The sequence below is a fragment of the Haliotis asinina genome, chromosome 12 (assembly GCF_037392515.1).
Source record: "Haliotis asinina isolate JCU_RB_2024 chromosome 12, JCU_Hal_asi_v2, whole genome shotgun sequence".
Taxonomy (NCBI): domain Eukaryota; kingdom Metazoa; phylum Mollusca; class Gastropoda; order Lepetellida; family Haliotidae; genus Haliotis; species Haliotis asinina.
This window is the reverse complement of record NC_090291.1, coordinates 14611737-14755915: the sequence shown is the minus strand read 5'-3', so window position 1 is coordinate 14755915 and position 144179 is coordinate 14611737. Positions and strand designations below refer to the sequence as shown.

Sequence of the window (144179 nt, the reverse complement as noted above, 5' to 3'; positions counted from 1 at the left end):
ACAATATTGCTGCTGCCAAAAAGGGAAATGGCTAATAGCACTGCAAAGGGAAACATACGTATTGGGTTCTTGGAAGCCATGGGTGTGGACTGCTTTTTCTAAAGAGGCCAACATAATAGACTGCATGTTTGAAGCAGTTGCGGCTTGAAATTGAGAGCTGTTGAGAATAAACTTGATTTTTCAGACTGATACTTCGTCTCTGAATATATATAAACTTGATGGACAAACAAACCCATATAAATTGAAAAGGAGCCCGAGGGAGACCAGAGATTCATGAATCTTGAGGAAATCGAAATCTTGCCTTGTTTTACTTAGGGCTTCAGCATTTTGCACCCGTATTCAGTGGTCATTTAATGCACTTTCAGGACAGGAAGGTGTGAGGTGCGCACCCCCAGAAGCACAGACACACACAGATAGACACAGACACACACAGATAGACACAGACACACACACACACACACACACACACACACACACATACATAATACACGATTTGGCACCTTCCGCACTTACCTCGTCTTCCTCCTCCACCTCATCGTCCTCATCCAACATGTCAGAATTTCATCTGCTTCACAAAAAAGGAAGAATGCTCGTTTAGATTTGATCAAATGGGCTTAAAAACCAAATTTAATTCTTGATAACGCGTCGGTATGTAAATATTTGAGTCATCTGTTATAGTTGTGGCTTTACCGAGTACCGAATACACCGTGACTTTTTCACTGTTAAGCCTGTACGGTATACCACGGTAATATCGAACACGCTTATAACGAATGTGACTAATGTAACGATCTATTTGCTATCCCGATCACACTGAAAATTTATGTCGAAATTGCCACTGTGTTGTGTTCTTTCTCGTCACATTTCGTTCTTGTGAAGGGTGTATAAGTTGGACAAAACACCTTTTCTTGATACGAGATAGGGAAAGTCATATTGAGTGTTCGGATGTATTTGCATTTTAAAACGAAAGTTTCGCGGATGGGGCTCTACTTTTGATCTCTAGCGGGTAACTATACACATGAGCATTAATTAAGCACCACCCATTTTCATGCCATAAGAATGTGTTTAACACAACACACTGGTCATTCATGATATGGAAACCAAACACATACTTCTAATTTCGCTAACGCAACCATCTAAAGTGTCAATTCATCATCTACCAACACTGCTGCTACTTTCGGCTGTAATTTATTGACGGTCACATGGGAGCACTAACACGTCACCAATGGTCATGTCCAGAACTATGGTCACACAAACAATGTCTGTGGTCCAACGTACACAGAGTTCTAACAAAACGTTCACTGTTCAATCCTAAGCCAACAGTAATGGTGACATCAGTATTTGGTGTATCCTTCCCTCAGACAGATAGCTGCTGTAACCCTCCTCCTCATGGTGGAAATCAAACGCCGAATGCACATCATTGGAATCCTCTGCCATTCCTCATGAAGAGCCTGTGCTAATTCATGTAGATTTGGGACAGGTGGATCCCTTACTTACACTTGAAGCCCCAGATGGTCCCATAAATGCTCAAGTGGGTTGAGATCAGGGCTACTCGCATTCCAAGGTAAACTGTCAACTGTTTTTTTCTGCAAGTATGCGATAACAGCTCTGGAACGATGGAGCCTAGCATTATTGTCCATAAATACTGGCCGACTGGCGAGGGTGTGGTTATCAAGATGTGGGACAAAAGCAGCTTCCAGTATACTTCCTGTTGGTATCTCTGACCACTGGGTGTCCCTTGAAAATTCAGCTTACAGTTATAGGAGACACACCCCAACGCCATTACAGAGCCATCGCCAAAGGGTTCAGCTGCATGGGTCATCCGCTGTTGATAAGCCACATTACTCCTTCTCCATACTCGCCAACGGCCATCAGTAACACGAAGAAGAAAACGGCTTTCATCGGACCAATGGATCCAGCGCCATGTTCTCAGATTGTGGTTTTGCCGTTGATTACACCACGCCAAACGTTGAGCCTTGTGTCCTTCAATGAGTAAGGGACGTCTGATTGGACGACGCGCACGGAGTCCAGTTGACCTGAGTCTCCTTCGGATGGTGCTGGTTGAGAGACGAACGTCCACTCTCCATTGTCCTCTGAGATCTTTGGAATTGGTCATGGAACTGCGCCTCATTAACTAGGGCACGGTCATCACAGGGAGTGGTCTTTCTCGGCCTTCCTGATCGTGGACGATCCTTGACGTAACATGTGGCCGCATGTTTCCTAATAAGGCGACTAATGACAGTGTGATTGATATTCAATCTGGACCAATTGCTGTGACAGGACAGACCAGCTTCATGGATACAATCCAATCTGCCGTCTGGTATTTTCAGAAAGCCTACGCCTCGGCATGTCCAAATAAGTTCAAGTTCAGCACTGTTCTCTTACTGATGGGTCGATAAGAAAGCAATGAGAATACTTCATTTCACCTTTTTATACCCCCCCCCCCCCCCCCAGTCGCTTGTACCATGACAGAACTTTAGCATGAAAAGCATGCACTGGTGTCAGCACATGAATTTCATGCTAACTACATGTGTATTTAGATATAACGGGTTGACCTCTCTGTTTTGATCCCTTTTTGTTACAATCGAAAATTATTTTTGGTGGTGCTCAATTAATGCTCATGTGTATATATCATTGTTTTATCAACCACCAAGTGAGGTTTACCACCGTCCACAGATATAACTGAAGCGATATAATAGAAGTACTGATCGAGGTGGTTTTAAAACAAACGTTTCAAAATTTATTTCGAGTGAGTTTTGTTTCATGCCGCACTCAGCAATATTCCAGCCGTATGGCGGCAGTCTGTAAATAATCGAGTCTGGATCAGTCAATCCAGTGATCAACAGCATGAGCATAGATGTGCGTAGCTGAGAACTGATGACATGTGTCAGCCAATTCCGCGAGCCTGACCACCCGATCCCGTTAGTCGCCACATACGACAAGCATGTGTTGTTGAAGATCGGTTCTACCCTGGACCTTTACGGGTCCAGTTTGAGTCGATAAATTAATGATTAACTGACAAACTATATAATTGTATTTAGTTTTGTGAAACAAAAATACTTAGTAAGCCGAAATTATACCTTTGTGTTTTGTGTTACCATGTCGTTCTAAACACTGAGGGGTGGCGGGTAGGGTAGCCGGGTTCGCTGGTCAACCCGGGTTCGATTCCCAACACGGTAACGTTGTATGAAGCCGAGATTTTCGGTGTTCCTTGCTGGAATTTGCTGAAAACGGCATAAAATGAAATTCACTCAAGACCTAGTAAATAATCGAGTCTGGACCAGACAATTCAGTGATCAACAACATGAGCATCGATCTGAACATTTGGGAACCGATGACATGTGTCAACTAAGTCAGCGAGCCTGAACACCCGATCCCGTTAGTCGCCTCTTACGACAAGCACAGTCGCCTTTTATGGCAAGCATGGGTTGCTGAAGGCCTATTCTACCCCGGGACCTTCACGGGTCGCATGTATGCGTTAACAGTATGCATGCTGAAGAAAAGGTGTATACACGATCAGTTATGTCAGCATCAGATTACGTTACATGCTACTCTACAGCGACCACCGCTGTGCGTTGGCCAATTTCTATTGCAGTGGGTTTTCCAACTGAAATGACGTTGAATTTTACCACTTGAGACATGTCCTAATTATGTTGAGAATGTCAAAGGTACAACGTTAATATTGTCGGACGAGGAGATATTTCACCTTAGACATTGCGTCTGTTTGATGACAGTTATATGGATGAACTGTGAACTGTTGTTTTTTCACTGTTTGTGATGTTGCGTAATATTTGCCAACAGTTTTGAAGCATCAATGAGTATTGACACAAGACGGGCTCACCTCACTTGGTGGTTGACAAAAAATGATATATACACATGAGCATTAATTGAGCACCACCAAAAATAATTTTCGATTGTAACAAAAAGGGATCAAAACAGAGAGGTCAACCAGTTACATCTAAATACATACGTGTTCACACGGCGTACTGGGCTACGCGCGCGAGCCATTGTCTCCAGGATATCACCATCTAACATGCGGTTTTAATTCCACGGTATTTCATAAATGCTTTATAGATTGCAGTCTGTGATAATACGTTCCATCTGTTCAAGATATCTGTCAGCTAAAAAAGTGTTGGTATGTTTAGTGAGGATCAACGCAACACTTTTGCAAACACGACGCCTTCACAAAGAAAGTTCGCTGGGGTTACTAGGTCTTGAGTGAGTTTCATTTTACGCCGTTTTTAGCAAATTCCAACAAGGAACACCGAAAATCTCGGCTTCACACAACGTTACCGTGTTGGGAATCGAACCCGGGTTGACCAGCGAACCCGGCTACCCTACCCGCCACCCCTCAGTGTTTAGAACGACATGGTAACACAAAACACAAAGGTATAATTTCGGCTTTCTAAGTATTTTTGTTTCACAAAACTAAATACAATTATATAGTTTGTCAGTTAATTATCAATTAATCGACTCAAACTGGACCCGTAAAGGTCCAGGGTAGAACCGATCTTCAGCAACACATGCTTGTCGTATGTGGCGACTAACGGGATCGGGTGGTCAGGCTCGCGGAATTGGCTGACACATGTCATCAGTTCCCAGCTACGCACATCTATGCTCATGCTGTTGATCACTGGATTGACTGATCCAGACTCGATTATTTACAGACTGCCGCCATACGACTGGAATATTGCTGAGTGCGGCGTTAAACTGAACCCACTCACTCACTAACGCATAGATGCGATCTTTGACAAACTCACATGTGTAATTAGCATTATGTGTTGATTCGTAAGTTGAAATTAAACCGGGAATCACGTCGTCATAAATTCACCTTGATTAACCGGGGATCAGTCCGTAATGAAACTAGGTGTGAAATCAACAGTGAAACGGATTTGTAATAAACTTAAACCTTGAGACACCACGGATCAGTTATAATGACCAAGCATTAGAAAATAACTTGGTCTTTTTCCTTTACATCTCACCAGATTGCCTGAAAAGTGTCATTAAAAAGTCCAAACGTAATACAGCTCAAGGACCTGCTGGCATTCGAGACCGGTATTAGAAACTGTTCCCTTGTGTTCAATCACCATTTCTTCACTGTTTCAATACCCTCGTGGACAAAGGTGATGTTCCTCCATGGTTCTGCAATACTTCTCCCTGAGATAGGAGACTTGACTGATCCCATAAATCTCCCACCCTATCACATACTGAGTACACAATACATAATATTTACAGGGTGTTTGTTGTGTTTTACTGCTCTTCCGGTGATATAATTTACAGAGAGCAGAAGGGGGCGAGAAAGGGATGTTGGGGTGCAAGAATGAACCTCCTGTACAGAAAATGATTTTGGAAGAGACCAAAACGTACCACAGCAACCTCTCCATTTCCTGGATTGACTACAAAAATTATACGAATCTGTCCCTCATGAATGGATTCTGAAGTTCTTTCAGTATATTGACCTCCCTGATCGGCTACTTGATTTACTCAAGTCTTTTATGAGTTGCTGGTCGACTCAACTGGAGATGTACTCACACAGGCAGGTGCAGACTTAGGAATCTATTCCAATCAGAAGAGAAATACTTCAGGGGACCCCTACAGTCTTTTGCTTTTGTGTCTGTCTTTAAATCCTTATTAATCCTATATTACTTTATTTATGCTCGAGTGTATGATTCTATATACATGTATACATATGTATACGTGAATATATGGTGGCTGTTATAATAAGGGGCATTTGTAATGAACTGAATTCCACACCACGAAGGGGCATGCTCGGAGCGCTACACTTACCTCTGCTATTATTATTACCCCTGATGACCTAAGCTCTCAGCGAGGCGCTAGAAGATTAGTAGTCACGTGACTTATCCCACCGGGTACCCGTTTTCTGCTGAGCGAACAGAGGCAATTTGTAACAAACACACTTGCCTACATGTGTCATGTGCTTCGTTGTGCGGCAGGACTGAAGTCAAAGAGAGAAAAATTCAGGAAAGGTGTAAAGAATTAAGTTGCACTTGCCTGTTACTAATGTGAACTTTGTCAACGCTCACCAGTCATTGTTTAACTTCCGTTATAAATCTATACATGCTCACGTTATAACTGAATGTGTGGTCGCCATTACGATGCGATATATGCTAATGTTATAACTGAATGTATGGTCAGTGTTAAAATGTTTGCATATGCTTATGTTATAACTGAATGTAAGGTCGGGATTATAATTCCGTAAACGCCCTTGTTATAACTGAACTACGTGCGTGGTTTCCGTTTTATAATTCTGAAAATGTCTATGTTATAACTGAATACGTGGTTACCGTTACAATTCTGTATACCCTCATGTTATAACTGAATTTGTGGTTGTCCTCCTAATTCTATATATTCCCATGTTATAACCGAATACCTGGCCGCCGATATAATTCTATAAATGCTTATGGTATAACTGGTTACGTGGTCGCCGTTATAATTCTATAAATGCTTATGGTATAACTGAACGCATGGCCCCCGTTATCGTTCTATACAACCACCAGTATATGATCCTCTGCATGCCCATATATTTAAGTTTGTCTTTGCTCATGAAAGAAACAATACATATCCCCAGGCATGTAAATCTATTCATGTCCGTATAAAAATATTGCACTTACAACATTTACACATCAAAGTATATCTGCTTCCTTTTCACAATCACCCAGAGAATACATTGTGACAGTATCTACTTATCAGCAACGGCACCTCTTTCCTTGCAACCCTAACATACTGATCACGTGATGGGTCATTCCACTTTAGCAAAACGAATGAAGTAACCAGTAATTTTCCACGCCACGTTTTCAACGTCACGTTTATTTATATTGCATTTACTGATGACACTAAACACGGACCAAGAGCGCCCTGTGAAACATAAAACATGCAGAACTGCCCGCGGCTACATATTCTATGAATTCATGTCTGTGTTCGTTTTTGTAATATACTTATAAGGAGATTCATTGTGTATCCAGTGCGTAAAAAGCTTTACGTTTTTATGATCTGTGAGGTATATTGATAATACTATAGCATGTTAAACAAGGAAGTGGGGAATCAAGTTAAAGTGTTTATGCTCTAATAGCGCAGATTGTAAGAAAAAGACGAGGTGGGTCATTTTTTCACACTGGATGTTTAAATATAGTTTTACTAATTTCAAGACAAAAGGATCCTTTCCTGTGGCTATAGTTATCTGCCATTCCATTACCGATCAGTCATGGTATAAGAGTTAATAAAAACGAAACTTGTGTTCTTTAATTTCGCTTGAATAGTGTGAAAAAAAACCCCGTTTAATAACATATTGTAGTGAAAGTTAATCCTGTTCTTACTTGTGAATGTTCTTTTTTGTTTTGAAAAAAACAATGAATTATAGAGACTCGTGTAAATAAGTCTAAAACAGTTTTCATGATGACTATCCAATATTTGAACATCACCCGACTCGAAACTCGGCTTTTTATGAGATGTGAATAAATTCACATGAAAAAGGATTTCCAGACTATACCACCGTAAACAGTTATAACTGAAACGATATAATAGAAGTACTGATCGAGGTGGTTTTAAAACAAACGTTTCAACACCTAGAACTTATTTCGAGTGAGTTTTGTTTCACGCCGCACTCAGCAATATTCCAGCCGTATGGCGGCAGTCTGTAAATAATCGAGTCTGGACCAGTGATCAATCCAGTGATCAACAACATGAGCATAGATGTGCGCAGCTGGGAACCGATGACATGTGTCAGCCAATTCCGCGAGCCGAACCACCCGATCCCGTTAGTCGCCACATACGACAAGCACAGTCGCCTTTTGTCGCATGCGTATGCATGTGTTGCTGAAGATCTGTTCTACCCTGGACCTTTACGGGTCGAGTTTGAGTCGAAAAATATGTTACGTGTCGATTAATTGATAATTAACTGACAAACTATATTGTATTTATTTTTGTGAAACCAAAATACTTAGAAAGCCGAAATTACACCTTTGTGTTTTGTGTTACCATGTCGTTCTAAACATTGAGGGGTGGCGGGTAGGGTAGCCGGGTTCGCTGGTCAACCCGGGTTCGATACCTAACACGGTAACGTTGTGTGAAGCCGAGATTTTCGGTGTTCCTTGCTGGAATTAGCTAAAAACGGCGTAAAATGAAACTCACTCAAGGCCTAGTAACCCCAGTGAACTTTCTTTATGAAGGCGTCGTGTTTGCAACAGTGTTGCGTTGATCCTCATTCAACATACCACCGTTTTTTTAGCTGACAGATATCTTGAACAGATGGAACGTATTATCACAGACTGCAATCTATAAAGCATTTCTAAAATACCGTGGAATTAAAACCGCATGTTAGATGGTGATATTCTGGAGACAATGGCTCGCGCACGTAGCCCAGTACGTGAACACATTGCTAGTATTAATCTAACCATTGCGAAATCTCACGGTACCAGTCAAGAATATTTGTTTTAATCGAAAGGGCTTGTTGCTGAATAATTTGTAAAACCTTTCTCACTCGTTGGACCAGCATAGGTTCGAAAGGGACACATTTCGTCTACACGCAGGTCTGTTCAAAGAGCGATACTATATGACAGGTGAAGTGTCGCTGTACACGCTCGGTAAAACACGCTTCACTGACGCGCCAAGTGTTGACAGACATGTATTCACGTGATAAACGTGCCCACATAATGAATCATACTGAAGCGCCATCTCTCATATTTGTAAAAGAAGATTTGCGATTTAGATTTCAGTGCTATCTGTTTCATACTAAAATAAAAACCAAGCTGGTGAGTACTTGGCTGAGACGATTTTAAAATCAAGTTACAAGCGGCAAACTGAACACAAGAGCAACTCGCGATCCAGTTAAACTTGATGAGTCATATTACGGTATCGTATGCGCGTTGGAGTCGTGTTATTACCGTGACAACGCCTCTGCGTATGATCACGTGATACGCTGGGGCAAGGCCGTTTAAATAAGTCGGTTTAGGATTGTAAACTACGGTTTAAGTGAACTCAAAGGGACCATTAATTTTAGTTCGGTATGAAGCCATAGCTCGTTAAAGGCATTTCTACCGAAACATACAGCAAGTGGTCGTGACAAGAAACAGTTCGTTATACCGTCAGTTCGTTACATGCGTGTTCGTAATAAAGGTGGTCTTTTTGTTGTAATTTCAATGAAGTAGTGTCTTTGTTTTAGTATAATTTTAAGCAGCTACATCAGCAATAAATGAGAACGCTGTTGACAGTTGTTCACCTACAGCACGGCATGTCTGTCCGAGCATGGACGAACTACCGAAGTCATTTACCTTAGACATTTACCTTTGGTACCGACAAACCAGCAGTCTTTGGATTCGAACACATGTTCAGCAGATCTTGTTTGAACGACTACGCACTTAATGGATCCGCAAAACATTCATAATTCAGGGATCACTGGATTGTCTGGTCCAGTCTCGATTGTTTACAAACGCTGCCATGTATCTGGAATGTTGCTGAACGTAGCGTAAAACTAAACTAGAGCGCTCATTCATACTTCAGAAAACGGTTCAGGATTAGAAATAATCAATGCACACGTATTCCGATGCGACTTTATCCGAGACAACTAGGATATGACTGGTTGGTTTGTTATCTAAGGTCGCATGAACATGAGTCTAGGTATATGTATATATCTGTCAATAATCTGGACCAGACAATCCAGTGATCAACATCATGTGCATCGATCTGTTGGGTTACCATGACATGTATGAACCGATTCAACGAGGTTCTTTGATATGTTTACCTGCAACTGTCCGTAACTGCGTAAAACACGAGTCCAATTCCTCTTAGAACATAGATTTTGCAATGCATACTATTTTCTCTTTTATCTGTCGTGGATACTTGATCACTGGATTTGTTAAATTAATGGATTTGTTAAATTAATGGATTTGTTAAATTAATGGAATTGTTAAATTAATGGATTTGTTAAATTAATGGATTTGTTAAATTAATGCTTTCTTCCGAATTCACTTTGTCTATTTACATTTTGTATCTTCAGTTAAAGATTTACCCGACGCCTGTACCTTTAATGGTATTATTTTATCATCGCAATTAATCTTTACTGATGTTTTGTTTATTTTGTTCTTAAATGTACACTCTGCATTTTACCGTTAGTGTTATAATCGTATCAAGGCTGAAATAATGAATTTTCTTTGAATGCAAATGTCATACTGCTGTTGCCCGTCACGTGACACGTTTATATCCTAATCGATTCTAATTCTGGCTGTCATAGTTGACAGTGGTCACTTGGTAAGCCCAAGAGGGTGGACCATGGTATAAATGGCATCACTTGAAATCTGGCCATTTTGATTGTTTACAGTCGTAATAGAGCAAATACATAGCTATGGCATTAAACCATAAACAAACAAACAAATTTGCCGATGATTGTTGAACATTTGATCAAACAGAACGCCTGATCTACAGGCAAAGTCGAAGCATTCATTCCCAGTCAATTAAGAATAAATTTCCTGGCAAAATTCTGGCAAAGTTAGGAGTCTGATGGCATTCGTTTTCTTTCGTTTCGTCTTGTTAATTACACCAGTCAATGGTGTTTTCCGTCATGTATCTGTGTAATCATGTCTCCAACAAAAATGTCTCTTTAGGTAAATCGTGATAGCTCGCTCGTATGTAGTTCACACGAATGTACGTATGCTATTGTCATCATAGAGGCTCTACCCGCAATGGCGTATTAACGTTTTTAGTAAAACGAACCTCGTTTGTACAACAGTCCTGTCCTTTGTAAAATTATCCCAACTGACTCGTCTTTACTGATTTGGGTAGGTTCGTTGAGATACGCATACCCGTCTATACCTGGAATAGAGCATAAGCGTCCTCAGTAAAACGAACCTCGTTAAAACGACAGTGCTGTACATTCTAAATTCGCCCTGATTAACATGTCTCTACTGAGTTGGCTAAATTCTTTGAGATATGGATGCCTGAATATATCCACAAGAATGCATATGCACGTCCTCAATACAGCGAACCTCGTTAATAAGACAGACCTCTCCATTATAAAATCGTCTCGTTTTTTACTGGGTTGGCTGTACGAACCAGTTTGTCTGAATGGTATCTATGACAGGAGGTTCGTAAAAACGAGGGTCCGTTTACACATTATGCACGCGATGACTTGCCCTAAATGTGATTTACAAAATCGCCTCTCTCTGTGGCTATCCCCTCCCCTAATGAGCTGCCCCCACACCGCCTGGGAACAGGTTTTCTCGAGAATGGCTAGTGTTATCACCTGTAAATACCAGGAAACATGTCATCTGTGTTAACTCAGTACGGAGTGGCTCGTGTATTGATGACTTGTGATGCATACTATGTTCTTTTTCGCACCTTGTAATGGGGTAAATAACTGTGTGTTACACATCTCTCTCTATCACCTTGTTTATCAACCATTGTCATTGACTCACTGTTGTCTCTCATGTATGTATGTATGTATGTATGTATGTATGTATGTATGTGTGCATGTGTGCATGTGTGCATGTGTGCATGTGTGCATGTGTGCATGTATGCATGTATGTATGCGTGTATGCATGTATGCATGTATGCATGTATGTATGTATGTATGTATGTATGTATGGGTGCGTGCGTGCGTGCGTGCGTGTGTGTGTGTATATGTATGTATGTATGTATGTATTTTTGCACGTATGGATGGATGGATGGGTGGATGGATAGATCTCAAACAAATAAAGTGTTTAATTTTCTTCCATGAATTTAAAGATCAGTTGTGTTCATATGAAAAGTGGATGTTCTCCGACGTTATAGAGGAGTAGACACCACAGGGCCTTTAGCTTCGGTGGAAACACTATCGAAAAACATCGCTCTAGAGAAGAAACGATAACTAAAGAAGTACGAGAATTTGTGTAACAGAGATATAAGCATGCACACGTAGGTTCAGAGATTAGATGTACACTGCAATAACTAATTCTTCTGTTACGGTACATTTCACCATTTAAACGTTGACACGGGAGTTCTATTTCGTTCCACGCTTGACCTGAAATGAAACGCTGTCTTTTTGCGAAATGTATATAGTTTGAAACTCACACCTTTGGGTGGAAAATTACCGACTGAATGACAACGATTACCTGAACAAGATCTCGCCTTTGTATCAACATGCCTCGGGTTGTTTACTGTTACTGTATAAACAAAATGCAAAATGCCGCCTTGGCGACCCGAAAAGAACCAAGGGCGTCTTTGTTCTCGATGCCATACAACAATAGCGAATTTAATGCCAGTTTGAGGCCTGTTGTGACGTGTCCTCATTTATCTAACTTATCGTAGACAAGTAACTTAATTTAAAGTTTACTTTAACCATTTTAAAGCTAGGTAAACAGAAAAGTGTGGTATTTGAAGTATTGATCATCCGTGAATGAGTGTTTGACTGACTGATTGAGTGTGTGTGTGATTGAGTGTTTGTCTGAGTGAGCGAGTGAGTGAGTGAACCATTTTAAAGTTAGGTAGACAGAGATGTGTGGTATTTCAAGTGAATGAGTGATTGTTTAATTGATTGATTGAGTGTTTGACTGAGTGAGTGAGTGAGTGAGCGAGTGAGCGAATGAGTGAGTGAACCATTTTAAAGCTAGGTAGACAGAAGAGTGTGGTATTTCAAGTATTGATCACCCGTGATTGATTGATTGATCGTTCGATTGATTTAGTGGAGTTTTCAACAGGTCATCAAGAATCACATTAACGCCTAATCTCTGAAATAAACATATTTTCAGCAAAATGCCACTTCTGAAGATCTTCAGAAAATGAAATGAAAAAGACTTTCGACACGTTTATCTCTGTAAATACATTAATCTAGACGCCACAAATATATAGACAACAAGGTGAAATTGGCTTCACACGTTGAACCCATCTGAAGAATCGAACCCTTGTCTTCGGCGAGACGAGCGATCCCTGTATGCCCTAGGTTACCCTACCGCTTGGATTGTTTGTGTTACACGCATAAGATATTGACCCACTTTTTATGCTGTACCTTCGGAACGAGTATATTGTAATGGCTATCATTAAATCATGAAACCTCGCCATTTAGTTCTCTACTACCACAGATTATGCTGCATGAACGATTACTTCACATGAAAGCTTCAGCCCGGCACGCTCATCCCCAATCCGGATTAGGAAGGGTCTTGACCAACCTATGACTGAAAGAGGATGAAGGATGTCTATGCTTGCTGATATTGTTGATGCATGTCAACCTTTTCCAAGAGCGTGGATTGGTACTCATGGTGTCAGTAACTGGATTGTCATGACCAAAATCATTTACTGATAAACCATCATTACATGACTGAACTGTTACTGAAAAGTGGGCCAAGTACAATGGAAGCTGTCTAAACCGGCAATCATTGGGACTGAAGAAACAATCCGGTTTAGACACCATGCCGGATTGTAGAGCTGGTGATAAATTTTTCATTCCACGGACGGGACCGAGATTTTATGCTGGTGTTCACAACTTGCCGGATAGGTCAGATGCCGATTTTGCCAGCTTCCACTATATTCATGTTTGACTGACCCATACATTGTGATGATACAGAATGAAATACAGTCCGAATTACCGGGGTGAAGCTATGCTGGGATATACTGTCGTTACGATGACGCCATGTAATTGGCAAGGGTTAATTGAGTCGCATTCGGACAGTTGCAGGGTCTTGTTTTGGCATGTTATTTCCCGTGTTAGTGCTGTGGTAACTGGGACAGATAATGATCGCCTACACTTGCATGCAAGTTCACAGTTAAACATATAAATATAAACAGTGATATCTATGTACCGCTATTGTTCATAAAGGTATCTGAGGTAACCATAGTAACGGTATATACAAAAGCAGAATCAAAATATTGTTAAGAACCAAGAAAATATGCAATCCTTCAGGGTAAAGAATCATAAATAAAAGAATCATTATGGCGAACCATAAATAATCTTTAGCTAGCAAATGCCTGCTACGAATACTAGTTGTGAGAAGTGTCATTTGAATAAATTGAGTTTAGTTTTAGGACGTCTTTAGCAATTTTAGCGATATCACGTCGGGGACACCAGAAACGGTCTCCACACATTGTACCCATGTAGGGCATCGAACCCAGGCCTTCAGATGACGAGCGAACTCTTTGAAAATTAGGCTACCCCACGGCCCCATATTAGAACAAGACCTGTCTTAAATGGGGGAGTTTGTACATACGCAGAGTCACATTCGAGTGTTCACTGTCGTTTAATAATGCTTTAATAATGCACGGCAATATTATTGTCACTTTTTAATGGTTCTGGTTAAACAGTCCTGAAAACTATAAAACTATATGTCCTCAAGTCTTACACTTCCACACTCGGTCTCCCTGTACCATAGTGCGCTGGCATGCTTTATTTCTGTTTCTTTATATGCAGTGTTCAGTAAATGCTCTAAAACACGACAGCGTACACCTTTACAAGTGCGTTCCTGTTAATCTGAGATCTTTCATTCCACAGAGCTCTCTGACTACATCTGAACGAAACCAACTGATTGCATCTAAATGGACCTATTTAATCATAGCTAACTAGGACGCATTGGGTTTTGGAGGAATCCGTGTCGCTATCAAGTTATGAGATCATTGCGATGCTCATATCTCATTCGAGCGCAGGGTCCGTTTCTACAAAGCGACTGTAGTGCGAAGATAATCGCAACCGATTTACGGTTGTCTTAGAACTTCAAAGGATTGTCTGGTCCAGATTCGGTTATTTACAGATCGGCACCATATTACTGAAATAGTGTTAAGTTAATAGTGAATAATGCATCGAACCTACGACCAAATATGTCTAGCATGCTGTGCCTTATACGACTTGGTGACCTGTGCTCCCACCCCACCTCCAGACCCACCCCACACGACCCCAACCCCTGACCCCACGCTCCTACATTCCACATGCGTCCTCCCGCCGCACCACAAGACTCTTCCCATGCAATAACTTGTAACGTGATTTTATACCCTTTAGAACTATAACTTCAATTGCTTTGAAGTAAATATACGTAGAGACTTTTCGTGGTGTAGTCAATAGGGGTTCTTCCCACCCCTGTCATTCTAAACACATTGAATGATTGCATTTATTTTCCTCCCGATTACCATTGTACATAAGGACATGAAAACAAGGATCGTCGGAGATCAGTCATTGTGTCTGAGTCCGAAAAGCATGTCAAACTACAGCTAATATTTCAGGAAACAAACTCCATGTCACCGACATGAGTCGTAACTAACACCAGTTTGCACACACGCGATACTGTACCCGACGCCACCTCGCTGTCTTTCCCAGCCTCTACATAAACATGTGTTCTTAAGTTGAACGATTTCTGAGTTGGCCGTAATATGCTAAAATTAGTACGCGGTATATGATGATTTGGATAGAAGAGGAAAACCCAGTTACGTGTAGCTTTATTAGGCCAGCCTTGTTCCTTGTCCGCAGTCACTCGTGGTATAAACACACGACCAGCTGCCACTGCTAGCAGTTGCCTTCAGCCAACGTCCTGCCGCACTCGCACCGACTTAAAGCGACCGTCAGGTAGGTTTCGTTGTATCATCCTGCCTTGTGAAAGGGTATGGGCAGGTTAAGCTTTCATTTAGTTTAAACTAACGTCACTGACATTTGCTTAATATCCTTTGTTCAAAACGCTAGTGCAGCGGTCGTTACATGTCGCAGGATATTTGTATTAAGAATTAGTGCTTTTGTTTTTTTAAATTGTTGATATATTCACATGTTGAAACGTTCTGGCTTAAGAGACTGGTCTCTGTTTGAACGCTTCACAAAAACACTGTGGGAGTTCTGACAAAAGGTATTGTTTGCTTGGACTGATGTGATCGTCTGAAAGAAAAAGATCGTCTTTTTGTTTGACATCAAAGTTTCCCCTTATTTTATTGAACTTGTAAATATATAATCCTTTCTTCAGAAAATTGAACTATTTAGGTTATGTTCAATGGGTCGGTGTCACTGACAATACATTTAAGTGTTTGAAAAATAATATTGACTTTAATCTTACACTATCTATTGCAGATGTTCGAAAATGTCGTCCCTCGTGGAAAATCGTGCCGCTTTGGGGCGCAAGAACAGCTGCAAGGCTCTTTATTTCCTAGATACTTCGTGGCGAAAGTCTGATCGGTGGAAGGTGTACAAAGGTCATACAGGCGGCATCAATGGCGAGATGACAACGTTGTGTGTTAAAGTATACAGGGACGATTACTTCGATGAAGCGGACTGCGATTATATCATTGAAATGTATCAGAACATCCAGAATTTGGCCGAGAAGTTCAACCAGCAACGGGCACGTGATACACTTAAAATACGAGTCATTGTTCCCCAGAAAGCTATAATTGATAGAACTGCTGCCTTCCATAATCTGAAAGGGAGGACGAGACGTCTGAGCAGAGATGAATGGGTTTTGGTGCATGAGAAGATAGACAGGATGAGGGCATTTGTAACGGAGCAAGGCAAAAGCCGTTTGTCTGATGAAATCCTGGAAGCGTTCATACATTTCACGTTTCACGAGACGAACGGGGAACTCATCGTGAGCAAGCTTCGTGGATCAAAATCGAAAAATGGATATGTGTTGTCTTGCCCACGCGTTTATCAAGACGAGGGCAACATCAAGAAGGTTCTTTCCAACCACCAGTGTAACGACATCTGCAGAAACTACAGAACTCTGTCAGTTCCACCAGTAACTGAATGTGTTAATCCTCCTTTGATGCCATCAGCACCTCCTCTTTGTGTCGACTCCGACAGCGAAGACGATGTGTTCCAGACACCTTGTTCTCCTAGTGAGGAGGACCTCCAGTTCAAGTTGCACCTGGACAACATGAACCAGTACTATGCTGTTCCATATGGAACACCAAACCCTCTCTTCTCTCCCAATGGACATGACACTTCCTTACCGCCCCCATACTCATCCACTTGTCCCGATGGACACAGAGTGTCAATATCTGGTCAGTGCTGTGATTTAATCGCCAAGCGGGATCTTACGAACAATAACAGCATGTTGGTTCTTGCAGATAGCGCAGCATTGCAGCAGTCATGTAATATGAACTCCTATTTCTTTTGCTGAACTGTTTCATTCCTGGCTCGAGTGGGTAAAATGTGACATTGTTCCGCCTGTTTGCATTTACAGAACTCATAATCGCCCAACCACTTGCAGGTGTTACCGCCTTGGTTCTAGCAAGGAGCACAACTTCAGCTGACACTTTGTTGCTCTGTTCGATGGTTATACGTATGTTAAATGACACTGAGAGAAGGTACACCATGCTGCTTATTTGAAGTGAGTGCTTTTGCTGATCTCTGAAATGTTGTGCCGTGTTGGTAAATGCTGACAACGATTGGACGAACACCACAGCTGCATATTGTTTCATATTTATACTCTGTATATGTTATTAGAGTTGATAGAAGAGAGCACTGCTTTTTTACAAAAAGATATATCGTGCTGTGAATATGAGAATGCGAGAATATGATGCTATTATTTTTTATTTATTAGACATGGAAATTTCATATGAAACTCTAAGCGTATTATTGCTCTTTTGAACCAGGTTGTTACACTAAATGCAATTATAATTATTTTTCGCCTGCAAAACGTGAAGTTTGAAACAGATTTATTAGTAAACATCTCATAGCGATTTACATACGTAGAACGGGACTGAAGCATTATATACCAGGATATTAAAGATGTTAAGTCACAAAATCAAAACTAAGAACATGAGCAAATAATCAAAGTGTTCTTATAAGACACATTACATGTTTATTAAGAGCGCAAGCAATGCCAAAGATGCTCAAAATATCAAGTCGCACTGATGATAAAGTTTGACAGATAAGGAATAGGAAAATTGAAAATGTTGAGGAATACGCTTCCTGTTTTAATGACACGGAATAAGAAAATAGAAAATCTTGAAGAATACAATTACTACAATGCACTTAGTGGGTGACGCCTGCCCCGGGAGACAGGGCATGGGCCGATAGTAGTGGGGCTACGGAGACAATGATAAAAAAATTTGCCTTTTACCCCTTGAATCACTTATTGTTTCCTGTTGTAAATCATGTTGTCCTCTAAAACCCATTTTTGAGCGGATATGAAAATTTGAAATGGATCACCTTGTCACTTTTTGTAATTTATTAGGTCCCTGAAATATTTTATAGATTTGTTATTCTTAAAGCAAAGCTGTGATAAGGCGTTTGTAAGCTGTGAAGTGGTTGAAAGCGCTAGGTAATTGATCATTCTTGTACTGACACAGAAAGTCCGAATTTTATCGGTGATAAATCAAACTAGAATGAAAGAAGTTAATTGGACGTATGTATGTGTATGTGTGCGTGCATGCGTGCTTGCGTACGTGTGTGTGTATATATATACGGTGCTTTTTTGTTGTTTTCTTTTGTACAAACTGTGTTTTGGATACACAATTTTTAAGTGTGTTGGCAATAAATACAGCATAACACATCTCTGTTATTTTGAAATTTTGCATTTACGTATAATTGCTTCAGGCAAGGATGGGCCGTGAGGTAGCCAGCGGTTAATGCGTTCACTCATCACACTGAAGACATGAGTTCGATTCCCCATGATCACATATGTACAGCGGGTGAAGTCCTTTTCTCATGCTCCCCCGCCGTCATATCGTTAGAATATTGCTAAAGGCGGCTTAACAACCAACTCACTTACATTGTCAGGGACATTTGATTTTTAGTCCACAGTTTTGGAAATCGAACCAGGAATGTGGTTATCATTATGTCAGCAAGGGAGGCAATTCCTTTCGCGAACCCCATCACGAATATGACAAAGATAGTGATAGTCAACAGGTTGATACAGTCACAGGTCCGAAAATGACAAAGACGGACAGTCAGAGACGCGCATATGACAAGTATGTACATAGTGACTCGAATATCACAAAGATGGACAGAGTCAAAGATCAGAATAGGACATAGTGTTCTACCACTGAAATGGTGACTCCATTATGAATAGATCAGAAATGCTTCGGCGTCTCATGAGGGCTGGGTTTGAAACATTTTAGGCGTGCCAAATCCGTTGGTTCGAATCCGATACTAACTACAGATACTAAATGGTATGATGTACGTACAGTGCTTGTGAAACGATCAGCTTTCCTGCATCGGGAAAGCTGAATGAATAAACGAATAAGGAAAAAAAGTGAAAAGATCACTCATACTCATCCATACACATTCACACCAACTGGAACTAGAAGTTTTATCAATACCCCTACTAATGTGACACTCATTAAGGAACGTGCTTGCAACGTGCTATTCCGACCTGGCGGGTTTGCGGCAATAACCCACTGACATAACATACAACAGTTGAATATGGATATCCACTCCTGAAGACGAATAACACTTGTACTTGTTTATGCTGTAATGGAGAAGACCAGGCAGGTTAACAACAAGCACCGTTATGTGCCTCATCGATGTCATGTACCATTTGTCCACAGCATTAAGGAGCGGTAGGGTAGCCTTACGGTTAAAGCTTTCGCTTGTCACATCAAAGACCCGGGTTCGCTTCCCCGAATGGACACAATACGTGAAGCCCATATATGATGTCCCCTGCCTTGATATTGCTGGAACATTGCTAAACGCGGCGTAAAATCATACTCACGCGCTCCCTCCCTCACACAGTATTTTTACTATTACTACTGCACAGTTCCATATCCACCTACCGGGTACCCATTCGTTGTGAAAGGACCTAAATGGAAAAGAAATTACTTATCAAGACATTTTACTTATATGGGAGGTTGTGATCATATATGGTCTAAATAAACCATTCCGAATAGACACCAGGCAACAATTTCCCATTTATAAATTATCAAAACTTTAAGCATTAGAAAAACAGGTGTTATCTTCGAAGCACACTCATTATTCGAAAAGAACAAAGAACCCTGCCGAATTCATATGCCCTGCCTTTATACAAGTACTCCCGCATGCTCTGTTTCACACCGGGTCCAGTCGACACTGTGCGGGCTGAAACAGGTTATATTAAACATAAACAATAAAACACCTGCAAGGCTGTCATGGTTACCACGGATAACAACGTATATCACACTGACCCGCAAACAGCAGCTAGAAGTTTTTACAGCCAAACCTGTATGTGGGTATCAGAGTTTGCAATACCCAAATATTATTTGCCAGTAAAAAAGTCAGGGCCTGCTGCCGGCTTTAAAATCTGTAGGCCCCGAATGACGTCTGCAGGCCCATCTTGTAAAGTCAAACCAATAAGAACTATAATAGGCTACATTGTATAATGTCCCTACAAAATCAATTAGCGAAGCTTATGGCGCAGAGAAACGCTTTTATTTGTCTAAGACTGGTGTTGACACCAGCGATGACATACCAAGAACTGAAACTGTAATTTATCGCAATAAGGAGGATTCCCGAACGTTAGTAACGTAAAAATATATGAAAAAATATTCCACTTAAATGAAAACAGATAATTACCATAAGGATCCGGAGATGTTTGAAACTGCCAGCCCAACATAATATCAACCGGCGCTGGGCCTCCGGGTCGGCGATTATTCCGAGCGCTAGTGGGTATATCAGTGACGATCTACACCTTTGGAGAACTGTGATAAGCAATCTCAATAAAGGCACCATCTAATCACAGGCATCACTATTGGTCTTAGGAAGCATTTCTGCTTTGAGAACAAGAATCGTACAAAAGGTAACTTACTTAAAGCGTATCATTAGTCTAGGGGACAATATTCTGAGACTCACATAGAAACACTTGAGTTTTAAACGATGTAGTATTATATATAAATTCTTTCCACAACGAGGATGTTTCGTATTCTATCTCTTACCTGTTCAAGGGTGGTGTGGTAGCCAAGTGGGTACAGCGTTCGCTCGTCACACCGAAGACCCGGGTTCGATTCCCCATATGGATGCAACGTGTGAAGCCTATTGGTAATGTGTCTCTGGAATATTTATTAAAAGAGACCTAAAACTCAACTCATTTTCAAAGCTGTTCAAGATGTCCATCTGTGCATAGACGTGCATCTGTGCATAATACTAATGGAAGATCTGTTACATTGTCTGACCTTGTTGAGTATACTCTACCACGATGGCATCTCTGGCACGTCATAACAATTCCTGCCACTTCGACAGTCTTTGCAGTCGTTGCTGATGGCGGTGATGTAACATTATCACATTCATATTTGGATTTGGAGCAAGAGTTATTACCCAAGTTTTAGCCATAGTGAAACATCGTTGCAAGAACCTCTCTGAGTCAGATTCAAACAGAGCTTGATTAATCACCATGAAGCACACTGTGCCCTGTGCATTTTCGGTCAGATGTAACGAAACCAAGACGCTGATTTCAGTTTCTGTGATAATGGAATTACATTGGTCACCTGTCCACTGCGTTTCGTCAAGTATAATATGACTTTGTCATATTTTTCAAAATGTGACCCTATGTTACTGTCCAGACTAAGACCTTTGCACACACACATCCATATATGCCAAAATCAGGCGAAGTCACACGTACTATTAGGCTAAACTGAATCATAACATTGACATTGACAATACGAGACACAAAGAGGGATTGTGATTTAAGTATGGGCATAATATATTGAGAAAAACAAATAAGGGAACATCATTTCAGTGTTCCTCCTTTTTATTCCCACATTTCCCTCAACAACGCTGTTCATAGCTGGTGATGAAAACTGGAAAATATCCAAAAGAATGGTTGAATTTTCCTGTGTTCCTGTATTTGTTTCTTTCAGTATATGTTGGTGTAGAGTTTTTAAATTTAGTTCGCCTCGAATTTCCAGAAACCGTATGTACAACCTTCAGTAATCTAAGTAGAAGGAACTTCTTTCGTGGGTCAGAGGTGTTTATACACGTAAGTCAAAATGAAGGATACTGATAACGGAACATTCAGATGCTCATGCACACGCACAGACACACGCACACGCACACGCACACGCACACGCACACGCACAAATATCATAACCATAAGTATCATACCACCTCAAGGTGTGGATCATTGTTCATGACTTCAACTAGTTGTTTATTTGCCCCAGGGTCTGACCAAACTTTAGTAACCGACAACAAAAGCATATGATACTAAAATAGTTGGCTTCTAAACAACGCTCAAACACATACGCAATACATTTTAGTGTGTTAATCCATCAAATTCCGTAAAAAAGCACACAAACAAACCATCCTTCTTTCCATCCATCCATCAACGAACGAACGAACGAACAAACAAACGAATCAACCAACCAACCAACCAACCAACCAACCAACCAACCAATCAGTCAATCAATTTTGCGAGCACAGTATTGGCACATTACACGTTTATTCGATTTAACATAATTCATAACATCCCATCTCGTCTAGATATGTACATCACTCGGCAGCGATACAAAAGCATACTGCAGTGAAGCACATCATTGATACATATTTCCTGGACAATGCAGTTCGTGGAAATGACTATTCCTGAGGAGAAGATACAAGAGTACGCTAATACTAAATCTGGAACAGTCATAAAGTGTTTTTTAATTGATGTGATGTGCCGGTATTTAAATCAGGCAGTGGAGATTACCACAACAGCTATACTTTCCGGGGAATACATTTCAAGCGACCTGGAGCATGGAATTGTAAATATATAAATCATATAAACTGCACCACGCCCTTTCACACACGAGTCGACTTTTTTTGTTCAAGACTGTTTCGCACATACACAGACCAGCAAATCGTTTTCTTACCTAATTTTCAATTAACGATGTATCCAAAGTGGACAGAATGTCCTTTGAATTTGAAAATGTAAAAAAATAACACCCAAAACACCAAACATATCAAGAAACGTAATAGTACGCTTTGAAACCAGACAAAGCGTGTCACGTGACCCTGTTTGCTTAAGTTTATTATTAGGCTAAGTATTCGTTTTTTTGGTGGTAAGCGACGCGTATTTAGTGTGAGTTACCGTGGCAAGCTATTTATACCTCATACCGAAAAGTCGCAGTGGAAATTTTCAGCAATGAGTGAGGTCCTGTTTAGATCACAATACAGTGACATGTGTTCTCAAACGTGAGCGAGTCATATAATTGACAAATGCATCTAGCCCAAAGGGTTGTAAAAATACTCAGTCTGTATCAGATAATACAGTTTTATTCTTGTGTCCATGTGTCCATATGTCCATGTGAAATGTCATTGTTTGACATACTTGGGTGCGTGGTCATATATGAACTTGATTTACGAAGGATGGTTAAAATTTACAAGAAAGAAAAATTGGAAACTACCTTGAGTAGTGTATACTTTTATTTTAAAGCTTATAATTTGGATTGTACAAAATGACTTGAGTAGTGATGTGTGTATCTGGAGCGATGGTACATTGTGATTATCTTACTGGCGAGATGTTGCAGACTGACGCTCTGTTTTTTAGGCTAACACACTGTTCTGTATCGTTTACCGTGATGGTGTGAAAAGCGAATAAACAGAGTCTAGGAACTTCTAGAATTATTTTAGAAGTTGCACATATGAAGGAAAAACCAAGTCTTTTGGAAAGTCAACTTAATGTGCTTGTTAACGGTGTTAGTGCCTACACAGAAACGTTGCACACGTCTCAATAAAGAAGTCGACTAATTCTAGAACGTTCCGTCAAGAACCTAGGAACTTAATTTAACTTACTATTTTTATTCATTATTTAAGATTAAGTGTATTGGTAAACTGTAAATCCGTCAATACTCTGAATATGATCCAAGCCGAATTTGATCCACAAATATCTCCAGTGAGGTAATGTGACAGACACGAGCGACGCCACGTGAGCAGTGATGCACCCATGCTGAACGTCGTCGGAAGACTCTCGCTATATTATGCATGAAAATTTGATAATTTGTCTTAAAATTTGATATATTTAATTGTGACACTCTGACGTCTTACATGTCACATCTGCATAACAAATAGAACCATGTCACCAATAGTAACTTTAATATGTACAGTGCGGTAAAATGTATTATACTTTTTATATACTGATTTATAGCCTCAAATGAATCCATGCCTACAAACTCTTCTTGAGTGAGTGAGTTTATATTTACGCCGTGTTTAGCAATATTTAATTAATATCACGACGGTGGACGCCGACTAAATGGCTGAACCTCTTGGCTTCATCACCGCCTCATTGATGTATTGTAATAATAATGATAGTGCATGATAAAAACATGATAACATGCTAGCTGTGCTAGTTAACTTTGTTTAACATTGCTTATGTTTTGGACATTTAAAATATATATAGTACATCGAATACCCTTTCTCACGTGGAAATGAGTGAGCGACTGCGTTAGATTTATCTATTAGGCCTCTTCGCCGACCTGGTAAAAAAAGATAAATTTAAATACTATTTTGAATTTTCTTTCTCTTTTAACAATAATGTGATTGACAAGAATCAGGGAACAACTTGTACTGCAGTTAAAATGAAAATACTAGATGTAGTTGTTACCTGTTCTTGATATGTAAACATGACCTACATATGCAGGAAAACATTCGAAAACATTGTGGAATTTTTTCATTTCCTTGTCAAGTCCTTTCCTTGACATATTATAGGGCCACAAGGGGGAACCCCCTCACATTTTGTTTCAAAACATAGACGGGACGCTTCAGTGCCCGCACGTGACACATCCTCTTGGGCTGTGCGTGTTTCTGGGTATTGTGAAATTGGAACAGTGTTACACACACACACTTACTCTTTATTTACGATAGGGTTGAAGGACTGTCTATTACTACAAGCAATATCACAGTTGGAGGCAGTAATACAGAGCTCCTCGCACCGCACCGCACCGCATCGCACCCGAGTAAGGAGTCACGACCAGATGACGTTCCTGCGGTTTTAGACCTTTTACTTTGATGTGTAAGTGAGCTAGTAAAGTTTAACGCCGCTTTCACCTTTAGTCGAGCAGCTAAAGGATAAGAGATGAAATGTTTCAACATTGCGCTTAATCGGGGGTTTTCTGCCTCTTTTTCACAAGTGTATGTTATGACTATAAGATTATACATGTTTAGAATATGTGATGAGTGAAATGAACTTAAGTCAGTATGAGGCTTTCTTTGAATACATGATGCTTTATAAGTGATCACTCACTTATAATTTGTCTTACGTAAGTGTCATCGTGTAAATGATCGAGTCTGGTTCAGACGATCCAGTTATCAACACCGCGAGGATCGACCTACGCATTTGGGATATTGGGATAAGACGACATCCAAACATGTGCAGTAAATCCTTCAGTATGCAGCATCAGGGTATCGTAACAATGTGTGAGGCATTTCTTTGTTGTCGATGGCGGTGAGTTAGCCTTGTGGTTAAAGCGTCGCTCGTCACGCCGAAGACCCGGGGTTCGATTCCCCACATAGGGTACAATGTGTGAAGCCCACTTCTGATGTCCCCCGCTGTGATATTGCTGGAGTGTGCTTGAGTAAGTGAGTAAATGAGCTAAATGCGGCGTAAAACTAAACTAACTCACTCACTCTCTGATAAATATATTATCAAATCTTGTAGACAAGATGGGTGATAGTCTATTTCGTAAGATCTGCCGCGTCATTGTTACGCCAGCTTATCAACATTTGCAAGCAGCGAGTCGTGTCGTGTCGTTAAAACTAACGCTTAGTCTCTGAATATACATAAATTTCACAGAAACAACGAAATGACAATAGAGCCTCATGGCCAGCGGGAATGGAGGTTATTCTCAGGAAATCTAGAACAGCTTTTTTGTAGTGATTCAGCATTTCAGAAATGGTTACAAACATTGGAATGTACTGAAATTCTTCAAAGGCATTTAGAAGTTTGGGTCTGGGTCCACCTGACGAAGGGGCAAGAATTAGCCTTGAAACGTCGTGTTAAAAGAATTAAAGAAGTTGTCATCCATAATAGTGTCTTGTATTGGAATGTAATGCGGTTCGAGTATGTGACAAGTGTAAAGTCATGTTCCAATTGAAGTCCCAGGTTATAGGATTAGATACATGGACCAACGTCCCGCAACGTCCTGTAGTGGTGCTTCCCACACATCCGAAGGTTTGACCAACCAATCCTCGTTCGGTATTGGAGAAAACACGGGGTCAGGATCGCATCCTCTAACCCAGAATCTCCTCTGAACTATGGAAGTGTGAATTAACACTTCAGAGACCCTAGACCATCAAAGTCCATTCAAAGGAACGCCAAACATGATTTTGGACTTAGCTCGTATTCATCACCATCATGCATATGAAGATCCGGTTTAGAATTGATCTTCATTAACCCATGCCTGTTGCAAAGGGCAACTAACGGAATAGGGTGGTCAGGCTCGCTGACTTAGTCATATGTCATCGTTTCCCAATTGTCTAGGTCAATCTTTATGTTGATCACGACTGTCTGGTCCAGACTCGATTATTTACACACCGCTATCATACAGCTGGGATATTGCTGAGTGTGGCGTAAAACTAAATTCATTCCCACACTCTTGAATATAACCTGCCCAAATAACATAAGTTAACCCAGAAATATATACTTAAAAGTATTCAGTATTATAGCAAGAAATATACAAGGAAGTTGATCAGCGTGTGTGGACGCACCAACTGTCGTAATCATCTTGTAATCAAGACCCTCTACTCGTTATGTAAACAAAGCTAAATTTGCCTTTATGTGTATCTATATGTATGAACGACTTAAACGGAAGGCCCTACGTGTCTATGACGTGTTTGTGGAGCGTAATTCTGGTCCGTTACGTGTCATAAGATTCATAATCATAAGATTGCTGGAATACTGTTCAAAGCTCACTCAGTCACTCACTCACTCAAATGTCCTACAGATAAGCTATGTTAAGCATAGTTACAAGTATCTTGTTAACATTGATGCAATGTCATGTTATAATATCATTGATCAGTATTATCATATATCAGTGAGGACGGAGGGGATAATGCCCAGTGGTTCGATTCCATACATGCGTACTGGAATCCTACTACAAGCTGGGTAAACCCATACTCACTCTCTCAGAACAACTGAAATTCTTCCGCCTCTAGATTTTGCTTCTTCAGAAATTCCTGTTAATCTTACGAGAAGCTCCACCGAACAAATCTCAAACTGATTTTCTGGACTTGAAAGAACTCTTCTGTAAAGGTTATAGTGCCGCTCGGTGCACTTATATACCTACACTGACATAAAAAACTATTCTTTAATGTTATTACCATGGTAATCTAGTAATATTTTATTGGCATCTTCATTGTTATATCTTTATAATGATGTCTGATGTACAGATGTAATAACGTTATAATAGATATCATACTTGTTGCTGGCACTGAACAAAGAGACCTTTCGTACCCATCGGGGCTGAATAATTTCAGACAATTTTAATAACAAATAAAACATAGATGATATACTATCTAGAAAGCGTGGGCCAGAATTCATCGTTGCAGCAAAAATATCCTTTTTGCACCAATTAAGGTTGAAAAATGTGACATGTAACTTAATTTCATTGCTGCATTTTCAATTGCTGTCAAATGTACCGTGGGACTTTCGAAAAGTTTGAAGGTGATTTAAAATGAGTGCTCTGTATTTCTGAAGTCATTTGAAAGCATCACATCCTGTATCTTATAATGACGGTGAGAGATATGTCGTCCACCAGCTGAATGAACGTTACTGTAAGTTGTTTGTGTCGTATGAGAGTTATCTCAGAGCACATGCTGAGCGTGGCCTAAAGAGCTATGTTCAAACACATGAAGAACATCAGTCGGGAGATATATGTTTATGTCTCTCTCTCTCTCTCTCTCTCTCTCTCTCTCTCTCTGTGTGTGTGTGTGTGTGTGTGTGTGTGTGTGTGTGTGTGTAAACACTTACTTGATATTAGAGGTGGATGGCAGGAGATCATGGCACGTGATTATTATCACATATAGCTTTATTATTTATATGCACACACATGACTTCAGGTTCGACGCCTAGCAGTCTCTTTGTGTGGTACTGAGGTGATCAGACGCTGACATTACTCCAAGCATGTCATTACCCCCACCTCCAACCCCCTTCCCCATACATAAGTGTTGGACGATAGTTTGTTAGGTTAGTTTTCTTAACACCACATTCCTCGTTATACTTTATAACGGCGTTTTGTTTTCAAATAATCGATAACAGACCAAACAGTCCAGTGATCAACAGCATGAGCATCAATCTACGTAATCGGGATGCGATGGAATGTGTCAACCAAATGATCGAGCCTGGCCATTTGATCCCATTAGTCTTCCCTTACAACAAGCATGGGCTAGTGAAGATCAGTTCTAATCCGGAACTTCGAGGGACGTCGATTGGTTATTGTGAGTGCTCGACGGGGTACCTCGATGTAGTATTTATCAATTTTCTAAAATGCCTCTTCAGATACGCTTGGGTTGAGAGTTAATGATGTCAATGATGATGAATGATATGATTCACTGACATCACAAACCATTGAGAATCATGTTTAGATTAATACTAGCGATAATACATGCATTTATAAAACCCAGTATTTCACAACTATGATCTGCTGTGCGGGCTAATGATAGAATAACTTCCCAACAAATGAGCTTGTTATCAAAACTACTAGACCTACACAGTTGTTTAATTTGTTCTAGTAATGATTTGGTGGGGGTGTTTGTGAGTGAATGTGAGTGAGTTATACGCCGCTTTCAGGAACATTTCAGTCGAACCCAGGTTTTCAGCGTGACATGCGAACCCTTCAACCACTAGACTACCCCACCGACCCTTATATGTTTGTACTGCAAGTCAAACATTACGATCAGCAGCTGTCGTTGACGACGTGAAAACTTTAAAGAGGGGTTATCGTTTGTATCTGTCCAATACCATGTGATCAATCAGTGGAGATGCACTTTCAGATCAGGGCACCATAAATACTGACATTGTTCATAACGTCGATCACTCGTTTGTCTGTAATTTATCGAATCTGTTGCAGCCAGCTACTATACCTGGAGATATCAAGTATGACTAACAGGAATATTGGAATATATAGCTGGAGTATTGTTTGTTACGACGAAAAGCTAACCAACCAACCAACCAACCAACCAACCAACCAACCAACCAACCAACAAACAAACAAACAAACAAACAAACAAACAAACAAACAAACAAACAAACAAATTCATCAATCAATCAATCGACATGTACAATGCCGGAATAAAAAACCCAGCCCCCTTTAAAGATATGAGGGTCGTGTAAACTAAACGTTCTGAGTGAACTATTTTCCTTCCAACGTACCTCCAGTCATAGATAAAGTGTTAATGCATAACGCTACCTTTGCTTTTTTTTTAAAAAAAAAAAAAAAAAAAAAAAAATTCGAATAATTCGCGGAGTTCAATACAAGTCGTGCGTGAGGTACCCATGCAATATGATTTTTTTGCAAAGACAATAAAACGAGTTTGGACGTCTCTGGCAGCGTTGCAAGTTGTTATGTACTTCAACAACACGATTATACGTAATCCGGGGACTTACAACGACTGCAAACCATTAATAAACAGTAAGCCCGTGACTGACATTTAGTGGAGTGTCCCCAAAGGTTTCAAATCACCAACAAGACAAACCTTTCTCTGCTTTACCTCACGTGGGATTCAACTGAAATACGTTCCACTGTTGTCAGTAACTATGGTATATTGGCATGACTGGAGTTTTACTTTAGTGAGTGGAAGTCTTGTAAATGCCTTCAGGACGAGATAGTTCATCACTATTTTTTCTCAACTTTCTATTTTTTTAATGAAAAGTATGAATTATGCCTATTTCAGTCACGTACGACTTTCATGTGTGACGCTAGAGATATACATGTAATGGATCAACGTTGACGGTCTAATTGTCGTGGTATTCTTCTTTGTGGTTTTTCTTGCTTGAAACATTATCATAATTGTGTTAAGATGTCTTGTTTCAAGAGAAATGTTTGTTGGTTTATACAGGACCATCAGAATACATAAACACACAAAGCATTGTGCATCAGCAAGTGAGGGTCATGGAACAGCCATTTTGAGTGACAAGGGTCGTAGAGAAGGGTCAAACGTAGAGAAGAGTCACACATAAGGCACACACAGTCTAATTAATAATAATGACTTTGCTGCAGTTCTGCGAGAGGTCACGGAAAGCCCAGTCGTCTTAAGGGCAACAGAATTCGCAGTGTAAAGCCCTCTCAGTAACAACCAGTTTGAGTGATATGGGCCGCAGTGAAGGAGTCAAAGATTAAGATGCAAGCCACACATGTTTAAATTGACATGACTGCCTTACGTATCGTTATAGTTAAATGTGGAGGCACGGGAAGCCAAGTCGCCTGAAAGGCTGTGCAGAGTTGTACCCCGTGGGTACGTAAGAGGACAGTGATTCGAGTTTGAATCCCGGTGGCCACGATTGTGTTTCAAGTTTTTTAAGCTTCATCCCTACTCACGAAGTGGTTCTGACACTTGGATTACTGCACACTTTAAAGCTGAAACATAGTGATATAATTGGAATATTAGTCTCTCAACACCTCTCTGGAGAAAGCCATAAGCAAGTGTACGTTACTGTCAATCTTAAGTCCCCACGCCCCAACTCACGCGTGCATTCAAGTACACAAGGAGGCACGGGCCTTCTGACCAAACAACGAAAATCCCACATGTCTTGTCTAGGGTATTCATGATACAGCAATTGTTAGTGTACTCTGGGAGAATCCTTGGGCTATATAAACGTGGGCGCAAATGAACACAGATAAACATAATCACCAGTGAGTGAAATATCTACTGGCCCGCAAGCCCGTGACTGGTAAAATTCAAGTCGGGCTAGGAAATCTTTACAGTCACTAGGTAGTGAATTTTCTAGGGGTCCTTGTTGTTATGTTGTTATGTTATAATACACTTTTAAAGATTATAGCCTGACAAATATGTTCATATTAGCAGCTTAATGGTGTAACCGGAGTCATGCCGACAATATCATATTTCATGTAGTTCTGTAATATTTTGCTTAATTTCGAAATTCAATTTCGGGCTAGTGAATTGAATTTGTGGCCTTCTAATGTTCAGGCATAACTAGTCCCAGTGGGTTGCAGCAAAATTTGGAAACTATTTCACACGCTGGTACGCATTCACACAACTCAGAATGTTAACTGTGCTTGCACCGTCTTATACAAAATCCAGACTAAACCTCCGAAACAAATTGTTTCCGTCAGCGTGTACCCGTGTCAACAGCCAAGTAGTTGGTGTCGTTGCTCTAACGACATGAATTGTGCATGTAGGTAGAGTTATTGTTCAACTTCTTTATTCTCCTGTCACACTAGATGTGGGTTTGTGATCGCTATCTCACTGTGACCTTGCTCCACATTTCACACCAAAGACTGGATATCTTTACTTGCGTGAAAACATATTAGACGTGACGTTTTTTTGAGAATGAATGATATCATGTACTTGAGAACCTGCTTCATTCCCACGTTTTAGGATTTTGTCCGCGACTTCAGGAAATTCAATACCGCACAGGTTTGTGAAGTGAAGTGTCGAACTTACGATTGTCTCGATGTTAATGCTTCGCTTTGTCTAGTGAGTGAGTATGATTTTACGCCGCTTTTTGCAATTGTCCAGCAATATCACGGCAGGTCACACCAGAGATGGGCTACCCCACTGCGCCAATGTGGGGAATCGACCTCACTCACTCTGGCGTTACGACCGAACGCTTTAATCACCAGGTTACCCCAAGGTATTGTAAGGGGAGTACATTTCAGTTTGGACAGCTTCTATGTTTTGTTTTACTGTCAAGGCTTGGAAGTTAGATAAATATACATTTAAACAGGCTTGCGATGTGCATAACTGGAACTAGTTTTAGATACTGTTATAATCATGCTTAAGGCTAGGCAAAAAGTCTTTGTCACTTTGGTGAAATCTGCAAAGTCGAATTTGGGATTCGAAGCCAAGGTCACACATTTCCGACAAACAGTTGATGATTTCTTCACAATATTTTGCTATCGTGAGACCATTTATCGAAGATATTTATACGCGAGGGCTTGTTCTTGTTAACGCCACACCAAAGACGTATGACGTCGAAAAAAAAGAAATGGGGTCTGTACCAGACAAACCACTGAATTGTTATCAGAATTGTGAGCCCCATGCAATCAACGATAAAACCCAATGAAGCATGTCACAGCATGTTCATTTATTACACATGTTTTTACACAACACGTGTTGACGCGGTTAGAATAGACAAATGTTTCGAGGACCTTTTTCATGGCAAGTGTTGTCCTGTACAAAAAGGCCAGGGCCTATATTTTCGAAGCTCTTTTAGCTCAAAGATGGTGCCATACATTAACATTAACTTACGACTCTCTTAGCTTCGAACATCTGAGCCCTGGTCGGAATCAGTTGAAGAAAAGCAACGATGGACGCCTACAGTCCATGGACGGGAGACCGTGAGAGTTCCTGAGAGTTTCTACGACTTCAGGCCTGCTACACAACGAAGCACATACGACACACATGGTCTCACCCAAGGTAAGTGGGTTTGTCCACAACTTACCTCTGTTCATCCGGCTGAAAATGGGTACCCGGTTGGATAAAGTCGTGTGAGAATAACCTTCTAGCGGCGAATAGACAACGCGGGTTACCCGGGGAAATAACAATCAAATTAAGAGATTTGTAGGATCCACTTGTGCATTGAGACTAGCACTCTAAAATATACTGTTACTATTTGTCATTATACCCTGGGTTTTAAAATTGTGGATGTCTTCTCATTGAAGTAAAGTTCAAGTTTCAGAAGAACAGAGTGCTGTTTTCAATAGGTTTTACTGGAGATAGGCATATCCAAGGAGGGGGACATTCGACATGAACGTCAAGCATGGTGCAATTATGAGCAACGGAACACGCTTCATTCACTAGAGTATTATTATCTGAAAGAGAGAGGAAAGAAAAACAGAAACGTCTTTATTTTGTTTCTCTTTATCCTTAAAAGTTATATAACTTCAAATAGAATATGTCGAAATAACCCAAACTAGGCGTTCCGTGGGGTGCGCAATAGGTATACAGAAAAGCATGTTTACTCGTAGAATCGGGCACAGCTTACACATGAATAACTGTGCCATCAACAGATCGGACTATAGATGACAATTAAGTCGCTCATCCATGTCTTTCTTTCGTAAACTTTTTGGTGAGATATGCAAATGAGTTTTATACCCACACGAAAGCTTAAATCAGCGTATTAAATGTTTCAAAACATGTGGGCGGCATGACCCCCGAAGGTCGACAGGATTGTATGTTTTTTGCTAATTGTTATGACATGCCGTTTATTTCCCCTAAAGGATTTATTTTAATTTATCTTAGTTGATTTCTTTATCCCCAAACCCGACCCCAAACACCATCTTTACGTAAACATCATATATAATGAAGTTAAGTCTAATTACAAAATGGGTATTTAAAAGATTTCCTTTATAACACACTATCATCGTACACTAATGTACATAAAGCCATGGTTTGTTCTAAATAGGTCGCTTTGAAAAAAATCGCATTGCTCACTTTTGCTCTAACCCCCCCCCCCCCCCCACCCACCCCCCGTTACCATCGAGACAGTTTAAAAAATCGTTGTTTTTTCTACTTGTGACAGTACTGCCAACCCCTTCTTAAGCCGATAAACACCTGTTACATTCTAAATTTTGTAGATCTCAACAAGGCCCTTGAAGCAACATTTTACACAAACTCGGGTTTTATTGTCTCGTTAAACACAGTCAGTAATAACTGGGGACGCTTACAAGTAGCGTCAACCTACTACCCGGCTTGTAAACATAAATGAAATTAAACAACTGAAATTTTGAACTGACCAACAAATTACAAGCTTCATCAAACTATTACTCTAATGAATCAAGCAAATTTAAACCCCAACCCAAAACAGTGACACCTCTGTCAACTATAAATATCCATTTCCTGTTTTCTTGGTGACTTTTTTTTTCTCGTAAGTTTGAACAATCAACGAGGAAGTGAAGGAGGTTGTTTTTTTTCCACACTGAGCAACATTCCAGCTGTACAAGTGTCGTACATGTCAGCGAGCCGGACCACCCTTATAGATGATCAATTCTAACCTGGATTTTCATCACGGGTGCTAATGACTGAATGCATGAGCACCAAAAAAGGTCATTATGCTTCGGCGACATGAGATTTGGCAAGTTATAATTTAGGGTATCACTATGATTTAGTTGTCGATTTCGTCAGAAGGAGAAACATTACGTATTCGAGTCAATTTATGATTGGGATATTCGGATATAATTTCATTGGACTATATGTATAACATGTCATGACCATTGACATTCATTTTTCATGTGTCGTTGACATATGTAGAATTTACACCAGAATCCACGCAAGAGATTACATCATAAATATTGCCTATTTTGGGTTGGTTGATTGGTTGGTTCTGAGCAACCGCATTCAGCAATATTTCAGCTACATGACAGTTGTCTGTAAATAATCGAGTTTTGAACAAACACTCCAGTGATCAACAGCATGATCATCGATCAGCGCCTTTGCGATACGGAGACATGTATCAGCTAATTCAACAAGCCTGATCACTCGATCCCGTAATTCGCTACATACGACAAGCACGTGTTACTGAAGATGAATTCTAACCAGGATCTTCATGGGTAAATTAAATACTGATGGTTGTAGCCACTGTTTATGTTCGCACTAAATGCGGAGGGTGACGTTTCGGAACAGATGCATTCAACAGATTCCGGTACATCCGTCCACTAATTTAACCTCCTGTTTTCCGGCCTAGCTGCTAACAGACGCACGTGTCTGACTAAACGCAGAAAAAACCCCAATAGAATCGAAACACAATGACAACTGACGAAAACGATAGGTACCCACTGAATGCGCGTTCATGAAAAAACAACAACACACACGCGTTGGAAACAAACTCTGACATTAAGTATTATTGATATTTTGGCACCATTCTTTTAATATTCTGTGTGAACACATGTTTGAGTTTATATAAAAAACTACCTACCTACCTACCTACCTACCTACCTACCTACCCACCCACCTGCCTACCTACCTACCTACCCACCCACCCACCCGCCCGCTCGCCCGCCCGCCCGCCCGCACGCCTGCCTGCCTGCCTGCCTGCCTGCCTGCCTACCTACCTACCTACCTACCTACCTACCTCCATCTATCTATCCATTCATCCATCCAATGATGGATGAATCCATGGATACATTATGATACAAAACAACACACATCTATACTATACATGTACATACTTTTTCTAGCAAATGTACTGTAAGTCCCCATTGTCCCTAGTATGGTGATCTACCTTCAGTTGTTGTCTATCTGTATTTTTATATTGTGTTGTCCCTTCTAGCTAAAATGTTTTAGATATATTACTAGCTATTTTACTGTCCTTCGATGACAGGATTGTATAATTTATCTTTTTTTTGTTGTTAATCTGTATATTGTTTCAGTCACGATATGGGGCGGTGGGGTAGCCTAGTGGTAAAAGGTTCGATTCCCTACATGGGTATTACGTGTGAGACCCATTTTCTGGTGTCACCCGCCGTGATATCGCTGGAATATTGCTAAAAGCGGCGTAAAACCAAACTCACTTACTCACTCACTAGTTATGGCTAAAATATTGCCAGAGTGACTTAAATTTCAACTCACTCACTCACTGACATACTTTCTCTAACCCGGATCAACAAGGATAGTTTTTTCAAGCGTAAATAATGAATTCATGGCTAGTTTCACAACCAAACATCCATACGTGCGTGGCGAGCTGAATCGTTGAGGAAAAGGAATGTTTAATATCCGTGTCAATACATTGTGCAATAATGTAACAACGACCGATTTTCAACGCCACTAACCCACTCACTAAAATCGAACAGGCTTTGTTCGTGTGATCAAGGACAAACAGCACGTTGACGTAATTTTAGTATCGTGTATCAAAGCATGTACATTTTCAAGCTGTGGGTTTATAAATATTTACAAGTCGTACTTTACACCTTTCTTCACAAAGTACTCCCCACCTCGCTCTCTCCGTTTTCAGGTTAAACGTCTCTTCGTTATCGACTCTGTGAAGACCTCTTCATATGGCCTCTACATGTCCTGTGTCCCACTGGTGATATTGGGATATTGGTAAAAATGGCATAAAACTAAACTCATTCACTCACTCACTCACTCACTCAACGTAACTGTACGACAAACAGCTTATAAATTATAAATTCTCACTAAAGACTCACTGCTCCAGATTAGCCCACGGCAGCAAACAATAATCCATTGAATTCTGTTCCATGTAGCTGTCCTATTTCATTATCTCTTAGTGTCTGTTTTTTTCCTGATTCTATGATTTCTGCGCTTTGAGCATGTTGTACATGGAACACAAAGCGTTGCAAGCAGCATAGAATTATAAATTGGCAAAAACATTTGAGCTAAAACTGTTGAATGACGGTTGAGTGGAACGCATTGCACACAAGTACAACAAAACTAAAGGTGAGGCACGATCTGTAAACCAGATAGTGACGTCGTTAGCTTCGTGAGCCCACTTGACAGTCATTTAGACGAAGTTGAAGGAGACTGGGAGAGTTGTGCCCCTTTGCTTCACACCGACAAGGCTCGCCCATACTCAAAGTATTGCTGTGACACTGTGCATACTGTGTCTGTAGATTGTACACAGTGTCCGTCCGTTCATTTCCCCGTTTTACAAGGACTTTTCTGTGGTCACGCAACAACATTTAATGTTGGCGGTAACATTTTACAGGTAGCATTTGCCTCAAACATGATTATGAACATGTTTTCCAGTGACTGATTTGGACGAGTGGGTGATTCCAGTTAAGCTTCTCTCCGTGAAACATCAGCTCCAGTCTCCAGAGGGTAAGTTGGTTCCTTTTGAGCTTCACATATAATCTGTAATGTTGTTGAATAGATTACCGATGTAGTTGCTTCTGTACTAGATGCGAAAGTATAATTCACAGACTCTTAAAAGCATACAGTTTTGTGATCCTTGTGATCCTTTGTGATCATCCAGGGTGTTTGACATTGCATTCTGATGGCATTTTACAGTCGTGAAAGGTCTTTGTTTTGCATAACCCTACATTAATTTTTTTAAATGTATAGAGAGTGAGTTTAGGTTTACGTCGCTCATAGTGATATTGAAGCTGCAAGGATACGGTCTGTAAATAATCAAGTCAGGACCAAACAATCCAGTGATCAGCAGGATGAGCATCGACAAAAGAGCTGCACAAATGCTTCAACAATCTCTGATTATGAGAGAGGTTCGGATCCCGGCATTGTCACGAGTGTGTCTTCATACATCACTCCAGGATTAAACCACTCTCATCGGGCAACCATCACAAACACATGCAATGGCAAGGGAGCTGTTCGCCTGAACAGAAACTTCTTGCATGTCAGGAGGGTCATCCTGTGTTACGTGATTATGTTTTTTTATGTACTGCAGGGATGGGCTTAGGGTGATGGTTTTATAGGGCTACGGCACTGAAATGCCATGCCACAGCTAGGCATGAATACTCCACGGAGACATATTATACTGACTTCGGGAAGACCAGTTCCATTAATAATACCAAGCAACAAGTACCATATTTTAACGTTTTTCAAAATGACGTGGCCGGGGATCGAACCTGCGAACTTCCGGTTCCGGTGATTCTGTCATACCACTTTGAGACAAGAGACAAATCGTTTGTGCCGGATACAATGAAAGTCGTAATTTGGTTGTTGGTCTGTCTTTCGATTAGATATTTAATGGCACAAACGAAACATCTAGTCAAGAGTAATTGTATTCTCATAGGTACACGTTAGGTTTTGGTACACGGGTGGCTGGTCTCCGGTCGACGTGCCGAGTTGGGTCTCTCTAACATGCTGCAAGTATCCGATCATGGGTTCGAATCCCAGGTTATATATCTAGGTTTACATGCACCTTACGTTTCTCATGGGATTCACCATTGTGGTGTATGGACCGGCTCCACTTCCGGCTCCACTTCAAGAGTAGGGTGGCACTATGTGATATTTTGGGTAAACTGTTCAAATGGTTAACCTCAACCTCAGAAGGCCTCAAACCACTTACCTTCTCACTGACTAATCCAAAACATCCTACCCAAAGTCCTGTGAACTCACCAACTCATTCAATCACCCATTGGGCCTCAAGCACTTACTCATCCAAAACATCCCATCAAAGTCAGCCCACTCACCCACTAAACCACACACCCCCTTACTCATGAAAAACATCACACCAAAGCCCTCATTTCACTCTCACTCACCCCCTCACAAACAAACTAGGTCTCTATTACATGGTGTCCCCTCTCAGAATGTCTGCATACAACTTCCTGATCACAACGACTACAGAAAGGCTACTCGTGACGTGTGGCACAATCGGAACTTCCGTTTTATTGTTTGTAAACATGAGTTTCGGAAACTCGAGATTAATCCATTGTTTCGTTTTGACTATTTCATAATAACTGTAATGGAAACGTAACATTAAATATAATCTAACGTAGCACTTTCATTATCCTGTCAGGGATATTATTTTCCATCATAATACACCACGTGGGATTTTAAGTATTTCGTTTGTGTTATAGTTAGATTATGTGTGCTACATTATGAAATTGAAACTGTGAGGCATGAGAAAATAAATATCACACCAGATTGTACTGGTATTCGACGTGATGAAGGAGTGGCTGGTTAGCCGAGAGGTAATAGCGACCAGGGTTCGATTCTCGACTTGGGTACAGTGTGTAAAGTCCATTGCTGTTGTCCACGGCCGGGATATCGCTGGAACATCGCTAAAACCACTCATAACGAGTTACTAACATGCACACAGCAAATGAATTCAGCCACACATTTCATGAAATGAGAAACATTTGAAAGATGGGTCTCTGTAACATTGCTAAGATCACTCAATCATGACGAGGTACTAATACGCATACAACAAATGAATTCAGCCATACATTTCACGAAATGAGGAACATTTGAAGGATGGCTTGGGTTCATAAACACAATATTGCTGTCCTAAATAGACGTCACTTACATTTGCATACTAACAACAAATCCTCCTCGCTGAAAGGGAAACCGAGATATCCGCTTTAAATTCTTCTACTTCCGTTATTTCAGATACAGATCGTCAGCTGATACGCCACAGCGAGTTTACATAGTGAACCTACGTCCAAGGGAAGCAACCGCTTTCTGAAGATGACAATCCGGAGATTCTGACATCATCACTTGAAGTTGCAGTCAACAGAATACTGTTCGATGTGTAAACCCTGACAGAGACATTTCAAGTGTTTGTTCAAAGATCAGTTCATTGAACGTTTGTATAATTGTGCGTCGTGTATTGTGTTATACGTCAACATGTGTTCATCTGATTAGACAGTGTAAACGAAGTTATGGAGTCGCAGACATTGTCTTCAAGTATGGATGAAACTGGCCATCGGTATTGGGTCAGTTTCTCGAACTCATCCTTCGCAAAAGGGTCAACATCGCACGTTCATAAAGGAATCTTGAATGGAATGGGACCACGATCTGGTGAAAAGGCGATCGTAAAAGCATTTAGAAACGAACCAGGGACCCAAAGCAGATGCGACACAGAAATAGCCAAGTCTGTAAAGGCTGAGGAGCTTGCGAAGGTGTTCAACCGTAAATTCTCCGAAAACAATCTTAGCCTCACCTTTGCAGAACCTTTGAAAGCTCTAATGGATCAAATCGCTTTGATGGATGTGTTTTCCTTCAGTCGTAGGAGACTCAGTGGTCGAGAGTGGGTGCTTATTGAGCAGAATATGGGGAAGAGGTTCCAAGTGTTTGTGACACGCAATGGTGAGGTTAGCAAGACCATACACCCGTTGCTGCCTGCTTTTATGCATTTTAGTTACCATCATACTGGAGGTGATTTACTGGTGTGTGGCCTCAAAGGAGCGGCTGAGGAAAATGGCTGGACGTTAAAGATTCCCACCATTCATTCTGTTAAACAGGAGTATGGCTTGTCAGACTGTGGGGAGAGTGGGGTGTTACAGGTATTCAGCAGACATGAGTGCAATCACATTTGCCAAGGGATGCAGTTGCCAAACTTGGCCCAAAGAACAATGCTTAATGATATGGGTCCACGAGTGGAACGGAACCGAAGCTCACCGATTCCTATGTTCCAGAGGCAACCAAGCGCACCTTTTGACCCGGAAGTGTTCTGTGACCCTCTGTCTCCCATGATTCAAGGATATCTCCCTTCACCCCCTCCTTACTTCCAGGAACCTTTCGGAAACATGGAACACACATTGTTTTATTTGAGGGATTCGGGAACATTTGGCAGCTGTGAGGATGAGACGTTCTTCAAGAAATAACTTTTCGAAAATTCATCCAGCATTACAAACACCTGATTCATATGTACTTTGTGGATTTGGATCACCTACCAATGACGAAGAACCGCACGGTTCCACTGAAAGTTTTATCAAAATGCTTGTACTTATATCTTGTACAACATCCATGTTGTTAAGATCAATACAGAACCAAACCGAAAACGTGTGTGTGGATGATGGACCTGTGCTACACGTTGACCTCATAACGCCTTAACATATCATGTATATAAAGATGCTTTTGAAACAGTGATTAGCTGTCCTATATTCTTCATTGTGGTTGCATACAAGATCTTTGTCACAAAAAAGATATGAAACATATGATATAAAATTTGGAAAACAAGATTTGAGTTTAATGTATTCTATTGTGCAGAGGGAACATTTGAACTCTAAGAAAGATGGGAACTCAGACCCTATCTGCTATCGTTATAACCCAACTACAGGTATAAGGAAGCATACAATATGAGTGGTGAAAGAATCCATTACGCTATAGCTATCACTGTTAGGAGAGTGTAAGACTACAAGCTGAAGTATATTGAACAACAAAAGAAACGCAAGTTTCGACAAAATGACACCATGTTTATGTCTCCTATTGAAAAGTTGAAAAGAAACGGAGTTGCGTTTCTTTTTCTGATCAGTATACTTCAAACGCTACGTTGAGATACCCAGGTTCCATTTATTACCCATTTAAATAATATCCTTAAAAGCGTTGCATAATTACTGGAGTACACAAACATCAACAATGTCAGTCGTTACGCGAAAGTTGTCAGCAATGAATGAAATATGTCGTTTACTCACACAATCATCGTATGTACCTGCGTCAGCTCTTGAAATTCATAATAGGCTGATACACGTTCGTGATACGCTTTTCTCCGCATTTGCAAGGTACTTGGCTATATGGTAACGCCACTACAAGGAAAATAACATTGTTCTGTGGAAGGAAAAGATGACTATTCAGAAAGTAAAGTGGCTTTCGTCGTTTGATGTAACCTCCTGCTGCGCTATGATATACCGCCACGAAAGGGATGTTGGGACATGGCTTATTATGTAAGACGTTTTGTAGTCGGGTCTCGTTTCAGTTGAGGTCATGCATGTATTGTGTGAGGCTGCTTTCTTTTAAAGGGGGTTACTTAGTGTAGGGTAGGGACGTTTAGCACAGTTTGACACAGGCAGACATAAACAGACACACAGGCAGACATAAGCAGATACACAGACTGGAGGCACACATACAGACATTCATACACGTAGACACATGTACATAGACAGACCTCGAGAAATACAGAAACAGACTAAAGGAAACAGACAGACATCGGCAGATACACTCAGACTGGAGGCAGACATAAGTCTCAGACAAACACAGAAACACGTATGTAGACAGACCCAAGATATACAGAAACAGGCAAACATTGACAGATGCACACAGACAGGGAGCAGGCATACAGTAACAGATAAGCACAAAAAATGTATATAGCCAGACTCAAGATATACAGAAACAGACATACATTGACAGATGCACACAGACAGGAGGCAGACATACAGTAACAGATAAACACAGAAACACGTATATAGACAGATCCCCAGATATACAGAAACAGGCAGACATTGACAGATACACACAGGCAGGGGGCAGACACACAGTCACAGATAAACACAGAAACACGTATATAGACAGACCCCAGATAAACAGAAACAGACAGACATTGACTGACAAACATTGACAAACATTGACAAACATTGACAAACACTGACAAACATTGACAAACATTGACAAACATTGACAGATACACATAGACTGGAGGCACACGTGCAGATACAGGTGGACAAACAGACTCGGATGCACGGACACACAACATACTGATAGCTAGAAACAGACACACCTGGACACAGCGACAAGAACATGCAGACTGACATCCAACTATGCACACATACAGATACACAGATACACACACTCACACACATAGAGTTACCTAGATAGACACGGGCAGTCACCGGCACATGCGCCAGACTCACAGAGACAGGACCATACAGACTGAAGCCCAACCACGCACATACACAGAAACACATACGCGCACATACACACACAGAGCGACCAAGACAGACCTGGATAGTCACGGACGAAAGCGTCACCTACAGGGATGATCGTTGCTCATAGTAGCAAGCGCTGGTTGACTCATTCTCAGGCTAACGGCACACCGCTGGATTATGTTCTGAATGTGGCGTTAACCAAGTATATGCATTTAATAACTCGGTGACAATTTCTCGGTTTAACGCATTGCAACTTTCTTGCAGAGACTGAAAGTTTTCGCAAGGTTGTGGGCAGTTGTCTTCCTTTGTCATGCCATTTAGTGTGAAGAGGGATATCTCTGAAGGCAGGTTTTTGCTCATAAGAAAGGCAAAAGATAACTGAGAATTAGAACATAAAAGACCAAAACAATGAGAATGAATTTAACAAAGGGGGATATGCGTTTAGCTGAATCAAAATACGGAATCTTGGTTGAACATGAAAGTATGGAAGACGGAATACTTGCCGATGTATGTATGTATGTATGTATGTATGTATGTATGTATGTATGTATGTATGTATGTATGTATGTATGTATGTATGTATGTATGTATGTATGTATGTATGTATGTATGTATGTATGTATGTGTGTGTGTGTATGTATGTATGTGTGTATGTATGTATGTGTGTATGTGTGTGTGTGCGTGCATGCACGCATGTATGATTGTACGTATGACTGCAAGACAGTATGTATTGATGACTATATGACTGTATGCATGACTGTATTCATTGCTATGCCGACGGTCTGTAAACTATAGAGTCTGGATCAGATAATCCAGAGATCAAAAGCATGGGCAGCGACCAAATGGGATACAAAGACTTGTTAAGCGCGCCTAAACTATGTGACAAGCATAGGTATCTGAAGATCAGTTTTAACCCGGATCTTCACGGATACCATTGGCTCTCCACAAGTACTAACCGTTAGGAAACAACCTTGACTAACTCCTGTACGATGTACCATAATACCTTAAAATATTCTCTCACTGCAGTCTGAAACATTTTTGCTGACAGGAAACCCATCACCGTAACGATTTTATAGCTCTGTGAAGATATAATGACATATAATTAAAGTGTGCATGTTCACAATTTGAGTGATACATACGTTTATGATTCAACAAATACCTATCTAAAGAAATCATTCTCGGGAACGTGGATAAAAATACGTGTTTAATGATGACGACTATTCAAGGAAGTGTCGTAAGGTTGGGGAAATATTACGCAATTTGGCCAATAACACACATATACATTACGCTTTATCTCCATGGCTTGAATTAAAGTGTAATAAAATATGTAGAGAGGGAGGTATAAAAGATGACACCACCTGCCCCCCATGAACACTAAGCTGAACGTGCCTGTTGTAGTCAGACTTATCTGTTGCATCTTGTTTACACAAGATTGCTATAGAGCGATCTATTATTTCAATATCATGAATTTTAAAAGTGTTAAATGACATATATCCAAACGTCAAACATATGGTCATGGGATCAGAAAACAAACAGTATAGAACCGTTATTGTCTTATTTCAGACCGTAAGTACTCATTTTTTAAAATTCTAATGCTCTGGTGTCATATAGTTTGACACTGAAATGAAACTCCATGTTGTTGTAACACAAACGTCCAGCCAGTTGGTTATTGTGCTTTGGTAAGAACGGTGGCAGGTTTCATTTTTATGTTATCTATCGAATGATAGTAAAAGAACATCCTTTGTTGAATATAATCAGAAACCATCTTCACTTGGTACAAGGTCAAAATAAATGTAAAATATGAATGGATCTGAAAATTTCGTGATTTCGAAAAGGATAAACATGTTCACCTCTTCCAGTGGGAAGAGCTGATGTTATTCTTCATTAATTAACCTGAGAAAAAATGTAAGCATTTAAATTTTATATCACGTTTACGCCACCAATGTAACTTTTTAGCAGGATTTTATGTCATGACAATCTTTACTTTTCTGTAAAATAAGCCGAATATATTATACTTGAAAAGCACATAGTCTGTGCCCAGGATGTCATTTAGGAGTTTCCAAATTGTTATCCGCCATTAAGACGATTACAAATGGTGTGATTGCGTAAACTGGACTTTGTTCTGGTAACTGCTCATAATATCAACCCCTTGTCCAGAATTGATAACACATGCTGCCGATATGCTTCCATATTGGTGCACTGATGCGAAGTATGTATATCAAGATGCACAGTACCGCGCAGTGCCTAAATATACTGAAGAGCAAAAGAAACTGGCTTTTCTTAGCAAATAGAAGGCATTGCGTGAACGCTTTCTTTTAAGGGAAGTACATTTTTTTCGAAAACTGCGTTTCCTTTGCTTTTCGGCATATATGCATAAATTATCACTCGCACATTTGGTTTGATAACTCAAGGTCTTTGTGTTCGACGTGCGAGTAAATTGTGCGTGAATTTTTATAAACGATTACTTTCTCAACAATAATTATTATACATGACAGAATAGTAAAAGAGAGGATTTCCCTTTCTTACAACGTATAAACTACGAGAAAGAACCAAAGTACATAATTTGTCTGCCTCGAACGATATCGTTGAAGAAACACAACTATTTTCGCAATAAGAAACGTTCAAAGGAACATTAACGACCATTATGCCCTTTTGGACACCGTTTGGTTTGTGTTAGGTGTTCGAACAAGATGCTGACAATGACCCTTCCTCTCTTTGAAATAAGCTGTTTCAAAACCCTCGCTGTATACTTCAAACGAGGTCAAAACCCATCGTTCATCTTTGGACAATACATCTGTATATCTGAATTATATGTATGTAGGTGTAAGTGGCCTCTGCATGCTCTCCAACTGCTTAACAATATTTGACTTTTAATACCAACTTTTTGACTCACCATAAACCAGAGCTTGAGTGGGGCAAGAGGCTTGGTGAAGTGTCTTCAAGAACATTCTGGATAAGAAACAATCGTTCACTCGTTGGCATCTGATAGTAGGTTGTAAAACTCTTCTAGATGTCATCAATAAGATACTGGAACTTGCACATGTGTCTAATTATACGTTGGAGACTGTCTAGACAAACTTGACCTCCTCAATCTACATTTAAAATGTGTGTAAATTATGTCTTTAATTACATTATACTACCACGTCACAAATGCCGCCATATATATTCGAGGTATTTATGTTTTAATGAATAATGAGAAAATACTCAAGTTTACTGTCAAATTTAATTCCAAATAACCAAACGTTCACGATACTGAACAAGCACAAATTGTTTCCTTTACAGTGAGTAAATGAGTGTGTCAGTGAATGAGTTTGGGTTTACGCTGTTTCAACAATGTTCGAGAAGAATCATGGCGGGGGACACCATAAATAAGCTTCACACATTGTACTCATGTATGGAATCGAACCAGGTCTTCTGCGTGACGAGATTTCATTTTAACAACTAGGCTACTTCATCGCCCTGGTTACATTTGCAAGAAATGGTTGTTTTTCATGTCATGTAATGCTGCAATTCCAATGACTTGGAGAAACGTGCAGAAACCAGACATAATAATCGTTCATGGCTGTTTGCCGTTTATGTCAAATTCAGCTGTATGGCGGCGGTGAGTAAATGGTTGGGTCTGAACAAGAAAAACACTCTTAATCAAAACACCATGACTATCGATTTGATTCATTGGGATGCACAAGACGACAAATTCTAATAGAAGTTAGACGTTCACCGGAGATGCCATGAATTGGAAACGATGAAAGTTTATTTTACACCAGGTCTGCGGAAAGATACGATCATAAGAAATAGACCAATTTGCAAGACATACACAAGGAAATGAAACTCAACATTTTCATAACCTTTCACATTTTGATAAAGATACGGCTTAGCGAAATACCTATTTATACTCGAAAAAGATATTTTGGCAAACGTACAGCTAGATTTAACACTCGATTACCCAAAGAGTGCAAATATAAACATCTGAGCCAATCATATGGATGAAACAAAAAAAAATCAGGTGTTCGCGAAATGGGTGAGTTGGTGAGTTTCTCCTGCCCTAACTCATGACCTCAACAATTCTGAAACTCAAAATGAAGCGCCCATGTAGTGAGTGAGTGAGTGATTGAGTGAGTGAGTTGGGTTTTACACGGCTTGTCAATATTCCACGAATATCACGATGGTGGTACACTACAAATGGGCGTCACACACTGCATCCATGTTGGGAGTCAAACCCGAGCCTTCGGTGTGACGAGCGAAATCCTGAACCACTACACAGCCCCTGACGGTTCATGCTACACGCTATCTTTTAACACGGGGTATCTCGGATTTGCAGGTTAGGCGTCCTGGTACCCCTTTCACAAAACTATCGTAAGTCTAAGGCCTCGTAACTGTTGTCGTAGCGTTCCTACTTCATGTGTTGCAGTATAGGAGGTACGAATGGTGCGTGAAAACTTTCGAGATCTTAGGCTTACGAGAGCTCTATGAAACAGGTTCCTGGTCATCCGCTTCCGTAACACATTTTTGCTTAGTTGTGTGACGTTATGTAACAGTCCTACTGCATGGAAACAAACCTGATAATCAGGTGATGGATCAGAAAACCAGTACCACATGTACAACAACACATTTACGAACTTCGATTTACGAACACATTTACGGTACTGTTCTTCGATGCACAATGACTATCATTCTTTATCTTACCGCGCACACATAAATGTCGTTTTCTGATTGGTTGACGCTTTTCTGATATTTTCAATGTACCCCGCTTAGAAGCGAGTAACATTTTCCATGTACCCCGCGGGGAATGCCGAACTCATCTGGTACTTCGTGGCAGTAATTTTTTATCTCGAATAATGCTGAATCACGTAGGATTGTACGGACATTAGCGATATTTCGAGAATCATCTTATACTGATTGAGTGAGATGGTTTTGAGGTCACTTTTGGCTACATTCCTGCAATATGACACCAGAAATGGGATTCACATATTGCTATACAACTTGGAAACTATTTACGAACTGAATGCAGGCATCGTTTTCTTCAAAATGCTAATAGGATAGTAATCTTTGAATTGAAGACTTTTGAGTCTATGTACCCGTACATGAGAAATATTTTAACCGTGTTATTCTGCCCAAAGCGTGTGAGGCAGTGTAATCTCACAGTCCCATACTGTGGTGACATTATATGCCGATTAGTTAGAAAGTGCAGTATTTGTTGGGATGGACACATACAAGTGAGCAGTTGAAACATAGTAATAGAGATAGGAACGTGATCGAATGTATCGATCTTGGGGTCATTTCAGTAATACATCGATTTATGAGAAGATTAGTGCCACATGAGGAGAAACGGTCTGTTTTCACTCTGATCCATGTTTGTAAGGAAACCTAGTGGAATGAGAAAACTTTTACTTACGCAAACGTATGAATAAATCACTGGAGTGTTGGCCCTTTCTGAGGTTCATCCCAGAGGTGTAAAATAAGGAATATAGTGGGTCAAGTGACAATTACGTAGCAATAAAGGCGCTCGTTGAAGTGTAAATACCCTTGTCCTTAACTATGAATGGTCACCCAATAACACCAAACATGATCACCTCAATAGTGCATAGAGTCCCATTGCTATCACATAGCCTGTTCATCATCGAGGTGTAGGTGTAGCAAAGGTGACTCTTTACTCCTACAAGAACGTATAATGGTTTATCTATGGAAAGAAGATCCAATCGTCAACGTCTCGAACACAAACATTCTTCTGAGGTGGCAACCCTTTGTGCAACTCATGTACACAACAATAATATCGGTCTGTGGCGAATCTTAACACTTGTGCTTTTTATAACTTCTCGCGTTACAAAACGTTAATGTATGCAATCAATAGATAGCTTTATTCATTCGCTACACAAGACCATGTTGTTTGGGATATATCCCCGATCCCGAGATTTCATTGAAATCCTTTCAATGCAACATCGTGGGGAGGATTTAGCTTTTCATTATTCTGGTCAGGGTAGGAAAGAGTGCTGGCGGAGTGACAGCTTGAGAACCTCGCCAACTCGTTAACACCTTGCTGCTTAGGCGTCCTGTGACTGAAACTCCTTCATACAGGTACGAATATTTAAACGGTGTACTAAATGTAATGTAGAATATATAAAACAATATCGAATACTGGTAACGGTTGGAACATATTCTTTTACGTATATCTTAGAGAATTCTTGAGATTACGTTTGGTATTTCTTTCTACTTTGCCATGACTTGCTTCATGTACAAACGGCACCGTAGAGGTTTTGAATGTCGTGGCTTTGGGTAAATTACTATATTGTTTCTGGTAGTTGAGACAATATGTAGCTATCATTTTACCTCTCCGTGTGCTACTTGGGGAACAAATGGCGGTGGGTGTGATTGGCAAGACGATGGTACAGGTGGTATGAGGACCTGAAATGAATTGAATGTTTTGGGGTTGGGAAGATTATCACCTTGTTTCTGGTACTTCAGAAAATCTTTGTCGACCATGTTACCTATCCATGGATTACTTGACGAACAAATGGTGACGGATGTAATCGGCAAGGGGATGTAATATTGACGTGTGTATTTGGGTAGTGGTAGATTACTACCTTGATTCCGGTAGTTGAGAAAATGTATCATGGTGTTTCATGTTACCATTCCACGTATTACTTCCTGAACAAATGACTGCGCGTGTATTTCGGAAAGGTTGGTCGTGGTGGTGTGTGTTGTTGGGTGCTGTAGGCTTGGATAGGCGACTTCATTGTTACTGCTACTTGAGACACGTTTGGTGTCTATGTTTTCACATGAATTACGTTGTAGACAAATGGTGGCTTGAGTTACTGGCGAGAGACGAGGTCAACCGGTTGATTGTTATGGATTAAGGTAGACACCTGCATTATTTCTTGACGTAAGATTATACACACCGTGGCTTTTGTCATTGTCGGGAATTACGTGTCGGGTGTCCACAATATTTTTTAGTGTATGTAAACTAACATTTCTAATCGTAATGCGGACTCTGATCCCTGTTCAGATACCCAAATTCTGACAAGACCAAGACATTCCAATTTAAGTAAAGAACAGTAATCATGAAAATGTGAATATAGGTAGGTTACTTTTTACCTGATGCATATATGTCTGGAATTCTCAATGTTTCAAGCATTGTGTTCCGTTGCATCTCTGTCCTGTCTATGCTCCGATCTGTCTCTCCAGCATCCTCACTCCATATTTACCTTCTCGATCTCCCTGAAAGTACGATCAACTCTGCATGGACGCCGAACCTTCTCCTACACGGATGCTCCGCATCTGTATTGATCTCTCCTCTTTCAGAAGTCAAATCAAGACAATGCCTCTACAAATATGCTCTTCACCGTTGACTCCCAATTCTCTTTCTTCCTTGAGACTTTTGAATATAGTGACTTCTTTGAGACTATATAGTGACTTCTTTGAGACTATATAGTGACTTCTTTGAGACAATATAGTGACTTCTTTGAGACTATATAGTGACTTTTTGAGACAATATAGTGACTTCTTTGAGACTATATAGTGACTTCTTTGAGACTATATAGTGACTTCTTTGAGACAATATAGTGACTTCGGAATTGAAAAGATATATTTGTTTCCAAATAATCCAAACATAACGAAATTTAATAGAAATATCGAATATATAACCGTTAGAATGAGCTATATAGAAAATTGTTTCAAAATATAATTCGAAAATAATTTTAAACAAATTCTGAAATATCGCTTGAAGTGTCGGTTCTAAAACACTACACTACAAAAGCGTGAGCATTTGGCTTTCATTCCCGTATGAAACCTGTTGCACATGTTATGAATAGACATTGTGGCTGTTTGTTCGCCTTTGATAATGCAACGAAAGGCACAAAGAGAACATGCCCACTGACGAGTCCTGATCAATACTATTGAAATACCTGTGACAGGTTTTGCGTGCACGGTTTTAAATGACGGAAGTATGCGTCATCTGGTGCGATGGTTTCTGGAAAACCCAATGGCCTTCTCTGAGATCATTATTACCTCAAAGTGTAGGTAGTCCAACAATAACAGTGTTGTTAAAGTGAAGATTGTATTTGTGTTGTCAAAATGATCAACATTCATCAAACTAACATACACTCTGTTGTAATTGTCAAGCAATTCAAAAGTCAGGAAAACGACGTCGAGATCTATTCAGGCCTAATAAGGAGATGGAAAACCAGAATATCTATTTCTAGCATACCAACATTTACGAGGAACGTGGGACATTCCTGTAGATTGGAGATAAAATGTCATTCCAATATGCCAGCACGTCATCATTTTTATCTGTAAAAAGGCAACAATGCAAATTCCAAGGATTATAAGCATGATATGGGCCGTTTTGTTCAAAGAGATATGGATAATTTACGACTTGAGGAAAACCGTGTTACACGTGCTAGAAAACCTTAATATAAACCTCAGGAAGAAATAAACTAGCTGTAATTCATCTTGACGTATTTAATGTATAATTCAATATTTTTTTGAATTTTAAACCTGGGCAACATAGGGCAATTACCATGCTTCACTCTTTTCTTTGTCTAAGGTTGTCTGTAATGAGTTGAAGGTCACAGAATGTCTTTGGTAACGTTTGACCAATGGAGGACATCATTTGTAAATATTTGCAACAATAAGTGCGTCATGGCATCCTGTTGCTGTGGTCATATTTGTGAACAAAACCAGGGGACCAATCTGAACTATCTTCTTACTACCTTGGCATCTAATCTAACAAACTCTCAACCCCTTAACTTAACTCTGTGAAGCTTCAGTTTAAAACTGGTGTTCAGGAACCATTGTTTGATCCTAGGATTATTCTACCAGGGTCACGTGGCCAGACCCGCTGACCTGGTACACACATTTAAATATATCACAATATTACGTAGTCCATGCTGATGATGTCTGTCAATGGGTTATGTAGCTAAAACTGAGTTATTCGCAGCCCACCATCATAAAGTGGAATACTGCGGTGTGATGCGTTAAAGAGAACAACACACTTCATAAAGGAATTGCTGTAGAAAGCCACTGCCGCTCCTACATGTCATTGGCTCCCTCCCTCTGCAGGCAATCAGCGTTCTTCTGTTTATTTTGTGGACGGTTTACAGAGACAGATTCTTTGACACAAATGTATAAAATCGGTGATTTACAATGTGATTAGCTTGTCTGACAAAACATCCACAAGTTTGAGATCGATTGGATCATTGTGTGAAGAGTTATTTACAAAAAGGCATTTCATGCCAAACTTTTGTGTTGATTATATTACAACGTATGGCAAGCCTTAACGTCTGTGGTTCGATGATCGTGCTGTTAACAAATTGTTTGTCTGGCTTTGGTTTGCTTATTTTCAACCTCTAATATACCTGTAATATTGTTGACAGGGGCATAAGGCATCGTTTCCAAGGACAATAAAAGAATTTATCGATCATGTCCGCATGCGTTCATACGTATACACTCATACACCCACTGAGTAAACGGGAACTTGTATACAATGCCCTTTTCTTTGCCTGCGTTATAGGTTCTGTCATATAATTCTTTAAATTCCCTCTCGGTACAGCCTTGACTGGGTATATTCTATACGCGATATCGCGGTACCATCATTTTGAATTAGCTTCAGGTTACTTTCATCATGAATAAAATAATTGAAAGTCAACTGGGGGGTTTGTCCTCCTTAAACAGCAATTAAAACACACTTGTCGAACTCTCAAAAAAAGATGTTATGAGAAATGTCGTTTACGCAAGTAATCACTTACATATTGTTGATCAATGACCCATAATAGGCTTGCAAGGGCGGCATATTCAATTACAGTGGTGCTTTCTTTTCAGAGGACAATGGCCGAGTGATATGGAAAACGTCCAACTTGATATAACGATAGCTGTCCACCATGCTTGCAAGTTCAACACTAGCATCAAGTCCCGACGAGTATGGATACAGATACTGGTGCAGCTTCTGCAGCAAATCCTTTGCCAAAGGGAAGAGGTTCAACGCTCACCATGGTGTTCTCAATGGAAATGGGCCAAAATATGGGCTCTTTTGTACCGTGAAGATCTTCCGTTGCAAGAGAGGGTCGGAGCGACTGTGTGACGTAGAAATACAAAAGTCTCAAAAAGCTCAGGAACTGTGCCGAAGCTTCCACATTGAAAACAACATGAAGAAGATACAATTTGTGTGTGTTGTTAAAGCTCATATGGATGAAATACATACGCCGTTTTTCCCGTGTTCCTCCTCGTGGAATAGACCCTTGTTCAGGGACGAGTGGGTTCTCCTGGTGGACTTCCTAAAGAACTATCAGTGGTTCGTCGGTTCAGATGGGTCTAGTCCTAAACTATCACGAACAAGACAAACATTGAACGCCTTTGTCCACTACACCTTCCACTGCACCTCGGGATCCCTCGTGGTGTGTGGACTGCAGGGAAGCGTAATAGAAGGTTGTTACGTACTTACAACCCCAACCATCCATTCCGTGAACGAATCGTACGGGGACACCGACAAGGGCATAGCTGGGATAGAAGAGGTCTTTCGGCACCACAGGTGTAATTCTATATGTCAAGATTTCATAATCCCTGCTACTGCTGCAAGAGACTATGGCTTCGACAGGGCGGATGCCGAAGATTCTTGTGAAGAACTCACAAGTGAAGGTGCTTCAGAAGAATGTTTACTTGGGTTTGACTCATCTCGCGAATCGCTCCTCTCTTCGAGAAGGCCAGTTTCAGCAGCGCCCCCGGCTTACATGGATATTTTCAATAACTGAGAAATATATATGACTGATAAATAAGTTTGTTTGCTAAATTAGGCCATGTTAAATGTTCAAAATCAATGTTAAATGACCAAAATCATCCCTCCGCTGAAAATCAGAAATTTATTTTAAGCTGTTGGTATCCCTTGATGTATGTAATCCCGAAAACAAAAACACTACCACCAGCAACAACAACAATTACAACAACAACAACAACAACAACCGCGACGACAGCAACGACGAGAAAATAACGATTTGATCCATGCAGTGAACTCTGCCTCTTGGGATAGTAAAGTAGGAACATATATACTGGAAACGGGCACTCATAGCCAGATGTTTTGCTGTAACCCATTTTAAGCCTTCCACGCAGATGCAACACCCTGTAGCACAATAACAATAGAACTGTGCATATATATTCAATCTACAGACACGCCATCAACAATTGAAAGTTTCTAGAAACAACAGAAATTCATCTTTTCGCCAGTGCCTTCGTCTGAAAATAGAGAAAAGGAATACAATTCGACGATAAAGAAAACCGAAACAGGACCTTGTGTGAAAAGATGTCAAGGGCATGTGACAGGAAAGTATTAAACAATTAATGGTGTCAGTCATGTCTCTTACATGTTATTTTGTATGATTAAAGTGTTCTAAAGAAGCCATCTTTCTTTTCCTAGGTCTAAGATGCTAGAACTTAAGATGCTGGGCATTTTGACTCCGAATAGAATCACCCACACAAATTGTTATTGGAAACAAAGTAACGCATGTCAGTTACTTACACACTGTGAACAATTATAGTTCGGATTGCAAGGGTCCCGCTGTATCGAGGTGTAACAGTTACTTTTATTGCGGTAAGCATAGAGTTGATTACAGTGAGTGAGTGAGTGAGTGAGTATGGTTTTACGCTACTTTAAGCAATATTACGGTCGGGGAGACCAGAAATTTGTTTCACACATGGTACAAATGTGGGGAATCGAACATAGCCTTACGAGCCGACGCTTTTTCCATTTGGTGTGGCGATGGGGATAGTCTAGTGGTTGGAGCGTACACTCGTCACACCGAAGACCAAGCTTTGATTCCCCACATGGGCACAATGGGTGATGCCCATTCCCTGTCGTGATATTGCTGGAGTATTGCTAATAGCGAGTTCAACCCAACTCGCTCATTCACCCTGACCACATGGCTACCCAAGCACCCCAGACATCAAAGATGACCAACAATATTTCAGTTCTCTGGTGACGTCACCTATCTTCCGACCCTGACCACAGAGGATGCTCCTAGCATGATACGGACATCTCCCATCACACATGTACACACGTCCCGTCACGGATCTTGCATGTGGTTGTGATCGAGGTGCCCATTCAAACACGTGTCTCCGTCAAGTGGTGGTGTCAAGCATATAGGTCCACACTTGTTACAAGCGCTGTGAAGTCTAGGCTGAAAACGATGTGAAAGGAAGTCTATCGCATTTGCCTAGACTCACAACTGCGTGGCCCTACATTATCGTGACCTCCCATGCATCCGTTAGCTTGGTCCAGAGACAAAAACGGAAAGTCATCAAATACGCCCATCCGAGCCCCAGTTACAGATAGTGTCTGTACATTCTGTCACATGTAAATAAGTGACAGGGGTCCCAAATGATGTCCAAAATGGCTGCATTTTGTACCTTATAATACTGACGATGACGATGGTGATGAGTAAGTGAGTGTAGTTTTACGCCGTAATCAGCAGCATTTCACATATATTGCGACTAATACTAATACCACCACTACTACTATTACAACTGCTACAACTTCTACAACTGCTGCTGCTACTTCTACTGCTACAACTACGTCTACCGCTTGTACTACTATTTCTTCCATTGCGACTGCATATTTTCATATCCTCCTACCGGGTATCCACTTGCTGTTAAGGGACGAAAATGGAAAATACAAAATGACTTACCGACACATTTTACATAACCTGTATAAGACACAAGTCCAAGAAGATTTGTGTATCGTGCTTTGACAGTTCTGAATACCACAAGTGAGAGGTTCGAGGTACTTTTGTTACCTTGCCGACCGTTCGGCAGCAAAGGGATAAAACAACGACAGACCTTCACGGAGTGACACTCAGTGAGGTGTCCCGGTTAACCTGCCTCATGATATAACATTACAGGGCAATGAAAACCCACGGAACGCGCAGCAGTGAAGATCCGGTTCAGTATTGATGCATTGTCTTTATGAACCCATGCTTGGCGTCAAAATCGATTTCCGGGATCAGGTGGTCAGGCTCGCTGACTTACATGACAAGCTATTGTATCCCAAAAGCGTAGATCGATCTTCCACTTTGTTGATCACTGGACTGACTGGTCCAGGTTAGATTATTTACAGTCTACTGCCATATAGCTCGAATATTATACTTAGTGCCAAACCAAGCAACCAAGCAACCAACAGGAACGCGCGCGTCGTTAAGTAAGTGGAAGAATCTACAAATCTCAAATCCCCATTTCACCTACTTGACCTTACCTGATTTGCACACAGCGCATGTAATAGACCTTTCGAGAATGCAATGATTAGTATACCCTTCGTGCACAAGTGACTCATGGGGGGTTTCGACATTGGGCCAAACGGTTCTTCAGTACCGAGGTCAGTGATGTTGTTCTTAAACGCTCATTACTTGGTTGGGAATCAGAGAGACGAGTGCAAGCTCTTAACACATACATACACACACACACACACACACACACACACACACACACACACACACACACACACACACACACACACACACACATACACACACACACACATACATACATACATACATACATACATACATACATACATACATACATATACCTTATATGTAACGTACAACTCATATATGAATACATACACTTTTACGAATCACTAACTATCTATCTACCTATCTATCTCTCTATCTGTCTGCCTGTCTGTCTGTCTGTCTGATCTGTCTGTCTATATTCGAACAAGCGTCACAAATATTGATGCAACGGAAACATGTTCGAAGTAAGAACTCGAGAAAATACACAATTAATCGAGGTAACAAGAAATTTAAAGCATGTATTTATACTACCAATGTGTCACCAGTTGCCCATCGTAGATTCTAACTCACGCCGCTATAAAGTCTGCAGATAAAGACAACCATTTTCAACTTGCAAGTCATAAAACGCAATTGGTAATATAGATATGTAGATATGCCTACATCCTACGCAAAATTAACACGAGATCCGCGTCAATGGCGATATGGCAGTACGCAGGCGGTTTACAACGGCAATTGACCATATATTATGTCCCAGGTCTCCTTGTCGGTACATTTTTCTGTTTGCTGTGTATGGTATCACAGCCGTACCTACTTAACAACACCATCGCAGTTTCATTGGCGGGGGTGAGAGGAGTGACGATGGTGTTTATTATAAACCCCAGGACATGCGTCCTGTGTCTCTGACCCAGGCTGACCCGGTCAAAGAGGACGGTGGGCGAGGTAATGATTTGTCGTACACATATACCATTTAGTCACGCATGGAAAATAATAAATTTGTAGGACAGCAGACATCTGACTTTCAAAGTAAGTACAGTGATTATAATCAGCTGTGACGACTGGCAATTTTCATAATTATTAACACGTACTCACCGTCACCATGAACAATGTTTCACAATTTCATGAACAAGCTGTATTATTCATTTCCATGCGCAATGGATGTATCTCAATGAGGTATTCACACGTTGGATGGCACACACGCACGCAATCTCGTGCGGACCGCTGTCTGTATGTACTGTCACAATGTTGACCCGCTCCAAACAAATCATCGGAAGGAATACATGAAATCAGTGTGTGAGTGAGTGAGTGAGTGAGTGAATGAGTGAGTGAGTGAGTGAATGAGTGAGTGAGTGAGTAAGTGAGTGAGTAGATTAGTGACTAGATTAGAATGTGAGTTCTTCGGCAGTTCAATATTGCAAAATCCACGAGCACACAGTTCTGAAAACCCTAGAGTGAGTGAGTGAGTTAATATTTAACGTCACATCGGCAATATTTCAGCCATATCGTGACGAGAACATTCAACAATGAAAACGACCATATGTACATTATAAAACCTGTCAACGAAGGACAGTAAAACAACTAGAATATCACAATTATCATTAAGACTAGTGTGGAAAGTGAAAATAAATATCACTATCTGGACAAAACAATATAAAAATAGGCTGTAGATCTCCAACAACGAAAACCCTAGAAAGGTAATCAGCAAAGAGTGATTTTAACTCGCGATCATAGGTTCCTTACGTGCACAAGGGACACAACTCTGCATAGCTAATAAATGCCGTGAAACAAAATGTAGACCCGCGCCAAAAGTATGCGTCACTTCACATCATTTCCATAGGCTTTACTTGTTATTTCAGCGTGGCATAAATAATTTTCATGAAGTGAGTTTAGGATGGTTGTCCGTCCAGTTTGTCAGGCAAATTTGAAATCATTTCTACTTTGTGCACACAATTTCAGTTCAATCCTCCGACCACTATTTAACTAATGACATCACATTTATCAGCTTTCGTGTGGTTCAATGATTCACAATGCCATATGCCGCCATGTTGAAAGGAGTTCACGGCACTGTAAATGTGTTGGTTAAACAGTTGCCATACGATAAATAAGCAGCGGAAATGTAACAGAAAGTATATGATTGTAGGTAAGATGATTCCTCACAAATGTGCAAAATTTGACTTAGATCTTACGAAAATCAAACACTAGAAAATTATTTATGCTACACTAACTTAACAGGAAAGTCTGTGGCAATGATATCAAGTGCCGAATACTTTGGAACAAGTCTGTAGCACAGCACACTTATTAGACTGACACCAACATGAAGATATCATTGAAGATATTACAACTGCTAAGACTTAAAGTTTTCTAGACATAATTTCGTTTTACCTTCGACTATGTTGGTGATCAATGTCGCAGCGCAATAATTATAATTTTAATTTTAACTGTTAACATTTTATGGTGAAACACTAAGGTCATACGTAATTGTGTTACATTGTCCGAATAACCTTAAAACTACCTCTGACGGGGCTAATATTAATGCTATCCGTTGTGTCAAATGTAATGGGTTTAAAAACAACGATATATGACTTTCCCCTTTCCTAAAACCATTCACAAAGGCTAACTCAAGTGATCCCCTGAACAAATTATATCGTTGAATCTCGGATATCTCGAACTTTCCTTCAACGTCGACATAACGCTTTTCGATCATAGTGTAGATTATACATCTCTCACACCTCCCCCACCCTACCCCGCACCCCACCCAACCCCATCTGAACACCGAAAATGGCCACATTCATCCTAGTCCCGACATACAAGAAACCGTGTAAATTTCCTAAACGCCTATATCTGATTATCCCACCAGACATTTTAACCAAATGACCCCTTCACACTTCCCTAAAACCATTCACAAAAGCTAACTTAAGTGATCCCATGAATAATTATATCTTTGACATAAAACCAAAGGTCTTATCACAACCATCTTCTTCCCTCACAGGAACTTAACATCTGACCTTGAACCGGAGAAGTAGAATATAAAACACGTGTACTTTTCTATTCATGAGTGACTATCTGATGATTCACCCATTCTTCCCCTTTCTCGCTGCCTGAATCTTAAATTCTCATCAATCTCATCCGAACACCAAGCGGCCATGACCTCAACATCAAGGGCAGTTAACTCTTCGGAAGAACTTCGTGTAGTTTTTAACAAACGAAAATATACCCAAACATGTTTTTCAGTTTACAAAATCCTTGTGAAGCTCAGAACGATCTATAATTTCTATGTGAACGCTCAGGCAATTTAGTGCCCTTGAAGATCCAGGATAGAATAGACCCCACGCTTGCCACAAAAAGCGACTATGCTTGTCATAAAATGCGACTAACGTGATCGGTAGGTCAAACTCGCTGACTTAATTGACACATCATCGGTTCCCATTTGCGTAGATCGATGCTCATGTTGTTGATGAATGGATTGTCTGATAGTATTTACAGATCGCCATAATATAGTTGGAATAATGCTGAATGCGGCGTAAAACTAAACTCACTCACTCATTCACTGATGCAATCTACACTCGCCAAACCATTGCAGACTTCAGCAGGACCCTGTAACATTGGGTCTGGGATACTAGTAGAATCATTAAATACTCAATAGACACTCTCGTGAAGATGCGGGGTAGAATAGGCCTTCAGCAACCCATGCTTGCCATAAAAGGCGACTATGTTTGTCGGGTGATGGGATCGGGTGGTCAGTCTCGCTGTTGGCACATGTCATCGGTTCCCAATTGTGCAGATCGACGCTCATGCTGTTGGTGACTATATTGTCTGGTCCAGACTCGATTATTTACAGACCGCCGCGATATAGCTGGAATATTGCTGTGTGCGGCGTAAAACTAAAATCTTTCACCCGCCCGTGAAGATCCGGGTTAGTCGTCAGCAACCCTCATTACAGGGACGAGTTGTGGTCAGATTTGCTTACTTGGATGACACGTCATCGTATCACAATTGGGTTGCTGTTGATCACTGGATTGTCTGGTCCAGACTCGATTACTTACTGACCGCCGGCACACAGCTGGGATATTGCTGAGTGCGACGTAAAAACAACCAACCAGGCAGTCATTAAACACAGTACATTTAGGGGGTCGTAAGCTCTTCGCTTCTTAAAATTGTTTTTCTAGGTTATGTGTACTGTTGTGTTTATTCTTTACCCTCTTTACAAGGCATGTGAAGCGTGATGCAACCACACATTCACACAGACATGATAAATTCAGACACCTGTAAACAACTTTTGATAACAACTAGTCTAAAAATATGTAGAAGACAAAGTTCAAAATGGCCTGGTGATCTGGGACAGATGCCCCTGGCAGTGAGTGATTGATTGATTGATTGATTGAGTGAGTGAATGGAGTTTATTTTTACGCCGCTTTAAGCAACATTCTAGCAATTTCGCGAGTCGGGACACCATAAATAGACTTCAGAGATTGTACCAGGGTCGTCGGCTCGACGAACGCTTTAATGAACAACCAGCCACACGCGAGAGATACACTCAGGGGTATCAATGCTCCCTTGCGGGTATTCGCTGTGGAGTTTTCCTCTGCTATTACGGAAAGTTTTCATGTATATTTGGGTTTCCCCAGGATCAGATACAGAAATCTAAAAATATAGCTAGGTAACAAAATATAACAACAGGAGCATGTGCGTGTCTGTTTCGACAGAGATACTTTGACTCAACGTGTCAACGTTTTTACAGTGAGATGTAATTGTCATGCATATCAGACAGTGTATAATCTAAGGGTTGAAGGCATTTGTTTGTATGTTAAATTTGTATGATACTGAGATGAAAGGCAGATTTATGTGTCGCTCTACGTTTGTGTGGTTGTTTGTTTAGCGTAGCACTGAGTATTGGTTAATCTATATGGTCTGTCAATAATCGAGTGTCAACAAGAAATCCAGTGATCAAAAGTAAGAACATCGATCTACGCAACTAGGGTAGGATGACATGTGTGAACAAAGTCAGCGAGCCTAACCACCTGATCTTCCTAATCCAGATGTGTTAATAAAGCATGAATAAAAATAATTTAATGTACTTATACATGAAACTTAAATTAGGAATTTTAATAAATGTTATTAAAATATAAATGTTTATGACAAATACATTAAAATATAACTTTATAAATAAAATGACAGTTCATGACAAATTTATCAAAATATGACTGTTTATGACAAATTTATCAACATATGATTGTTTATGACAAATTTATCGAAATATGTCTGTTGACCATGTACTTCTGCATTTACTGTTTTGTCACGAGAATCATAAATCAGGCACACAATCACGTTAAGGAATCAGGCAGGCGAATTTCATCATAGGCATGTAAAACGATCATTTAAAATGCTGGACACAAATCAAACATCCATCCACAACTGGATCTAATCATATCAAGGTATCACTGAATTGACAAACACGGTCATATACCAAACATTACTTTTGTCACTCAGAACGTTCTTAGTAGTGTAGTGTAGTTTTGCGACATGGCTTTGGTGAATATCATGCAAGTCGGAATCAAACTGAAATCACACCTAACCGGACTTTGACCTACATTTGATCACGAATTCTCATTAATGTAACGTGACTTGGTGAGAGACAGTGTTTATTCCGATTTCAGCTATATTCCATTAATATCATGACGGGGGACACCTAAGATGGACTTCAGACAGGTCCATGTCTTCACTTCTGTTTGAGGTGTTTGAGGAAAGCCAGAACTGAAGAGGCTGTTAAACGTTTACCGGTACCTTTAGACACTATGATTCATGACAACAGGTTCCTGGCTTTCTCAAGGGACGCAACTCTCTGTCGAGCTATGCACTCCGATGACTGGTTCCTCAACAAATTTGGCTATCAAAATTCAAAGTCGATGGGATTAACCTGGATACCATATCGCTAAGTGATCTATGTATAAGGAATGCTAAAAGTTGTCGCGATCATTAACAGTGTTTTGTCTGATAAAATGTGAAAACAACCCTTTACACATTAAAATATCGAGGACAAGAGGGGTTTTCACGAATATGATAATAACAACCTTTCCTCAGGAATATGGTTTTTCAAGTTAACTCATGAATGTAAACGAGTTTGCAAAACCATTTTCGGTGCATGTTCAGGTTGAACTGACATCACGAGTGAAGGTGATAGGACTGCCCCCGTTCAATGAATGGGGATAAATGTACAACTATGTTGGCAACCTGCCAGACAGCCAGGCAGGCATGTGTCATACAACCACAAGTCATGATCCACAGTTAGGGCGGACACCTATGTACACTACGCCAGTCAACGTGGTTTGTTACTATTTAAAAGAGTCATCATCCGTGTGTATTTGTAAGTGCAATGTGGATTCTGTGTTGGTGTTTCCACATCATAAGTGACCCTTTTTGGAGTTATGAATAACATATGCCTTGTCATGTTCTGCATAAATGCATGTTACCAGCTGCGGGGGGTTCGGCGATTGTTGATGTTCATAAATTCAGGAAAAAAGTGCCCCATCGTATCGATGTATGCATTGCAGGCAACAATACGTTTAATCGAAATATAGTGTTTTAGCATCGATGTGAACATGATGAAGATGAAAACTACGAGCACTCTCAAACGAATGGTGGTAAGTGTCAGTATCCTGGTGAGGTACAATGTTGAGGGAACCTGATACATGTATGAGATTTGAAAAAAAGCCAGTAGCTGTTCAATGTTATCCTGGTAGATGCAGGGTAACTGGTACCTGATGCGAGGAAATTCAAATGACAGTAGATGTCTATTATTACCCTGGTGAGGTGCGGGATAGAGTGTTCCTGATACAAACAGACAGATTATACAAATGACAGTAGATGTCTTTTAATTATTCTAACAAGGTGCAGGACAGAGGGTACCTGATATGAACACAGTAAGACACGTGACAGCGGGTGTAAATATTACCCTGGTGAGGAGCACAATAATGGGTACCTGATACGAACAGACTAAGACACATGGGAGTGGGCGTCCAATATTATCCTGGTGAGGTGCGCAATAGAAGGTACCTGATACGAACAGACTAAGACACATGGGAGTAGGTGTCCAATGTTATCCTGGTGAGGAGCACAATAGAAGGTACCTGATACGAACAGACTAAGACACATGAGAGAAGGTGTCCAATATTATCCTGGTGAGGTGTACAATAGAAGGTACCTGATACGTACAGACTAAGACACACGAGAGAAGGTGTCCAATATTATCCTGGTGAGGTGCACAGTAGAAGGTACCTGACACGAACAGACTAAGACACGTGGGAGTAGATGGGAGACAGAGAGAGAGGGGGGGGGGGACAGAGACACACAGAGAGAGAGAGAGAGAGAGAGAGAAACAGAGATAGAGACAGAGAGAGGGGTGGGGTAGAGAGAGGGGTGAGTAGAGAGAGAGTGAGAGAGAGATTTGGGAGGATGTTTCATGTTGTTTTGAAAAGTGTTTGAGTTATGAGGGGCCCATAATTCCTGGAATAAAAGCCACATAACAGATGTTTAGAGGGTGTATGAAGGACGAATGAAGGAAGAATACATATTAATAAACACAACACACAAAGCTGGTGATGTGCGGTGACATATATGATGCAGTTTACACAAAAGATGGGAATTCTATTTACGTCTTCCACTCAATTCGCCTTTAATGTATTCACATCACAACTGAATAAGGTACAAAAAGGCCAAGGACGTACTGAAGCCCTAAATAACTTTTTGCCAGAATAATGCGACATCCCTAACATGAACTGTACCAACATCATAGCGATATCATTATCATTTCTTGTTTTATCACTTGCTATAGCCACACTGGTTGAACGGCGCATGTCAAATTCGGTATTTAAATAGCTTTTATTCATGTAAGGATATCTACAGTCATGTGCCATAATTATGTCATAAAATGGCAGCCATGTTTGGGGGCAATTTTTGCAGAGGGCTTAAGAAAAGTGAAAAATAAGGATTACTTACCCTACACAAGAAAGTTTGGTTGGTTAATATTTAGTGATATGACCCTTATTAGTCCTCACAGCTCTTATCCTTCGTGGAATCGACAGATACAGTGCCTGAATATGATGGAGAAGGATGGCTTGTCAAATCCTGAAAGTCTGCTGAAAACGTTCCTCTTTTGTTTTGATGGTGTGGACCTCGCTGCAACCTGTTTTTGACCAATAACCACAAATTTTCAATAATGTTCAAGTCTGGTGATTGTGATGGCCATGGTAAACACTTGATATTGTTGGTTGTTTTCCATTCTCTAGTGAAAATTCGTGACATGGAGCATTGTCATCTTGGAAAAGATAATCATCATTTTGGAAGTGTTTAAAATAGAAACATACTGCTCACTGTTGATAGTTCCATCAATTTGAACCAGTGTACCAGCTCCATGAAAGGAAATACACCCCCAAATCATCACAGACAGTCCACCTCTGCTGGAAATCAGCGCACCTGATGCCAGCACAAGAGGGTCTATACTCCTCTCCAGGTGTTCTCCACACATAAATTTTCTTATTTTTTCCAAGGACCACTTAACTCCCACCACTAAAATTACTTTTCACCAATTTGTTTCAGTTTTCCAATGCAAACATGTCCGACACCATGCCATTCTTCTAAAATCTGTTCAGAGAACTTACCGTTAATTTCTTTCTAACAAGTCATTTTCTGTACTTGAGTTTGTGTATATGCCTCTGAATAGTCATTTTGCTTACTTTGGTTGGAACACGTCACAATTTAATTCTGGACTCACAAAAGTCCAGAAACTCTCAGCACTGTGGCCACTCTCTCACAAGCGATTGCGCAAAATTAAACAGGCAGCTGTTATGTATGTGTGCTAAGGATGAAAAAATGAAAAAAAATGTTTTCGAAAACTCAAAATTTAAACTCGCTCGCCCATGGGCACGCCCATAGGCGAACAGTGGCCAATGGGGAGGCCCATGGGCAGGCCCATGGGCAGGCCCATGGGCGAAAGTGTTTCATTTCATCCAGAATAAATGTTTTGGAGGTTGTAAATGAATGAAAAAATGTTAATAAGTATCATGACACAAATTTCAGCTTGTTGTGACTTGACTCTGCTAACTGACAGCGAATTTAAAAACGCTCGCCCATGGGTGAAAAACATATTGAAACTACATGTTGTTTTGTTCCAGGCTTTGCAGTTTTTCAATGAATGAACGTGTATTTATTATTGTCTTGACACGAAATTAAGCTTATTTTGACTTAATTCGGCTAATTAAGAGTGATTTATTCTCAAAAAGCCTCGCCCATGGGCGAAAACCATTTGGCCCATGGGTGAGAATATTTACTTTTACTCAAGATACACCTTTTCCCAAGTTTTGGAGGTTGTGAATGGATGACAGTATGTTCATAAGTATCATGTCACAAAATTCAACTCATTTTGAATTAATTCCGTTAATTTAGAGCTATTTAACAAAATCTCACCCATGGGCGAAAAACATTTTGCCCCATGGGCGAGAATATTTCCTTTTACCCCAAACACATCTTTTCCAGTATTTGGAGGATGTAAATGAATGAAAGTACATGACAGAAATTTTGACTTAATTCCTCTAAATGAGAGCAATTTTGAAAACTCTCGCCCATGGGAGAAAGACATTTTGGCCCATGGGCGAGAATATTTGCCTTCACTCAAAATACATCTTTTCCTGTGGTTTGGAGGTTGTAAATGAATGAGGATATATTTATGAGTATCATGGCACAAAATCCAACTCATTGTGACTTAATTCTGCTAATTAAGACCGATTTTCAAAAACATCTCGCCCATGGGCGAAAAACATTGGGCCCATGAGCGAGAATATTTCCTTTTCACTCCAAATACATCTTTTCTAATGTTTTGGAGGATGTAAATGTATGAAAGTGCCATTGTGAGTATCATGACACAAAATTCAACTGATTTTGACTTACTTTTGCGAGTTCAGGAAGATTTTTAAAAAATATGCCAGAATAATCACTTTTACTCAAAATACATCTTTTCCTGTGTTTTGGATTTTGTAAATGAATGAGGATATATTTATATGTATCATGGCACAAAATTCAACTCATTTTGACTTAATTCTGCTAATTTGTAACAAGTACAAGAATCTGGATTTCCACTTAACTTTTCATAGTTTTTTTTTATTGTCTTGGAGGTTGTAAATTTATGAATGAAAGTGTGTTTATAAGTATCAGGCCAAAAAAAATGAAATCATTCCGGTCTTAATTCGACTAATCTCTCTCGTGGACGAAAATATTTTCGTTTGCTCGTTTTCCTTATTTTGCAAACATATGGTTTTCAAATAGATGAAATTCTAATGAAAATTCAGTTTAATTTCGTGAGTTTAGTTTTATGTCGCACTCAGCAATATCCCAGCAATATACCGGCGGTTTGTAGATAATCAGACAATCCAGTGATCAACAGCATGAGCATCGACCTGCACAATTGGGAACTGATGACATGTGTCAACCAAGTCAGCGAGCCTGACCACCCGATCCCGTTAGTCGCCTCTTACGACAAGCATAGTCACCTTTTATGGCAAGTATGGGTTGTTGAAGCCCTTTACTTCCAGCAACATATACAGTACACTTAGGATACTAAGCCTTGAGATTCTTTTGAATTTAGGTATTCTATAAATATACCAAAATTCAACCTATATCTATGAAGTTGAAGTTGTTTGTGAAAGCCCTAATCAAGACTGACCAAACTCCAGTGACTATGCTGGGACACATTAATAAACGGTGTTGTGAGATCTTTAAACTGTATTGAAATATGTCTTGTCAATTCCACTGACATTCACCAAATGTACCTACCTAGTAGTTTTAAGTGTACCTACCCAGTTTAGCATGTTTCGTTTTAATAGTGTGGTCTCCATTTTTAGTAATTCCCGTTTGCCCGTCCCGGCATTTCTTCGTCCGAGGTTTTATGGGGTATTCTCCTATTTGTCAGACCAGAAATTATCTACAACAGGGGTAGGTCACTCGCTTGTTTTCTTTACCATTTGTACTAATTAGTATGCGCCTCCTCATGCTCCAATGCACACAGTGACCTGATTCGTCTCCATCGCAACTTAGGCTGCGTTTAACAGTACTTCAGCCAGGTTACTGTATCAGTCGAAATCTTACAATGAATGAATGAATGAATGAAGAGCAAGAAGTAAATGTGAATGAATGAAAGAAATAATAAAAGAAAGAAGTGCATATGTGAATGAATGAGAAAGATATAATAAAAGAAAGAAGTGCATATGTGAATGAATGAAAGAATAAATGATACACCACGGCCATCCCTTCCAAAACATGCTAAAGAACGCAAAACTATCGTTAGATCACATGTGTTAACATCAGCTTGTTATTGTCTCCCTGGTCAGACGTAACAATTGTCAGACAGGTTAAAACAACAAACTATCTGGTTGACTGCACAGCTGCCTGTTGACGTAGTATACCCACATCACCTACTTTTCCTGCGTAACCTTCATCTACATCACCACCCTTAATATATTGAGCAGAGCGCACAGAAGGCCCTATAGCTGTAACCACTGAACCGTGGCGTCTCTCTGCTCCCAAGTTCCCAAGTGGGTCTAGGGCATTTTGTGTTAATTTACGTACCATTCCCATTTTCATAATGCTTGAAAAAGACACTCATTAATCTATCACAGAGTTTTGTCATTCCTTCACTCCAACATGGTTGCTAAATCCCCTATGATCATAGTATATCGACTCTGCAATACCCAATTCACCTAATCCTGAGAAATCAACCAGTCATGACCCACATCGCCTAATTACTTTTCCGTACCTATCGAGTAAAAAATACATAAATTGGGAGGATGCCTTGTTAACTAATGGGAGTGAGCCTTGCAGGGAGTACCCTCACTCTCACAAACCCACGTATTGAGGAGAAGCGGCCGTGTTTGTCGGGGATTTTTCTGGCTTTGCTAAATAAATCGTACATAAACATGTAAAATATTTTGCTTTGATTCTGTAACTACCCACATTATGACTTTGAGACCATTTTGATTTATCGAGTAAAATACGATTGAATAGTTTTGAGTTTGAATCTTGCCACTTTAGCGCTCTGTCTTTTTAAATGGGGCGTGCATCCTAATATTTAGGTGTTTTTTAGTATTCCATCTATTTGTTTAAATTAACTGATTTACCTGTTTTTGCTTTGTTTGGGTTATTTATTGCAAGTGGCCCAGCGAGTGAGTCTGCTTTGATACCTGTAAATTTATTCTGACGTTTGACGAGCGGGACGTAAACAAGAACATATATGGAGCCCCTGCATCAATACGTATTAAAGTGTTTGAAACATTATTCTAGACCATTATTTGTACACAACTGATGAAATGTACCTGAAAGATCAAGGTTCATAAGAACGTACAGGGCACATTTCTCCTACCCCATTTAAGAATGTCCATTTCTGATTGGTTCACGTGGCCTTGCGAGGGAGAATAGATCATTAAGTTTTATCCCGACACGTGGGAAAAGCCTGCATCCAGTCAGTGAACTGTAAAGCAGTGGTTCGAATCGACTATAGTTAGTACCATGTTAATATAATACATGGTTTCAGCTTGTTTTGATGCTCTATTTACATAAAGTGATATTTAAACATTCGTTATGGTAAATACGGTGTAGCAATGTGATGAAGAGTATGGGGGTTTTCTTCATCCCATTTCATCCACCGATGAGAATGGTGGTATCCTCTTTTGGTTCACACCCGGATTGTCGATTGTTTTATCAAATACACAACAGGACTGTCGAAAAGCAGTGGAGTGTGACAGTGCTCAACACTGCTCTAATGACACCCGGAGCGTCGACTACCTTGGAGAACGTGTGCCCGAGAATGCCCGAGAATAGCAGAAGACTCGTCTCTACGCTAATTAACGAGCTAAAACACATACACAAAGACTTCGGTGAAAGAATGAGCTGTGGAACCAATTCCTGAATGATAGTCGTCACGCGAACAGTAGTCGAGAAAGTTGGCGTCATCGTGAATCGAGGGTCTGTGAGCAATGTAAACTGCATATTGTGACACAGTGGCCACAATAAAGAATAAAGAAGAACTTGACAGAAGGCTTCAGCGTCTCAACGAGCAGCTCCAAAGACAAGAGATTTCCGTAATGAGCTGTGCTCATCAGACTGTCTGCCTCGCTCATAGTAACCACATTACTGTACTTTATAACGTATTTGGTTTTCCTTCATGTCCGGAGCGTCGAATGCCATAGTGTTGACACCTGATTACCTCCTTACGTATTACCCGAAACATCGAATTTACAAAAATGTCAGTTCAATTTTAGACAGCCCAGGCAAGTCGTTTGTTTAAGGAGTAAGAGGATTAGGGGGCATGGTCGACTAGATTTCTTTGTTTAACTAATCCCACACGGCCTTCACCAAAAGAGGGAATGATTTTCGTTCAGTTATGACATTGCTGTTCTCCATATGTCTCTATTTTCTCCACACATCTCCATGTTGTTGTATTTTTGTGTGTTTTGTAACTCTGATTGGGACTGGTGAACAAGCTTTACAGTACCTCACCCATACAGCATATAATACAAAATATAAATGAAGCATGTGTCGTTATCCATATGAACCATCATATAATAACATATGCATACATATCATTACATCAAATACATCTATTATATAAGTAAACATGAAAAATAGAATTATGGTTTGTTGTGTCTGACTAGCTCTTTGTAGAAACACTGAACATTTGTGAGAAGGTTTTTGACAAGTTAATTAGTTTCCTGTTAAAAAATTAAAAATCAAGCTTTGTGTTTTATTATAAAATCGTGGACGAATTCAACTATTTTCTGGTTTTCACAGTGAATAAGTTCTTTTCCGTTCACCGAAGTCATCATAGACCACAGTGAGAAAAGGTCGATCTTCAAGCAGTAAGGAAGACCATGATAGCGTATGGAGTACGTGTGTCTTGGTCATCTCCTCCGTTACCCCCTCCCTGAATCCACACCCCACCAGGGCATGTAGTACTTGTCTCGGTGGATAAAAAGGGACTCCTATAACCCCATATACCCCTAATCACAATGCTATAATTTGTCGATTTTTGTGTATCCGGTTTTGTGTATTCTGTAATATTGTATAGTACCGGTGAAGTGTTAATCAAAGCAATATTTTGCTTGCTGAACGAACCACATTCTTTGAGAATCAAAATATGTTTTAAGCACATTTCCAAAATTGAAATGCAGCATGCACACAATAACTAAATTGGAAGGAATATCGTGCCGGACAAGGTTTTCCAGAGCACCTGCACAATGTCAATGTCTTTCAAAGACTAATATGTGCAGGTCTTGCAAAAGGACAAAGCAGGTATGCTTGACAAAGTTCTTGCAAAGGAGGTTTATACACAACACCAAAACCAACCGGTCAGCTCGACGCCTTATAACACAATCAATTCGAGATTTCCTTTGAATGTAAGATATTTGGCTGCGCGTCTTGCGCAATCAGTCTTTTTCATCCATATACACCTGTTCATTTCAAAGCTGGTGTCCCCTAATGACCTAATGTGATCCATGGATGAATTTTGTATATGACAAGTAAAATACACTTGAAAGAGGCAGCTGTTATACTCCAATAAACAAGACCAGCGGACGAGACATGACTTTTTCGGCGCATATTGTCGTAGGCGCTTTGCGGAAATTACGTAAGTGAAGGCGGAAGAAACAGAAAGCGTCATCGTTCCGCTCAGTTTCCATTGTCTTTGCGAGTTATACTGAGATACTCAACAAACTGAGACAAAAGTCAAAATGATGAAAAAGTGGATATCAGTGTGTGGATTAGAACTTGAAAATCACTCATGAAGTCTCTGACAAAGTAATATCTGTTCAGGTCATGATCATTTGGAAAAAAATACGAAAGTTCTATGGATATACAACTTCTTATAAGGTAAGCAGCATTTCGGCGTAGCTGTTAAACTCGTTATCAAGAAAGGGATATCTTACAGGTAGTCCTGTAAGTTAAACCTTTGTTTTGGGTCGAGGTCAAAATCGTTTGGTGTAGTGACAACGGTGTTGTTTTATGGGATTAGACACGGATTTTCTTTTAAAAAAAAGAAAAATGTGTGTCCTCAGGAAACGAAATAAGACACGTGTACCAGAATGTAAGTGAATCGATGTTAGCGAGTTCAGTCAGTGAATTCAGTTAATAAAATGGGCTTTCAGTTCACTTCTTCCATTAGTAATGAGTTATTTAGTTTCTTGGTAAAATTGCTTGCAAGGTGAATGTTGAAAATGACAGTTTTCAGGATCATTTTAACAACTTTAGTTATGGCAATCAGTTATGGCTTCAGTAAAGCTGCTGTGCTTCACGTTTCGTCCTACTTATTTTACGGGAAAATACCTTTGTGTAAACAGCTATATGTTCATTTTGAGAACTGGTAAAAAGGGAGAATATATCTCGTGAAAATGTATTTTGAAAGACTGCAGATCAACAGTTCCAGTTGTCTCAACAACATAATTTCTAAAATACTTAGAGACCACAATCACGAAAGCCAGAGTAAATCTGTTCGAGTGTAGCAAAAATAGTGAAAATTTATTTAAACAAATAGAAAAGTAAACGTAAAATCAATCTTGATTACATTACGTATTCCTCATAGCCCGATATAATGATTACACATTAATAGTATGGATACGTTAATCTATAGTTTAAACTAATCTCCTCAAGTAATCGGGACTGGATTGGCAAGCATAAACATACATATCAATGCCGCTCCATACCAATAATTTAATTACATAACATACATGATAACAACACTTCATGTTCCGCTCGTCAAACGTCAGAATACATTTACAGTTATCAAAGCAGACTAACAGGCCCATTAGCAGTAAAAAAACCCAAAACAAAACAAAAACAAATAAATTAATAAATCCAAATGAATAGATGGAATGCTAAAAATCACCAAAATATGCACGCCCCCTTTAAAAAGGTAGAGTGCAAAAGTGGCAAACCGGTAAAATATGCCAAGATTCAAACTCAAAACTATACAATCGTATTTTACTCGATAAATGAGAATGGTCTCAATGTCATAATGTGGGTAGTTACAGAATCGAAGCAAAATATTGTACATATATGTATCATGTGAATAACACATAAAAATACTGTTATGATATGTATAACATCACATTTGAGTAAAAAATTGCATGCGTTGAGCTTGTTAGATGTTTTAAAGATTAATGCAATAGGTAGAAAAGGACACCCCCACTCGGGAACTTGGGAGCAGAGAGACGCCACGGTTCAGTGGTTACAGCTATAGGGCCTTCTGTGCTCTCTGCTCAATATATTAAGGTTGGTGATGTAGATGAAGGTTACGCAGGAAAAGTAGGTAATGTGGGTATACTACGTCAACAGGCAGCTGTGCAGTCAACCAGATAGTTTGTTGTTTTAACCTGTCTGACAATTGTTACGTCTGACCAGGGAGACAATAACAAGCTGATGTTAACACATGTGATCTAACGATAGTTTTGCGTTCTTTAGCATGTTTTGGAAGGGATGGCCGTGGTGTATCATTTATTCTTTCATTCATTCACATATGCACTTCTTTCTTTTATTATTTCTTTCATTCATTCACATATACTTCTTGCTCTTCATTCATTCATTCATTCACACATTCATTCATTCATTCACACATTCATTCATTCATTCATTGTAAGATTTCGACTGATACAGTAAACTGGCTGAAGTACTGTTAAACGCAGCCTAAGTTGCGATGGAGACGAATCAGGTCACTGTGTGCATTGGAGCATGAGGAGGCGCATACTAATTAGTACAAATGGTAAAGAAAACAAGCGAGTGACCTACCCCTGTTGTAGATTATTTCTGGTCTGACAAATAAGAGAATACCCCATAAAACCTCGGACGAAGAAAAGCCGGGACGGGCAAACGGGAATTACTAAAAATGGAGACAACACTATTAAAACGAAACATGCTAAACTGGGTAGGTACACTTAAAACTACTAGGTAGGTACATTTGGTGAATGTCAGTGGAATTGACAAGACATATTTCAATACAGTTTAAAGATCTCACAACACCGTTTATTAATGTGTCCCAGCATAGTCACGGGAGTTTGGTCAGTCTTGATTAGGGCTTTCACAAACAACTTCAACTTCATAGATATAGGTTGAATTTTGGTATATTTATAGAATACCTAAATTCAAAAGAATCTCAAGGCTTAGTATTCTAAGTGTATTGTATATGTTGCTGGAAGTAAAGCTCTGTGTTCGGGACCCGTGAAGATCTGGAGTAGAAGAGGGCTTCAACAACCCATGCTTGCCATAAAAGGCGACTATGCTTGTCGTAAGAGGCGACTAACGGGATCGGGTGGTCAGGCTCGCTGACTTTTGCTGACACATGTCATCAGTTCCCAATTGTGCAGGTCGATGCTCATGCTGTTGATCACTGGATTGTCTGATCCAAACTCGATTATCTACAAACCGCCGCCATATTGCTGGGATATTGCTGAGTGCGACATAAAACTAAACTCACGAAATTAAACTGAATTTTCGTTAGAATTTCATCTATTTTAAAACCATATGTTTGCAAAATAAGGAAAACGAGCAAACGAAAATATTTTCGTCCACGAGAGAGATTAGTCGAATTAAGACCGGAACGATTTTATTTTTTTGGCGTGATACTTATAAACACACTTTCATTCATAAATTTACAACCCCCAAGACAATAAAAAAAAAAAACTATGAAAAGTTAAGTGGAAATCCATCAAATATTCTCGCTCATGGGCCCAATGTTTTTCGCCCATGGGCGAGATGTTTTTGAAAATCGGTCTTAATTAGCAGAATTAAGTCAAAATGAGTTGAATTTTGTGCCATGATACTTACAAATATACCCTCATTCATATACAAAATACAAAACACAGGAAAAGATGTATTTTGAGTAAAAGTGATTATTCTGGCATATTTTTTAAAAATCTTCCTGAACTCGCAAAAGTAAGTCAAAATCAGTTGAATTTTGTGTCATGATACTCACAATGGCACTTTCATACATTTACATCCTCCAAAACATTAGAAAAGATGTATTTGGAGTGAAAAGGAAATATTCTCGCTCATGGGCCCAATGTTTTTCGCCCATGGGCGAGATGTTTTTGAAAATCGGTCTTAATTAGCAGAATTAAGTCACAATGAGTTGGATTTTGTGCCATGATACTCATATATATATCCTCATTCATTTACAACCTCCAAACCACAGGAAAAGATGTATTTTGAGTGAAGGCAAATATTCTCGCCCATGGGCCAAAATGTCTTTCTCTCATGGGCGAGAGTTTTCAAAATTGCTCTCATTTAGAGGAATTAAGTCAAAATTTCTGTCATGTACTTTCATTCATTTACATCCTCCAAATACTGGAAAAGATGTGTTTGGGGTAAAAGGAAATATTCTCGCCCATGGGGCAAAATGTTTTTCGCCCATGGGTGAGATTTTGTTAAATAGCTCTAAATTAACGGAATTAATTCAAAATGAGTTGAATTTTGTGACATGATACTTATGAACATACTGTCATCCATTCACAACCTCCAAAACATGGGAAAAGGTGTATCTTGAGTAAAAATAAATATTCTCACCCATGGGCCAAATGGTTTTCGCCCATGGGCGAGACTTTTTGAAAAATCACTTTAAATTAGCCGAATTAAGTCAAAATAAGCTTAATTTTGTGTCAAGACAATAATAAATGCACGTTCATTCATTGAAAAACTGCAAAGCCTGGAACCAACATGTAGTTTCAATGAAATTAATTATTCTCGTCCATGGGCCAATATGTTTTTCACCCATGGGCGAGCGTTTTTAAATTCGCTGTCAGTTAGCAGAGTCAAGTCACAACAAGCTGAAATTTGTGTCATGATACTTATTAACATTTTTTCATTCATTTACAACCTCCAAAACATTTATTCTGGATGAAATGAAACACTTTCGCCCATGGGCCTCCCCATTGGCCACTGTTCGCCTATGGGCGTGCCCATGGGCGAGCGAGTTTAAATTTTGAGTTTTCGAAAAAGTTTTTTTTCATTTTTTCATCCTTAGCACACATAGATAACAGCTGCCTGTTTAATTTTGCGCAATCGCTTTTGAGAGAGTGGCCACAGTGCTGAGAGTTTCTGGACTTTTGTGAGTCCAGAATTAAATTGTGACGTGTTTTGGTAATCTTTCATTAACAATACTTGTGATGTCTTCAAGAGATCTCCTTCTGTTAGTTGTAACAGTTCTCATTAGCACACGGTCTGCCCTCTGTGTCACAAGTGGAGGTCTGCCACATCTGGGTCTGTTTTCTTCATCTATTGCCCATTTCAATCCTTTTTAAAAAACTTTCAAATTGTGCTTTGATCCCTCTGGACCGCATCTGCAATATCTGACTGTTTGAATCCACTCAAATTCATATTTATAATCAGTTTTGGACCACCTCTGACAATCGTGACCTTCTCTTCGGCATCTTGTCAATCTGACCTCGACTTTGTTTAAATGCAGCAGACGACGGGAGTTATTCCCCTTAGGTGACCTGTGATCTCTGAAAATGTACCCTGTAAAATGTGGGACCCTATTGGTTTGTATTTATGGCACACCAGACAGTTTAATTTACCTAACCTACTGCCCACTGCGAGCTGGCAACCATTTTATGACATAATTATGGCACATCACTGTACATCCCCAATGTGAACGCTACATTATTCGAGGAGTGGTTTTGGTAATGTGTTTGTTGATTTTGTTTTCACAATGAGAACGTAAGTATTTATACGCGTAATGTAATATTCAACGTAATATATGTTATGTTTGGTATTACGCTTTCTGAGTAAAAGTACACAGTCTAGTACTATTATTGGTCTAAGCCCATCTGGGATTTGAACCCACACTATCAGCGTCAAAAAGTTAATAGCCAGCTCACAGAGTCAACAGTCAACTCCACTCAGAATCTGTTTGCATGTGTGCATTTATGAGAATGCGTGTGCGTATGTATATGTGCGTGCGTGCGTGGGTATGTGTCTGTTGTTCGCGTGATCATAGCTGGGTCTGAGTACGGATCAAAAGGACCTGGAACGATCCTAGTAAGTAAGATAGATAGAGGTCAACAGTGAGACGGACTGGTAGGTCACATACTTGGTGACGGTCTCCAGATCTGACAGACCATATATCAAGAATCAAACAATATATTCCGGCCACTGTACTCAGGTCCGTAAATTGCCATATGTCGTCTTGAACATGCTGGTCGTTCCAGTAAAGAGTATTTTACGAGCGCTTTATATACTTTCAAATTCGCCGTTTATAAACCGTTGTGATATGTGTGTGTGTGTGTGTGTTTGTTTGTTTGCTTGTTTGTTGTGTATGTTTCTTGTGTGTGTGGCTTTCTTTCTGTGATAACGTTTGATCGTGTCTGAAGTGATGGATTGTACTGTTGGTACTTTGCTCTTTGTTTTCGACATGTTGGTAATCGTGGCTATTCGGCGATCACTGATGATGCATTTGATCAGTGTGAGAGTGATACCAATATAAGGTCTTCCTGATCTTAACTTATCTCAAACCCGTTTCACTTTCAGCTGTAGATCTCGTGGCCAAAATTGCCACAAATATTATGGCATTCTTCAGAAACATTACTGGTCTGCAGTTTGCCCTTTGAGTGAATCAGTGAGTTCAACCGTACGCCGGTTTTAGCAATATTCCAGACACCAGAAATGGGTTTCACACATTGTACCCATGTGGGGAATCGAACCCGTTTCTTCGGCGTGACGAGCGAACATTTTGTGTGCTGACGACTAGGTGCCTGATTCCGGGGATGCGGGTTCGAATCCAGGATGCGACTCAACTCAGAAAATGTACTAGCATGAGTTCTTTACCAAGAAAGCGTAACCCCAAATTTAACATATGTTACATTTGACCACTTTCTAAATGGCATTGTGTAGACATAGCTTTCGGCCGTGGGAGCCGTGCCAATTAACACTTATCAGAGGGGTGCACAAAGCCCGCAGTCTAGACTACCAGTATGGAGGCAAAGAATCTTAAGGCGTGAGCAAATCTGTGTATGTGCGTGCGTGTATGTATGAGTGAGTGAGCTGGTATTTGTCTCCGAAAAGCCGTGCTGGTGAGAAACCACAGGCATGGGGGTTTGGGGGTATCACTGTGTGATCTGACTGATGATATCTGCAGGTTGTGGTTAGAGAGTTGAGGAATAGCTGTCTGTGGCATCGGACAACATTTACTCACTACAATGAGGAAATGGTCATGTTCTGGCATGATCATATGTTTGTATGATTGCTGAGTATGTAGTTAAACCCAAGTGATGCCTGTAATAAAATCCTTTACGTTACCACCTTAACTGCTTACGCGTACATAAACGCACACGCACGTTACAACCACATCGTGTCCCTTACGGCCTAGCAACCCCCGTCCCTGCAATGCTAGTCTGTAGCAATGCTACACTAAGCAAGTCTGGAGTTTCTCAGTATGGAATTTCTTTGCAATTAAATGGGCTATTTGTTTGTTTCAATCATATGAAGAAGCTTTTTTTATGGCACATGTATACGAGAATGCTGTAATTTTGGGTTGTCAATTTCATGTCCACATTCTATTCGAATCAGCACATGTTGCTGCCAGTCGTGTCATTTCATGTCAATTTCAAGTTGTACATGTGTAACCGCTAATCAGATATCATAGGTAGCCGATACAATCAGACAGGAACCTGTGAAGAATGGCAGTAGATGACATCTATTTGACATCATTAACTGATAACGATGTTAATGAGAGAGACGTTAACCAATGAGTGACATGGACATCAGATAGCGCCTGGCATAAAAGCGTTCCTGGGACAGAACAGAGACATTCTGAAACGTGGACCAGAAAGCAGCAATACCTCACAAGTAAGTGTTTTTCAATTCTTCCCTTCTCCATTATTTTATAGGCACAGTGAGCAGCAGTGTATGAACTAGTCTGAACTGGTTTAGTTTTCTGTAGGATATCACAGAGGGACATGCTGGCATTATCGCCCTTCGAAAAGCAAACACAGAGAATCCAGTTTACCATGAACGCGACAAAGCAACAACGTTGTAGCCTTTGGTACCATGGTGGTGTCTCAGTTTGATTTGTTTTCTTTTAAAACGGAAAATAAATTCATACTGATGACCCTTTGTCAAATATTGCAAACGTTATAATTTCCATACAATTTCTGTATTTCACTGTGTCAGCATGAACGTTATTGAATATTTGGTTGGGTTCAGGCGATTAGTTCCCAAGAGCCTTCATTCGCCACGGGTAAAACCCGGATGTGACTTTCCTTATGAGTATAAAAACCCATTCATCAATTCAGACTTACTGACTGAATATGTCTTTCTCTATCCTGACATGGGATGTCGCTGGTTTCGTCAAAATTGATTGTCCTGTCCAACCAATGATGGATAATTGCTGAAATAACTTTGAGTGTGACCACAAACAAACAAACAAACAAACAAACAAACAAACAGACAAACAAACAAATTTAGACAGGTTCTTTTTCTCCACAGACATGATGACCCTAGCGCTTTTTGTCCTTGTGTCTCTGTTGGCTGGAACATCCGCTCAGTTAGGGGTAAGAGATAATAGCAGGGTGACGTCAATACAATGGTGCATTTCCAGAGTGACAGACCCTGTTGCCAAGCAACGGCTTGCCACAGTTATCAGTGTATGATTCTTGTTGGCAGATAACTAAAGTGAAATACGTTCGTTACTTCATTCCTGATAGATAACGGTCAGATATAATGAAAACAAATGTTATCCATCCACTATATTCGCAGAATAATTAAATATTCTGGAGACAGCTTCACGCGAGAGAAAAGCCAGAAACACTGGCACAAGTTCCGAACGAAATGCGTGTTACTGGCAAATCTAGGATCGCATGAGAGACGAACCAGGATTCGAACAAATGGTTACAGGAATGTTTTTGGCCGCAATTCTTCACAGTAAAATTCAGGAGCGTTCTATCAGTCTGTATTGCTCTATCTCCGGGTATGTGAAATTCTGTTGTATTTTCAACTTGGACGATGTTTAGTGCAACATTTAATGCCAAATTAATGATGACAAATGTTTTGTTCAAGTGTGCTCCGCTGGGAAGCCCATGCATACCAAGAGGAATGAACGGTGGTTACCCTGGAGGTAGTTACCCTGGCTACCCAGGAGGCGGTTACCCTGGTTACCCTGGCGGTAGTTACCCTGGTTACCCCGGGGGTGCCCGACCCTGTTGCGGTGTGATGGTTTGCAGCGTCACCGGAGGCGGCATGTACGGCTACTGCAGGAATGTTGTTGGAAAATAACTAAATGGCAGTATTGTTAATATTCTTCGGTTACTTCCGACTCAATAAACATGACAGTCAATACGTGTAATGCCGTATATCTTTCTTTTGTAAGAAAGAATGATTTCTAACAAAACACTGCATGGACCAGAAGCATGTACCTCGTTATTGTACACGTCAAGATTCGGGTTAGGACTGGTCTTGAGCAGCCCATGATTGTCGTTGACATAAGGCATTGTATCCCAGTCGCGTAGATCGATGCTCATGCTCTTGATCACTGGATTGTCTGAACAGACAGAATTGTTTACAGAGAGCCGTCATAGAACTGGAACACCCCTGAGAGCTACGTTAAACAATAATCAAAGGAACCCTAAACAACCTTTCAGGACAGCGTTGAGAGTGGTCTGTGCTTGTTGTCTGTGACATACTAGCCGTCGCGTGATGTCCCAGACATGTTCCAGGTCATGAGACAATGAGTTCACGCCACTATTATCCTTTTGGTACAAATATTCATGGAAAAAAACCAGAACAGTAACAAAATTTTCACAGGATTGAGGGTAAATGAAAGAATATTTGGATTTTCTGAAAAATGTTTCAGGCCAACTCTGAATAATTCTTTGCAACAGGATTATGAAACATGGTTTAACAATTACTTTGTCTTCAAATTCGTCTGTTGGGCAATGCCTTGAAGTAAGTAAATGTGGTCAGACAGAGTTTAGTGCTGGGGTTGCCAGCTTCCCAATTGTATATGTGACTCTGCAAAGTGTTACCTGATATTACTGACACACACGCCATACAAACGCACCTGACGTTTAGTCCACATATAGTGAATCATTCAGTAAAAAAGAATGCAATATTCATTGATCAAAAACTCGCACATTCTAAACAAACGCACAAAGGGATGCATTTACTAATTCATACAGATTTACACACAGACACACACATTGTCACACACAGACACTCTAACACAGACACACTCTCACTCACACTCTCACACACAAACACTCCCACACCCAAATACCCTCTGACAATCAGACACTGTCACACAGGGACACGCAGACACAGACACATTCTCACACAGACACATTTCACATACAGACACACTCATGAAATCATGCACATAGGAGATACTAATACACACACTTTCAGCTGAAACATATGCACAGATACACCACACAGTGTATTGCCGTTCGTGATCATAGTATATAGATCGGGTTTATTAAGAATTAACGATCATAACTGTAAACCACCTTACTGTTTACATGAAAAACGATTTATGTGTGCAGTTTTATGTAATAGCCACTCTCTACCAAGAACACACAACCGCTACATATACAGACAACAAGAGATGTCACTGTCTTTACTTCAAATGTTATCTAAATACTTCACATATGCTGTCCCTAGAAATACAGTCTTTACCTGAACCTCAGTTTCTGACTGATCATGTAACAGGGCAGTAATCGCTGTACACGCATATGCCGAACATTCTTTCTGTTGAACACCATTCCCAAACAATCAAGCAACGATGAAAACGCTTTCGGTTTCCGAAGTCAGTGCCTTTGAAAACTGAATACTTTCACACAGTTCTTACAGGTTACGTACAGCAGGCCGTCTGGGTCCAAACATATTCCACGTGGTGACCGAATACCATTCTGTGCTGTGAGAACGTCTCTGACAAACTGTCCTGACTCTGTTAGCTGAATCACTTTGTGGGAGTCTCTGTCTGCAAGCAGGATGTCTCCTGTGCTGGTTGATGTGATGCCTCGAGGACACTTCAGAGATCTGTCTCCTGTGGGAGTGTATGTGAAAACAGCTTTTCCTTCACTGGTAACCGATTCAAGGGAGTTAATCATTCCATGACTGACTATCAGGTTCCGATTTCCGGTGACATGGATATAGGACGGAGTAGCAACCTGCCCCGTGTCGATGGATTTCAACACATTCCCTTTCATGTCCAGAATATCAGTCCTACCTGTTGAGCCTGCCACCAGTCGCGAAGGACTCAGAGAGGCAAGTCCGTAGTAAGATCGGTTTGTTTTGATAGTTGACAGCTTAACAAGATGTGGGTAAACCTTCACGGTAACTATTTCCTTACCGTCTGGAACACTAACAGCTACTTGACAGTCAGTTAACTGCGTTATTCGCCAAGGTCCGTTAGCCAGCTGAATGTATGTAGGACACTGTATGTCGCTTGTGTAATTTGTGTGAAGTCTCATGTTATCATAATCAGCAACAACAACAACACGCATGCCATCAACAGCCAACACCGTCACGTCACAATCATGATGTGTCATGTCACGTCCTTTATTGCAGTAAATGGTCTGATATAAGGTAGGGACAGATTCACGATCACACACGTCTTGAACGATTTTAACATCGCCTAGATGAAGTTCATTAACTGTTTTACTCAGTTTGTCCATGTTGTGTGTGAATACGACCCTTGCTGGCGCTGGTCTCTTGTCCGTGAAGCTGCTATCTAAAGATGCTCCACACACAGACTCATAGACGACACACATGTCCATCTCACAGCTGGACGACACAGCATTGACAGTTAACTCATACTGCTGCTGGTATATTTGTAGTTGAATCTCCTTAGATTTTATATCTGCATATATCTGCTGCAAATATTGAGTGGAACATTCATCAATATCACGTAAAAGTTGTTTTTCTTTCCTCATAATCATTTTTACCACCTTGGATAGTGTATGTCTGATTTGACCTTTAACTTCTTCTATCTTGTTCTTGAAGTCCTCGCCCTGCTTCTTCCCTGCAGAAATGCCATGCTTAATGTTCCCGATTCTGACATTTAGTTCCTGGGTCCGTTTTCGTAGCTTTCCTTTAATTTGTGGTGTCATCTTCTCAATGGTGTCAACGTCATCACACTTTCTGTGTTTTATGCTGCAGCATATCGTACAAATGGCAACATTGCAATCTATGCAGAAGAACTCGATCTGTTTGCTACTGTGATGTTTGCACATGAATGGGCGCTTTGATGCCGTTTTGAGTTTGCTAGATTCAGATAAAATGACAACTTCATGATTCCGAGATAGTGGCATCGCTTCATGCAGATTCAAGCAACCATAACAGAAAAACGAATCGCAAGAGGAGCACCATGATGTTGCTGGAGTCTTCTTTTGTTGGTTCCTGCAGACACTGCATTCTCCAGTCTCGAAGCCTGAATAGAATCAGGATATCTTATTACGTGTGATGAAATCAGTGTTTGTTGTCATTAATCGAGTGGCTGATATCACTACATCAGTTCAACAGGCAAATCATCATTCCACGTATCTTTTTTCTGCAGGCCATTTCTAATCTAACTCTAATTCTAAACATTAAGATCATTTGGTATTATTTATGCTTCGCTTTTTTTCAAGATAATGCCCGGTTTCCTCTTTATAATTGAGAAGATATCCTGGTGTACCTTCAATATGTATTTTAAGCTGCACTCGCGCATATCATAATATAAAATGTCAGAAAACGATTGATACAATATCTGTTGACATTTTCTGCCTGTGTAACATACAATGAAACATTCACCTTCTGTCCCTGGTCCAAAATCGTCCATCAGACCCTGTATGACGTGGCTTGGCTTCAGATGACTGACCCACTCCTCCACTGGATTGCCAGGGTTAGTCACCTTCGTCCTCTGTCTACAGGAAGGACATGGAATGAACTTGGCTTTTATTGCTTCAGACTGTGTTTTGGTGTATTTCAGCAGACAGGACTTGCAGAATGTGTGATTACACTGAAGTGTGACAGGGTCTGTGTACACCTCTGTGCAGATGACACAGGTCAGGTGATTGTCTGTCAGCTTTTTAGCGGTCGCCATCTGAAACCAATGAAAGGACTATTCCCCGACGCAAACGGAGACAAACCGGCGCAGCTGAATTAGATCTTCCCTCATAAGAGCTGTATATAAATAGTGTGTGGTTGACGTTAAACGAAATTCACGTAACATCTTGACGTATGATGCGCAGAAAGTTGTGCTTAAAAAGCGACTGGACAAATATTTTTAAAAAATATTTCAACTTGCCGATTACCGTATTACAAACTGCTGTCACCAGAGTTATCCGAATAGTATAATACTAGTATATAAGTATAATTGTTTATATAAACCTGTGGATTTTGTTACTAGGAATACGTTTTCTTGTAGTCTCCTTATATGTGCAACCAAATAGAAAAATAATTGATCATTTCCTGTCCTTTAACGGTATATACATGCTGAGTGAATCAGAATATACAATTTGTTCGTCTCTGGAGGTGGAAAGGAAGTACCTCCTATGAAACACCCCTGAGCATCTTCCAACAATCTTATACAAGCAATTCATGTACACTACGTTATTGTGAAAGTCGAGCGCTTTAAACCCTTACGGACATCACGAATGATGTGTACTACTGTTACTACTGCTGCTGCTACTGCTGCTACTACTACTACTGCTGCTGCTGCTGCTGCTGCTGCTACAACTACTACTACTACTAGTGCTGCTGCTGCTACTACTACTATTACTACCTCTTGCAACCACTACTCCGATTATTCTCTGCTTCTCTTACAATAATAAAACTTACACTACAACAACTACTCCTACTACATCTACTACTACTACTACTACATCTGCAACTACTACTACTACTACTACTACCACTTGCAACCATTACTCTGCTACAGTCGCCACTTTACTTTTACTACCAATACTACCATTTACAAACTACTTAAATTACTACTACAGCTACTGCTACTACTCCCTCAGCTTCTAGTACCACTGAAGAAACTAAACGGCTTAAAAATTGTACTTGCCGTTGAAAATCGAAGCAATAAATGGGTCATATTTGCTTATTTTGTGAAGACAAAATGCGCTGATATACATAATTATGCATATTACACATCATAGTCTACACGGACCTCACGGGATCAATCAATAACCAGTCCCAGCTTCGGCATTGCCAGGTCACTGTGACCCAAGAGTCACGTTCATGTGAACAAACGTACTTTACCCAACTAGAATTTAGGCTAATTTGGCTAGTACAGTTCTAGTTTCTGAAGTATTAAAAACCCCAAACGTTCTTTATCAGTTGACCTTGTCAGTTACCTGCAATGGACTCACACGATATCACAGCGTCAGTCTCTCTCGAAGTGTTTCACTTCCTCGCCATACGTGGGTCACGTGACACGGTTCCATCACGTGATCAAAAGAGCCGGGATGAACTTGGAACATACGCATGTTGTAAACAGACATCTCATTCATGTGACCACCTTTTCATGTGTAAATATCTGATTCGATATACAAGGCATTGTCTAAAACGGAAACAATTATTGATATGCATTTCTTAACTGTACCTACATATTTCACCTACTGTATTTGCCAAACGGCCACGCAATTAAGAAGGGGCTACGTTATATTTTTGTCTCTTCATGTGTATTGCAACCTGTTTCGAAATAGTAACCGTCTCAAGGTGTTTGTTAGTATTTCTATAAACTGAACCATCTGACTATATCTGGACGTTTCATTGATTTGCTATTTCTAATGAACACATGTGATGTAACTCGTAAGTATGGTGCAAGAATGTCATGGTGGGGACGTAGAAAGTTATCATATATCGTTATATTTAACATATGTATACTATATGATCGCATGGGATCAACATTTGTGTTGTGATTGTATCAGATAATTTATGTCATTTTATATCAACACAATAACGTTATGCCTCAATGATTATGAGCTTGTACAGTTTGTACTTCTTCCTGTGAGGATGCGACTGCGTGATATCCCGCCGCGCTTAACAGGCTGCATGCGTTGAATACTCCTCAGGGAGTTGAGTTGGTTGCAGGAATGCCAGAAAATGTATATACATATTAGCTGCGTGTAAACATGTGCAACTCATAGATATTCCATAACAATAACACACACTTATTTATGAAGTTCAAATCTAAATTAGCTTTCTTGAGTATAAATAGTCGATGAAGATGTGAGATGAGTGTGAGGAGCCGCAACCGTGCAATGTCAAATGAGTGGGACAGACACACAACACTTTAAATTCAATGCTGACAGGGGTGTCACCTATCCCCGAAAGTGCGTGAGTGAGCTTAGCTTTACGCCGCACTCAGCAATATCCCAGTTATATGGTGGCGGTCTGTAAATAATCGAGTCTGGAGCAGACAATCCTGTGATCAACAACATGAGCATCGATCTCCGCAGTTGGGAACCGATGACATGTGTCAACCAAGTCAACGAGCCTGACTACCCGATCCCGTTAGTCGCCTCTTACGAGAAGCACAGTCTATCCCCGAAAGACGTCACCGTGACTGAAATCTGTCAGTGGCACAACGTCCACAAATGCGCTACTAATTTCCAAACCGGAGATACCTTCAGCAAAGACATGATCAATACTACTCTATACTCAGCATTCAGATTGTATTTCCTTAAAAGTGACATTATGATTACGTCCAACTGGACATGGCATAAAAGTGACTCTGCATTCAGATCAAATGTCCATTTGAAAAAAACCCGGACTTTTCGAAAAAATACAGGATTTACAATTTACACTATGATATTACAATCGAGATGTATATGTCAATTTCGGAAATGCAAATTATTGTCTGCTATAGTATTGCTTGAAGGGGATATGTCCAAATATGAACTGATGCGATAGGTAGAAGATTGAAAAATATCTGTTTCCACTTCAGAGATAAACGGTAGCACATTCTCAAAAGTAGCAATATCATGGTCGGGTACACCGGAGGTAGGCTCCGCATATTGTGCAGATGTGGGGTGATGAAGACTTTTCGTGAGTGTAAATGGTGCATTCTTGAAGTGAGTTCGAAGGTCCCATACCGGTAAAGTCTTCCATACTACTCTTTGGAAGAGTGTGCGGTTACTTCATACTAACCGTGAAACCTTAGAGAACGGACCATTAAATAACCAAAACATTTTCTAATTTATTTAAAGGGTAATAATCCTAAAATATCCACAGCATTTCCAGTGATTAAATATTCAAGTATTAATTCAGTGTGTACATTTCGGTCGTTTTCTCGTGTCCCCGGGCAATGGAAGGCAGACTGTTCCATGCGTGAAGGACCAAGACAACCACGCGCATCTTAGAAATCGATTCCAGACTGTCGGTGTGACTGCTCAGAGCATGCCTGGCTTACATCCAAACTCTTCCAAGAATGTACGAACCAGATTGAGGGAGAACAAGATCCGGCCCTACGGCCTGAAATATATCCAATTTTGCCCCAGCGTTACAGACCGGCACGATTTAACTAGTGCAGACAACCCCTATGGTATAGGTAGGTGAAAACATTAGTATGGTGTTTTGTTCACTGACCATTCGAATTTTCATCTAGATTGGTCAAATGGCAGAGCTAGGGTGTACAGACGGCGAGGTGAACGGTATGCTGACGCATGTGTTGTTCAACGTCAACAGTTTGGTGAAACATCAAAGTACGTGGTGGACATACACGATGCTGAACTTGTGAACTGACTTTTGACACCACATTTCTTCAAGATGCATAGTGCCATGCAGATATTGATAGTCATGTAGAAGTCCTGTCTACGGTTAAATGGTGATTAGGGGAAACACAAAAAAATCATGTTAACAATATTACCTGTTTGTGTTACCAAATGACATAACATCAAATTATGCACAGTTACTTTATTCCAGTAGTATACAAACGCACTCACTGATACCTACACCAACACCTATAAATTCACACCCTACAGTACACACTCATCGTCAGAAACACTCTCAAACACAAACACATGTAAAGTCACACACGCTCATGCACACACTGAGATGAACAAACAGACATGCAGACACACTCTTACATGCTTTAACATGCACACATATATGTTATATTAACCACAGTTATATTGTAAATGTTTCCAATATTCCAGTATGTGTCAGGAACAAATAGTCATGACAACTTTACTGCTTACATGAAACGACTGGGGGAGGTGTGTAGATTTATGAAACAGACACTCACCTTTAAAGACAGACAGTCACTATATGTAGGAGAGGCAAGGGAAAGCACAGGCAGTAATTTCTTATTGGAATCTAAATATTTTGGAAAATACATTTCCCATAACTACTATTTGTTTACTAAAATAACGAAACAATAATAATAATGAGTCTATTTGTAAAGCGCCAAACACCACGCGAGAAGCTCATAGCGCTACAAATTAGACTAATAGACCAGTCGCAATATTTCTTGATGGGCAGGGTGTTTAGGTCAACTCTACTGGAAGAGAATTCTAGAAGACTGACGCTTGACAGGGAAATCTTCTGTAGCCAAATAGTGGAGATGGTTAAGTTGGGGACAATACATAGAAACTGAGTTAAGGATGTTTGTGTTTTGGTGATGTTGTTCCATCAGCTCAAAGAGTTATTGTGGTGGTGTACCATATAAATATCTTTTTGATAGTGTTAGTACTTTGAATTCTACACTGACTTATACTTTTCAGTCTAAGATTGTGTAGTTTCATATCTGAATCAATTTCTGAGTTCATAAGCGACGCCTCACAGTCCTGTTCCACCTAGGTTTCAACGCCGTAGGCTTTTACATTGCATATTCACAGATGCAAGCAAACCAGCCCCAAACAAATTCAAATAATTTTCTCTGTTTGGCTCTATTTCCACACGCCGACGCAAAGGGGAAGGACCTTCCGCATTCAAAGTGAGAGTCTTTAAAATTTGAATATTTTCAAACAGTTATGACAGGTTACATACAGCAGGCCGTCTGTGTCCAAATATATTCCACGTGGAGACTCAATACCATTCTGGGCTGTAAGAACGTGTCTGACAAACTGTCCTGACTCTGTTAGTTGAATCACTTTGTGTGAGTATTTGTCTACAATCAGGATGTCTCCAGTGCTGGTTGTTGTGATGCCTTGAGGATATTTCAAAACTCTGTCTTCCGTGGGGGTGTAGGTGAAAACAGTTCCTCCTTGACTAGTCACAGATACAAGTGATTTATTTTCCCCTTCGCTAACTATCACTTTCCGATTTCCGGTGACATGTATATAGTCTGGACTGGATACCGGACTCGTGTTGATAGATTTCAGTACATTTCCTTCCATGTCCAGTATATCAGTCCTATCTATTCCACCAGCCACCAGTCGTGAAGGACTAAAGTAAGCTAGTCCATAGTAGGATCTGTATGTTTTGACAGTGGACAGTATTACAGGATGTGGGTAAACCTTCAAAGTAACTATTTCATTACTGTTTGGAACAGTAATAACTACCTGACGGTTAGTTAACTGTATTACTGTGCAAGGTCCAGCAGAAAGCTGAATGTATTTAGGACAAGGATCGTCATGTGTGTAATATGTGAGAACCACCTTGTTAATATAATCAACAACCACAGTAACCTTTATACCATCAACAACTAACACTGTTATATCCTTAAGCATTGGATGCGCTATGCCACGTACTTTCTTACAGTGAATGGTTTGGATCAGGTTAGGCACAGATTCACGATCACACACGTTTTGGACGATTTCAGCATCGCCCAGTTGAGGTTCATCAGATTCAGGTAAAGCGACAACTTTATGGTTCCGAGATAGTGGCATTACTCCATGCAAAGTCAAGCAACCATTGCAGAAGAATGAATCGCAAGAGGAGCACCATGATGTTGCTGGGGTCTTCTTTTGTTGGTTCCTGCAGACACTGCATTCTCCACTCTCAGAGGCTGAATAAAATCGGGATATTTGTTGATATATGTGTGATGAAATCAATATTTCCCGTCATTACGCGAGTGGTTGACAAAGGACATTAACTGGCAAATAGTCAACTCACTTGTCACTTGCTTTTGACCATTTCCAACCTGAATCGTTTAGTAAAACATTAATATAACTTCACTTCATCTGAGATAATGCACTGTCACCTCTTTATTACTGAGACGGTTTACTGGTGAAACTTGAGTAACCTGTAGATCTTAAGCTGCACCCATTGCATGCATATCATAATATAAAATGTTACAGAAAACAATTGATAAAAATATTAATATATTACGGACTGTTAGGATTCTACTGTTCTTACAGAGGTATTTGATGTTAAGCATTCAGCAGTCATTACATTTTGATGTTGGTTGATAATTTCACACCATACGCATCAATAGTTGTCTTTAACAAGATGGCTTCGACAAATCAATTATGTCTACACTTTGGCGGTTACACAATGCATCTTCCGCTCTCTGTTTAGGTGTAAAGAACTGACTACTAGATGGAATCCTGAACAAATTGCAGCTATTTAGTTTCAGTATTTTCAAACCAACGTTACAAACTGACGTACTTTATGTGTATAAAAGACCATACTATGCAAGTGTAAACAACTTTTTCTGTATGCTTCTTTGCAAAGAGGTACGTGTAATTCTATCAATCTTATCTGGAGGGACATGATCGTGTAACATACAAAAAGTCACCTTCTGACCCCAATCCCAAATCATCCATCAGTCTCTGAATGACGCTGCTTGGTTTCAGATGACTGACAAACTCCTCCACTGGATTGCCAGGGTTGGGCAGTTTTGTTGACATTATCTGCCTGTGTAACATACAATGAAACATTCACCTTCTGTCCCTGGTCCAAAATCATCCATCAGACCCTGTAGGACGTGGCTTGGCTTCAGATGACTGATCCACTCCTCCACTGGACTGCCAGGGTTGGTCACGTTCGTCCTCTGTCTGCAGGAAGGACATGGGATGAACTTGGCCTTTATTCCTTCAGACTGTGTTTTGGTGTATTTCAGCAGACAGGACTTGCAGAATGTGTGATTACACTGAAGTGTGACAGGGTCTCTGAACACTTCTGTACAAATGACACAGGTTAGATAGTTGTCTGTCAGCCTCTTTGCAGTCGCCATCTGAAACAAGTGAAAAGACGTCACTTGAATGGAATGACTGAAACCTACTACATCCCACCAATACTTTGCTGCCGGTACTAATATTGAAAATCTGGACTAGACATGGAGAAGTTATTCCAAACACAAAAGAAGACACCGTAGAAATTTGACTCGGAGCCTTGCTAATGGTCAGTACGTATACAGGGCGTCATTAAAATTGTTCAGCTAGCTGTTTCGCTTCTTGGGCTGCCAGATGAAATATCCAAACCAACCAGGCATGTCAGTAAATTTTCATTGTGTCTGTGAATGTATGTCTTTGTAAGACAGTTTTTTTTCAGTATACACTTGCTTCCTACTACTACTACTACTACTACTACTACTACTACTACTACTACTACTACTACTACTGATTAAGCAGAAACTGATTTAGTGAAGGTTAAGGTGCTCCTGACAGCCTGGCGGGTAATTCTCATCATCAGCTCAGAGTCGTTGACCCTCTACAGACAGCCAAACGGAACATGTCACAGGAAACGCTTCCTCGTAGAAAACACAAGAACTTTCCGGAGAATATAGTGTCTCCCCAACACTATCCAGCTTATCCGAATGGCTGTACTCCTAGTGCGGATCCAGGTAAACTCCTGATCTGCCACAAGAAATGACGAAGTACCAAACCAAGGGCACCGATAAAAAAGAGACGTCTGAAGCCAGTGTTCTCTCGATGGAAGAGACTCATTTCAAAGGCGAGGCCCGCACATTTAACATGCTTTTGCTGAATCTTGCCAATCACATTGCTTTCAAGAAGGACAGACAAAATTGATGATATAAATACATTCATTGGGATTCTGGAATTCGTCTGAGGCTGTGTATGGGCCTATTTCAAACACATTTAGAAGCATGATAGGTGTGTATGATCATGGTGGTGCCATGACGGGCTTCAGATTTTCTTTCAGTGAAGTTTCATACTCGGCTCGAATTTTGCCTTGAATCTGGCCATTCTGGGGTTTGTCTCGAACTTGCATTGCGAGGTAGGTGTAGGTCTGATCCTATCGCAGGATGCTCAGTAACTCCTCATCTTGTAACGTAACCGATCCACCCTTAATTACCTTACCACCTTTCAAATACAGCGTATCAGATATTGTAACCGTGAGTCCAATATCATTAGAAAGGACACAATAAAGAGAACATGTGCTTTTCAAACTGTTATCTCCTTGGCAAGGATCCCTATGTCATTTGTTACGAGTGTGTATTTTCCGTATATTTTGCTATTAATTCAGAAAAAAATATTATTGGGTCACAATGTTTAGTGTTTTGAATATTAAATATGATGGGTCACATTTCGTTTTAATAGCTGGTCAACACTTTTACCATTCTGGTTTTTCCGGAATTTATCTTCTCCTAGTTTTCGATGTTTACTTCCGGGAGACTTATTCTAGGGCATTCTACAATGTTGACGATGTTCGTTTGGGCCCGAACTTTCGGGAAATGACTTTGTAAATATATGTAAAGGCTGGTTGCCGTGCGGAGGGTGACACTCATACTCATTCACATCACTGTCACGCTTGAAAACCCGTCAACGCCTCAATCTACATTATCTGCTGTCGCACCGATCGCTATGTTGACATTCTGCCATAGTTGATTTTCTCTCACACCAAGACTTTGGTGAGTTTGCTATATTGTATTTTGTGACCCATTGACTTAGATTTTGTCTCTCTTGAATTCTACCTGGAATCCGCATTGTTATATTGACTTGTGACTTTGTACACCTTGCTCTCGTTGCATAATAACATAATTTGAACGTAAACAACTTGCCTTTGTTCTGTTTTGCTGGTTTACAAGGGGATTTCTTAAATTGTTGTCACGGTAAATTCTTAACCGTAACACATTCATGTAAAGGAGGGGAGTAAGCGGTTTTGGAGATCTGTCCTAAGGAGGTATAGTGACTATCGTTTTTTATTGAGAAGAAATCTGAAAGGAAATAAAGAAAAACAAGAATGCGAAGGCCTAAAGGAATCCCCTCTGGAATGTTCCCTTGTGGTTTGGAATGGACTCCGAATTTTCTGCTCTTGTGAGAACATCTCACGTTGAGTCGATCAGCTTCTTATAGACTCGGTCGCTCAAGAAGATCAGTGCAAGGAAGAGACTTCAGAATCCATTCATGAGTCGTACGTGTTAATGTAGTCATTCCAGGACATGGGTAGGTTGCGGTAATGTAATTTACCATCATTCCCATTTCTTTTCAATTTTTCGTTTAGTCAGTCCAAACCTATATTTTTGTCTTAAGAGAATCAACAATATGGAGAAACAACGGGTTCTTTTCGTTGCTTTAAATTTCAGTTTTAATTAGCTCCAAATTGCCTTTTGCCGTTTTGACAGTGGACGTCCTGAATTTCTTAACTTAAGGCACAATTCAGTTCAAGAAATGTATTTTCTAGTTTCGGGTAGTTAGTGACATAAACTCACTCATTCACTGCTTTTACTACTGCCACTAAAATATGTACCATAGCCAACCTGTCTCAAACCAAACACGACATGTTCTGGATTTGTCACAGGTCTCTTTTGCAACTGAAATAGCTCTTTGTGTGATTGATTCTTACAGTATTTGGAGAATTAGCACCCCACCACGCACAGTGCACCTTAACCCCACAGTCAACATCTAAGTTCCTCCTTTCACTTTGTCAGGTCAGGGTGACCCAGGTGTCATGTATGTATCAAACAAATATCCTAGCCACCAAGTATGTAGGTTAATTTGACTGTGGTTATTCCCGATGCTTGTTTTCATGCATATTGTAATTGGGCGACACCTTCTGTCATGGTAACCATAAGACGTCAATTTACATCGTCCTTCTATGATGTGAAAATGAAAGCTCAGCACTCTATACGTACGTTCTGTGAAATAGTTCGTATAACATTTAATTGTTCATTTTGAAATATTTAGTGCGCTAAAACGTTTGATTTAAAATTCAAATAAAATTTAAAGTTCTCATACTATAACTGTGACTCACCTGTAATGAACACCACCTATATGATCGTTATGCTTGTATATCTGTGGGACTGCCCTTGTGCTTATCGGCAATCACGTGATCATTGAGCATTTCTGTTTTTACTTCATATCTTCTGACGCACATTCGAATTTACCTCATTAAAATCATTACCAGGTGTTCTCGTCAATATTAAAACTGTATATTTGACAGCTCATTGCGTTGAAAAGAAAATGTTTATTAATCAATTGTAAGTTCTTTAGCAGATACTAATTTCTTGAACATCTGAAAGCTCGTGTATGTGACACAGTATGTATTTTTTGTCACAATGCATTGTTAGTGGGTCATAGATGTGTTCATGTATAGCATTGTGTTGAGAACATGGATGAGGAATTACTGTGTGCTTAGATATATAGTAGTTTATAGTATACAGTACTAAAATAATAATGCGTATGATGAATATATGAGCAGAGTGATACTGACGTAACAACAAGATGTAAGAATATTTATATGTGCTTCCTATGGAATCCAAGAAGGGACGTTATGACGTTCTCGCATTGTCGCGCTTTGAATAGTTTAGCCTCAACAATGTCAATGTCCGACAATGTCCTTTCTAGGCTTCCTCAATTAGGGTCAAATCATTCTACATATTGTACAAGCATTTTGGATATTTTGTTGATGACTGTACAGTGTTTACAAACAAAACGGATTTTACAAGCATGTCATTTTGTCAGCATAGTCCGTAATATTCGAAAACTTCGGAAGGTGGTGTTTTCATAATTTGAGCACGATTGGGCATCAATATATCCTACATGAATTATTGGAAAAAATGTTAAGAAGTCTTTTTATCTGTTGAAATGTGATCTCGTCACCGAGCCGCATATATTTGTTCTTTAGAGACAAGACGATGTGAAATGTATTTATTACAAATATAGCCATTTACCGTTCTAAATAACGTCATCCACTTGTTTGCCTAGTTGTTTCCTACAGACTGACGTCGCAGAGATACAATACTGCTGCTACTACTACAGCTACATCAGCGGTTTACACCTTCGTGTGCGGGCATGCACTTGATATCATAGCTTCACTTTGACATTGTGTTCAGGTACGTTAGTTTTGACTTGTACAGATGTGGCCATCAATCTAATATGATACCATCTGACACGAACCTGGGTCGCAGTATCTGATATCTCCCTGACATCATCAGCTGATAAATGATGTTAATGAGGATGACGATAGCCCTAGGTTGACATGGGGATGAGATAGCGCTTTGCTTAAAAGAGTTCCTGGAACAGAGCATGGACATTCTGAACGTGGAACCGAAAGCAGCAATACCTTAAAGGTAAGTGTTCGTTCCATTCTTCCCTTTTGCAATGTTAAAGTAAGAACAGTGTATGAACCGGTTTATACAAGCATCATAGACTTATAAAATGGAACACGTATTGTTTATCCCGTCAAAGGAGGGAATGCTTACTTTTTAGTTCGTAATAATAAACTCTTTGACCGCATGAACTACTGTTTTCGTATGAAGCGAGTGTATTACTGCGTTACTTACAAATGAATCACTCACATACTAATGATACAATGTTTATTGAAAAGATAATGTCAATTATAAACTAATTTAGAGATGCGTTTTTCTCCACAGGTATGAAGGTCCTAGCTGTGTTTGTCCTTGTGTCTCTGTTGGCTGGAATATCCGCTCAGTTAGGGGTAAGAGATAATAGCAGGGTGACATCAACGTAATGCTATTTGTCCGTAAAATCCCAGTTGCCAAGTAACGGTTTTATCAGTGGATAAATCTTGTTGACAGTTAACTGAAGCGGAATACATGAGTTTCTTCATACGTGATATTTAGTCTTTACGATATGATGACAAACAGGTCAGTATATCTGCAGTATTTACAAAATGACTGAGCATTCGAGAGACAGCTTCATTCGGGAGGGCGGAAAGGTCGACACACGAGCAGGAGTCCCCGGGCACGAGTATGGTACTGCGAAATCTAGAACTATACGTAAGAGACGAAAAAGGATTTGAACAAACGGTCACATGCTTCTTGTTTGCCACAAATCAGCACACTAAAGTAAGGGCGGTTCTATTGGTCCGTGTGTCTCTATCTTTCGCTCTCTGTTTGTTTGACGCTCTGCTATATGTTGAACTCAGCATAGGATGTAGAATATGTATATAACGCACATATCCACGCAACCAGTGAATGCTCAAGGCGCTGGTATTTATTCCCTCGACCACTGGATGTCAGTCTCAACAGCACATCGTGTTTCAATCTCAACTCCCTTGGGAGTATACAACTCTTTCTGCCACTTGGCACACCGAGTTTATAGTGGCTCTCTCATCCTAACGAGTTACCCATGTAGGCGATGATTGATGCAACTTTATCATGAAAGCCATATAAATGAAGACAAATGTTTTGTTCAAGTGTGCTCCCCTGGGAAGGTCATGTATCCGAAGAGAAATGAACGGCGGTTACCCTGGAGGCAGTTACACTGGTTACCCCGGTGGTAGTTACCCTGGTTACCCCGGGGGTGCCCGACCCTGTTGCGGAGAGATGGTTTGCCGTGTCACCGGAGGTGGCATGTACGGTTACTGTGTGAATATTGTTGGCAGATAACGGAGTGTAAAAATCTACTGTATCTTCAAGTCAATAAACATAAAACTGTCGTGTGTTGTAAACAGAAACATTGTTGAGTAATATTTAGAACCTTTTTTCATCACCAACAAGGGAGTGTTCTATGCATACACAACTTCATTACTGTTAACACGAGCTATGTTTGAATGTAGTTGCTAACACTGTTATCAAGCAAGTGCTCATATTAATAATACTGAAGTTGTATGTCTACAGAACGATCCAAATTGTTCAATACTAAACAAGGCTGATTTCTAACAAAACACTTCATGAACCAAAATCATTTAAATAACGATCCAGGTTAGAACTGGTCTTCAGCAACCCAAGGCATGATTCTTGCAAAAGGTGGTTGACGGGATGGGGATGTCAGGTAGATAGATGCTTATGATGTTGATCACAGGCTTGTTTGGTTCAGACGTGATTATTTACAGCACGATGCCACATAGCGGGAATATTGCTGCGTGCGGCGTTAAATAAAAGAAAAACAAGCATCAAGAACGACACAAGAAAAACGAAAAAGCAACAAGATTTAACGTAAGAATGTAAGAAAATGTGATGTTACTTGTGTTACCTCCTGATAAGAATTCAGACAAAGGGCTTGAAAATAATAGATTCACTTTCCAAATTTCAAATTCAGCCCGGACACAAGTTCCCGACATGCACGGTAAAATGTCACACAATTGATACTGTCGCCTTTTCAGCATCATTATCGAAGTTAGAACGCAGCCTACGAGTTCACTTTTCCTCATCATGTATGGAACATGAAGCTGTGAATTACCTCCCTTGATCGGGTCCTTTCTTAACACAACTTTTGATAGTATGTAACTCGGCATGCACCACGTCACAAGAACCTGTTTGATAGAGGATGTGCATGAATCCACAATGAAAAGAATGAAGCCCTACGACATAACGATTATTAAAGTTTTAACACTTGTCAAGTTTGACTGTTTCAAGCATTAACAAATAGTTCATCGGTTAGAAAATATCTGAGGAGAAAATACTAAGAGTATGCACAAGGAAATCCACTGTTGCTTCCCCCATGAAGGTCAGTGTCGGGGTCAACAGTTTTACAACTGTGTCTGTAATCGGCGAAATGATATCACTGTTATCATTGTGAGCTTAACACGACAAAGACTTGTCTCACGTTCATTGACTCAAATGTCTGTCATGTGTACTATAATTTTTCTGATGTTCCTCACAATCGCAAATCATTACTTTAAAAGGACTACACAGTGATGGAGCTATTACCTTGGGAAAAGCACATGTTCCACACAGAGGTAACTGACTGTAACTCATTAGCCACTTGAAATCTCTCACTCTGTGATTAACCCGGCATCTCTTAGTCGGGTTGCAGTACAGTTCTGGGTCTAATGTCACCAAACATATGTAGTGACATATTTGGTTCAGTTTTACCATGCATGGACGTTCCATGTGTGACAATACCCATACGTCTCAGTAATACTGGAAGACGTTCAGTCTTTTTAATCAAATATGAATATGTATATATGTTACGCAAAGGTAAACATTCATTTGGATCATATACTGGCTGATCGTGTAACATTAAAACCAACGCTAAACCCGCACACTGAACACACTTTCACAGTTGGGCTCTGTCACGGAACGACCAAACAAGTGTTAGAACACTTTCTCTTTTTAATTAATACGTTCTTACGCTTCGTGTGTGACAGTACGCAAATTCAATACTGAAATATGTAAGGTCTTTTAAATCACATTTGGATGAGCATCTATATCACCAGACGAAACAGCCGAGCAAACGTTGAAGCAATGTCAGTCTTGAAAATCAGTGTCTATCAAGTTTGAATACTTTAACACAGTTACCAGAGGTGACGTACAAGAAGCCATTTGTGTCCGTACATATTCCACGGGGAGAGTCAATACCATCCTGTGCTGTGAGAACGTCACTGACAAACTGCCCAGACTCTGTCAGCTGAATCACCTTGTTAGAGTCTCTGTCTGCAAACAGGATGTCTCCAGTGTTGGTTGATGTGATGCCTCGAGGACACTTCAGAGATCTGTCCCCTGTGGGAGTGTAGGTGAAAACAGCTTTTCCACTTCTTGTCACAGATACAAGGGACTTTGTTAAACCATGACTGACTATCAGGTTCTGATTACCGGTGACATGGACATAGGAGGGAGTAGATACCTTCCGGATGTTGAAAGATTTCAACACAACACCGTTCATATCCAGTATGTCAGTCGTACCTGTTGCACCTGCCACCAACCGTGAAGGACTCAGACAGGCTAGACCGTAGTAAGGGTAGTTTGTTTCGATAGTTGAGAGTATTACAGGATCTGGGTAAACCTTCACGGTAACAATTTCCTTACTGTCTGGAACACTAACAGCTACCTGGTTTTTGGGTAGCTGAGTTATTCTCCAAGGTGTGTTAGAAAGTTGAAAGTATTTAGGACACTGTATGTCGTGTGTATAGTATGTGTGAAGTCTGTTGTTATCACAATCAACAACCACAAGAACCTTTACACCATCAACAGTCAACACTGTAACGTCACTCAGTCCTGAATGTTCACTGTCCCGTCCTCTCTTACAGTAAATGGTCTGATATAAGGCAGGGACAGATTCAGGATCAAACACGTCTTGGACGATGCTAACATCGCCCAGATGAAGTTCATCAACTGCTTTACTCAGTTTGTCCATGTTGTGTGTGAATACGACCTGTGCTGGTGCTGGCATGTTGTCCGTGTGTTTTCCCCTGTTCTCTGTAAACGCCTCATCCATGGACTCATAGAGGGCATACATGTCCATCTCACGGCTGGAGTTCACAGCATTGACAGTGACGTCATACTGCTGCTGGTATCGCTGAAGTTTCATCTCCTTACACTGTATGTCTGTTTTTATTAGGTGTATGTATGGAGCACACGACTGATCAACATCATTTAGAAGTTGTTTTTCTTTCTTCATTATTAATTCTACCGCTTTCGCTCGTACATTTCCGATCTGATATTTAGCATTCTCTATCGTGTTTCTGAAGTCGTCATCTTGCTTTTTCCTGACAGAAATGCCATGCTTAATGTTTCCGATTCTGACATTTAGCTCCTTTGTCCGTTTTGTCAGCTGTTCTTTAACTTCAGGGTTCATATTCTCAATGGTATCAACTTCATTACAATTCCTGTGGTTTATACTGCAGCATATCGTACATATGGCCATCTTGCAATCTTTGCAGAAGAGCTCTATCTGTTTGGATACGTGATGTTTGCACTTGAATTGACGCTTTGGTGTCATTTTGAAGTTGGGGGATTCAGCTAATTCGACTACTTCATGATCCCGAGAAAACAGCCCCTCTCCATGTATGTTCAAGCAACCGTCACAGAACAGCGAGTCGCAAGAGGAGCACCATGATGTTGCTGGGGTCTGTCTCTGCTGTTTTCTGCAGATACTGCATTCTCTAGTCTCCGGGGCTGAAGATAATATTTGTTACGCGGTAATGACACGGGTGTTATACACATGATTGTTGATTGGTCACTTAGATGTCAGACATGTTTGTTGGTAAATATTCAAAAACAGTCCAGCTATCTGATGGCGGTGAGTCATTTATCGAGTGATTGATATCATAGCATCAACTTAACTGGAAAATGATTGTCCAACTGGTCTCTTACAAGCATGGTTGCTTGGAGATCAATTCTAAAGTGACCTGTTCAGTGAAACGTTCATAACACTCATATCATTATGCCTCGTTTTTGTCGGATACGATATATTGTCCCCCCTTGAAAATAATCCAGATGTCCTGGTAAAAATCAAATCACCTGCAGACTTTGAGCTATAAATGAAATAATACGTTACAGGAAACAACTGATAAAAGTATCTCTACGCTGGAAGACATATAACATATATACAATGAAGCATTCACCTTTCGTAACTGGTCCAAAATCATCCATCAGACTCTGTACGACGTGGCTTGGCTTCAGAGGACTGACCCATTCCTCTACTGGACTGCCAGGGTTGGTCACCTTCGTCCTCTGTCTACAGGAAGGACATGGGATGAACTTGGCTTGTATTGCTTCAAACTGTGTTTTGGTGTATTCCAGCAGACAGGACTTGCAGAATGTGTGATTACACTGAAGTGTGACAGGGTCTAGAAACACTTCTGTACAAATGACACAGGTTAGATAGTTGTCTGTTAGCTTCTTTGCAGTCGCCATCTGAAACAAGTGAAAAGACGTGACACAACTGGAATGACTGAAATTGACTACATGCCACCAATACTTTGCTGCTGCTACTCGGTCTCTATTACTAATACCATCCCTTTCAAGTTCTTCTTCTTGTTCTTCTTGTACCACCACCACTAACACCACCACCACCACTATTGTTTATCTGCCTCTACTACCAATACTACTAATATTGCCCCTAGTCCGTGACTAGACGTAAAGAAGTCATTCCCAACACGAAAATCACACCATGGAATGTCTGAAATATGATTCAGAGACTTGCTAATGGTCAATAAGCCTATCTGAGACACAAATTGTGTATTTTCTGATACATGTTCGTATACAGGGCGTTATGAAAATTGTTGACATGTCCAATTAGCTGGTTAACTTCATGGGCTGCCATATGAACTGTCCGAACTGCTGCTGCTGCGACTACTACAAATCCTCCTTCTGCTACTACTACGGGCGGTGGTTTAGTCTAGTGGCTAAAGCGTTTGCGCCGAAGATTTGCCTTCGATTCTGCAGATTCTGGTACACTGTGTGATTTCTGTTTCTGGTGTCTCCTGTCGTGACATTGCTGCAATACTGTTAAGAGTGTCATAAACTCACTCATTCACTGCTTTTACTACTGCCACTAAAATATGTACCATAGCCAACCTGTCTCAAACCAATGTTCGGGATTTGTCACTGGTCTCTTTTGCAACTGAAATAGCTCTTTGTTTGATTGATTCTTACAGTATTTGGACAATTAGCACCCCACCACGCACAGTACACCTTAACCCCACAGTCAACATCTAACTTCCTCCTTTCACTTTGTCAGGTCAGGGTGACCCAGGTGTCATGTATGTATCAAACAAATATCATAGCTACCAAGTATGTAGGTTAATTTGACTGTGGTTATTCCCGATTCTTGTTTTCATGCATATTGTAATTGGGCGACACCTCCTGTCAGGATAACCATAAATTTACAATCGTCAATTTACATCGTCCTTCTATGATGTGAAAATGGAAGTTCAGCACACTGCATGTACGTTCTGTGAAATAATTCGTATAACGTTTAATTATTCATTGTGAAATATTTAGTGCGCTAAAACGTTTGGTTTAAACTTTAAGTAAGAGGTGACACCTCAAAATTTAAAGGTCTCTCACTATAACTGTCACTCACCTGTAATGAACACCACCTATATTATTGTTATCTATGTATATCTGTGGGGCCGTCTGAACGCCCCGAAACCTGCCCTTGTGCTTGTCGGGCCACATGGTGTATCACGTGATCAGTTCAGCATTTCTTTCCTAGTTCATGTCTTCTGACGCACATTCGAATTTACCTCATAACAAATATTAGCTACAAATGATTGCCCGGCGTTCTCGTCAATATTAAAACTGTATATTTGACAGCTCATTGCGTTGAAAAGAAATTGTTTATAAATCAGTTATTAGTTCTTTAGCAGATGCTAATTTCTTGGACATCTGAAAGCACGTGTATGTGACATAGTATGTATTTTGCGTCAAAATAGTGGGTCGTCAATGTTAGTGGGTCGTAAATGTGTTCATTTAAGAGCGATGTGTTGGAAGCTTTGCTTTATTTGTGGACATGGATGAGGAATTACTGTGTGCTTAGAGATATAGTTACTGTAGTTTATAGTATATAGTATTAAAACAATAATGCGTATGATGAATGTACGAGCAGAGTGATACTGACGTAACAACAAGATGTAAGAAATTTATATGTGCTTCCTACGGAATCCAAGAAGGTACATTATCGTGTTCTCGCATAGTTTTGAATAGTTTAGCCTCTTTTCCTCTTTTCTCTTTTGAAAGGGCGACAACGCAACAACGCGACAATGTCCTTTCTAGGATTCCATAGCTTCCTCAATTAGGGTCAAAGCATTTTGTACAAGCGTTTTGGATATTTTGTTAACTTTGCAGTGTTTACAAACAAAACGGATTTTACAAGCATGTCAGTTTGTCAACATAGTCCTTAATGTTTGGAAACTTCGGAAGGTGATGTTTTCATAATATGAAAATCAGTTCCAGCCGAATCCTGCAGTATCAGTCCTCTGTGACTGGGTGTATATATGTGTGCTTCTCTGGCTTCCTGTAAGTTCTGGTGTAGATAGTATGTTTTGTAACCTGCCTTTCATCATCAGGAGAAGGGCAAGTAACCCCAAAACGTTGTATTATACAACAAAGAGAAGTTGCCATCCGTATACCCGTCTAATTTATCCACCAACTTCCACACTAGGATCTCAGCATGAGAAAGGTTTTGAGTTTCTTTGATTACTCTATAATACTTGCTTCTTTGTTAGTGAAACCTGTATGGAACAATTCCATCTAGCTGTGTGACAACAGCCTGTACAAGGCAATGCAGCCAAATTCATATAAACTAGTGGCGGTAATGATTTTGTGGTACAATGAGAAAACAATTCACCAAGCTCCATCCAATCTACATATTCGTGTGATTATTTGTGAGAAGATATGTAACTGAATGACTTGAAAACCAGAAAAGATATGTGTTACAATTTCACATATGGAATTACACTGTATTTTTCAAGCCAGGTGAGCATCAATATTGTACCGCCATGCAGTCACGTTGGAGTCAAATGTCAAATAAAGGGACGTCGATGTATTGTGACAGAAGTGCAAACCCATTGATTAAAAATGTTCATTAATTTAAATGTTTGTCCTTTACCTCCAATGTAATCCAACTAAAGAGCAACGTAGTGTGGAAAGTGATGGCTGTCGGCAATAATAGAGTTAGTTACCCTGATTGCTCGTAGGCAGCATATGCTACTGCAGGAATTTCGTTGGCAGAAGAATTAAAATATTGCCACTAAATCGGTGGCTGTTTCACGTGTGATCTACCCCAGGTATAACGAACACACGTGCTAATTTTCGTCTTTTTCTTTACTCCAAATGTAAACGTAACCAAATGTGATTGCTGATATCCCACTATTATCAAGCAGTGTCATTTTGATGCTAGAAAGTGTGACCAAGTCATGCTATGATGAACATCTGACCAGCGTATGTGTGTTCATCTGAGCTGCAATGCCCTACATATGTAAAGGAATTACACACATCAATTTGATACAGAAAGAATCAGTAACGTGTATGCCAGCTGTGTACATTTCTGCAGGTTTAAGAAGGACACCTATGTAATAGTGTTGATCATACTGAATAGTGATAAGTGATTAGTCATGTGTCACAATCATGGCGATAACACTCCAGAGTTTTAACCATTTGTTCACACCACGTCTTTCCACAGATTTTTCCATTTACATTCTTATTAAAAGATTACTGTTCTCGGGATGATGCCCAACACTCTACGGAGATCCTTGGAATCGCAGTATGTCTACGCCATGTTTTTATTTCCACGTGATGGAACAGTCACCGACTACAACTGAGGAAATGACATCGGATGTTTTGAATGCTTTCAATATTGTCTATGTTAGTGGTGGTGATACCAAGACTAAAGGAAAGTCTTGTTGTCCACAGTTCTAAATTTGTCAGCAGGAACACGTGAGTCTAATTCAAAATAAAGAGGAGTCAGCATCGTGAAACGAAGTTTGTCGATTCCTATGTCAGTCCATGATCATTCGACAGCATATTCACAAATCAGTCATGAGAGGTACCTACACGTTGGACTGTGGTGAGTCGTGTATGATGGATCATATATTTTCCCTAGCTAAGATAACTGACGGTCTTTATGACCTGAGATAATCTTAGAAGATTTCTTGTTACAGTCGCCCACATTGAAAAACTGACAGGAGATAAACCTGTAAAGTTGACATGTCCGCATTGCACATATCCACGCAACCAGTGAATGCTCAAGGCGCTGGTATTTATTCCCTCGATCACTGGATGTCAGTCTTAACAGGACATCGTGTTTCATTCTCAACTCCCTTGGAAGTATACAACTCTTTCTGCCACTTGACCCACCGAGTTTATAGTTGCTCTCTCATCCTAACGAGTTACCCATGTAGGCGATGATTGATGCAACTTTATCATGAAAGCCATATAAATGAAGACAAATGTTTTGTTCAAGTGTTCTCTGCTGGGAAGGTCATGTATCCGAAGAGGAATGAACGGCGGTTACCCTGGAGGCAGTTACCCTGGTTACCCTGGTGGTAGTTACCCTGGTTACCCCGGGGGTGCCCGACCCTGTTGCGGAGAGATGGTTTGCCGTGTCACCGGAGGCGGCATGTACGGTTACTGTGTGAATATTGTTGGCAGACAACGGAGTGTAAAAATCTACCGTATCTTCAAGTCAATAAACATAAAAAGGGCACTCGTACTGCCGTGTGTTGCAAACAGAAACATTGTTTGAGTAATCTTTAGAACCTTTTTTCATCATTAACAAGGGAGTGTGCTATGGATACACAACTTAATTACTGTTAACACGAGCTATGTTTGAATGTAGTTGCTAACACTGTTATGAACCAAGTGCTCATTTTAATAATACTGAAGTTGTATGTCCACAGAACGATCCACTTTGTTAAATATTAAACAAGGCTGATTTCATGAACCAAAATCATTTAAATAACGATCCCGGTTAGAATCGGTCTTCAGCAACCCAAGGCATGATTCTTGCAAAAGGTGGTTAACGGGATGGGGATGTCAGGTAGACTGATGCTTATGATGTTGATCACAGGCTTGTTTGCTTCAGACATGATTATTTACAGCCCGATGAATCCAGCTGCGGCGTTAAATAAAAGAAAAACACATCAACAACAAGACCAAAAACAAAACAAGCAAACATTACAATTGTGAGACAGTTTCATTCATAACTTCCAAGCAGTGGGTACTAAATCCTGTTGGCACAACATCTCGGAGTGTACTAGCGATACAAATATACTTTTCATGGAGCTTCATGTTTATAAAAAGAAGCGGTTCATTAATTGATCATCGATTTATTGATTATCATCATTATCGAAGTTAGAACGCGGCCAATGAGTTCACTTTTTTCCTCATTATGTATGGAACGTGAAGCTGTGAATTATCGCGCGGGTCCTTTCTAAATATAATTTTTGATAGTATGTAACTGGGCATGTACCACGTCACATGAACCTGTTTTATGGAGGATGTGCATGAATCTACGATGAAAAGAATGAAGCACAACGACTTAGTGATTATTAAACACTCGTCAAGTTTGATTATTTCAAGCATTAACAAATAGTTCATTGGTTAGGCAACATCTGAGGAGAAAATACTAAGAGCAGGCACAAGGAAATCCATGGCTGTTTCTTCCATAAAGATCAGTGTCGGCGTCACCAGTTTTACAACTGTGTCTGTAATCGGCCAAATGTTAACTGGTATCATTGAGAGCTTAACACGACAAAGACTTGTCTCACGTTCATTGACTCACATGTCTGTCGTATATACTTAAATTTATCTGATGTTCCTCACAATCGCAAATCATTACTTTAAAAGGGATGCAGAGTGATGGAGCTTTTACATTTGGAAATGGACAAGTTCCCCACAACGGGTACTTGACTGTAATTCATTAGCCACTTGTAATCTGTCGCTCTGTAATTGACCCAGCATCACTTAGTTGGGTGACTAAGTACAGTTCTGTGTCGAATGTCACCAAACATATGTAGTGACATATTTGGTTCAGTTTTACCATGCATGGACGTTCCGTGTGTGACAATACCCATACGACTTATTAATACTTGAAAACGTTCAGTCTTTTTAATCAAATATGAATATGTATATATGTTAAGCAAAGGTAAACATTCATGTTGATCATATACTGACTGTAACATTAAAGCCAACGCTAAACCCGCACACTGAACACACTTTCGAATTCACAGTTGGGCAGTGTCACAAAACGACCAAGCAAGTGTTAGAGTCACAAAACGACCAAGCAAGTGTTAGAGCACTTTCTCTTTTTAATTAATACGTTCTTAGGCTTCGTGTGTGACAGTGCCAAAATTGAATACTGAAATGTGAAAGGTCTTTTAAATCAAATTTGGATGTGCATCTTTATCAAGGAAATATATACAAACATTTTGGTCACATGCTGACTGATCGTGTATAGCAATCTCTATGCACACGTATTCAAAACACTTTTCCTGTTGGGCACTGTCACAAGACGAACCAACCAAGCAAGCGTTTAAGCAATGTCAGTCTTGAAAATCAATGTTTTTCAAATCTGAATACTTTCACACATTTCCCACAGGTGACGTACAACAAGCCGTTTGTGTCCAAACATATTCCACGGGGAGAGTCAAAACCATCCTGTGCTGTGAGAACGTCTCTGACAAACTGCCCTGACTCTGTCAGTTGAATCACCTTGTGAGAGTGTCTGCAAGCAGGATGTCTCTTTCGTTGGTTGATGTGATGCCTCGAGGGCACTTCAGAGCTCTGTTCATTGTGGGAGTGTATGCAAAAACAACGTTTCCTTCACTGGTCACAGACAAGTGATTTGACTTTCCATTCACTGACTATCCGGTTCTGATTTCCGGTGACAGATATATTCAGGACGAGATACCTCACCTGTGTCCAGTATGTCCAGTCCAGTCCTATCTAATCCACCTGCCACCAGTCGTGTAGGATGAGGACGAGGCTGTATTAAGATCTGATCGTTTTGATACTTGATAGTATTAAGGTTAATGGATACACCTATACAGTAGCTACTTCTTTACTGTATGAATCACTAACAGCTACGTAACAGTCAGTTAACTGAGTCATTCTCCAAGGTGTGTTAGAAAGCTGAGTGTATTTAGGACACTGTATGTCGTGTGTGTAGTATGTGTGAAATCTGTTGTTGTCACAATCAACAACCACGTGGTTGTTTGATTGTTTACGGGTATTAGACATGCTCGTAAAAGAACGTTTAGTTATAATTCAACCATCTGATGACAGTCAGCTGATGATCAATCCACATATTTTCACCAAGGTATCAACATAACTGGAAAACGATTACCTCTCGTGTCTCTCACGATCTAGTCTAGTGTTATAGCCTCAATCTTTCAGTTAGACATGCAGTTTTTAAGTTTTGCTATTTTAAATATAACGCATTATCCTCTCTCTACAAATTTTAGACTTCCTGCTGAAAGACTGTGTCACCTTTTGGTCTTAAAGAACCACTAAACTCAATTTTTTGGTACTCTTTTTATCACTGCATATGAAAGACTTCTGGTTAGTCATAAACGAAACACGTTTTTTGTTTTAAAAAAAACCAACTTGTGGTTAATTAATACCCAGCGCTCAAAAGTTGCTAAAAGGCCGTCTGCTTCTCTCTCGCCCGCAAACGAAACCGCAGACTGGTTACGTAACTCTGTCGCCAGAGCCCTACAGTGACGTCACAGAAGGGACGGTTTCCAGTTAAATGTACAGAAAATGTGTAGGAAGCTCGTCATTTTGCTGATTTCTCGACGTCACCAAAGACATGCCGAAATGTTGTGTTGCCGTCAGTTGTTCCTTGGGGTCGGGTGATGGTGTCACTATGCACAGATTTCCACCAGACTCCGCAGTTTGTGCTTAAATTGGAAGTTCGTGTGTGCGAAGTGAGCTTTTTGGAAGCCTGTGGTATATACTAAATCGGATGGTTCGCCCCCTACCACGCTTCCAGGATAGAAAATGGAGTTCAAGTTTCATCGAGATTATAAAATAAAGACTGCTAACTACACATTGCTGACCAAAAGGATTTTGTATGGGTATAACGCTGTTTTCCTCGGAAACGAGGTTGTGGTCAAAGTGACAATATTATCGTAAGTAATATTATATTGACTCCTTATATTGACCGATTCCAAGAGTGAAATTGTTATGTTATAAGCAATGTCATGTAATACCCTAATGCCCATCAATAAAATACATATTTTACTACCAGTAGAAAGTAACTTTGATTTTGTAAGTCGGTGAAAACAAACTTAAATAGCATTCATCCTCAGACAGGGCGCCGCCAATTTTGAAAATCGTGAAGTCACGGGCTAAAGTCCATTAGAATTATTGAGATTATGATTTGTTCTCATCAAGTTAGAAAATCAAACCTACTTTTACTGGTAGTTAAATATGCATTTTAATCATGGCCAAAAGGATTTTGCATGACACAAGTTTTAACATAAGGACTTCTTCCAAGGAAGCAAGGTAGGGGTCGAAGTGACATTTATATTGCAAGTATTGTTAATTGACCTCCACCTCACTTCCAGGAGTGAAATTGTTATGTTATAAGCAGTGTCATGCAAAATCCTACTGTCCATCAATAAAATACATATTTTACTACCAGTAGAAAGTAATTGTCCTTTTGTAAGTCGGTGAAAACAAACTTAAAAAGCGTTCATCCCAAGACAGGGCGCCGCCATTTTTGAAAATCCATTTGAATTAATGAGATTATGTATGGTTTGTTCTCTTCAAGTTAGAAAATCAAAACTACATAAATATTTTTTTGAATCATTACCAAAAGAAGTTTGCATGACACAACCTGTAACATAACGTAAGCGAGGTCGGGGTCGAAGTGAAAATGCTGCGCGATAAATTTCTTCACTTGCTAAATTTACTTGGTTTGTAATGTTCACTCACCAGTATGTAGACACTTGTCAACATACGTCTTTATACTTGGTCTCATAATCCTAATTATTTCATGATCATACTTGTATGCATTTTGAAAACTTAATAAAAAGAAGCGATCTGCGAATGTATAACAGGAATGTAATATATAGACATTTCATAGTTTTTCTATATGAATCATAATTCGCACGCACGCCCTAGTGTATGTTGTCTGCATCATTACACTTAACGACGAAAACAATGATTCTGTTGAAAGTTACGACAACTTATTAAAAACAAAAATGCAAATATTAAAATTAAAGTTATAGGAGCAATATCAGGCTGTTACCTTCTTCGAGGAATGTATCCATCAATATCCACAAAAACAAGTGATATATAATTCATCTGCAGATTTCCCAAATGATGTGTCTTTTAACAGTCTAATATACGAAAACGTGATGTATCGTTTCAGGTTTTTCACATTGCTGTATAGTTGCATTGGTTACCCAAGATAGCACACCTGGCAACTAATTGCATTCTTTTTCAAAAGTTATTTAGTTAGCCAATAATGAGCAATCAATCAATGTATTGGCGGTTAATCCTTTGAAAGATGGGTGTTGTTTTACATAGACACAGACACGACAGAGTGTATTCAGTATAGATTAGTAAATGTTCATACATAAACACTACCTTTTGACAAATCCCCCATTTAAATCCCCATAAAACTAATTAATCAATCAGCGTGTTATCGGTTCATCCTTTGATCGATCCAGACAAAAGAAATGCCAAATGGGAGCCTTTGTCGGGTGATCTAAGTGGCGTTACCACTAACTATACCTGTTATACATTCATTAACTGAGCATAAAGTGAATGATGACAAATAGCATGTAGGTTTATACCACCTAACACGGATTACAACCTAGCGACACCAAGTAATTTTGTCAGAATCGTCTATGAAAACAAGGGGTGTAACTCGAAAACTAGGCAAAGCAGGAGACAAAACTAAATGATAGTAGATTGTGAGAACATATGGCTTTCATTTTTCTCAACAGCTTTCGCGATTCCAGGTTTGTACAAACCTGTAAACGAAATAGTTTAACCCCTGAAATGTAGATGAATACTGCAGAGACCGTCATTTCTATACCCACTATTACGTCACGGAGATGCGCCGCTCTGATTGGTTGAAATTTCGTTTGCGGCTGAGAATTGTGCACTGTTGACAAAAAGGTCGATTTAAGGTGATTAAAGATCGAAATGAGCAGTTTTAATGACGGGGTTTCATTTATAACGATGTCAGCAAGTGATTTTGCATTTGTACCCTATTAGAGTATACAGAGAATAACTGAGAATTTTCTTTTTTTGCATACTAAAATGAACATATAGATACGTTGTGGTAGTGCAACATACAACACAACAGTCTGCATTCACCTTCTGTCCCTAGTCCAGAATCATCCATTAGACCCTGTATGACATGGCTTCAGCAGTCCTCTCCTGGGGTATCAGAGTTGGGGGCGGTGGGGTAGCTTAGTGATTAAAGCATTCGCTCGTCACGCCGAAGACCCGGGTTCGAATCCCTACATGGGTACAATGTGTGAAGCTCATTTTCTGGTGTCCCCTGTCGTGATATTGCTGGACTATTACTAAAAGCTGCGTAAAACTAAAGTGACTCACTATCAGAGTTGGTCACCTTTGTCCGCTGTCTACAGCAAGGACATAGGATGAACGTGTCTTGTGTTGCTTCAGACTGTTTTGGTGTATTTCAGCAGACAGGTCTTGCAGAATGTGTGATTACACTGAGGTGTAGCAGGGTCAGTGAACCTTTCAACATGATACAGGTCAGGTGGTTGTCTGTCAGCTTCTTTGCAGTCGCCATCTGAAACAAGTGAAAAGACGCCACATAAATGGAATAAATGAAACTGACTACACGCAACCAATACTTTGCTGCTGTTACTGGGACTGGATTACCATTACTACGCATTTCAACTTACACAAAAAAATATATTTATATATTTGGAAGGTGCCAGGTATTTATGGGGATTATGCCTTGCCACTTACCTGGAACACTCGCCATTACAGCATCAGTTTCTCTCATACTCTCTCGAGACGTTTCATGTCCTGGTTACACGCGTGCCACGTGAAAGGGTACTGGTTGCGGTCGGGTGGACTTGACACATGATGGCTCAATATTCATGCAGAAAAGAGTGACAGAGTATGGTTTTACGCCGCTTTTAGCAATATTCCAGTAATATCACAGCAGGGGACACTGAATGAATTTCACACATTGTAAATATGAGGGGAAGAAAAGCCAGGTCTCAGCGGGATGTGTGGGCGCTTTAACCATTAGGCTAGACATAAAGGAAGGGTATTTCAATTCTCTAGTGACATCAGCTTTCCTCGAAAGATCTTAGTCTGTCACAACACGTTTACAAATACAGTACTGATGTGTGGAACCACACATATCTGGAGCATGTTTGATAGAATATCGAATATAGTACGCCATATAGTATTCAAGATAAGTGTCCACCTCAAAAAAGGTTTTCGTATAATTGATATTTTTTTATGTTTCTAGTTTGATCAACATTTGCCGTCTTTCGGTATCATATATAGGTGAGGGTATATCAGATTTTTGTAAATGTCTATATGCCTTGTAGGTGGCGTTTTAGAGGCCGCCTAACAACCGTACAAGAACCCATATCAACATGTCACACTCACGAAATTTAAGCTGTTATCCACAAACTTCAGTGAGGTATTTCAGTTCAATTCAATCAGTTTATTGCATGAAGGCCAGTGGCCCATTTACAAAATATATATGTATAGTGTGTACAACATACACAACATATGACACTTGTTACAGTGAATCTCTTTCAATATGAGAGCTTGATGAATAAATAGAGCTGCCTCGTGTTGTAATAGGGAGGCTTTACTTGAAAATATTGAATAAAGTTTCGTAGCATCCTTGCATGATCGTAGCCATGGCGGGAAATATATCTGCCTTATAGAGGATACTAAACGACCTTCCGTGCAATACCATTTTTATTAAACGAGTTAATGATTTGGTATCTAAATCTTTAACGAGTTTAATAAAAATGGTATTTCACGGAAGCGAGTTTAGTATTCTGTTTATTACTCGCCAACACAAATTGACAGAAACTGCGGCGAAATTGCCTATAGTGTTAGGTAACTCAGCTTTCAAGTCAAGCAAGGTCTAGTAAAATTGCGACATCAAAATTAGCATTGTGACGTCACAACTTTGAACCATTTTGACGTCATACGTCAAGCGGTATTACACTAGTGTAATATTAAAGTGAAAATACTACACTGCAGTATCTTCAACGGGCTAGTAATAAAAATCATTATATACCGGACAGATAAATAAAAAGCGAAATTCATTCTCAACAGTGTTACAGAATGGACAGAGCCTTTGTGATTTTATAACGGATGAACATCTTCCTTGATTGATACATAACTCATTTAGACCTAGTCTCAGGCGTATGAAAGTATTGCGAAGGTTTGTATTATGTAGGTTGTATAGATACGACTCGGGTTCAAGTAGAGATTTAAACTCACGATAACAGTCATATCTTGAACTTTCATATAGTGATGAATGCCAGTCCTGTTTAAAGATATCGATAGCCCTGGTACGAAAATGTTTGATAAATGCATTAACATCGCCCAGGGTTTGGGATAGCCAGACGAATCCAAAGCCGTATCTAAACGAAAGACTGCGACTATGGGTTGCCGAAGTGTTTTTACCAATATTATCAAGATGAACGATCATATTGTAGGTTTTTTGGGCAGACGATGTTCGGGCATATTTATGTTTTTTACCCCAGTACTTTAAACAGCGAGAGTAAGAAATTATGCACAAAGGGTATCTCTCAGATTCACCGTACACCATACTATTAGGGGTAAACACACCAACATTTAAAAACCTTTTACATGCAAGAAGGTGAGCCTTTTCGATGACATAAAATTCCTTGAAGCCCCAGATTTCGGATCCACAGAGGAGAATAGGCTGCACTTTGGAATCCAACAACTTGAAAAATATACTGGGACCAACAACCCCCAACTTCGGTGTAACAGAGAGCAATTGTAGTAAGACCTTTCCCCCTCTACTTCCCAAATTAATGATAGATTTATTCAGGTTTAGTGTAGGTGTAAATAATATCCCTAGATATATATTCGTTGACAACGGACATACGTTTTCCTTTAAAGTACCATTTCTCTATAGCTGCCGTTGGGCCACCGAAAAACAACAATTTTGGTCTTTTCAAGATAAACGTCAAGTCGCCAGTTATCTGAATAATGTGATAGCCTATTAATTTGCCTCTGAAGGCCAATAACAGTGCTTGACATTAGGATCACATCGTCAGCAAAAAGTAAAATAAAGAGTTCAGCAAGATCAGGAGATAATTGGATGCCATGCCTGCCAGACTGTATAATGTCAAAATATAGTTCTTTCATAAAGAATGAAAATAAGGTGTTATCCACAAACTTCTGTGAGGTGTCTCATTGCCTGATCCTGAACGTGTGAAATCACATTTTATTTATACTAGGATACACTGTAAACACTCTAAAGGATGTAACTCCAAAACATGCAGTCAAACATAATGAAATTATAAATTCAGAAATATTTCGTATTTGGATACGTAAGGTTAATTTATGCATGGTCACGGTAGCTGATGAAACGGTAACTCTTGACCCATTAACTTCATTCAGACTGGCATCTTCATGTATACTGCTTGCACTGACAAGGCGAAGCAATTTGCTTGTAAACTTTATGTCAGGACACGAATTCTTTTCCCTTTCAAAAATTGCTCAGCATGTCTGAAAGGTGTGATATCGTCATCATATCCCAACTGCGTATATCGATGCTCTTGCTGTTGATCACTTGGCTGGCTGGTTCAGACTCAATTGTGTACAGATTATTTGCCGCCAAATATCTGGAACTTTGCTTAGTGTGGCGTAAAACTAAATTCACTCACAATTTCTGCCTTTCTGCATAACATTTCACTCGTAGACTGACAGGGCGGCGGGGTAATCTAGTGAATAATGCGTTCGCTCGTCACACCGAAGATCCAGGTTCGATTCCTCAAATGGGAACAACGTGCGAACCCATTCCTGATGTCCCCCGCAGCGTAAAAATAACTCACCCAAGAGTACTCAAGCAACCAGTAGTGATGCTATAAACTACGTAGGTAGTGCTTGTTGTTGTAGGCAATGACATACATACGTTGTTCATGAACACCTGGTGTCATCAGATATTTTCATTTCACAAACTTTCCATCACTATTTTGCCTACTACACCCATTGGTTGTTGTACTGTGTGTCACGCTTGCCATTGAGCTCGGGCGAATGTGCTTCCACATATTCAGATAATGTATGCATGTGCCTAGGCATATTGTCCGCGATTAACGTGGCGAACCTTTCTCAATGGACACCACAATGAGGTTTTACGCATTCAGTCAATTATACGTTTGAGAACGGTGTACACTCTCTTCGTATTAGCAGTGGAGAAGCTGAAGCAATCATGAACGCTGAAGACAGTGACAAGCAGGTTGAATCTTATACTCTGGTAAGCAGTCATAATCTGTGGAAAGTGAATGGTGATAGAACTCAGCAGTGTGTAATGTATTACATAATTGAAAGAAATCTACATAAATTATAATTGTTTCCATTCGCCTGCATTTTGAATGGTATTCATATCTAGGCTTTACAAAGAGTAGATATATTTCACGCTCTATGATATTCATACTAGCTCAGTGGTGTTGTTAAAAGAGCATCGTATTTGTGCAACTGTTTTGTTATCGTTTAATCCTGCACTCAGCATTTTGTTTTAAACTAGCAACATGGCGTTGGTCTGAAAGTAATCTAGTCTGGGCCAGTCATCAAAGCATGAGCATTGATCTAGGCAATTGGGATACGGTGACCTGTGTCCAACCAAGTCAGGGAGACTGACCAGCCAATCTCGTTTGTTCATGAACACTTGGTGTCATCAGATATTTTCATTTCACGAAACAACATGCATGAATTGCTGAAGTTCAATTCTAACCCGCGTCGTCACTCATAAATATCATTTCAGGAGGACGGACATTAATTCAGTCACTTTTGGTCAACCTCACATATTCAGCAATTGTAGCCGCTAACCTCCAGACTTTCGGTATTTGTGACCACTGACGTCTAAACACGAACAGTTCATTCGTTTTAGTCAACCTCACATATTCAGCAATTGTACCCACTAACCTCTAGACTTTCGGTATTTGTGACCACTGACGTGTAAACACGAACAGTTCAGTCGTTTTAGTCAACCTCACATGTTCAGCAATTGTAGCCACTGACCTCCAGACCTTTTGTATTTGTGGCCACTGTAAACATGAACAGTTCGTCAACCTCAACAGGTCAACTAATTGTGAGCAGTGACATGTATACCTCCAAAGGTTCATTAACTGTAACTAACAAAACGATTATGTAAACAGATTCAGCATCTTTGACCACTGACATGCATACCTCCACAGGTTCACTGAGACCACTGACATGCAAACCTCCACAGGTTCACTGAGACCACTGACATGCAAACCTCCACAGGTTCACTGAGACCACTGACATGCACACCTCCACAGGTTCACTGAGACCACTGACATGCATACCTCCACAAGTTCACTGAGACCACTGACATGCATACCTCCACAGGTTCACTGAGACCACTGACATGCAGTAATTGCTACCATGATACTATAACCTCCACAGGTTAATTATCTGTGACCTCGGAGATGTTATTTGTGACACTGACATGGACACATCCACAGGTTCATTGACTGTTCATTGAGACCACTGACCCACATTCACTGTGACACGCAAACTTCCACAGGTTCATTCGTTGTGACTAGTGACACGCAAATCTTCACAGGTGTATTGTTACAGGCAGGAGACACGAACACCTTCAAAGGGTTCACTGATAATGACCACGGACACTCACACCTTCAAATGTTCATTGATTGTGACCTGTGACACGACACGCACACATTCACAGTTTCATTGACAATGTCCACCTACACACAGACACACACACAGACACACACACACACACGCACACACACACACACACACACACACACACACACAAACACACACATCTTCACAGGTTCATTGATCATGACCACTGACATGTACACCTGCACAGGTTCACTGATAATGACCACTAACACATCAATCTCCAAAGGTGCAACAAGAGGAAAGCGACCACAGTGGCGACGAACCAGGTACTGGTGCTACAACGTATGACGAACCTCAGTTTACCAAACGCCAAATCATCAAGAATGTATTCGTAGTCAGCATAGCCTTTGTGGTGCTCTTCATCTCGTATGGAAGCATGGCCAATCTGCAGTCCAGCCTTAACATGGAAAGCGGAATCGGCAGTGGTAGCCTAGCCATCATTTATGCAGCAATGATTCTTTCGTGTTTGTTTTTACCGTCATACCTGATTGCCCATATCGGTTGCAAATGGTCGATGGTTCTTTCAATCACTGGATACATTGCATACATGGTCGCTAATTTCTATCCTGTGTGGGCTACAATGATCCCTGCGTCGATTTTGATAGGGGTAGGGGCTGGTCCTCTATGGTCAGCCAAGAGTACCTATCTCACCACTATAGCTGTCTGGTACGCCAGGTTGACTGGACAGTCAGAGGACGCAATCCTCAACCGATTCTTTGGAATCTTCTTCATGTTCTTCCAATCATGTGAGTATATGCTTTCTCAGTTGTAAAAGGAGTAAGCTCGAGTTGACAATATACATTGTTCGCTGTATTATATTGCCACATTGTTAAGTTTCTAGACATACTTAGTCGTCCGATCTTAACTGAAATACGGTATTGTACATTTTGATAAATGTCACTGTCTGTTCACTATTCCCACATGTTTTAAAATATATGTGTACCCTTGTTTCCCAAGAATATTGATTGTTAATGCAAAAACTGATGAAATGGATTATATATCAAATAGATAGAAGATGGTTATACGCTGCAGAGGACATCAGAAATGGGCTTTAGACATTGTACCCATATGGGTAATCGAAATTCGAACTTGGTGATGTGAGGCTCTACTAGATTTGCCTCCGCTAATTGGTCGACAAAATATGTTCTTTCCCTCTGCTGCCACTTAGATCTAAAACACCACCTATGTGTTTAATCAGAGATTCAAATGTCTAAACCATAGTCACGAAGGAATCTGTTGAGAAAGTTGTATTTTTATGCTTATCAATAACAACTAATTCCGAACAATATCACGTTGGCGGTGACGTTGTGTTCACAAATTGGCACCTGATATACTAATGGGTGAATAAGTGAGTATGGTCTTACACAGTTTTCCAGCAATATCCGACCGGTGCCACCGGAAATGGTATTCACACATTGTACCCATGTGGGGATTTGAACCTGGGCCTACAGAGCGACGAGCGAAGGCTTTAACCACTAGACTACCCCACTACCCCTGATATACGTTTGGAAAGCAATACCTCACAATACATAGACACCCCCCAAGCAGATTTCAGAGCCGGTTATTGGCATTTTTCTGCAGTTCAAATCTGGGGCAACATTATCGTCTTCAGCATATTTTCATCATCCAACAATACAACGAGCAACACCTCAGACAGTGCCGTCAATGAGGAACGTATTTGTGGAGCACGGTTTTGTCCAAGTCAGATTGTCGCCTCAAACAACACTAACCTAGAACGCCCCGTGGAAACTAAGGTTTGATGACTGATGATTACTGGTAATTGCTGGTGATTACTGACTCGCAAAATTATCGCAGCAAGGAAACTATAATTGCTGTAACCAGAAAATGCTCGAAGCACGAGTAAAATTCTCGAAATTTCAAGTTTTCAAAAGAAACTCAAAGTAGCGAGAAAATCCCAGATGGAACGAGAAAATAGTCGAAGTAAGGGGAAAATAATCGAAATGACGAGGCAACACTTTGATACACCCGTAGCATAAAAGCAAAGAGACGTTTTGCTTGAAAAAATATGCTCTGCTACAAAAGTGGCAGCATTGTGCTATAGAATGACTTGAAGCTATGCCTTTGTTCTTCCAGATTTACATACTATGTGGCGTATTTGTGTCATGTGCGCTGGCAGGGATGTTCATCATCATCCTGTTCCTAGATCGTATGAAGCTGGTCAAGAAGGACCAACGGTCAAAACGAGTGTCCCCTCGGGTGTTGGTGTCGAGCGTCAAGCACCTCATTTCCTCCCGGTACCAGATACTCCTAGTACCTCTCACCGTGTATAGTGGAATCGAACAGGCATTGATCGGGGGCGACTTTACCAGAGTGAGTTTAGATCAGAGATGTTAAAGGACAGCTAATTTACAACCGTTAAACTTCATCAAAAATAGTGTCCTCCTGTTAGAGGCACTTGAGTCTCAAAACAATCAAAGTACATTTAGGCATGCTCTAATGTTTAACCGTGGTATGTTTTTGTTGAGCGGGTTCGGCGGATGATTTCGTGTGCTAGCGTTTAGGTCCCCCTGAGGGTGTTCTTTCGTATCTTGGTTTGGACTCAACCCAGTTAAAGAAACAAGAATATAGCATTGTACTGTACTAAGTAAGCGTAATCCCAAATGTAACATGTGTTACACCTGACCACGAATGGCATTGTGTAATCACAGTATGTTTGTGAATTTAAACTATGACTAAATTTAGGTATAATAGCCAACCGCGTTGTAAATCTTGCTGGCGTCCAGTCAAGTAACAAAAGTCAAAAGCATCCCTGGTAGGTCAACTTTCTTGTGATCCCCCTTCAGTTGCTTGCGATCTGTAGCCTCTTGTGTACTGTATTGCCCTAAACAGACATATAATTTTCGAGTTGCATGCTACTTATAAATCTCTAACTGTGACATTCTAGTTGTTTTATTGTCTTTTTTACATATGCTACGCTATTATATTATATAATTATTATCAAATGCAAAGGACAAATAAGTGTTTTCAAAATACCTCACTCAAGGCTGTGTCTTAATTTCTATATTAATTGTTTATACAATAATTCTTGGGAAAACAAACAGTAAAACGTCTATGTTTTAATATGAAAAAATAGGGGTACATGTATTTGAAAACTAGTTTGTTGGAATAGTTTTCAAGACGCATGTTATTCCCAACCATTCATATTCCGCTTTGCTCTTACGAAAAAAGTATTTGAAACACAAATAATGAAAACAAATACAAGAAAAAAATAAAAAAGAGTGAAAACGTCACATTACGCCTCAAACACATACATACATACATACGTACATACATACATACATACATACATACATACATACATACATACATACATACATACATACATACATACATACATACATACATACATACATATACACGTGTGTGTGTGTGTGTGTGTGTGTGTGTGTGTGTGTGTGTGTGTGTGTGTGTGTGTGTGTGTGTGTGTGTGTGTGTGTGTGTGTGTGTGTGTGTGTGTGTGTGTGTATAAGCATAAGATGTCGTTAACTACAAAAAAAGTAAATGAAACAAAAAAAACCCAGGTCACTCTGAATGTCAGTTCTCCAGCAATTAAATGTTTCCACAGGATATGTGTTCTTAACCTGGCATCCTGAAAGTAGCTACATTCTAAAAATATAATTATTTATCATTTTGTTTTTATCGTCATTTTATAATTTTATTCATCATTTCTGAATATATAATATCTCCATCCACTGAATCCATATTGTCCGTAATTTCAGTCCTTCATCACGTGCACCCTCGGCATCCACTATGTTGGCTACATCATGATATGCTACGGGGTCGTTGATGCCTTATGCTCGTTCCTGTTTGGCCAGATGGTGAAGAATGTTGGTCACTTGCCTTTCTTCGTGTTAGGTAAATATTTGTTCGTACACGAGTATTGTTTGTTGTTTTCCAAATTTCACACGTAGTGGTCATTCCAGACAGCAGAAATGGGTGTCGAACCTGGGTCGCCGTCACGCCTGAGGGCTACCCAACACCGTCCTCTTTCATAAGAAACAACCACAGAAAAATAAACACAAACTTAAGGAGTAAACACAAGTTGATCATGAGACAATTGGTTGTTTGGTTTATTGGTTGACGCCGCTCTCGGCAACATAACAGGTATATCGTGGAGATGAATAACGTTAATATGTTTGGGGTTTTTTTTTTGAGTAAATACTCGTTTAATTATCCACAAGTTTTTAAAGACCTCTTTGCATCAACATGGACAGATATTTTGGGAATGAATCTGATAACAATCTGATGGATGTAATCTCAAATAAATGTTTCAGCTTTGGTTCTTCATGGATCATGTCAAATAACCTTCCTACTTTGGGAACCCGACGGTACCAGCTGGTATGTGTACTACGTCATCGCGGGAATCTGGGGAATGGGAGACGCCGTTGTTCAGACACAGATCAACGGTAGGTGAAGGGCAACGTGCTTCAGTTTACTTCATTGTATTCACTGAAGGTGTAAATGGTACGATACATATTCAAAATGCTCTGTAAATACACACCCGAAAAGGAGACGCTAGTGGCTGATGGGATATAATTACACTGTGACGCATTGTAGTGAGTCAAGCAGGTATTGTCGAGATCAATCGAAGCTGGTTCCCATGACGCGACATTCAGCAACATTTTGCTGAAATCAAAATGCAGTACCTTTTTGGGCACTGCAGTATACATATCCTCTTCTTGTTGGGCTTTACGTCGGCATTGTGCTAATTACATAGTGACCAGATCAAGTTTGCATATACTACCATTCTAATTCCATAGTCCACGCGTGTCCTAGAATGCCAGATGAACCATAGAAATAAGAAAGAGTTGATAGGTGCTTAATTCATCCACTGTTATACGCTGAGTTATATTGACAGATGATGACTCATGAATGTCTAAATTGTCATTCGCATACTCACTACTCCGCCGCGTTTGACGAATAATAACTTCTGTCTTAATTGCTTTGTTTGATTGGCATTATTAGGGGTTGGTGAGTAATAAGAGAGTAAGATTCTTTATGGATAACAACTTCTATATTACTTATGATGCGACGTTTCGGTATGGATTGACAACGGTATAAGGTTCCATACAGAAACGTCGCATCATATGTGATACAGAGGCTGTTATCCATAAAGAATCTTACTCTCTTATATTCTCTTAATTATCATTCACATACGCTCTATATATGTTGCGTGTGCGGATGGATGATAATTTTTGTCTTAACTTTCATTCACATACGCTCTATATATGTTGCGTGTGCGGATGGATGATAATTTTTGTCTTAACTTTCATTCACATACGCTCTATATATGTTGCGTGTGCGGATGGATGATAATTTTTGTCTTAACTTTCATTCACATACGCTCTATATATGTTGCGTGTGCGGATGGATGATAATTTTTGTCTTAACTTTCATTCACATACGCTCTATATATGTTGCGTGTGCGGATGGATGATAATTTTTGTCTTAACTTTCATTCACATACGCTCTATATATGTTGCGTGTGCGGATGGATGATAATTTTTGTCTTAACTTTCATTCACATACGCTCTATATATGTTGCGTGTGCGGATGGATGATAATTTTTGTCTTAACTTTCATTCACATACGCTCTATATATGTTGCGTGTGCGGATGGATGATAATTTTTGTCTTAACTTTCATTCACATACGCTCCATGCTGTAAGTATGAGATGATAGCTTTTGTCTGAATTATCATTCATATACTCACTACTCCACCGCTATCGACAAATCATAACTTTTGCCTGAATTATCATTCATATACTCACTACTCCACCGCTATCGAGAAATCATAGCTTTTGCCTGAATTATCATTCATATACTCACTACTCCACCGCTATCGACAAATCATAGCTTTTGCCTGAATTATCATTCATATACTCACTACCCCACCGCCATCGACGAATGATAGCTTTTCCCTGAATTATCATTCATATACTCACTACTCCACCGCTATCGACGAATGATAGCTTTCGCCTGAATTATCATTCATATACTCACTACTCCACCGCTATCGACGAATGATAGCTTTTGCCTGAAATATCATTCATATACTCACTACTCCACCGCTATCGACGAATGATAACTTTTGTCTGAATTATCATTCATATACTCACTACTCCACCGCTATCGACGAATGATAGCTTTTGCCTGAATTATCATTCATATACTCACTACTCCACCGCTATCGACGAATGATAGCTTTTGTCTGAATTATCATTCATATACTCACTACTCCACCGCTATCGACGAATGATAACTTTTGTCTGAATTATCATTCATATACTCACTACCCCACCGCTATCGATGAATGATAGCTTTTGTCTGAATTATCATTCATATACTCACTACTCCACCGCTATCGACGAATGATAACTTTTGTCTGAATTATCATTCATATACTCACTACTCCACCGCAATCGACGAAAGATAACTTTTGCCTGAATTATCATTCATATACTCACTACCCCACCGCTATCGACGAAAGATAACTTTTGCCTGAAATATCATTCATATACTCACTAGTCCACCGCTATCGACGAATGATAGCTTTTGCCTGAAATATCATTCATATACTCACTACCCCACCGCTATCGACGAAAGATAACCTTTGCCTGAATTATCATTCATATACTCACTACTCCACCGCTATCGACGAATGATAGCTTTTGTCTGAATCATCATTCATATACTCACTACTCCACCGCTATCGACGAAAGATAACTTTTGCCTGAATTATCATTCATATACTCACTACCCCACCGCTATCGACGAATCATTATTTTTGCCTGAATTATCATTCATATACTCACTACCCCACCGCTATCGACGAATCATTATTTTTGCCTGAATTATCATTCATATACTCACTACCCCACCGCTATCGACGAAAGATAACTTTTGCCTGAAATATCATTCATATACTCACTACCCCACCGCTATCGACGAAAGATAACTTTTGCCTGAAATATCATTCATATCCTCACTACTCCACCGATATCGACGAATGATAGCTTTTGTCTGAATCATGATTCATATACTCACTACTCCACCGCTATCGACGAATGATAACTTTTGCCTGAATTATCATTCATATACTCACTACTCCACCGCAATCGACGAAAGATAACTTTTGCCTGAATTATCATTCATATACTCACTACTCCACCGCAATCGACGAAAGATAACTTTTGCCTGAATTATCATTCATATACTGACTACCCCACCGCTATCGACGAAAGATAACTTTTGCCTGAAATATCATTCATATACTCACTACTCCACCGCTATCGACGAATGACAACTTTTGTCTGAATTATCATTCATATACTCACTACCCCACCGCTATCGACGAAAGATAACCTTTGCCTGAATTATCATTCATATACTCACTACTCCACCGCTATCGACGAATGATAGCTTTTGTCTGAATCATCATTCATATACTCACTACTCCAACGCTATCGACGAATGATAACTTTTGTCTGAATTATCATTCATATACTCACTACTCCACCACTATCGACGAAAGATAACTTTTGCCTGAATTATCATTCATATACTCACTACCCCACCGTTATCGACGAATCATTATTTTTGCCTGAATTATCATTCATATACTCACTACCCCACCGCTATCGACGAAAGATAACTTTTGCCTGAAATATCATTCATATACTCACTACCCCACCGCTATCGACGAAAGATAACTTTTGCCTGAAATATCATTCATATACTCACTACTCCACCGATATCGACGAATGATAGCTTTTGTCTGAATCATGATTCATATACTCACTACTCCACCGCTATCGACGAATGATAACTTTTGCCTGAATTATCATTCATATACTCACTACTCCACCGCAATCGACGAAAGATAACTTTTGCCTGAATTATCATTCATATACTCACTACCCCACCGCTATCGACGAAAGATAACTTTTGCCTGAAATATCATTCATATACTCACTACTCCACCGCTATCGACGAATGATAACTTTTGTCTGAATTATCATTCATATACTCACTACTCCACCGCTATCGACGAATGATAGCTTTTGTCTGAATTATCATTCATATACTCACTACTCCACCGCTATCGACGAATGATAGCTTTTGTCTGAATTATCATTCATATACTCACTACTCCACCGCTATCGATGAAAGATAACTTTTGTCTGAATTATCATTCATATACTCACGACCCCACCGCTATCGATGAATGATAGCTTTTGTCTGAATTATCATTCATATACTCACTACTCCACCGCTATCGACGAATGATAGCTTTTGTCTGAATTATCATTCATATACTCACTACTCCACCGCTATCGACGAAAGATAACTTTTGCCTGAATTATCATTCATATACTCACTACCCCACCGCTATCGACGAAAGATAACTTTTGCCTGAAATATCATTCATATACTCACTAGTCCACCGCTATCGACGAATGATAGCTTTTGCCTGAATTATCATTCATATACTCACTACCCCACCGCTATCGACGAAAGATAACCTTTGCCTGAATTATCATTCATATACTCACTACTCCACCGCTATCGACGAAAGATAGCTTTTGTCTGAATCATCATTCATATACTCACTACTCCACCGCTATCGACGAATGATAACTTTTGTCTGAAATATCATTCATATACTCACTACTCCAACGCTATCGACGAAAGATAACTTTTGCCTGAATTATCATTCATATACTCACTACCCCACCGCTATCGACGAATCATTATTTTTGCCTGAATTATCATTCATATACTCACTACCCCACCGCTATCGACGAAAGATAACTTTTGCCTGAAATATCATTCATATACTCACTACCCCACCGCTATCGACGAAAGATAACTTTTGCCTGAAATATCATTCATATACTCACTACTCCACCGATATCGACGAATGATAGCTTTTGTCTGAATCATGATTCATAAACTCACTACTCCACCGCTATCGACGAATGATAACTTTTGCCTGAATTATCATTCATATACTCACTACTCCACCGCAATCGACGAAAGATAACTTTTGCCTGAATTATCACTCATATACTCACTACTCCACCGCTATCGACGAAAGATAACTTTTGCCTGAAATATCATTCATATACTCACTACTCCACCGCTATCGACGAATGATAGCTTTTGCCTGAAATATCATTCATATACTCACTACCCCACCGCTATCGACGAAAGATAACCTTTGCCTGAAATATCATTCATATACTCACTACTCCACCGCTATCGACGAATGATAGCTTTTGTCTGAAGTATCATTCATATACTCACTACTCCACCGCTATCGACGAATGATAGCTTTTGCCTGAAATATTATTCATATACTCACTACTCCACCGCTATCGACGAATGATAGCTTTTGCCTGAAATATCATTCATATACTCACTACCCCACCGCTATCGACGAAAGATAACCTTTGCCTGAAATATCATTCATATACTCACTACTCCACCGCTATCGACGAATGATAGCTTTTGTCTGAATTATCATTCATATACTCACTACTCCACCGCTATCGACGAATGATAGCTTTTGCCTGAAATATTATTCATATACTCACTACTCCACCGCTATCGACGAATGATAGCTTTTGCCTGAAATATCATTCATATACTCACTACCCCACCGTTATCGACGAATCATTAGTTTTGCCTGAATTATCATTCATATACTCACTACCCCACCGCTATCGACGAATCATTACTTTTGCCTGAATTATCATTCATATACTCACTACCCCACCGCTATCGACGAAAGATAACTTTTGCCTGAAATATCATTCATATACTCACTACTCCACCGCTATCGACGAATGATAGCTTTTGTCTGAATCATCATTCATATACTCACTACTCCATCGCTATCGACGAATGATAACTTTTGCCTGAATTATCATTCATATACTCACTACTCCACCGCTATCGACGAAAGGTAGCTTTTGCCTGAATTATCATTCATATACTCACTACCCCACTGCTATCGACGAAAGATAACTTTTGCCTGAAATATCATTCATATACTCACTACTCCACCGCTATCGACGAATGACAGCTTTTGCCTGAATTATCATTCATATACTCACTACTCCACCGCTATCGACGAATGATAGCTTTTGCCTGAATTATCATTCACATACTCACTACTCCACCGCTATCGACGAATGACAGCTTTTGCCTGAATTATCATTCATATACTCACTACTCCACCGCTATCGACGAATCATAGCTTTTGCCTGAATTATCATTCATATACTCACTACTCCAACGCTATCGACGAATGATAGCTTTTGTCTGAATTATCATTCATATACTCACTACTCCACCGCTATCGACGAAAGATAACTTTTGCCTGAATTATCATTCATATACTCACTACCCCACCGCTATCGACGAATCATTATTTTTGCCTGAATTATCATTCATATACTCACTACCCCACCGCTATCGACGAAAGATAACTTTTGCCTGAAATATCATTCATATACTCACTACCCCACCGCTATCGACGAAAGATAACTTTTGCCTGAAATATCATTCATATACTCACTACTCCACCGATATCGACGAATGATAGCTTTTGTCTGAATCATGATTCATATACTCACTACTCCACCGCTATCGACGAATGATAACTTTTGCCTGAATTATCATTCATATACTCACTACTCCACCGCAATCGACGAAAGATAACTTTTGCCTGAATTATCATTCATATACTCACTACTCCACCGCTATCGACGAAAGATAACTTTTGCCTGAAATATCATTCATATACTCACTACTCCACCGCTATCGACGAATGATAGCTTTTGCCTGAAATATCATTCATATACTCACTACCCCACCGCTATCGACGAAAGATAACCTTTGCCTGAAATATCATTCATATACTCACTACTCCACCGCTATCGACGAATGATAGCTTTTGTCTGAATTATCATTCATATACTCACTACTCCACCGCTATCGACGAATGATAGCTTTTGCCTGAAATATTATTCATATACTCACTACTCCACCGCTATCGACGAATGATAGCTTTTGCCTGAAATATCATTCATATACTCACTACTCCACCGCTATCGACGAAAGATAACTTTTGCCTGAATTATCATTCATGTACTCACTACCCCACCGTTATCGACGAATCATTAGTTTTGCCTGAATTATCATTCATATACTCACTACCCCACCGCTATCGACGAATCATTACTTTTGCCTGAATTATCATTCATATACTCACTACCCCACCGCTATCGACGAAAGATAACTTTTGCCTGAAATATCATTCATATACTCACTACTCCACCGCTATCGACGAATGATAGCTTTTGTCTGAATCATCATTCATATACTCACTACTCCATCGCTATCGACGAATGATAACTTTTGTCTGAATTATCATTCATATACTCACTACTCCACCGCTATCGACGAAAGGTAGCTTTTGCCTGAATTATCATTCATATACTCACTACCCCACTGCTATCGACGAAAGATAACTTTTGCCTGAAATATCATTCATATACTCACTACTCCACCGCTATCGACGAATGACAGCTTTTGCCTGAATTATCATTCATATACTCACTACTCCACCGCTATCGACGAATGATAGCTTTTGCCTGAATTATCATTCATATACTCACTACTCCACCGCTATCGACGAATGACAGCTTTTGCCTGAATTATCATTCATATACTCACTACTCCACCGCTATCGACGAATGATAGCTTTTTGCCTGAATTATCATTCATATACTCACTACTCCACCGCTATCGACGAATCATAGCTTTTGCCTGAATTATCATTCATATACTCACTACTCCACCGCTATCGACGAATGATAGCTTTTGTCTGAATCATCATTCATATACTCACTACTCCACCGCTATCGACGAATGATAGCTTTTACCTGAATTAACATTCATACACGCTCTATGATGCATAGAGTATGGATGTATGGATGGATGATAATTTTTGCCTTATGCTGCAAGTATGGGTAGTTGATGACTTTTGCCCTAGTTATCATTCACACATTATATTCTGGAGATATGGATGAATGATGACTGTGGAATTAATTATCATTCATATACTCTTTGTTCCGCAGATATCGATGATGACTGGTGCCTTACTTATAATTTACAATACTTTCATACTTTCTATGTTCCAACTATGGTTGGATGATTATTCGTGTCTTAATTATCATCACAAACTCTGTGTTACAGCGCTGTATGGCCTTCTGTTCAAAGACAACGTTGAAGCTGGGTTTGCGAACTACCGACTTTGGGAATCTATTGGATTCATCATACAATATGCGTACAATGATTACATATGCACCAGGACAAAACTGTACATTTCCATATCAATACTTCTAACGGGCATGTGTGGGTATGCTATTGTGGAAACATTACACCGCCGTGAAGGAACCCCAGCAAAATGCATTGACGTTTCAGAAGAACATGTGACGAAAAAATAATCTCTGTTGTTTACTACATCGTTCACTATTCCTAATAATGTACCGTATCTCTTGAGTTCGGAAACACTGTCCCCTGAACAGTTTTAACTGAGATGTGATCCGTTAAGACCTTATTTGTCGCAGTAATTTGTAGACTCGAAAAAGAGAATATTTGTCACTTTTCGGAAATAAATAACATACAATGCCGTGCAACAAGCGTGTGACCTATGAGTGAGTTCAGTTATCAGTTTTCCAGCAGTACCGCCGCAGGGGCACCAGAAATGCACTTCCAACATTGCACCCATGTTGGTAATCAAACCCGGATCATCGGCGTGACGACCGAACGTTTCAACTATTGGGCTACATGTAACAATGTTCCACTCGATATCGTTAGTCACCGCTTAGTCATGCGTGTGTCCCTGGAGATCAATTCTAACTCGGGACGTCACAGGAATGCGTCAATAGAGAGTTGCCTAGTGATTAAAACGCTCGCTCGTTACGCCGGAGGCCCGGGCTCGGTTCCAAATGAAATTTAGAGACTATCAGTTCTGCATAACCTTCATCTAACTTTCCAACACGGTACGTTTATCTCCTAAATGACAAACTACCCCAAGCCACGAAAGGTAACTTGGGCATGCACTTCAAGAAGAATGGGACAGAGGAGCCATGTAGATTGATTAGTGTTATGTCACAAATATGAATGAAATCTGGATAGACATAATTATCGTGCACTTGTTTCAGAATTATGCCATGGGACTTTGCAAACATGTTCTGCAGTCGAATTTCCCCAATAATCTGAAGTCATGACAATTCTGATTGACCAGGCCATTCGTTGCAATGAATAATCAAAGTAAACTCACTTTTGTTTTTTTTTCAGATATATTGTCATTCTTTTCTATGCCCTTTTCTCATGACAATAATGTGTATGATTTGGTGAACGTACACCATATCGTGGTATGGCAAAAATATCCCGGATGTGATGGATTATGTTGCCAACCGTTGCATAATAATAAACTGAATATTCCTTGGTCTCCCCAAAGAAACAACCAAATATTAAAGCAAAAGAAAGTGACATGCTGTCATGGACCTCCAGCCTTGATAATGGTACCTGAGATGGAAGAGTTGGCTCCTTCATTGTACTGCATCTGCACTGCATGGGTAGTTTTCTGTACCTTTACATCCACAATAGGGCATTATGGTTGTTGTTGGTTGCCCTCAAGAATATTCCAACTATATGGCGGCAGAAGATTAAGAAAGGCTCCTGCTTTTGTTTCCTGTTCAACGCCACTCCAGCAATACATAATCCATCAATCAAATTTGTTCCGTATCATTGGTCACATGGCTGAATAAAATTGTGTTGTATACAGTCGTAGTCACATGACCAAAATTTCCAAAATTTACATGCACATTTGCTCAAAGCAGTAGACAAAATGTCATGTGTGACACGGTTCACTTTTTGTATTATAACGCATTGCTTGGATGGTTCATATTTGAATATCGTTCCTGCTGCAATCATTCATTTTGATCAATGTGGGATTTAAAATGATTGGAAACTTTAAACCATATATGTAGCGTGTTTTTGAAGTTCATATTAGATTATGTGGACTATGACATTTTGTGTATATTGACTTCTTTTTGTATAACACGACGTTTCGGAATTAAACTCAAATTCCTCCATTTGGATTTGGAAATCTGCATAGGAATGTAAGGTGGCAGCGAATCTATATTGTGGATGACTTTCTGTAGTTCATACTCCCTATAGGTTCAAGGGTCAGTCACTGCAAACCTCTTTATCTCATCATGGGAAAAGCTGCATGGTTCCAATCATAGCCATGAGAATCCAGGGTAGAACCGGTTTTCAGCGTGCCGTAACAGGTGACTAACGGGATCAGGTGGTTTGCATTCTTGTCTTGGTTGACACTTGCCCTTGTATCTACTTGTGTAGATCCATTTTTGATGTAGACTAGATTATTTTCAGACAGTCGCTATATAGCTGGATCCGTTCCTCAAAGTGATTGTAGCGCTCTCCTGTCGTAAGTCTATGTTAAAGTACATGTATGTGAGTTACGATCACCTTAACTCTACGGTCGCTTTGAGGAACAGGGCCTTGGACTATATGCAAACTAATAACTTACATTTCGTTGTCTCAGTGTCTTGTAATGTTGACAATCTCCCAGGTCAAGTGGATTTAGTGTTGGGACTTGTAGTTACTATGCTCGTTATGAACAAAAGGGGATAAGATACGATTTCTTGAATATCTAATTGCATAGATATCTGTTAACAAGTGTTTGTGTAAAAATCCGAAAGCATGCAGTGGATTCTGTGTTTGGCACCCCACGGGGGTGGGGGTTTATTTTTGAAATAAAAGACGTATTACCTACTCCATACAATTCGTTTGATATCTATAATCGAGGCGAACAATCTCCATATAGATAACATTTGCCATATTTGGAATGTAAACGAATGAAAACTGTCGCATGAGGTGTTGGTGTTTGCCGAAACGGCCAGTGTCACAAAGTGCCTTAAAGGATAAGAGCGTTAATCACGTGTTAGCTTCCCTTGGGGGCGATATTTTGTATTATTGAGTGCATAATGTATCGTTAGGGAAATGTGGTGTCACATTGTACCCTGAAGCCGCAGCCAAATTCAGTGATCGTTTGTAAATCACCCAACGACAAAATTACAATGAAGTGTATTCCCTTAAACCTTATCCAATCTCTTGTTGCTAATATTGTATCATCTTCACGGACTTAATCTTCATGGCAACGTCTTCGCCATGCCAAGTTGACTGCCACTGATGCTTATTATTCCAGAAATCCCTGCTAGCAGTTGGTGAGCTGTTCTTCCAGGGTTTAGCATGGGGGGTGTTTCGCCATGAGTCTTGGAAGTAACCATTGGTAGCACCCACAGCGACGTTCAGAATGAGGCTCATCTGTAACATAGTTAGTAAGAATGGTTTTACGCTTTTAGCAATATCCAAGCAATATCACATAGAGAAACACCAGAAACTGGCTTCGCTCATTGTATCCATGCGGAGAATGGAACCCGTTCGACAAGCGAACGCTTTAACCGTTAGGCTACCCCACCGCCCCTTTGGACCATAGGAGAATGAGTAAATGAGTGTTGTCTTATGCAGCAGTTAACAACATACCAGTTATTTTTTAAGACGGCCTGCAAAGGCCGAGTCTGTACCTACCCACAAACTGTTTTTGCAGCTGAATATTTTAGACGGTGTGGATTTACACATTGTAGCTATTTGGGGAACCGAACCTAGGTTTTAGACTTTGACGGCGAGACGACCCCATTGTTTCAGATATATTGTTAATATTGTTTCAATGACAGAAGAAAATCATAATAATATAATACTTCTGAGGAAGACACATTCGTCTAACGCCGCTGACTGCTATGTCGAGTTGGATCCTTCAAGCTTGTGATATGTTCAGGTTGTTCGATTCCCATCGTCATCCTGATGCTAGCACGTGTGTCTGTACCATAGCGACATGACAGCGATAATGATTAAAGCGAGGTAACCCCTGCCTAATTCGCTCACTCGTGGCACGTTTTTCGTTCAGATGAAACAATTTCCTTACCTTCCCATCAAATGGTGCGTCTTTGCCGCCACTGTTCCAGATGTTGTTACCAGTCTGATGACTGTATGACCAGTACCCTTGAGATGGTGTTGACCAAGACATGACGGGCTGGTTGTCTATGTCCATCCTAAGTAGAGGATTAATAAAAGTTATCAATACAAGTATCCGCCGAGAAATTAATCATTTTATTAGTACTTAAACATAGAACACCAGCGCAAAAGAATCAACGGCCTTCCACAGATTTACCCACCTGAATTTGAATTAAGCAGACACGTGAGACTGTCTCAGGTCTCTCGCCTTAAATGTCTCATATCTATGCATAACGTTTCAGAGTGAGAGAAAAATCTCGCACTCTTGCTCAGAAATTGTTCGATCAAGCAACAATCATGGGTGGCCTCAGAAAGCTTTCAAACAATATTGTGGTAGGCATGCGGTGGACATTTTTCAAATTTGATGCATCTGTGAAAAAATGATGTCCGATTCTCTATTTTGACTTTCGTTCCCGAATTAGTTGATTTTAGGAAAAAGAAAACCACTTCATCACCTCTTGCCATCAATGGAGAAGATATCGAAATTGTAGATAATTATAAGCATGTTGGCACAAACATTGACTCTAAATTATCTTTTACAAAAATATTAAAGTCTTGTCTTATCTTATCGTACCTTATCTTATCTTATCTTATTGTACAATCAATTTCGTATTGCCTCTCTTTGAACAGAGGCAAATTCTGTGTGAAAATATTATGAAAAGATCACTGAAAATCGGTGATGACACCAGGTGTCCGCGAAATGGATAAGGTCTACCTATCGAAGGAGTAGCACACATCACATGACAAAACTTGCGTAAAATGGAAATATGTGCAGTTCAAATACTCATGCTATGTACGTGTCATATACGTGGAACAGATTCTCAAAACTATTTGGCGGCTTTACCTCCTAGGATAGTGACATTTCTAGCTAGCGTTGAGATAATGACCTTGAAGTAACTGGCATTAACAACCACGTTTCCTTCGAGGTTTGAGTTCGTTCTATTGACAGGTTCATGGCGTTAAGAGTTATCAAACTTTATGTTCGTGATATTAACGCATTTAACCTATCTGATATCACAATTTCATTAAGCTACCGGTTCCTGATTCATCACATTCGCTTTCATGATATGAGTATTTTATAAGGAGTTGTGGTTGGTATTAATTGGGTCTTTTGCCACATCTGAGTTACAGATATTTACACCTTTACAAAGTATAGAAATACGTGTGATAGGATGTGCCATTTACTTGCCTTAACGTTTTTTCTTGGTTTTGCCAGCAAGTAACCCAAACAACATAAACAAACAAACAAACAAACAAACAAACAGACAAAGATAACAATACAAAACACAACACAGCTCCGTTCAGTTCGTACATTCATACCCACAAGATTTTGATGCCATGCACGTTACCTGATGTGTCCATCTGTCCAATCTACGGAGTAAGTATGAAATGCATCAGCCCACGTTGTGCCATCTCTGCTCAATCTGCAAAACACATTATCCAACATGAAAAAGTGCTTGTTTATTGGTTTAGTGTTGTGTGTCTACGCTGTAAATCGTTACCAGGACAACGATAATGATGTCCATGATAGAATCTTCACCAGAACAGGGTGAGTGATATTATGAACACTTATCCCACCATCGTACGTTTTCGACAGACTGATAAGGCCTGACAATATCGACCTGCATTCTTCATCCTGGTTCTTAAGACATAGATTATGATTATCAAACGAGAGAATGATAATGACATTGTCATAAAGAAGATCGTTCGCTACCGATACAATTCACGATCGTTCGCTACCGATACAATTCATGAGAATGATAATGACATTGTCATAAAGAAGATCGTTCACTACCGATACAAATCATGAGAATGATAATGACATTGTCATAAAGAAGATCGTTCACTACCGATACAAGTCATGAGAATGATAATGACACTGTCATAAAGAAGATGAGTCAACAGCTACTGATGCAACACATCATTCGACATTACAATGCTGAGTTAAGGATCCAGTTCCTCAGAGTGATCTTACCCTAAGATAATTGTAATTCCCATACTTTAACATAGACTTACGACAGTCGTAGCACTGCTCACCGCTTTGAGGACCTATCGTATCTTTACATTTCATCTCTGACCCAGGAATGGCATAGTGCTACCAACGATTTTTGGATCATGCCCTGGTGTAAATACACGAACTAGCCTGGCATACGTTCCGTGAAAAGTAACGAGTATTTCCCCAAATACCACCTTCACCCAGATATCACTGTGACTGCAATAATTCATTGCTTCACCCTACCGAGATTGTACGGAAGTCCCGAAAACGTTCAAAGTCAAATTTTGCTCAACCGCACTTTTAAATCGTAGGATTTTAGCTCTTTTGAATTCTTGCCATTTCGGCTATCATCACCTGTGGCTGAAGGATTGAAGTAAACCCAGCTACAATCCATGCAGGTAGCCGAAGTAATGTTAGTCCCTATGATCCAAAAATGGTGATCTATCGGCAGCTGCTGGTGATGTATAGTCCGTGATTTTTTAATGCTCTGTCCAAATAGTGCTATTAGTTTTACCTTTCCACACTGGCTATAATTGTAGCTATGATGTTAAAGTTGTTTGACTGTCCTTTGACGATACTTTTTTTTTTTTACAAAATATCCATATTTCTTTTCATGTTCTCTTAACGATATGGCTGAAATATTGCCGATGTGACGTTAAATATTCACTAACTCACTCACACACTGCTCCAACGACCAGTTACAGTGGACAGGTACAAGGAAAACTTAAGTAACTCCAGTTCAAGCCTTTACACTATCTAAATGAATGAGTTACATCTAAAGTTACATCGGCAGTATTTCAGCCAAACCTTTGCAATAAGATCTACATTTTAGATAACGGCGGCACAAATGCAATGAACGTCACTCAGTGAAAGACAGTAAAATCACTAGATGATCTCTCAAAACTAATACAAATCATACAAACTTATTACTCATAACAACAATACATTATTAATACGGACAGTGTGTAACCAGTAACCGAAGGCCATGATCGCCAAGGTGTTCATACAACAATATATTATTTCGCAGGCAGAAATAGTAGTAAATGGATAGTTTTGTAGAATTCTATTACTTAGACTTTCCTTGTTGCCTGTGTTGGCTTGGAGATGCTCCGTAGTGAATAGTGGACAAAACCCGGTCTGCGCCTTGGCTGGCGCCACTACCGTCTTTCATATGGAGGTTACCTTTGCAAGAAAGCACACATACATTAGTTTTAACCAGTACACCAGTATTTCAAAGAAGGTGTATTCTGAAGATTGCATAATCTTCACGTAGGAACCACTATAACAGTTATTTTTTCATTTAACTTATATTTAATATACACATATTACAGTGCATCCCATGTGAGATGATACATGGGTTTATGTGTGAATTGTTATGCTGATTTTGTTTGTGACAATTCCCTTTATTGCCACTTTAACAAAGCTTTACTTGTCTTGTATGGTGATAAGATCAATAACTAGTCAATTTGCACATGTGTGTCAGATTTGTTTCACATTTATGTTCTTGAATGGAGCATCCAGAATGTTCAGAAAACAGAAAACGTATTGGGCAGCTTCACAAATTAATTTTGAATTTTGACTTTAGGAAATGTTGCTTGTTCTAAATACCCTGAGAACAGCTCGCTTCTCCATTGTGGATATTAAACGAACGGTTTCGACTTAAAATCAGCAACATTCAATAATGTACTCACCTCTTGATTCCATGATGTCGATCTCACCGGAAGCTGGCCAGCCGCCATATTTCCAAGGCCACCCGGGAGGAAGCAGCCATATTGCTACAACATTGAAAACAAATCAGGGATTGAATATCTGCAATTTGACAGATCAATAAAAATTCATAGGGCATGTAAATCAAAATAATGATACCAATAATTTTCATGTCTGTAGTACTATATACAAGACATGTCAGCAGGTGTTCAGCATGCCATTTACGTATACGAGTTATTATAAGTTAGTTAAAATTTATAGTTACATCTGCAATATTTAAGTCATATTGTGACTTAAGCAGTCATAAGATGACAATAAAAACAACTAAATTATAAAACACCAGTCGAAAAGGACACGAAAATATGTATCACCGGAATACGTTTAATACTGGTAAAAGTCTAAAATATTTTAGTTATAAATGGCAATACAATGCAAAGACAGCCTAAGGATTGCCCACAACCGAAGGTAGATCACCATACTATAGACCATGAGGACTTCCAGTACATTTGGTTATGCTTTATAATAGACATATACTGACCGTGTGCACATGTAGCTTAATCACATTATGGAATTTGAACCTACAGAGGATCTTCCAACAATAGAACTTGTAAAGCTAAATAAGTGTAGGTAGGTCACACGCTGAGATTTTTGGAAATATTTTTTCGGCTGATTCTCATTGATTCCTGTCATTTCGAAATAGGTCTGAAGGAGCCTTAACCGCTAGCACTTACAATCAGCTATCTCCTTTACCCTTCAGCTAGTGCGCCTTCCACATTGATAGAAATATTACTGATTATTTGTCTAAATTATTTTTGTGGAAGCAGCGATGGAAAGTGTAATTTAACATACGTTGCAGTTGACCACTAAACTGACCAGTGAACAGTGATCATTATGCATTTCATAACAAGACGGTTGACACAAATAACGTACCTGGCCAGATCCAGTCTCCTTTAGGGATCTTTGCCACCACCTCAACTCGTCCATGTTTGATGGAAGCTGTAGAAATGACTTTCGATGACATTATTGGTGGAATCTGAGATCCCCGACGATTACAGCCATTGTCATTATTACTTGTGCATGACCCCCACTGTTCTGTAATAGAGAACATTGAGGCATTTAGTCAAAAAACACTGTCTGTGGATGGATTCGGTATCTGTTGGAACATATTAGCAAATGTTTTCTCTGTGGAAACATAGATACATTTAGCCAAAAGAGCGGTCTGTGGAAATGTATGGACATTCAGGCAATATGTTGTCTATGGAATACAGGGTGCTAATTGTTTGAACATGGAGATATTTGTTAAAATGCTTTGTCTGTTTGAACATGAAGACATTCGGTCAATGTGTTGTCATTTAGAACACAGAGACGTTCGATTAAATGTGTCGTCTGTTTGAGCCTGGATGACTTTCGTCAGTGTACTGCCTGTTACAATATGACGACATTCGGTAACAAATATGCTGTCTCTTGGTACATTGAGACCTGCTGTCAAATGCTTTCTGTACATACGTTTGACATCTAGGGCGCCATTTTGAAGAAAATTTTCTCCGAACTTGTCGGCCGTGAACGTCTGCAGAATAAATTGAAAAAATGACAGAAACTGCAGTTAATATATATACTTTCACGAATGCGAATGTTGTATAGATCTGGATTAGAACTGATTTTCAGCAGCCCATGCTTGTCAGAGGTGACTAACGGGATTGCGTGGCCAGGTTCGCTGACTTGGTTAAATCGTATTCCAGTTGCATAGAACAATGCTCATGCTGTTGACCACAGGATTGCGTAGTCCAAACGCGATTACTTACAGGAACCGTTGAAACTGAAGCGCGACGTTTAACAGCAACCAACTGAACAGCTACAAATACTATTTAGCTTTATGGTTAAGGATACATGCGGTCGGTACCATCTTAACTGTATTTAATGTATTACCGGTCTGAGATAGAGAACACCATTCTTGATGTACGTGTTGGCAGCTTCTGGTGTGTAGATCTGGAACTCTCCATTCTGATAGCAAGAACAACAATAACGATAATCTTGTTAAGCGGGAAAGACAAAAGCCGCAATGCAAACAAGATTCAAAAAGTGCTAAATAGCCTGTTTGCCTTGAAAACGTATGAATGAATTTCACTTTAAACAAAGAAGTAAATCAGATTAAATGAATTTTAGATAGCGAATCCTGATAATTTTACCTTCCCAAATGAACATTTACATCTCAGAATGTTATTTAACTTGGGATAAAACTTCCTTAACAAACGATCGTAGATTCAAATCGCTATTACTGGTTTGCATTACAAGGGCTAGAGAACCAATGCACGTACGGTAGAGCGTTAACTTAGACTAACCCTACTTGTTCTCGGTGTTTCATTTAATGTGCGTACCCCCTTGTAATACAAACTGATAATCTATGATCGTTTGTTAAACAACTTTTATCGCAATCTTAACTCTAGTTTATACGATTTACATGTGTGTTTAAAGTGGTACGTCATTGGTACGTTTTCCCTGCAAACTGACTATAATGAACTGATTTATATTGAACTTATCAATATTTGAGTCTTGTAAATTATCAAGATAAGTATCAGGTAATCAAAGGAAAGTCAAGTCCTCAAGTCAAGAATTTTACGTGACGTTCAAAGGAATTTCCGTTTGACATTTTGTTTTGACATCAATCTTACCCCTCCTCCCCAGCATGTAATTTCATGGTGCCAGTTCTTCAAATTGAGATGGTTCGTGTTGAACGAGTCCTGAAAGACCGTGGTACCACGACGGTATAGTCTAGGGCTTAGAGACGAAGAAGCTGTAGGTAATATATGATGCTGTCATTAAGGCCACACATCATTTGCATGGATCGATGCTCATATTGTCAATCACCGTTTGGTCTTGCCCAGACGCGAATAACTGTACTACGAAGTCATTTACATGCACCTAAACTATTAAACAACATACAAAAAATCAGTGTATTCTAGAAAAGGATTTTTGTTCATATTAATATATGCAATATTCGTTATTTATTTATAAAATCATATCATATGTATATTCCAATTTAATGCCCCAAATCATAACTGTATTTAACGTCAGTACAATACAACAATACTTGTTATAATAAATACACATACCTGGAATAGTGAAAACACCATCTACGTGGTATACAACGTCGCCAGTGACAGATACATATTTTACAGAATATTCCATCGCTTCTTTATCGGTGAAGGCATGTTTGCTTTGGACTTCACAATAGAAGTGTCCAACAGCTGGAAGAAAGGCATATGCCAAGGAATGAGTAATTGATGTACTCTTGACTGTCCCATTGGCTCAAGCCAAACAATTATTTTGACAAGAGCAGTTGTAGAGGTAAATATCCAGGACAAAAAGACATAGGGATGTCAACGGATATCGAGGAAAAATGGATGAGAATTTATCAAAATTTGAATGATATATCTAAGGATTCATTTTATACTGAAACCATATTTTAATGCACAGTTTATATTATAGTTCATGAGCTCTTACACATCCAATGCAGATTCACAGGAAGTCAGACCATGTTTACATCCTAACAATTAAATGAACGTTTCACGATCAACGACCAGGCTAGATCATTCGACAATCGTTAACACACATTGAAGGAACGACATGTCTGTTTGATTGTGAACCTATGTTATCCTATAGATACTAGGTGACGCCACCCAGGTCAAGGACACAACTTTTTCAAAGACAGCTAGTCTGAAAACCAGACCCCCAAAATGGTAAAAATGTGATGCAGTTCTGGAGACCGGGTGGGATTACAATCACGAATGATTTAGCTTTGATTTACAACAGGTTGCCATCAGTTACAATGCTTGAGTACCATGCACGGGCCCCTTTAACATGCAACATGTCAAGTCAGTTGTGGCATAATTTTAACCGATAGCTAGATGGTTTAGTGTAGTAACTATGGTTTGGATTGGCCTATTTTCATCAAAATGCCCAGATCAGGATTTAAAATTAATAGGTCAAGGTCAGTTTTGATAGAAATGATATTTGATGAGAAAAAAATACGAGTTGAAATTTACACATAAAATTTAATTTTTGCAAGAATATGTTTTTTTGATTCAACAATATCGTTTGAAGATCATATACACCTTTGGCTGGCCCTGTATACATGTAACAAAATTACAAGGAAACGAAGGTTACTGCTCACATCCGAAAAATATTTGCTGTATGTTCAGCAGTAACAGCTCCATGGTTTAGATAGCATCAACGACACCAAATATGTCGATGATACTGTTGGGCTAAATCAAACAACACAACAGAGAGCTCAAAAGGATAATGCTATTATTCCAGATGTTTTTCTTTGCTCATCAAAGCACGAGCGAGCCATGTCATTGTAACGCAAGCAACATTTCCTTCATATCAATTCGTGTCTGTTGTTCTTAATAGTCATAGTGCATTCCCAATTGCCGTGTTAGTCAGTGTGAACAATGTCAAGACAGGATAGGATAGGATGGTTATATAGCGTACTCTTCCATTCAGCTGGTGCTTGCTCAAGGCGCTGGTATCACGGAACATCTAACATATGTCAATATCTATAACTAAACTCTGATAAGGGAACATACTCACGATTTCTATACACAGTGACAGTGTCCATCAAGCGTGGTAAATGTCCCGTTGGTTGATGGATTGCATACTTGAATTCAACAGTCGCAACGGATGGTAATTCTGTGGATGAGGCATTGTAAGCATTTTGAGTGACGGAGTTGAAAAGCAACCGTTTCACCCTCGCTTATAAATTTGAAATAATAAGAGAAATCATAGCTTAGAACTAATATGCTTACCAGGAAAGAAAACAGCCAAGGTGTTCTGCTTGTCCTTTAGTAATTTGATTGTTGGCTGTGGCCCTGCAAAGGCAGATGAAGCCACGAGGCCGATCAGGAGAAATATGTGTGCAGCCATATCGAAGATGGCAAACGCTAATGGACTAGCGGTCTAATGGCTAATCTTTTAATGTAGTCGGGCATGTGTGTGAATTAACACGCGTTGTGACCGCGCTATCTGAATACAAACCTCACGTGTTCTATTACTTACGAGTCAGAGCGTTTCAGGTGAAGATAAGACGTTTCATAATTGGTCTAGTTTCAAAGTTCATATTTTGTTGAAGATATATGTACAGGTTATACAGTAATGTGGTCCGAACTTTTCATGTAGTTTGTGTTGACGCTGTAACAACGTGCATTCTCTGAAAAAGAAACCAGGCTGGAAGAATGCAATGCGTTGTTTCTGGAGCAGTTACGTCGAGGAATTTCAGTGGTAAAACGTGAAGGTTCCTACACTTCTAAACAAAGAATTCGACAACGCTACATAAGCCTTGATTGGTGTGTTTCTGTGTACTTGTCCACAAGATGGCGTCAAAGTCAGTACTTCGAATAGCCACCATTCGCAGCTGCATCGTCGTCGCAGCCCTGGCTGGGTACGTCGATGAAGTCGCTCTTGGAGAAGTCTTCCCCAGTGTCTCTGCAATAAAATGGCCAGTTATGGAAGTGCCACAGCAGTGAAGAATTCTTTCCCCAGTGTCCGTGCAATGCAATGACCAGTTTGGGGCGTGCTTTCACGCTGATGTAGACGGTTATGGAGTTGTCATGTTAGAAAAACTCTAACGTCTGTTGATGCATAGTCGGAAGCATGTGATATGCAAGGACTTCGTTGATGTAGCGATTTGTTGTCAAAATATCGTGAGCCACCACTAAACCAGTTCTTTGTGTCCCCACCCCATGACACCGCCTAGACCACTGGCCGCATCCATTGGGTAGTGGTTAGAGCGTCTGTCCGGCCGAGTCATACCAGAAAACATTGAAGTATGGCACTTGCTGTTCCCTGCCATTGTATCTTAATGAGTTAGCGCTATAAAACTGGCATAAGCCTGGGTCAGTGCAAGTCACACGTCGTCACATGAGCTACACATTCTTCAGTATGACGTTAAACCCCACTTCACCTCACTTCACCACTGATTTCATCGAATCTGTCGACCTGTCGAAAGCACGAAGCGGCTACACGATCATTTTTCTGACGGTTAAGGACTGTAACAAGATTAATTATGTAAAAAAACCCACCAAAACAACAAGTGCAGTACTCTCCACTGCATTTAAATTAAGAAGTAGTCAGCCGTTATAACATAATTATTTGGACTTTTCAATCTTCACCTTACAGTCAGCATGTAGTGTGTTATTTGTATTCGCATTCGTATGTATTATTGGCCAATACCCTAATATTGTAATATAATGTCTGACTGTCTGTCTGCCTGATATACATCCTAATAATAATTTTAATGTTTGAAGTACCTATACGACGATATATTCAAGAAAAGCATGGCAATGTTGTTGGAGAATCTGAGACACAAATGCTGCGATTTGCGATTTAGTAACAAAGATCGTCTCTTAAAAAGGAATCTTAGATGACCTCATTCGTGCAAGGGTGTGTACGTAGACGACTGTCATATAAAGAAAACAGCTAAAAGGGCTAAACTTTTTAATTTTCGGGAAAAGTGTGCCTTACCGAAACTGGCAGAATTGAAATAGGCTTCTTATCCGTCGCTGACTCCATTGAAAGACTATACTCAGAAGCCAAAGTTATTCGTAATCCGTTGAATTTTGAGACTGATCCAGAAACCACACAATCAACTGGTTATTGTTCGAACCGCACGAAAGAATGAATGGCGTATTTGGAAAAGTATGTTCGATCTAGGTGACTGACGGGAACTTGAATGAAGTGAGACGTCAAGACGAAGTCTTGTTGCGGCATTGATTGAGCAGTGGGACGTTTCAACACTTTTGCCAGACCACATTTTCCTCGTGCGGTATCTTCATCAGAGCAATGTTAATGTGTACCCTGGTGTTCGGGATTCCCTCACTTGTCTCCCTTTGACCACATTGTGGATGAAAGGGAGTTACGTTCATTAGGTACACGTTTGGAAAGAGAATCAATTGAAACAACTCGCTGTCACCATCTGCTTGTCCACTAGTGCGCGATCATCTGCTATTGGTCCGATGCTGAAAATATTCAGCGCGTTATCACTATTCGTGACCACACCAATATGTAGGCCATATATCTACTGATATATGTAGTGGCACGAATTTGTGTGAAAAGTATTTTTAATATTGATGTAGCTTTAATTTATTTCCACACTCTGCGTGCGTGAGTGCAAGCATGCATGTATTGTATATAACTAAGTTCATTTTGATTTCATGGTTGGCTCCTGTGAAAGTAGTAGAAGGAAAACATTCACACCAAAAAATTGTCATATCGTTAGTGAACCACCTATTAACATCATATTGATTTGCTCTAAGGTTTCTGACGAACATTGCATCTAATGGCAAAGGTTCAGCGAGTGAGTAATCACATCGTCATTCTTCAGCCATGTCGTCACGGAAACAATTTATGTATCAAAGATCAATAAATTCAGAATATAAACACTTGTTGTTGAAGGGCGTAAAAATATTAGAGGTCAATGTCAAAAAGAAGGAAGGGACAAGTCATGGAATGGACATACGCCTGTGCACTGGAAACAGATCAACCTCTGCAACCACAATCTCAGAAGAACAGTTATGACTTTATCTTGTACTTACCTAATATTTCGTTTGCTAAAATATCCATACGGTTTTTATATACGTTTACACTTACTTGGGAAAGACAATGCCAGCCCATTCTTCTCTGCGTTTTGTTTGATAGTTGGCTGTAGAGATGTATAACACAGACCTACAAGGAGAGTTGCGAAGAATATTTTGATGGTCATTATCGTCAGTGTTGAGGCAACCGATGCCAGCCTGTTGGATTTCGACACCTGCACACCTGGTGTGTCTATTTGTAGAGTATGAGTCACTCCTATATTTAGCCTGTGACTCAGATGATTATTTTTTTACTCTGCTTGTGTCTATATTTAGAGTATGACTCATGTCATACATGGGATTCCTCCACAATTTATTTTTAGATTCAAAGCCGGTATAAAAAGCCCCCCACGACAGTCCCTGACAGTCTCTGAAGTTGCTAGTGGCTATAGTGACTACACATTGTGGATATACCAGAGTGCCTCAATATACACACAATTCACTGGATGATATAGATTGAGTGCCATTCATTGGATTATATACTTTGTGGATACATATTTTCCACCATACATCAACAGAATATTAAGGTAAGTGTACACATTTGTGCAGAGAAACAACTTACCTCATGGCAGGTATATCCATTGTGTTCAACAGCACGTATAGTTCCATGAATGAATAGATTCACACACTGATCCAGGAGCATGAAATATCCAATGTATCCAGGAGCACAGATTTCCATGACATATCCAATGTATCCAGGAACACAGATTTCCGTGACATATCCAATGTATCCAGGATCACAGATTTCCATGACATATCCAATGTATCCAGGACCACAGATTTCCATGACATATCCAATGTATCCAGGAACACAGATTTCCATGACATATCCAATGTATCCAGGAGCACAGATTTCCATGACATATCCAATGTATCCAGGAGCACAGATTTCCATGACATATCCAATGTATCCAGGAGCACAGATTTCCATGACATATCCAATGTATCCAGAAGCACCGATTTCCATGACATATCCAATGTATCCAGGAGCACAGATTTCCATGACATATCCCATGTATCCAGCACCACATAGGTATCCAACATCCCAGCATGTCAAGGTGATTTGGTGGGTTGGGACAAGTAACTCATTCATGTGGACAAACAGGTTAGGAATGACTGTAGCCCAACAATGAATGAATCATTTGCCCACCCAAGGGCTCCTTTATTTTTTACATATGTACAAGGCAAGTAATACTATATACAAACACAACAATATCTACAAGCACCGAATACCAGTAACCACTAATAACAGTATTCACAAAAAAACATAGAAAAAAAGCCAGCTATACATATGAACAACAAGTAATCACACATACATATACACACACACACTCACTCACTCACACACAATACAACATCTATTACAATGTTATGAACCCATTCACATAACTTACTCTGGGGCGTCCATCTCCTCCTCATCACTGCAAAAGAAAAATGACATGATTACTATTGTGATTGTGATTAACAACATTACCATGAATTAAACTGAATACTCTACTTATATGTGAAGACTGCAGAAAAAACTCACTCCATCTCCTGCTCTGTAATGTCTGAATACTGTGGGGAGGTTGGTGTCTTGCCTTGACTGAAAAAATGGATTTGATCATTTTACACTGGTATTATGCTAAGGAATCCTCATAGTTAAACAACATATTCTTTGGAATGAAATTAACTTTCCCATTACTACTTCAGATTTTTCGACATGCATTACAA

General features: G+C 39.9%; 7 protein-coding genes across 10 annotated transcripts; 4 read left to right on the top strand and 3 right to left on the bottom strand.

Annotated features, from left to right (window-relative positions):
* The first annotated feature begins 15259 nt into the window (after positions 1-15259).
* Positions 15260-18440, top strand: LOC137258803 (uncharacterized). The gene is made up of 2 exons (XM_067796495.1): positions 15260-15529; positions 16019-18440. Exon 2 carries the CDS (start codon positions 16029-16031, stop codon positions 17061-17063), a length of 1035 nt encoding a protein of 344 aa, XP_067652596.1. The 5' UTR covers positions 15260-15529; positions 16019-16028; the 3' UTR covers positions 17064-18440.
* Positions 18441-32169: 13729 nt separating this feature from the next.
* LOC137257755 (alpha-protein kinase 1-like) lies at positions 32170-40605 on the top strand. Of its 2 annotated transcripts, XM_067795175.1 has the most exons (4): positions 32170-32425; positions 35958-36046; positions 36710-36781; positions 39032-40599. In XM_067795175.1, exon 4 carries the CDS (start codon positions 39304-39306, stop codon positions 40246-40248), a length of 945 nt encoding a protein of 314 aa, XP_067651276.1. In that variant the 5' UTR covers positions 32170-32425; positions 35958-36046; positions 36710-36781; positions 39032-39303; the 3' UTR covers positions 40249-40599. The 2 variants fall into 2 exon arrangements, with proteins under 2 accessions (XP_067651276.1, XP_067651274.1); XM_067795173.1 differs by lacking the exons at positions 32170-32425; positions 35958-36046 and having other exon boundaries at positions 36500-36781; positions 39032-40605.
* A 7707-nt stretch (positions 40606-48312) lies between these two features.
* Positions 48313-53024, top strand: LOC137258898 (alpha-protein kinase 1-like). Its single transcript, XM_067796595.1, has 2 exons — positions 48313-48357; positions 52101-53024. Exon 2 carries the CDS (start codon positions 52158-52160, stop codon positions 53022-53024), a length of 867 nt encoding a protein of 288 aa, XP_067652696.1. The 5' UTR covers positions 48313-48357; positions 52101-52157.
* Positions 53025-80169: 27145 nt separating this feature from the next.
* Positions 80170-100707, bottom strand: LOC137257389 (uncharacterized). Its single transcript, XM_067794721.1, has 5 exons — positions 100622-100707; positions 99159-99450; positions 97082-98709; positions 82362-82671; positions 80170-81999 (listed from the first exon to the last, which is right to left on the bottom strand). The coding sequence occupies exons 2-5, from the start codon at positions 99448-99450 to the stop codon at positions 80375-80377; spliced, it is 3855 nt and encodes a 1284-aa protein (XP_067650822.1). The 5' UTR covers positions 100622-100707; the 3' UTR covers positions 80170-80374.
* Positions 86460-92737, bottom strand: LOC137257779 (uncharacterized). The gene is made up of 3 exons (XM_067795205.1): positions 92661-92737; positions 89388-89679; positions 86460-88509 (listed from the first exon to the last, which is right to left on the bottom strand). Exons 2-3 carry the CDS (start codon positions 89677-89679, stop codon positions 87506-87508), a joined length of 1296 nt encoding a protein of 431 aa, XP_067651306.1. The 5' UTR covers positions 92661-92737; the 3' UTR covers positions 86460-87505.
* A 12769-nt stretch (positions 100708-113476) lies between the features above and the next one.
* LOC137257388 (protein unc-93 homolog A-like) lies at positions 113477-127477 on the top strand. The gene is made up of 7 exons (XM_067794720.1): positions 113477-113521; positions 115166-115685; positions 116521-116693; positions 117034-117270; positions 118680-118815; positions 119235-119366; positions 127227-127477. Exons 1-7 carry the CDS (start codon positions 113477-113479, stop codon positions 127475-127477), a joined length of 1494 nt encoding a protein of 497 aa, XP_067650821.1.
* Positions 127478-130136: 2659 nt separating this feature from the next.
* Positions 130137-142668, bottom strand: LOC137258962 (beta-1,3-glucan-binding protein-like). 3 transcript variants are annotated; one of them, XM_067796656.1, is made up of 14 exons: positions 142483-142642; positions 140227-140319; positions 139644-139706; positions 139429-139527; positions 137949-138083; positions 137508-137629; positions 136765-136839; positions 136345-136405; positions 135769-135930; positions 134823-134906; positions 134202-134313; positions 132485-132559; positions 131047-131173; positions 130137-130388 (listed from the first exon to the last, which is right to left on the bottom strand). In XM_067796656.1, the coding sequence occupies exons 1-14, from the start codon at positions 142592-142594 to the stop codon at positions 130182-130184; spliced, it is 1527 nt and encodes a 508-aa protein (XP_067652757.1). In that variant the 5' UTR covers positions 142595-142642; the 3' UTR covers positions 130137-130181. The 3 variants fall into 3 exon arrangements, with proteins under 3 accessions (XP_067652757.1, XP_067652758.1, XP_067652759.1); XM_067796657.1 differs by lacking the exon at positions 140227-140319 and having other exon boundaries at positions 142483-142651; XM_067796658.1 differs by lacking the exons at positions 139644-139706; positions 140227-140319 and having other exon boundaries at positions 142483-142668.
* Positions 142669-144179: the final 1511 nt, after the last annotated feature.

Excerpts from the sequence above, each read along its gene's own strand:
- LOC137257389 (XM_067794721.1), bottom strand. The coding sequence starts at position 99,450 with ATGGCGACTGCAAAGAAGCTAACAGACAACTATCTAACCTGTGTCATT. Across the intron at positions 98,710-99,158 it reads TTTTGGACCAGTTACGAAAG|CCCCGGAGACTAGAGAATGC; the intron begins GTGAATGCTTCA and ends TATTATCTTCAG. Across the intron at positions 82,672-97,081 it reads AAGTATTCAAACTTGATAGA|TCCTTTCATTGGTTTCAGAT; the intron begins CACTGATTTTCA and ends GTCGGGGAATAG.
- LOC137258898 (XM_067796595.1), top strand. The coding sequence starts at position 52,158 with ATGCTTGCAAGTTCAACACTAGCATCAAGTCCCGACGAGTATGGATAC.
- LOC137258803 (XM_067796495.1), top strand. The coding sequence starts at position 16,029 with ATGTCGTCCCTCGTGGAAAATCGTGCCGCTTTGGGGCGCAAGAACAGC.
- LOC137258962 (XM_067796656.1), bottom strand. The coding sequence starts at position 142,594 with ATGACCATCAAAATATTCTTCGCAACTCTCCTTGTAGGTCTGTGTTAT. Across the intron at positions 136,840-137,507 it reads TTACATGCTGGGGAGGAGGG|AATGGAGAGTTCCAGATCTA; the intron begins GTAAGATTGATG and ends TCTTGCTATCAG. Across the intron at positions 134,907-135,768 it reads AGGAGACTGGATCTGGCCAG|CAATATGGCTGCTTCCTCCC; the intron begins GTACGTTATTTG and ends TCAATGTTGTAG.
- LOC137257779 (XM_067795205.1), bottom strand. The coding sequence starts at position 89,679 with ATGGCGACTGCAAAGAGGCTGACAGACAACTATCTAACCTGTGTCATT. Across the intron at positions 88,510-89,387 it reads TTTTGGACCAGGGACAGAAG|CCTCTGAGAGTGGAGAATGC; the intron begins GTGAATGTTTCA and ends GATTTTATTCAG.
- LOC137257755 (XM_067795173.1), top strand. The coding sequence starts at position 39,304 with ATGGAGTCGCAGACATTGTCTTCAAGTATGGATGAAACTGGCCATCGG.
- LOC137257388 (XM_067794720.1), top strand. The coding sequence starts at position 113,477 with ATGAACGCTGAAGACAGTGACAAGCAGGTTGAATCTTATACTCTG. Across the intron at positions 117,271-118,679 it reads TCGGGGGCGACTTTACCAGA|TCCTTCATCACGTGCACCCT; the intron begins GTGAGTTTAGAT and ends CCGTAATTTCAG. Across the intron at positions 119,367-127,226 it reads TGTTCAGACACAGATCAACG|CGCTGTATGGCCTTCTGTTC; the intron begins GTAGGTGAAGGG and ends TCTGTGTTACAG.